Source organism: Elephas maximus, chromosome 3, assembly GCF_024166365.1.
Source record: "Elephas maximus indicus isolate mEleMax1 chromosome 3, mEleMax1 primary haplotype, whole genome shotgun sequence".
Taxonomy (NCBI): Eukaryota; Metazoa; Chordata; class Mammalia; order Proboscidea; family Elephantidae; genus Elephas; species Elephas maximus.
The window spans coordinates 166,684,485-166,790,336 of record NC_064821.1 but is presented as its reverse complement, the minus strand read 5'-3'; the positions used below and the strand labels follow the sequence as shown (position 1 = coordinate 166,790,336).

General features: G+C 41.8%; 3 protein-coding genes across 4 annotated transcripts; 2 read left to right on the top strand and 1 right to left on the bottom strand.

The window, feature by feature from the left end:
- Positions 1-14,265: 14,265 nt before the first annotated feature.
- LOC126071398 (proline-rich protein HaeIII subfamily 1-like) lies at positions 14,266-15,123 on the bottom strand. The gene has a single exon (XM_049875573.1). It carries the CDS (start codon positions 15,121-15,123, stop codon positions 14,266-14,268), a length of 858 nt encoding a protein of 285 aa, XP_049731530.1.
- On the top strand, positions 14,452-65,244 carry HIPK1 (homeodomain interacting protein kinase 1). Its single transcript, XM_049880020.1, has 16 exons — positions 14,452-14,593; positions 26,100-27,177; positions 36,454-36,577; positions 39,502-39,621; positions 40,439-40,525; positions 41,200-41,384; positions 41,862-42,024; positions 42,844-43,069; positions 49,843-49,964; positions 50,967-51,101; positions 53,730-53,872; positions 54,291-54,473; positions 54,952-55,158; positions 56,804-57,045; positions 58,820-58,950; positions 60,034-65,244. The coding sequence occupies exons 2-16, from the start codon at positions 26,102-26,104 to the stop codon at positions 60,520-60,522; spliced, it is 3,633 nt and encodes a 1,210-aa protein (XP_049735977.1). The 5' UTR covers positions 14,452-14,593; positions 26,100-26,101; the 3' UTR covers positions 60,523-65,244.
- Positions 65,245-66,040: 796 nt separating this feature from the next.
- Positions 66,041-74,052, top strand: OLFML3 (olfactomedin like 3). Of its 2 annotated transcripts, none has more exons than XM_049880021.1 (3): positions 66,041-66,769; positions 67,449-67,734; positions 68,144-74,050. In XM_049880021.1, the coding sequence occupies exons 1-3, from the start codon at positions 66,656-66,658 to the stop codon at positions 68,959-68,961; spliced, it is 1,218 nt and encodes a 405-aa protein (XP_049735978.1). In that variant the 5' UTR covers positions 66,041-66,655; the 3' UTR covers positions 68,962-74,050. The 2 variants fall into 2 exon arrangements, with proteins under 2 accessions (XP_049735978.1, XP_049735979.1); XM_049880022.1 differs by lacking the exon at positions 66,041-66,769 and adding an exon at positions 67,016-67,243 and having other exon boundaries at positions 68,144-74,052.
- The last annotated feature ends 31,800 nt before the right edge of the window (positions 74,053-105,852 follow it).

Sequence of the window (105,852 nt, the reverse complement as noted above, 5' to 3'; positions counted from 1 at the left end):
TGGAAAAAGAGATTAGGGTCAAATCATGGTAAATTTCAAGTGCAATTCTGAACATTCTTACCTGAAAATTTCTAAGGGCAGGGCTGAAATTCAACAGAAGAGCAAGTGGTAAATCAGAGGCCCAGAGAGTCCAAAGATGTATGCGCAAGGACAAGGAAAAGAAATGAGAAGCTGCTTAAAGATACCGGAGGCTTTGTACACTGCTCTATGTCAAGCTGAGCTGAGCACTGGAGAACATTGTAGGTAAACAAAGGGCCAGACTCTAGGTTTGATCTTCTAGGTTCTTCTGCCACACTAGCCCTTTAAACCATCAGCCTTGATCGGTCCTGGAATTCTCCTTTTCAATTCCTACCCAAGGAAGGCAGAACCACTGGAGAAAAGAATCACACAACTGGTGTCATTACAGGTTTCAGCCTTTGGTATCTTTAAGCAGCTTCTCATTTCTTTTACTTGTCCTTGGTGCATTTCTTCTTCCATGTACTTCAAGTAGTTATTCCAAACCTTTGTGACCCTCAAACTGTTAGGACATACGAAGCCTTAAGAAGATACCGTTGAGTACCAAGGATACTAAGCCATTATACCCTGAAGTAACTTGCCCCAGCCTGGACCGTAGAAACAGGTCTGGTGTCCCCTCCCCCGTTATCCCAGCAATGGCAGAACTAGTCCTCTCATACTTCACGGTCCTGTTTAAACCTCAGTTCCTGTCAGGAGCCTAAGCCTTTAAAGTCTAAGATCTACCCTCCCCTCCCAGATACTTTCACTAGGCTCTGTGAGAACCAAATTCCCCTGTGTCCTCATTTTCTCAAAGTCTTCACCTTCCTTTCCTAATTAAAGCCTGGCTGTCCTCTGAGCACAGTGCTTTCTGGCCGGCCCTCTCAAGCAGAGGCCATTTTCTCTCTCCCTACCTCAGTGTATGAACGCGGTGTTGATGTCCTCTTGCTTTCCTTGCTGCCTCCTGACCATTATTTCCATTCCTTCCTGTGAAAATTTCTCCTCCTTTTTAAGTGCATGCCATCTGGCTATACCATCCTTGCCCCACTTCTCCTTCACAACTCTGTTGTCATTGTGGATTCCTTCAGCACCTTGGCTCCTCAGTTTCCTTGGCCTCCTCATCTCCAAAGGCCTTGTTTTCCTTCTATCTCACCACCATATTGTTATGAGAAATTGCACAACATCTGAAATCTCACTTTTGAATTTCCTTTTCTCCCAGCTTATTTGCTCAAATACCTCCTTTGCCAGTGTTTTACTACTCGTAAGCCTGCTCCTACCTTCACTTCCTACCTTGGCTTGACTGTATCCCACCATCTATCAATACAGTATCACTCTCTTGCTCCTTCTCACTCAGACACATTTGCTTGAAATACTCCAATTCTGGATAAACCATGCTATCTATCTACTCTTTGCCTGCACTGGAGCAGCTGGTTGTTGCTGGAGAAATCACTCCACCAGGCTGACTGGCTGCATTTTAAATTCATGATCTCATACATCAAAATGGCCTTGTATACTGCTGAGCAGTCCTATTGTTTCTCTAGAAGGCTCGGTTTCTTATTCTTCCTTTCTCTTCTCTTTCTCCTCCCACCCATACTACTAGGGTCTGTCAGAAAACCCTGTTGACTCTACCTTGAAACATATCCCAAATTACACTTCTTTCTACACTTTGTCTCCACCACCCTTGTCCAAGCATCTTTTGTTTCTTATCTGAGTTACTGCAGATGTGTCTCAAATGTTCTCCTGCTTCCAACCTTGTTCCCCCTCTCCCTACCAAATACACAATCTAGTCTAGCCCTGGTGGCACAATAGCTAAGTTCTCAGCTGCTAACCTAAAGGTCGGCGGTTCAAAACCACCTGGTGGCTCTCTGGGTGAAAGACCTGGCAATCAGCTTCTGTAAATGTTACAGCCTGGAAAACCCTACTGGTGATTTCTGCTGTCACATGGGGTTACTATGACTCTGAATTGACTTGACGGCACCAGCAGCAACAGTCCCCACAGCAGGCAGGGAACTGCATCTTTTTATGTAAATCAAATCGAGTTACTCCTCTGCTCAAATCCTTCAGTGGCTTTCCAGCTCAATCAGAGTGAAAACCAGAGTTCTTACGATGGACTGTGTGGCCTACGTGACCTGCCATCCATCTCTTACTACTCTCCCACCTTCCACTCACTCTTCTCCAGCTGCACTGACCTCCTTGCCATTCCTCCAATGTGCCAGGCAAGCCCCCACCTCAACTCTTCCCTCTCCCTACAATATTTTCCATCCAGAAGCCCACATGGCTCCTCACCTCTTTCATGTTTTTGCTCAGTGAGACTTTTCTTGGTCACTTTATTTAAAATTGTAACCACCCTGCCTGCCACACCCTATCCTCCTTCCCGTTTTCTACATAGAGCACTTGCACTTTCTAACACACTGTAGAGTTTACTTGTTTAGGTTAGTCTGCCTTATTCTACTAGATTATAAACTCCAGGACAGTGTTTTGTTTTCTGTCCTGGTCTGTTTCATACACTGCTGTATCCCTAGTGTTTAGAACATATGACAGCAGATTCTTAGTAATAAACATTTGTTGAATGAATAAATCAATGAATCTAGAGGAACAGATTGATTGCACATCCTTTAGGAAATCCTCCTTCAATATTATTTCTCCCAAACAGGGAATAAAACAGCGTTCTTAGCCCTCAAGGAGCTAACAACTACTGAATGCTTATTACTCTATTGGGCACTTAATATTACCTTTATACCTTGCAACTAGCCTGTGAGAAAACTAGCGCTCATAAACTCATTCCATTCGCTTTATTCATTCAACAAATATTTATCAAATACCTACTGTATGCAGGTACTGTAACCTCTATGATGTTAATGAGAGAGGATTAGAGGCAGTTATGTAAATGAGGCAGGACTCAATCTACAAAATTAGGTTTTGTTTCAAGTCAATCTCTTGAGATTTAAAAGAGAGAAGCAAGCAGAGAGACAGGGGGACCTCATACCACCAAGAAACAAGAGCCAAGAGAACAGCGTGTCCTTTGGACCAGGGGTCCCTGCGTTGAGAAGCTCCTCAACCGGGAATATTGATGACAAGGAACTGCCCCCAGAGCCGACAGAGAGAGAAAGCCTTCCCCTGGAATTGGCACCCTGAATTTGGACTTCTTTCTAGTCTACTGGACTGTGAGAGAATAAATTTCTGTTTGTTAAAGCCATCCACTTGTGGTATTTTCTGTTATAGCTGCACAAGATAACATCAAATTGTGATAAGTGGTAAGGAGAAAGTAAAACTGGCCACTGGGGGTGGGGATCAGTTTCTATATGATAGGGAAGGTGTCTCTGTGGAGTTGACGATGAAGATGAGATTTGAATGATGAAAAGGAGTCAGCCGTGTGAAAATACAGGGGGAAGAGGGTTCAGGTAGCCTCAGTGCAAAGACTGGGATGGGAATGAGCTTTGTGCCCAAGAACATCGAGCCCACGTCCAAAGAGGAGAGGAGGACTGAGCTCAGAGTGGTAGGCAGAAGTCGGACCTGGCAGTGACTTATAGATTAAAATAAGAAGCTTGGATTTTATACTAATTGTTATGGGAAGCTATCAGAATGGCCTGGTGCCATCAGACCTCCTTGTCTGCCTTCATGAGAGCGGAGGATAATCACCACCAACATCAGCCCAAAATCAGTTCCTTTGAGGTAGAGGTCAGGCATACCTCCATTCTCCAACCTTTATACCAATTCTGACACCAGCCATCCCTCCTACAGCACTCTTTACTTCTTTTCTGGGTTTGATAATTTGTTGCAGTGGTCACATAGAGCTCATGGACCATATTCACAATTATGGGGCGTATTAGGGAAGTAACAGCTTACAATTCATGATCAGGATCAAGAAGCACGTAGGCAAAGTCTCCCTTCTTCAGCCCCCTGAGGACAGGCCTCCTCTCAGTCCCCTAAGGACAGGCTTCTCTTGGCCCTGGCATCTGTCACCACCAGCTCTGCCACAGGGGCCCTTCCTGTTGCTGTCTTCAGTGTTACAGCTCTTTTAGAAGGTTCCTTGCCTCCTGTCTCTGCTTCTTCTACTTTCTGCTTCTTCCTGCTGCTTCTCTTCTGTTTCTTTTTCTCTGAAAAACCTCTGTAGGGTTGGCTGCATATATACAAAACACCTTGTCCATTTCAAGGCATGGCCCCCCCCACCAGGGGGTGGGCAAAATCTGACAAAACCCCTCTCGGTAGGCTACAGACACTTCATTTGCTTAGCAGGCTACAGTTACTTCATTCGCATAGTCTATTGTCCAGTCATTGCAGGGTGCATACCAATCCCTGGATGGGCTGCAGCCCAGGGCCAGATAAAAAGTATCAAACCACAGATTGTTTACAGCTTAGCCAGGGAATGTCAGTCAACCTGGACAAAAGTAACAGGCCCTTTGGAGTAGAAAACTAGAACAAAGGTAACTCCTTGGGACTTAGGGGAAAAATCTCTCAAGCTGTTTTGCCAAAGAACCAAGGTAAAAAGCCATATGAAGCAACTCATTTCACCACAGAAGCTAATAGAGTATTTTAAAGTGGAGGGATGATTTGATATGATAAATATTTTAAAAAGTGGAAGATGGAGAATGAGGCAAGAATGATAACAGGAACACCAGTTAGGAAATTTGCAGCACTGAGAGATATTGGTGAACTGAACTAGGTTTTTTGGAAGAAAGGGGCTTTGCATTGTGTTAGGAGATGAATTTGTTACGTCACCTCTTTAATACAAGCAGCTACAGGGAGAAAGACATACCTTCTCCTCTATTAAACTTTTACAAAGGGAGAGTGTATGTATTTTAACGTATATGTATATCTAAATATACACATATATATGGGAACAGTGGTGCAGTGGTTAAGAGCTGTGGCTGCTAACCAAAAGGTCAGCAGTTCAAATCCACTAGCAGCTCCTTGGAAACCCTATGGGGCAGTTCTACTTTGTCTTATAGAGTTGCTATGAGTTGGAATATATATGTATATAAACTATATATATATATATTCACAAGTATATACTTGTATACTAAATACGGAGAAATCAAGAAAGGAAGAGGAAAAAATGAGTAAGTTAATTTACAATGTAAGTAAATAACAGGAATATTTTGTGAACTAACACTATTTCCTATAATAGACATGTTTTATAACTTTATGTTCTTGAAAAAGAAAAACAAGCATGTTCCATGGGCTTTGGAGTAAACACAAGCCTTGGGGTTAGAGGTGACATTTCCTGAGATACTAGGGCAAGCTCTTCAGTAAAACATTTTATTTATCAGACAGTAATTATTTTTTTATTTTTAAATTGTTCTTATGAAATTTTAACTGTAAAAATTTATAGAGAATAGTGGTCCTGATCTTTGAATATCTAGATCCATAGGGAGAGATTTATAAGATACGATGAAGAACAAAGCATAGTCAAAGTCGATATAAATTAGACCTTTTGTTTAATTTACCAAGTTGAAATATTCTACATCCTACAGAAAATGTTCTAAATGAACAAGGTATTTTCTTAATTGTTTTATTGTGGTAAAAATAAACATAACAAAACAGTTGCCCAGTCAGCATGTTTTACATGTACAGTTCAGTGACATTGGCTTCCTCTGTAGTGTTGTGCAGCCTTCACCGTTACCTGTTTCCAGAAACTCAGTGCTCCCTAAGCTAAGACCCCCCTTTCCCCCCTCTCTCCCACTCCTGGTAACCACTAATGGAGTTTGGTTTCTGTACATTTGCCTGTGTCACTAAGTGGGATCATACAACATTTGTCCTTTTGTGACTGACATTTCACTCAGCATAACGTTTTCAAGATTTGTCCATGTTGTAGCATGTATCAGAACTTCATTTCTCTTTATAGCTGAGTAACATTTCATTGCATGGCTATATCACATTTTGTTTATCCTTTCATCTGTTAGGAAACCCTGGTGGCATAGTGGTTACGTGCTACGGCTGCTAACCAAAGGGACAGCAGTTTGAATCCGCTAGGCGCTCCTTGGAAACTCTAGGGGGCAGTTCTACTCTGTCCTGTAGGGTCGCTCGAAGGCGGAATCTACTCAATGGCGCTGGGTTTGGTTTTTTTTGGTTCATCTGTTAATGGACATTCAGGTTGTTTCCACGTTTTGGCTGTTGTGAACAGTGCTGCAGTGAACACTGGTGTACAGGTACCTGTCTGAGCCCCTGCTTTCAGTTCTTTTGGGTATGTACCCATGAGTGGAATTACTGGGTATAAGTCAGAAGCGACTCGATGGCACCGAACAACGACGACGACACGGTAATTTTATGTTTAACTTTTTGAGAAACCATCCAACTGTTTTTCACAGTGGCTGTACCATTTTGCATTCCCACCAGCAGTGGATGAGGGTTCCAATTTTCCCACATCCTTGCCAGCACCTGTTATTTTCCACTTTTCTGATCATAGCCTTCCTAGTTGGGTGTGAAGTGGTATCTCATTGTGGCTTTGATTTGCATCTCCATAATGACTAAGGCTACCACTCTTCTCTCAGACTGAAGAGATCCATATTTGTGCCCATTGCAAAAGAAGGTAGTCCAATGGAATAATATCATTAACATTACATGCAAGCAAAACTTTGCTGAAGATAATTTAAAAACAGTTGCAGCTGCACATTGACAGGAAACTGCCAGAAACTCAAGCAAAATTCAGAAGAGGAAGTGGAATGAAGGATATCATTGCTGATGTCAGATGAATCTTGGCTGAAAGCAGAGAATACCAGAAAGATGTTTACCTGTGTTTTACTGACTATGCAAAGGCATTTGACTGTGTGGATCGTAACAAATTATAAATAACATTGGGAAGCATGGGAATTCCAGAACACTTAATTGTGCTCACGCGGGACTTGTACATAGACCACGAGGCAGTTGTTCAAACAAAATAAGGGGATACTCTGTAGTTTAAAATCGGGAAAGTTTTGTGTCCTTTGACCATACCTATTCAATCTGTATGTTTAGCAAATAATCCCAAAAGCTGGACTATGTGGAGAAAAACAGAGCATCAGGATTGGAGGGAGACTTATTAACAACTTGCAATATGCAGATGACACGACCTTGCTTGCTGAAAGTGAAGAGGATTTGAAGCACTAACTGATAAAGATCAAAGACTACAGCCTTCAGTATGGATTACACCTCGACATGAAGAAAACAAAAATTCTCACAACTAGACCAATAAGCAACATCATGGTAAATGGAGAAAATGTTGAAGTTGTTAAGGATTTGATTTCACTTGGATCCATAGTCAATGCCCACAGAATCAGCAGTCAAGAAATCAAATAACATATTGTATAGGGCAAATCTACTGCAAAAGACCTCCTTAAAGTGTTAAAAAAGCAAAGACATCACTTTGATGACTGCCAGAAGAATGAACAAATCTGTCTTAGAAGAAGTACAACCAGAATGCTCCTTAGAAGTAAGAATAGGGAGACTTTGTCTCAAGTACTTTGGACATGTTATCAGGAGGGACTAGTCCCTGGAGAAAGAGAATCATGCTTGGTAATATAGAGGGTCAGCAAAAAAGATGAAGACCCTCAACAAGGTAGATTGACACAGTGGCTGTAACAATGGGCTCAAACATACCTACTATTGTGAGGATGACACAGGACCAGACAACTTTTTGTTCTGTTGTACATGGGGTCACTATGAGTTGGCATTGACTCAATGGCACCTCAAAACAACGACTAATGACTTCAAGTATCTTTTTATGTGTTTGTTGGTCATTTGTATATCCTCTTTGATGAAATGCCTTTTTAATTCCTTTGCCTATATTTTGATTGGGTTGTCTTTTTGTTGTTAAGTTGTAGGAGTTCTTTATATAGTCTGGATATTAAACCCTTATCAGATAACATGGTTCCCGAAAATTTTATCCCAAGTTGTAGGTTGTCTCTTCACTTTGTTGATAAAGTCTTTTGATGCACAAAACTTTTTAATCTTGATGACATGATGTCTGATTTATCTGTTTTGTCTTTTGCCACTCGTCTCTTCGTGTCATATCTGAACAAGGTATTTTTAGATTTATGGGATTGTATCTTTTCTTTGCAAAGCTTCTAGTGTATACATAATCAAAACTTGCACTCCCTTTTAATCAAGATAAGACTGAAAAATTCATATGTAGTATTATTCCATATTTTTTACAGACTTTCTGATTCAACAGACATTATCAATAGTAGTGAATTAAGCATATATTTTGGAAACAGAGCTAAAGGAATTTGCCAGTGGATTGAATGAAAGTGGCTGCTAACTGAAAGGTCACGGTTTGAACCCACCAACAATCCATAGGAGAAAGCTGTGGCAGTCTGCTACCATAAACATTTATAGCCTTGGAAACCTTATGGGCAGTTCTACTCTGTCCTTCAGGTTGTATGAGTCAGAATTAAGTTGATAGTAACAGGCTTTTTTGGCAGGGCTTGGATATAGTACCTCCACCCACCCCTACCTCCAATGGAGAGAGCCACTTACTCACCCCTTGTTGACTGCTTACAGATTTTATAAAAGAAAATAACACAAAAGTGGTAATGGGGTAAAACTAATAATAAAAGGTTAACTTACATTCATAACCAAGGATGAAGATTGTTATTCTGAAGTTTCTTAAACTCTATTTTATAGCTAGCTGAATTCTGATGCTTTGAGTACTGCAAATAACCATTCGGTAACTTACTCAGCAAAATATTTATCAGTACCAAGCACATGTCAGAAATTGTGTTAGGCAAGGGACACTTTATTAGGACTTTTTTGACTTGAGTTTATAGGAAGTACAAGATGACTTAGTACAAATAACATTCAATTATTGTTTTGGTTTTAGATTTTGTTTGGAATTGATGATAAAGATGTAAGGAATGCAGGTGGTAGAGCAACAATTGGTAAAGGTGAGACGCTACAGGACCGAGAAGGCAGGATAATGAGAGATCATGATGACCCAGAAAAAGGGAGACAAAAACACTATCCTTTGGTTTTCTTGAATAAAGGATTGTTATATGAAGAAAATGAGAGAAAGCTGGTTATGGGTAGATAGAAATGATTAAGGGGGGGAAGAGGATCTGAGGAAGGAGTAAACATTGGTTGTATGAGAATTTGAGGCATTTACTCTTTCCCCAGACTAGTCTGTGGATTGACACTTGAAAATGAGGAAAATAAGATCTCTTGTCCATTATTTCTGAATTCTGAAAAACCCCTCCCTTTAACTGCTTATGTTTGATTTTTCCTTTTTAATCCCACAGGCACACCCTTAATAATCTAAAGTCCTAATCCAGTTGTCAGTCTGTTCTGTTCTACCACCCATCACTCATGCTAGATTCACCTTTTATGAAACCAGTTAAGGTGCCAGACCAACTTTTCCTGGCCTATCCCTATGACAGGAGAATTGGTGGAGAAAGCACTCAGAATGACCTAGTTCATGATTTCTTAGATGTAGCTGAAGTGGACAGCACAGACCCAAGCAGCTTCCTTGGATATCGAGAGCTGAATATGAGTATTTACCAGAATAGATTCTATCACTCAGTTGTACCAAACCAGCCTTCCCAGTTTTTGTCAGTCACTATTCATAGGAATCACACTGCTTCTGTCACCACTGTGGCACTAAAATTACTCTCACCAAGATCAACAGTGACCTTCTAATTGTCAAATCCACTGCACACGCTTCAGTCCTTATCCAGCTTAACCTCTCAGAACCTTTGAGCATCACGGATTAGCTCCTTCTTCTAGAAGATCTCTTCTAGTTCTCTCCTTAATCAGTTAAGAATGATTTTGGCTGCAAATAATAGAAAATGTGTCTAATAGTAGCTTAAAATGTAAGGACATTTATGCACTCAAAAAGAAGTCTAGATGATCTATAGACTCCCAACCCCTATCAAAATTTCAGCAGCCTTCTTCACAGGAATGGAAAAGTCAATCCTCAAGTTTTTATGGAATTGCAAGGGACCCAGAATAGCCAAAGCAACCTTGAAAAGGAAAAACAAAGTAGGAGGACTCACACTTCCAGACTTTAAAACATATACAAAGACAGTCTGGTACTAGTATAATAGTAGGCACACAGACCAATGAGATAGAGTTGAGAGTCCAGAAATAAACCCATACATTTATGGCCAGTTGATTTTTGACAAGGGTGTTAAATCCATCCAATGGGGAAAGAATAGTCTCGTCAAAAAATGGTGCTAGAAAACTGAATCTCCACATGCAAAAGAATGGAATTGGGCCCATAAGTCATAACCATATAAAAAGTTAGCTCAAAATGGATCAAGTACCTAAATGTGAGAACTAAAACCATGAAACTCTTAGAAGAAAACACAAGAGTAGTGCTTTGAGACCTAATTTTTGACAATTCATTGATTCATGGATACGACACCAAAAGCTCAAGTAGTAAAACACAAAATAAATTGGACTTCATCAAAATTAAAAGCTTTTGTGCGTCAAAGGACCTTATCAACAAAGTGAAAAGACAACCTATAGAGTGGGAGAAAATATCTGGGAACCACTTACCTGGTAAGGTTTTAATATCCAGAATATATAAAGAACTTTACAACTCAACAACAAAATAAAAATAGGCAAAGAACTTGAATAGAAATTTCACCAAAGAAGGTATATGACTGTTAATCCAACTCATCGAGGGTTTCCCTCATTTTCACTGACCCTCCACTTTGCCAAGCATGATGTCCCTTTCTAGCAAATGGTATTTCCTGGTGATGTGTCCAAAGTGAGTGAGTTGAAGTCTTGCCATCCTCACTTCCAAGGAGCATCCTGGCTGTACTTTCTCTAAGACAGATTTGTTTGTTCTTCTGGCAGTCCTTGGTATGTTCAGTGTTCTTCACCCACATCACAATTCAAATGCATCAATTCCGCTTTGATCTTCCTTTTTCATTGTTCAACTTTCACATGCATATGAGGCAATTGAAAAGCCATGGAATATTACTCAACCGTAAAGGGAAATGAAATTCTTATACAATGCTGAGACATGGATGAATCTGGAAGACATTATGCTGACTGAAATAAGTCAGAAACAAAATGATAAATATTATATGATCCCACTTATATAAAATATATAGAATTGGCAAATGCATAGAGGCCAGCATTTATTAGTGGTTACCAGAGGTGGGTGGGAGGGGGAAATATGAGGCTATTGCCTAAGGGGTACAGAGTTTTTAAGAGTGATGAAAATACTTGGAAATAGTGGTGATTGTTGCACAACATAGTGAATGTAATTAATGTCACTGAATTGTACACATAAAAATGGTTGAAGTGACAAATATCTTGTTATATATATTTCACCACAATAAAAATACTTAAAAAAAAAAAAAAGTCTAGAAGTGGACAGTTCCAGGTTCCTTGAGAAGCTCAACCATATCAGGACCCACTCTTTCCATCCTTAGCATGTTGACTTTTTCTGTCATTGCTATTCATTGTCACATTGTGGTCACAAGATGGCTGTGGCAGCTCCAAGCCTCATGTCTTCATGCTTTTGTCCCAACAAGAAGAGGCAGGAGCAAAAGATTTTCTTGTCTCAAGGCACTGTCTTTTTTTTATCCAAAAGGAAAAATTTTCCCAGAACCCTCCCAGCAGACTTCTTTTCATATTTCATTGGCCAGAACAGAGTCCTGTACCCATCCCTAGACCAATCATTGGCAAAGAGACATGAAATAATCAGGATTGGTTCAGACCAATTGTGATTTATCCTCTTACATAGGAGGAGGAACTTAACCATCCTTGAAATCAAAGGATCTTCCTTCTCTCTGAACAAAACTGGAATTCTATTAATAGGGAAGTGATATAGGGAGTGGCTTTTCGGTAAATGTGGCAGAGACTGGCTTTTTTTTTTTTTTTTAAACTAAATCATATCCCTTTTCCCTAAATATTCATTGAATAGGCAATGAAACATGTCTGCCACAATCCCCTACCCAAGCTTTCTCTGTTAAGGATAGCCTAAAGGAGTCTTAAAGTCTTGCAACCCTAGAGGAAGGGATCAATAGAGAAATTGTTCATTCAGGGTTAACATTCACATTCAAGACTAAAAACATCCTAAAAGAAGTAATTGTGGGCCTAGTGTCAGATATTGTTTTCTAATGTATTTTCCCACTAAAAGGAGCCAGGACTTGTCAGAGAATGACTGATTCCACAGCTAGGGCCAGGAGAGTACAAGGTAAGTCTGGAACATCTTATTGTAGCAGAAAGTAAGGAAATGCTGGGGGAAAAAAAAATGAGGACACTAAAAAACATAGGAGCCAGCTTGAAAGGGCTGGGAAATTTTAGCACCAAAATAATTAAGGACAGTAATGAATTACAAAGTATTGAAAAACATAGTAGTCATGTTGTTGTTAGCGGCTGTCAAGTCAATTTTGACTCATGGAGACACCCGTGTGCAGAATGGAACTGCTCCATAGTGTCCTAGGCTATGACCTTTCACAAGCAGATCACCAGGCCTGTCTTCTGAGGTGTGTCTGCGTTGGCTAGTAAGCCAGCCTTTCAGCTAATAGTCAAGCACTTAACCATGTGTGTCGACTGGGGTCTCCCTAGGAGTCCATAAGTCTATATCATTAATAAATAGATAACTAAACAAATAAGGGATAAGGGAGGGTTGGTACAAACAAGAATCGTCCATAGATGCTAAATCTAGGGGAACATGTTAAACGAGGAGCAGAGTATTTGCATGGTCTGAAAACGTCTTCCCGTGATTGCTTTCCACAGGATCTGCTCCACCCCAGTGTTCACTCAGGTTTCTGTTTTTCGTGGATCACCAAGCAGACATGCTCACCCACTATCTGTCAATGCCTTAATGTTTCTAAGGTCAGCCAAACGTGGGGGGACTTTAAGCCATCTCGAAGTCTCTCTTCCTGTTACTCTGGGGGTGACCTTGACTGGAGCACTGTTCCTTCTGACTTTATGTTCTCTAAACGGTAAGAAGGAAGTTTCTATGAAAATAAGCAAACAAAACTGCCCTGTGGGATTGAACACTTTTGCTAACCCTGGTCCTCTAGGGAAATAAATTTCCCTGTTCTCAACAGAATGGAACTGCTCCCATTGTTTTAAGCCAACGGAGAAACCCAGATGACTTCCCTTAAAAGGTAATATAACCACTTTAGTGCACCTTCACAAAAATGTTGGCTTTTTTGTAAGGAGGTTGAAGACGTGGAAGAGTGAGATCTGGGGAATAGAGCTTAATAGCAGAATCCTGCCTTAGCCACATCTGTCCCCTCAAAGAAGATAAGCAAATACTGTGTGGAGCAGTCAGTTTCTAAGGTTCAGATCACTGCTGTTACCTGCATTTGTATAATGGAGAAAATGCACACAGATGATGCTATAAATTCATACCAAAGCCTTTGCCAGTTCTGACTCACGGCAACCCCGTGTTACAGAGCAGAACTGCTCCATAGGGCTTTCTTGGCTGTCATTTTTATGGAAGCAGATCACCAGGCCTTTCTTCCACTGCACCACTGGGTGGGATGCCATCACCAAATTTTAGGTTAGTAGTGGAGTGCCAACAGTTTGCGCCACCCAGTCTACTTAAAAATGCCCCCCACTTTAGGAATCAACATTTTACACAGCAGGAGGTGTATGTGAAGTCCTACAGAATCTCTCGGTTGTGGGAGATGGCAACTGTAAGCTAGTTTTCATGCAGTGTCCATTTTCTCAGAATTTCATGCAGTTTCCTGAATACCCGGCCTTACTATCTACTGGTAGAGGCAAGATAATTCTGTTAACATTCGCTCGCTGCATGTTTTGAGGAGTTGGGTTCAGAACACAGCTATTCTTTCTCATATAATGCAAATATAGGTTCGCAAAGGCAGCAATGGGAGACCCGCTCCCAAGTGTCACGTGGAGGCTTACAGATTCTGTACACAGGTGTCACACTGCTGAAATATCTTTACACGGCAACGAAACATTACAGCCTAAATTGAGGTAGTTCCTCGCCAGCAGGGGGACTTCCCGGGGCGGCACTGCCTCCCCGCGTGCTGCCCAATCTCGGGGGGCGGGGGGGGGAGATGTCACACTAGGTTGTGGTGATATCACACTGGCTGCGATGACATTTTACAGCAGGACACCCTACCGCCACCAAGCACCTTTAAGTCATCGCGGAGGCAGCCGTGCGGAGGGGGCGGGGAACCCGACTCCTCCACTCGATTCACGCTGGCTCCCCACGGAGGCCCACCCACTCCCACGGCTGTCCGCGCTATGCGGGCGTCCTAGTCAGCCGGCTCCTTTGCACTTCCGCCTCAGTAGGTGTCATGGCGCAGGGCGGGTGAATGGTTCCGGCGAGGCAGGGCCGGCCGGATGGGGGCGGCCGCTCGGCGCTCAGCTCGTCGGGTCTGGCGACAACGGCGGCTGCGGAGCGAGGGGCCCGGCGGTGGCCCCGGACGACAGCAGGAGGCCGAGGCGGGAGCGCGCGGGGCCGAGGCGGCGGCGGCGGCGGCGGGAAGGGGCCGGGGTGGGCGGGAGGCTGAGGAGGCTCCCCCCGCGGGACGGGCGCGGAGGCGGCTCCGGGGGGCGGGGGCCGGGGCCGGGGCCGGGGCTGGCTCGCGCGGGGGGTATGATGACCCGGCGGCGGGGCCCCGGATCTCGTCTCCTCCGCCGCCTCCTCACAGCAGCCCCAGCTCGCGGCTGAGAACCAGACACACCGGCGGTGAGTGAGCGGGCGGACGGGCGGGCGAGCGGGCGAGCCAGCGAGGGCCTCTGCCGGGAGCGATCTCCCATCCGCTCCCCGAGGCGGGGCCGGGCTGGCTGCGGGCTCTCCTTGGGCGCCTGGCCTGCGGGGGGCGCCTCCCTTAGCGGGCCCCCGCCCTGGGCCAGGCGCGGTGTCCTGCGGCCCGGCCACTCACAGCCGCAGGAGGGGATCGTATTCTTAAGAAAGTGGGGAAACTCGGGCTTGTTTTCGGGGCAACTCCCCCATCCTCCTGCCACTTCTGTCCTGGGCGTGTTGTTGTCCTTAAATGACAGGGGGCCGCCTTGCGCCTCCTTACCCGGCCGTTTTTTTCCCGGCTGTCGTGGCCGATTGCCGGTGTGGGGCTTGTGTGTGTGTGTTTCACAGCTCTGCTTATCACCATGGTTTTTGGTTAATTTTGCTGTTTGGGACCGGGAAGCGGTGTCTGGAAAGGATGGTAATGGTGGTGGTGGCGGGGTGGGTGTGGGAGCTTTCCTATTCTCTCCGCTCATGTTCTGTAGTCGTTAAGTTTGTAAATTGCAATGACGGTGGAGACTACGTGGGACCAGCCCACCTAATATGCATCTGTGTAAGGCAGATCTAGAGGTTTGGCTCAAAGCGAAACTTTTGTTCCCTTGTCGCCACTTTCAAAGCTTTCATTAAAAAAAAAAAAAAAAATAGTGGAGGTACACCCAAACTCCTTGGTAAAGCCCACACTGTTCACAGGTCTGTGGGGAAGAGGCCCTTTTTGTGCCTAGCAACCAAGACCTGGGTGGGGCTCGGTCTCCTGGAGCGCTGGTTTAACCTCCAGTTTGTTGTGGTGACAAACCCGAAAGCAATGGCTTGTGTTTATGCTGGGCGCGCTCTCTTTCCTGTTTAGGTGGGGTGAGGTGGGGGTGAGGGCTAGGGAAGGGAGGGGGGACCCATCCCCAAGCTCCAATGTGTTTTTCTCCATTTTAATCACTGACTCAGTTATAGAGTCATCCTGAGGCAGCCCTAGGTGCTTTCTTGACTATTAGTGTCACTTTGGGAATTCTCAGTAATCACATAAAAATACCCATTTCAACTACAGACTCTACTGCCCCAGCCTTTCCTTTAGCTTATTGGTTTCCTAGTAACTCTGTTGAAAACAGAGATGTGGCTTCCTGCTCCTGATCAAGTGGGGTTAAATTAAGTGGCTGATGCCCTCTGTAAAACCTACAATTTTGCTCTTGTTTGTGTAAAGCTATTTTTGATTCCTGGTAGTTTTTTTTTTTTTTTTTTTAAAGATCCTAGGGAATGCAAATCATTACCAGCTTTTTTTTTTTTTCATGTAAGACTAAAGCTTTCAGTAAAGCATTTAACACCTACTGACGAGTCATTTTACGGAATACTTTTATTGTTCAGATGGTGATTTTGGATCATTATATGTAATTAGCTCAGAGTTCTGTGTTACAATACTGGTGTGATGATAGGATGAACAATGTCGTTAACTTTAAGATTCTGTTCCCAACTTTAAGGAGATTTTGATAAAGTATTTGGTGGAACTGGAGGCAGCCAAGCTAGTAAAACATCTGAGGAGTAAAATAGTGAATGAGATTTTGTAAATATACTTGATCCTGTTGGCCAGTAGGGCTTTTGCTGGTGATATCCTATCTCTGGAAACACTGTAGCTTTATGGGTTTAGAGCAAATTGATCGTTACAGATTTAAAACCAAACCAGAACTTCCTCCTACAAGAAAAAAAGATAATCTCAGAGCATACAGTTTTCTGGAAAATTGAATTCTTTCATTATGTGGTTTTGTTTTTATAAGCACAGCTCAGCAGACAGTGGTGTGTTGGTAGAAATCATTGAGCCAAACCTGCCTGGTGAACTTCTTGTACTTGAAATTTGTGCAGCGTGTTGTTAGACATTGTAAGTGGTCCTTTTGTAATTTGAGGAGATTCTGCAAACATGAGTTTTTTGCTTTTTTGACTTTTTTGTTTTATTGCGGTAAACATATAGGTAACAAAACATTTGCTCTTTCAGCGGTCTTCACATGTACAGCTCAGTGACATTAAATATGCTCATATTGTTCAGCCGTCACCATTAGCTTTTCCTGAATTTCTCCATTACCCAGAAGTTTCTTGATCTGCCTTTTGTTTTCATTTTCGTGACTGTGTAAAGCAATCTACTATATTTTTTCAAGGGTTTTTAAAAACTTACTATTATTAATTCCTCCCCAGTTTCTTCCCTTACAGTTCATGCCCTTCTGAACACAAATTAAGAAGGCTATTTTTCCTTTTAAATATCACTTCAGCAATCAACTGATGGCTTATTGGTTCCTTTTTTCCTTTTTATTCTCAATCTCTCTCTTCGTATTTGAAACCCAACTCCTAAATACTTAATGTATTTTTATAGCACATAAGTTGGCACTTAAAAATTTTACATCCTGTTTTTGTATTTTTTTGTACTTTTTAAAAATGTGCCATATCACCTTAGTAACATTCTAAGCTCTTTGAGGATAACAAAACTTACATTGTATTTCTTTTGGATTTTTTAAGGATATCTGATACAGTGCTTTCCCAGAGTGCTAAATGAAGAAGAATCAGAAGACCTGAATTCTTTGCTAGCATTGCTACTCATTAAAACCATTGCCAGCAAGTCGACCCTATAGGACAGAGTAGAAACGCCCTAAAGAGTTTCCAAGGCTGTAAATCTTTAAGGAAGCAGACTGCCACATCTTTCTTCTGAGGAGCAGCTGGTGGTTTCGAACTGCCGACCTTTCAGGTTAGCAGCCAGTTGCTTAACCCCTGTACCACAAGGGCTCCTCTGCCACTCATTAGTTCTGTGTAAAACTTGCTTGGCCTTTTTGGGTCTCCTTTTTCTCCGCTTGAAATTAAGGGGCTTTAGCAAGAGTCTTTTAAGGTCCTTTTTAGCTGTAGAGTTCCCATACTTTTTTGCCACTATCTTCTGCTCTAAGCAAGTAAATCTCCTGACTCTAAACTATCTTTCATTTTTCCACATCCCAGGTATATTTGCAAAAGTCATCTCATTCTTCTAAAAGAACCTCTTCCTCCTTCCATCTGCCAAACTGTTGTTACCTTAACTTGAGTCTTGTTTTCCTTCGACCTTTGTTGGCCGATCTAAACAGGTTCTTTCTTAGTGTTGTTTATGTTTCATATTGATCTGTGTTTTGTCAGATTAGACCTTTTTGTTTAGCTGGAATCTTCTTGAGGTATAGTTTGTTGTTTTTTTTTTTTTTTTACAATTTATGTTATTTGTGTTGTTGAGACTATACACAGCAAAACATACACTAATTCAAATAGTTTCTACAGGTACCATTCAGTGATACGGATTACATTCTTCCAGTTAGGCAGCCATCCTCCCCTCCTGTTCTGAGGTGTTCCTCCCCATCATCATAAACTCACTGCCCCCTAAGGTTCCTGTGTAATGTTTGGAGTTGCTTTTGTCAGTCTGATCCCATATAGACAGATCTTAAAATAGCATAATTCTCAAGGCGGCAGACGTTCTTTACTAGTTAAGCAAAACTATTGTTTGGTTTTAAGACTTTCAGGGGATATTTTTGATTTAAGGGTTAGAGGTATAGTTTTTCTACACCTTTCTTCACTTTATATACCTTGTAGATTGTCTTGTGCACATACTAAAATAATACCTTTTTATCAAACATAAAGCACCTTTTTTCTCTCTTGCTATGCATTCGTCATTCTAAATAAATCAGAGAGCTATTGAAATTTAGGGAAAAATATCCACTTAAAAGGAAAATACCACTCAGCCAGTTTACCAAAATATTAAAAAATTGTTTTAAAAGGTTGAAAATTACATAGAATTGTAGAGTTACTCCACTAGCAGCTAACACCTATTGTACACCCTATTTTTGCATGCCAGTTGGGGAACTGGCTTGTTTCACGTGGCTCTATATGAAGGAAGTGCTTACAGGAAAGAGGCTGGGAAACTACGATTCAGATGGTATCCTGAGGGTTGTATTTATTTCATCTGTATCACTATACTTAGAATACACACACACACACACATATATACGTATAAACTCAGCCCATTGCTGTCCAGTCAATTCCAACTCATAGCAACCCTATAGCACAGAGTAGATCTGCCCCATAGGGTTTCCAAGCACAGTGCCTGGTGGAGTCAAACTGCTGACCTTTTGATTAGCAGCCATAGCTCTTAACCACTATGCCACTAGGGTCTCCATATATATGTGTATATATTCTCTTGCAGACAAGAGACTAATTTCTGTCTCATTATGTGAGTATTTATCTAATTTAGTCAAAACTGCTCCTGAGGTCCCTTCACCTTTATCTATGGAGAGGTAATGTAATCTCTTTTTGGTCATTCATTCCAGCAAACATTTGACACATACTGTATGCCAGCCACTGTGATAGATGCTGTTAAGGATTGCACAGAACCCTGCCGTCAGGGAATTTGCAGTTTAGAAGAAAAGTCAAGTTTTAAATAAATAATTACAAATAGTCATACTTGGAATAAAATCCAGAGTGGCCTGGAAATCAATAAATGATCTGGCCCTTGCCTTCTTCTTTGGGACCTACTTCTACTACTTTCTCCCTTGCTCCGTTCTTTGGGACCTACTTCTACTACTTTCTCCCTTGCTCCGTTCTGTCAACACTGGTTTCTTATTCAAACAGACCAAGAATGTTGTCTTTGCACTAGCTGTCCTCTTTGACTGGAACGACTCCTTCTTGTCATTCAGATCTCAGCTTAAATGCCATCACTTCAGAATGCCTTCCCTGACCATTAAACCTAAATTGTCTCTCCTCGACCACAGGCTATCTCTTTCACCTCATTATGTTTTGTTTCATCATTACACTTATCTTCAGCTGCTATTTGTGAAATGTGTGCATCTCTCCACGCTGGAATGTAAGCCCATGAGATAAGAGATCTTGTCTATCTTGAATACCACAATATCCCTTCTGTCTAGAACAGTTCTTAGCAGGCACATAGTAGCTGCTTAGTATATATTTGTTAATGAATAAATGAAATACGTGTGGTAAGTGCTGAGAAGTAGTGGAGGATGCTATGGGATCCTTTACCAGGGAACCTAATTTGGCATGACATGGTCCTGGGAAGGCTTCCTGAGAATATTTGTCAGCAGAAAGTTGGCTAATAATAATCTAGTGGAAGGAAAATAGTTTCTCACACATGTAACAGTGTGAAATAAATGTTCCAGGTTGAGGTGAGTATTCCAGGTTGCCGGGTGGTTCTTTCATCTTGTTCCCCCATCCCTTGGGTGTTGTCTCATGGTGGAAGCTGGGTCTCCATGGGTTTCTGCTGATGGAAGGGGAAAGGAAAACAAAAGACTCACTCACATAGCGCTTTCCACTGGAGAAGGAGGACTCGTAAACATGGTCTAGGCATGTGCTTGGCGTGAAGGAGAGAGTTGATTTTGATCCAGACAACCTCTGCCACACTTAAGAAGTGAAGTTTAAAAAGCAGGGATTAGAAGGATAAATAGGAAAAGAGATGGCTAGTGGAAAATGAAGTTCAGAGAGAGAGGGAACATTCTGTGTGAAGGACTTCGGGCAATAGAAAGTAAGGCCTACTCTAGGAACTGAGAGAAATCTAGTACTACTGAGAGCTGCTGAGGGAAGAGTGGAGTGAGGCTATGAAGGTCACCAGCAGATTTTATAAAACCTGGTAATCCAAATTAGAGATTTTAGACTTTAACCTAAGGTTTTAAGGAGGGGACAGATGAGCAGTTTTAAAAGCTTCAGTTGTAAGGTGGAGAATGGATGAGGGAGGGGAAGTTTAGAAGAGGGGTTTGAGAGTATAATTTGGGGGAAACCAGTTAGGCTATTCGAGTTAAGTAGTCCAGGATTGTGCAGTAGGGGTGGAGAAAAATGGGTGGGATAGAGAGACACTTAGGTATCCTAGTGAAAAAGTTGTTTTCCCAAACTTGTCTCGCTTTATGTTTACAGAACACGTCCTCCCATTTACCTGTTTTAATGATATGAATATTGTATATATCAGAGTGTGAGCTGGGAAATATGTCCATCTGTGTATATGTTAGCTGCGGATAAGTGCTAGAAGAAGAGATCAATATGCAGTACTTATTTTAGGTTACTTGAACGACCAATTTGTTAAAAATTGTATCAGAGAGGCAAAGATTAAAGGAAGGTAGCAGGAGTTTATCAGTGGTGTGTCTGGGAAAAGATGGCAGTTAGTAAGGACTAAGGGTGAAAGTGTAAAAACATTGCCTTGGTTGTCACACCCAGCTCTTCCATTCTGGATTATTACTATTTGAGTTCTTTATAAGTAAGATTACCTCTCTTTGGGACCAAGAGTGTGGGATACCAAATAAATGTTAAGTAGAAGGGACCTTGCCAGCAAGTAGGGGAGCTATTAATCGGAATGTCTTTGGAAGCCTTGGATTCTAGCAAGACTCAGTACTATCTATGTAGCAATGAGTACAAGAACCAATAGCCTTTGCCTGTCAGTTCTTGTTTGCGATTAACATAGTGAGCAAATCTGTCATTATGTTTAGATGGTTAACCAAAAAAAAAAAAAAAAACCCAAACCCAGTGCCGTCGAGTTGATTCCAACTCATAATGACCCAATAGGACAGGGTAGAACTGCCTCACAGAGTTTCCATGGAGTGCCTGGCAGATTCGAACTGCCGACCCTTTGGTTAGCAGCTGTAGCACTTAACCACTACGCAACCAGAGTTTCCTTTGGACGGTTAAGTCCTTGGAAAATCTGGTTTGGAAGGAAAGCTCCATTCCCTGATGGAGTCAAGAGGAACAGCATTTTCAGGAAGTCAGAAATAACTTTAATTTATTGAGAGCTGTTCCCATGTGAATTGAAAATAATTTGTAATTTGTTTCGCAGAGCCTGACACATAGTAAGTTTTCCACAGATGTTAATTCTGTGCCATGTTTTGCTCGGACTTCTAAGAGAGTTGCCTGCCCGTTTGCAGAGGCCTAGTTATCATTTTGTGGAACATGGTACCTTTTTCCAGTGTCTAGAAATTGTGTTTTTTTAGCTGAATTCTAGAGTGGTGTATAAGTGAGTCTTGATTTTTCTAGCCAGTTTGGATTCTGTGTTTTCTTCGTACCCTGTGCTAGTTCAGGACAGGAGAAACCTCAGCCACTTGGTAAGAGTCCTGGTGGTCTGGTACTGATTAAGTGCAGCATGCTCTTGCTGTGGGAAAGGCCACTGAGATTGCGGGTGGTTTTTTTCCCTTTGAGTAGACTTCAGTTTGTCTTATGGAGTAAGAATTATATTTATTTATATACTCAAAGCGGTCTGAATAGTTCCCTAGAACTTGTGCTTATTGTAGTTATGGCATTATGAAGATTTGAAACCATTAATATCTCTTGTTTTGTTTATTGGGCAAAATATTGTTGGTAACATTATTCTGTTAAATGTAGTATTTTTAAAGAGGATCTCATAAGCAGACTTAAAAATTTGTTATTACATTTCAGGAATTCTTTTCATTGCTGTTACTTTATGTCCTCATATTTACGGACATAGCTACAAATCGCAAGTTTTGTATTCAAATACTTTTAAGTATATAAAGTTTGTGCTCATGATTTTTATTGGATGAATTGTTAAAATCAGTAGTTCAGCAGATACAATGGAAAACAAATTTTATTTCCTTTCATTGTTTAGCATTTTATCGATACTTTCGCATATATTTTGATAGATAAATTTGTAAAGGAGCTGCTTGGTTTTTTTTTTATTATTATATTTGGTATTGTGTCGGTAATACAGGTAGAACCAGATTTGTAAAGTAGTAACATTGGTGTTAAGTTACACCATTTTCCCTTTAAGGTTCATATGAACTATGAAAACTCTTGCTTAAAATATATCCAAACTGCATTTTAGAAAGTTGAGGATGTATTCTTCGTTCCAGCTGTCTAGTTTAGAACAGATGGTTTTTAGTTGCATTCAGGCACAACGAAATGAACACAATTGCTTTTTGATGTTCTGTAACATCCTTTGTCACGCTTCCTTCCTTTCTAGTTGTGTGTTTATTCTCTTATGACTAGTAAAATTATACTATGTGGACTGGAGTGGAAACTTCTATCATATCTCAAGAACCTCACAGATAAAAGGGAGGGACATTTAAAAAAAAATAAGCATTTGAAAGTACTATAGTTTAATATTAGTGGCAAGGATTTGTAGTTGATATGAGCTTGGTAGGCAGGGATCAGAGCATTCATCCAACAAATACCGAGTGCCTAGATATTGCCAAGGAGCCCTGGTGGCACAGTGGTTAAGCACCGGGCTGCTCACCAACAAGTCGGTGGTTCAGACTTCCCAGCCACTCCTCAGGAAAAGGACCTGGTGATGTACTCTGACAGAGCTTACAGCCTAGGAACCCCGTGGGGCAGTTCTGCTCTGTCACTGGTGTTGCTGTGAGTCGAAATGGACTTGACAGCACCTAACAACAGCTAGGCCGGAGTCCGATGTAGGCTCCAGTGATACAAACAAAAAACAAGGCTGACGTATTTACGAAATTTATTCTGTAGCTGGGAACATAGCATTAAATGAATCATTACAAGTTATAGGGGAAAAACAAGTGCTGTGGGAGTACATTGGGGGGGTGGTGGTGATTGTGGTGTGTGTAGGGAGTGAGGGGCGATTGTTAGGGAAATCTCCCCAGCAGCTATCAGTGTATTAGAGGGCCTGGAGATGACAGAATATGGAGTAACCTTCCAAGAACTGAAAGCAGAGCAGATGGCTGGAGTGGCAGAATTGAGGTGGGAAGATATTGGAAGGCAGTGGCCAAATTTTGGAGAGTTTTTAAAGGCAGACTGAGGATTATGGACTCCATCCAGAAAGCACTGAAAAGCCCTGGGGGAGGGAGGTGGTTAAGAAAGAGTGAGCAAAGCACAGTCATCCAATCTGCATTGTTTAAAAGATCCTTTGAGTGGATTCAGGAGATTAATTTAGAGGCTATTGACAATTTGAACAAGAATGGTGTCAGTGGGGGTAGAGAAAAGTGGCTGATTTGAAATATATTTAGAAAGTAGAACTGAAAAGATTTGTAAATTAGATATAATAAAGGGAGGACTGAGTCAGGATAATAATAAATGTGTGCCAGGCACTAAACACTTTACATGTATTAAATATTTAATCCTCAGAACAACCCCATTAGGTGTAGGTATTGCTGTCCCCGTTTTATAGGTGAGGAGTCCCTGGGTGGCGCCCACTGTTAAGTGCTAGACTGCTAGCCAAAAGGTTGGTGTCTGGAACTGACCCAGAGGCACTTCGGAAGACAGGCCTGGCAGTCTGCTTCTTAAAGGTCACAGTCTTGAAAACCCTACGGAGCAGTTTCTACTCCGACACACATGGGGTCACCACGAGCCCAAATCAACTTGATGGCAACTAACAACATCATAGATGAGGAAATTGAAGCTTGAGGTATTGGGTGTGTGGTGCATCCCATGATTGAGATAGTAAACTGGGGTGAGGTGGAGAGGGGTAGAGGATGATAAGTTCAGTTTCGGACATATTGCATTTGAGGTGTTGGTAAGATATCCGGGTGGCAGTAGCAGGTGAGCATTCGGTATAAGAGTTTGAAGTTTTGAAGTTCCAGAGAAGTCTCTAGAGAAATCTGGATTAGAGATATAGATTTGATAATCTTTTGCAGATGACTAATCCTGGGGCACAGTTACTGAAAAGAGGAAAGGTGTGGAGCGAAAAAATAGGGATTTGGATAGAACCCCAAGATATCCGAGGGTCAGATGGTTGAGAAGGGAGAAAGTAAATTTGAAATGGCTTGTATGCTAGGCCAGATGTTTGGACTTTATTCTCAAAGTAATCAGTTTAGGCTTTGGGTTTATTGGATTTGAGGTGCCTGTGGGACGTTCAGAGACAGAAGCTGAGCTGTTCTTACTCCAATTATCTCGCCAATATTTTTAAAGATAACTTCCCTTGGTGTCTCAGAAGATACTCTATAGGCTTATCATCCTGGTTACTTCTTTCTGGACAGTTTATCAATGGCACTCTTAAAATGCAGTAGCCAGAGCTAAACACTGTGTAACCTGAGCAGAGTGGGTAGCCTTCACTTTGTCTACCACGTTCTGGACACTGTTTCTCATGAATGTAGTTTGAGTCAGTTTATGAGGGGAGGGGAACATTATTACATCATGTTTCTCTTATCAACTGAAAGTGTTTTTTGTACATGCTGCTGCTAAGCCTTACATCTCTTATCATTGTGCTTTGTATTATTCATATTTTGGATCTAAGTATAAAAAAAACCAAACCCATTGCCATTGAATCAGTTCTGACTCATAGTGACCTAAGTATAGGAGCTTTTAGTGTTGTTAAATGTTATCTGTTAGATCCACCTTGTAGCTTCTACTCTATTGTGATCTTTTTTGGACCTGTTACTTAGCATATGAAGTATCCTACCCAACTTTGGTTCACCTGTGAATTTTACAAGCATGCCATCAGTGTCCAAATTTAGATAATTGATTAAGAAGTCAATCAGGCCAGGGATGAAGACAGAGCTCTGGAATGTGCTCTGGAGCCAGAGAGGCAGCCTGGGCTTGAATTCCAGTGCTGCCACATTAATAGCTGTGTGATTTTGGGCAAATTACTTCAACATCTTTTTACCTTAGTTTCTTTATCTGTAAAATGGAAATAGTGGTAATACCTGTTTTCAGAGGGCGGTGATAAGAATTAAAAGAGTAATTCATGTGAAGTGCTTAGACTACTGCTTGTCATGTTGTGATCAATTGTCTAAACTACTATCATTAATTATTATTTTATAGACCATACTAGGGAAACCCTGGTGGCATAGTGGTTAAGTGCTACAGCCGCTAACCAAAGGGTTGGCAGTTCGAATCCGCCAGTCGCTCCTTGGAAACTCTATGGGCCAGTTCTACCCTGTCCTATAAGGTCACTATGAGTCGGAGTCAACTCGACGGCACTGGGTTTGGTTTGGTTGGTTTAGACCATACTAGATGCTCATGCTCTTTAACAATATATCCAATTATTGTTGCGTCTCAAGGAGTGATTAAAAAAACCTATTGCCTTCGAGTTGATTCTGACTCATAGCAACCTTACAGAACAGAGTAGAACTGCCCCATAGGGTTTCCAAGGAATGGCTGATGGATTTGAACTTTTGGTTTGCAGCCGAGCTCTTAAAAGAGTGATTAAGAATGTGCAATTAAACCAAAAAGTTTAGCCTTTTAACAGGAGTATGTTTCGAAAAATGGATATGTAAAATCCAGACCAGATATATATTTATCTGTGGTTTTTCTAAATTAAAAGTTTTTCTTATATACCGATTGGAAACCCTGGTGGCATAGTGGTTAAGTGCTACAGCTGCTAACCAAAAGGTCAGCAGTTCGAATCCGCGCAGCACTCTTTGGAAACTCTTTGGGGCAATTCTACCCTGCCCTATAGGGTTGCTATGAGTAGGACTCGACGATGGCAGTGGGTTTGGTTTTTTTGGTTATTTACTGATTGAGGTGTTGTATAAAATCAAGATGGTCTCATTCTTCCTCTCTCTCAATGTAGGTATGGCATCACAGCTGCAGGTGTTTTCCCCCCCATCAGTGTCGTCCAGTGCCTTCTGCAGTGCGAAGAAACTGAAAATAGAGCCCTCTGGCTGGGATGTGTCAGGACAGGGCAGCAACGACAAATATTATAACCACAGCAAAACCCTCCCAGCCACACAAGGACAAGCCAGCTCCTCTCACCAGGTAGCAAATTTCAACATCCCTGCTTACGACCAGGGCCTCCTTCTCCCAGCTCCTGCCGTGGAGCATATTGTTGTAACAGCCGCGGATAGCTCGGGCAGTGCTGCTACGTCAACCTTCCAAAGCAGCCAGACCCTGACTCACAGGAGCAACGTTTCTTTGCTTGAGCCATATCAAAAATGTGGATTGAAAAGAAAAAGTGAAGAAGTTGACAGCAACGGTAGTGTGCAAATTATAGAAGAACATCCCCCTCTCATGCTGCAAAACAGGACTGTGGTGGGTGCTGCTGCCACGACCACCACTGTGACCACAAAGAGTAGCAGTTCTAGTGGAGAAGGGGATTACCAGCTGGTCCAGCATGAGATCCTTTGTTCTATGACCAACAGCTATGAAGTCTTGGAGTTCCTAGGCCGGGGGACATTTGGACAGGTGGCTAAGTGCTGGAAGCGGAGCACCAAGGAAATTGTGGCTATTAAAATCTTGAAGAACCACCCCTCCTATGCCAGACAAGGACAGATTGAAGTGAGCATCCTTTCCCGCCTAAGCAGTGAAAATGCTGACGAGTATAACTTTGTCCGTTCTTATGAGTGCTTTCAGCATAAGAATCACACCTGCCTTGTGTTTGAGATGCTGGAGCAGAACCTGTATGATTTCCTAAAGCAGAACAAGTTTAGTCCACTGCCACTCAAGTACATCAGGCCAATCTTACAGCAGGTGGCCACAGCCCTGATGAAGCTCAAGAGCCTTGGTCTGATTCATGCTGACCTTAAGCCTGAAAACATAATGCTGGTGGATCCAGTGCGCCAGCCCTACCGAGTGAAGGTCATTGACTTTGGTTCGGCTAGTCATGTTTCCAAAGCTGTGTGCTCAACCTACTTACAGTCACGTTACTACAGGCAAGTGGCAAATAATGAAGAGCGTGTTTTAGACTACAGATCTGTCTTTATAGTTAACACACAATAAATAACAATGGATTTGTTTGTTTACAGATTCCAAGAAAGAAGTAGGACAATATGTTTTAGCTTGTTTCACGTGTGTGGCATTCCCCTACATAACATTCTTATTTTTAAAATTTTATTTAACTGTAGAAAAATTAACTCAGTCTTATTCTGAAGGTTGTTGCTCATTGAATTATACTAGCATCTCTTTCTTTCTTTAGTACCATTATACTATTTCCCATTTTAAATATGTAAAGATGTTTTCTTATTTGTGGTGAATCTAGGTGGATGCTCTTTTTCCCCCAAGCTTATTTCTTGGCAGGTAAAATGTCTTGGGGATAAATCCAGGTTAAACTCTAGCAGCATTTTATTCTTTTACATTTTCTTTCTTGTGTAATAGTAAGACTTGGATTAGATGATTGCTAAGGTCTCTTTCTGTTTTAACATTCTTCAAAATACTTTGAACTTATTTGGCTACACTAGAATGCCCTTGACCCAAGTGTCTTATGCTTTAGTGGTTTATGTTTTTAAATGGATACATCTAACATGGCTGAAGCCCTGGTGGTGTAGTGGTTGAAACAGCTCGGCTGCTAACCAAAAGGTTGGCAGCTCAAATGCACCATCCGCTCCTTGGAAACCCAACGGGACAGATTTACTCTGTCCTATAGGGTCGTTACGAGTCAGAGCCAGCTCAATGGCACCTAACAACAACAACATGGCTGCCTTTTTAATGTATAATAATTATGGGGACAGTACTTAAATGTTGGAATATACAATCTTCTCTGTGCCATAGCCAAGGAACATTACTGAAAGAAGGGAGAAAGCTTTTATTTTTTTTGGCAGGGGGTGCAGAGACAGCTTTTTTTTTTTTCTCAGCACATCCTTATTTGTTTTTATCTATTTTTCTGTGACATTTTTCACTTGAGTGAGGTGGGGTAAAGAAACTCTTAAGAGCCTGTGGTTTCTGGTTTCATGTTGCCCTAGGCAACCTTGGCCAATCTGGAGAATCTCCTCTCCATTTATTTATTCATGACTTAGGAGATAAAGGGTCCGACTACATTTGTTTCTGATATTCTTTCTTTGAGTGACTCTGCCACCCCCACATCCATACACACAAACACATTATGTAGGTGCACTGAAGAGGTCAGCTCTGCACCCCGTTCTGAGTGCTGGGGAGGTAAGAGGCAAATAACAGCTGAGGAATGAGGATTTGATCTGCTTTTTCCTTTCTAGATCTTCACTAGTCCACTGCCTACAGATGTTCTTTAACTGTTTGTCCACCCTGTTAGAAACAAAGTGCATTATCCCTTTGTGGTAACAGAAACCAGAAAACCAAACCTGTTGCCGTTGATTCGATTCCAACTGATAGCAACGATGTAGCACAGGTTAGAACTGCCCCACAGAGTTGCCAAGAAGCAGCTGGTGGATTTGAACTACCGACCTTTTGGTTAGCAGCCAAGCTCCTAACCACTGCACTGTCAGGGCTCCAGCAGTTTTGAAATGAAAAAAGAGAGGACTCAGTAATGGGTTTGGTTTTTGTTTCGGTAGGAGCTAAGAATTATTTCATGAAATCATTTTTGATGGATTTTTCTCTCAAAGAGTAAAGAGGGTTTGAGGGATAAATTGCTCTGGCTGCTTAGCTTTCTATAATGTGTAATTCCTTTGACTAATGCTCACTGTTAGGTTGCTGGTCTTTGTACTTTTTCCTTATCCTTGTAATTTAATTGCAGCTGTCATTTGAATAATTTTGGTTTGGTTTTTATTTTGGTTTGCTTAATCCACTGGTTATTACTCTTCGACAAAAGCTTCTTGTAAATCCATAGTATTTTAGTTATTAACTATAGGTACAATTTCAGTGGAACTAAGTTTACCCCTTAAAAATGGAACTTCATTCTGTGTATATACCCCTTAAGAATAGGAGTTCATTCTGTGTATCAGGGTGTGTTCAGTATCCAGGGCTTGACTACATTTAGGATTTAACATCCGTGTTCTGTTCTGTTGCAGTAATACTTGATAATGAGCCTAAGGCAGATGGAATAGCAGCTCAGGCATTCCTTCTTCATCACTAGTTTAATTCACAGTGGATAAGCTTCTTTCATGTTGCTTTGTTGCCTGATTAGAGTCATTAAGTCCTCACCTTCTTGTCTTTCAGAAAACCTCAGTGAAATCCTTTTGGCTGGGGAAGCATTCTGGCTCCAAAGCTAGCCTTCCTCCTACCCTTTTTATTTTACATTACTTCATTTTGCTGATAACATGACAAAATATTATCAGTCGACATCAATTTTTGCTATCCTACTGTCTTTATTGGCCATGAGCATGGCTAAACAAGTCAGGCAGTGGAAAGAATATACATTATTCCCTGGCCCACCCTAAATGTAGACTGATTCCAGAAAACTTACTGTATTTAGGACTTGAGCTGTAGGGACAAAGATTTGCCCTGCTTATAAGCTCGATGGTTTTCCATTCTGAACAAACTAAAACCAAACCAAACCCATTGTTATCAAGTTGATTCCAAATCATAGTGACCCTATAGGACAGGATAGAACCGCCCCATAGGGTTTCCAAGGCTGTAAACCTTTCAGGAAGCGGACAGCCACATCTTTCTCGCATGGAGTGGCTGGGTGGGTTTGAACTGCCAACCATTTGGTTAGCACCTGGGTGCTTTAACCACTTTGCCACCAAGGTTCCTTCTGAACAGACTGGCTGGCCTTTATTTTGATTTGATATCACTTTATTTGTTATGTATGTGAGAACAAGTTCTAGAGAAGGGAAATATTTTTTCAGTTTATCCTAGACAAACAGTCCAGTTTCATCTGACAGTGAAACCACAGTTGGACCTCAGCCACAGATGCAGGAAGTTGTACTTAGGTGTTGTTGAGTCAGTTCCGACTCACAGCAACCCTATGTATGACAGAATGAAACACTGCCCGGTCCTGCGCCATCCTCACAGTCGTTGTTACGCTTGAGCCCGTTGTTGCAGCCACTGTGTCAATCCATCTTGTTGAGAGTCTTACTCTTTTTCTCTGGCCCTGTACTTTCCCGAGCATGATGTCCTTCTCAAGGAACTAATCCCTCCTGATAACATGTCCAAAGTATGTGAGATATACTCTCACCATTCTTGCTTCGCAGAAACTTTCTGAAGTTCATCTTCTGGCACTATATCAGACAGTGTTCCACTGCTCGTCATAAGGTTTTCACTGGCTAATTCTTTTCAGAAGTAGGCCATCGGGTCCTTCTTCCTCGTCTGTCTTAGTCTGGAAGCTCAGCTGAAACCTGTCTGCCACAGGTGACCCTGCTGGTATTTGAATACCGGTGTCATAGCCTCCAGCATCCCAGCAACACGCAAGCCCCCACGGTATGACAAACTGACAGACGGTGGGGGGGGGGCAGGAAGTTAGACTTTATGTAGTATCTTTGATCTGGTAAATATATTCGATGTCTTTGAAATGGAAAAGAAACAAGAGTACTCATGAAAATGACCAGAGAATGATTTATGGTCTGAAGTGATCCTAACCTCAGCTTGCTCTGGGCCCCAGTGAAATAAAGTTTTGACTTTGGAGAACTTTTTCAGTTTAAAGAAGTTTAAAGTTGGGAAATCAAAAAGAGGTAGGATAAGTGATAAGAGCTTGTTTAGTGTTTATTCTTTAAGGATGGGCTGTATGTTCAAAAAGGAGACTTAGCACGTTCAAATTGCAATTAATGCCATTTTTCTAGTGAAGCAAGGGCTGCCAGTTTTGTTTTCTTTTTTCCCGTGCTTCAACAAGTAATCTTTTTTACTGCCTAGTTGTAAGGCTGTCAGAGCCAGAAAGGGACCTAGACTAATTCTCTAACTCGGTCTTATTACACAGATGAGTACTACGAGAGTTTCAATGTCTAGGGTTTATATTACGGGATTGAGAAATAATGGAGGCCAAGGGGAAAGATGATAAGAGTAATGAAAATATTTCCAAGAACTATAACCTGAATTCAGAGTTTAAAACATTCAGTCGTCAGTCATGAACCTGCTGTAATGATTCCTTACTGTTCAGCATGAGAGAAAGTAACTCCTTGCTTCCTAGGGGGTTAGGTAAGCCTAACATTTCTAGACTCCAGTGACAGTGAAAAGTCCTCAGTGGACTGAGCAGTCTTATTATTATTTACTGCCTTTATTTACTTATTTATGTGATATTTGCCTTTTTTGTGTAGTAGATGTGTAGAATTGCTGTTTTGAGTGAGCTTTTTCTGAAGTCCTTCGCTGCTTTTGCCATCCCCAAAACAGGGTGAGACCAAGTGGAAAAACTGATTCTTTTCCAGCTAATCTTCAGTTTGTTTTTTTGAATGGGGACTGGGAGCTGGAATTAGTACTTTTCTTCATTTCCCTAAAGCTTTAAGCTTTAGAAGCCCAACAATTATTGATATTATTGCTACCTTCTTAAAGAAATAAGTTATTGCCTGGCCTGGTCACTCCCTGTGACCTACCTTTTGGACTTTAAAATGCTTTCCTAGTATGGTGGGAGTGGCAAAATCAACCGGTCGCTCTCCAATTGATGCTTGGGAACATTCTAAGCCCAGTTTTTGTTTTGGCACAAAACCGTTTGCATTCTCCCTGCCAGCTATTTTTGGCACTGTCATGAACTTGGAAATGAATGATTCTGCTCACTGAGAGTAGAAAATTTTGTTCCTTTTCAATTTTAGAGAAGGTTTTATGTTGTTTCTGGGTACTCTTGCACTCTAATTTATTAATGCTCCTACCATACTTAGGCTGTTTTAAAAACATGCCATACTAGTGGCATTTAATTGAACTCTGAAATTCAGCAGTACTGTGTGTGCCCCTAGCCACCTAAAACAGGAATATCACTTTTGAAGATTGTTTCTTTGGCTAGCAAATCCACAGTTTACATAAAATAGTACAAAAACTGATGATGTTAATAGTTCTACTTACGGCTTTAAAATAATGTAAATCTGAACAGGCCTGGGATCTTCTGCTGTTACAAACCTTTATTCTAATGAGCATTCTGGCTGTGCTTTCCAAGGATGAGGAAAGCTTCTAGGTTCTGTGGTGTCCCCCAATTTACCCAGTCCTCTAAGGGCAACTATTCATATTTAATTACTTGGGCAGGATATCCTTATTTAGAGAAATACCTTATACCCCCTCTCCCTCAATCCTTGTCCCCCGCTCCCCAAAAAGGCAGCAGTAAGCACATGTTACTTGATGATAAAGTTTGGGAAACCTAGTAGACATTCCATGAGGAGACACTGCCAGTTAGATGGCTCTTCATTGAGGGACCTACTGTTCCATTTGTTGTTGATGTTAGGTGCCACCAATTCAGTTCCGACCCATAACAACCGTATGTACAACAGAACAAAACACTGCCCGGTCCTGCGCCATCCTCAACGATCTTTGCTATGCTTGAGGCCATTGTTGCAGCCACTGTGTCATTCCATCTTATCCAGGGTCTTCCCCTTTTTTGCTGGCCCTGTACTTTACCAAGCATGATGTGCTTCTCCAAGGACTTGTCCCTCCTGGCAACATGTCTAATGTATTTGAGATGAGGTCTCGCCATCCTTACTTCTAATGAGCATTCTGGCTGTACTTCTTCCAGGACATATTTGTTCATTCTTCTGGCAGTCCATGGTATAGTCAGTATTCTTGGCCAACACCGTAATTCAAAGGCATCAATTCTTCTTCAGTCTTCTTTATTCATTGTCCAGCTTTTGCATGCATATGAGGTGATCGAAACTATCATGGCTTGGGTCAGGAACACCTTAGTCCTCAAAGTGACATCTTTGTTTTTCAACACTTTAAAGAGGTCTTTTGCAGCAGATTTGCCCAGTGCAGTACTTTGATTTCTTAACAGCTGCTTCCGTGGACGTTGATTGTGGATCCAAATAAAATGAAATCCTTGACAACTTCAGCCTTTTCTCCGTTTTATCATGATGTTGCTTTTTGGTCCAGTTGTGAGGATTTTTGTTTCCTTTATGTTGAGGTGTAATCCATACTGAAGGCTGTGGTCTTTGATCTTCATCAGTAAGTGCTTCAAGTCCTTTTCACTTTCAGCAAGCAAGGTTGTGTCATCTGCATAATGCAGGTTGTTAATGAGTCTTCCTCCAATCCTGATGCCCCGTTCTTCATATAGTCCAGCTTCTGGGATTATTTACTTAGCATACAGATTGAATAAGTACGGTGAAAGGATACAACCCAGATACAAACCTTTCTTGATTTTAAACCATGCAATATCCCCTTGTTCTGTTAAACAGCTGCCTCTTGGTCTAAGTATGGGTTCTTCATGAATGCAATTAACTGTTCTGGAATTCTCATTCTTCGCATTGTTATCCATAATTTGTTATGATCCATACAGTCGAATGCCTTTGCATAGTCAGTAAAACACATGTAAATGACTTTTGGTATTTTCTGCTTTCAGCCAGGATCCGTCTGATCTCAGCAGTGATATCACTTGTCCTACCTCCTCTTCTGAATTTGGCTTAAATTTCTGGCAGCTCCCTGTTGATGTACTATTCCCTGGCAATGCACCCGCTTTTGAATGATCTTCAGCAAAATTTTACTTGCATGCGATATTAATGATATTGTTTGATAATTTCCATATTCTCTTGGATCACCTTTCTTTGGAATGGTCACAAATATGGATCTCTTCCAGTCAAGTAGTCAGTTTGTAGTCTTCCAGATTTCTTGGCATAGATGAGTGAGCACTTCCAGTGCTGCATCCATTTGTTGAAACGTCTCACTTGGTATTCTGTCAGTTCCTGGAGCCTTGTTTTTCGCCAATGCCTTCAGTGCATCTTGGACTTCTTCCTTCTATGCCTTTGGTTCTTGATCATGTGCTACCTCCTGAAATGGTTGAATGTCAACCAATTCTTTTTGGTACAGTGACTCTGTATATTCTTTCCATCTTCTTTTTTGCTTCTTCCTGAGCCATTCAGTATTTTGCCCATAGAATCTTTCGACGCTGCAACTGAAGGCTTAAATTTTTTCTTCATTTCTTTCAGCTTGAGAAATGCTAAGTATGTTCTTTTTTGGTTTTCTAACTCCAGGTCTTTGCACATTTTATTGTAATACTTTGTCTTCTTGAGCTGCCCTTTGAAATCTTCTGTTCAGCTCTTTTACTTCATCATTACTTCAATTTGCTTTAGCTGCCCTACATTCAGGAGCAAGTTCCTGTTAAATGAGGGGCCTGCACTAGATGATCTTGGAATTTCCTTACAGATCTAAATTCTATGACCTGTAAGAAGGAAAGGAAATTTTTTAGAGAAGACGATAAAGTGTTAAAGACCTTAGATCCTGGAGCCAGATGTCCTGGACTATGTCTTTTAGTAATTGTGTGACCTTAGGTAAGTTACTTCACCTCTCAATGCCCAGTTTCTTTATCTGTATAATGGATATAATGCTTTATTACATAGAATTGAAAAGACAACATTATTTGTGTACCACTAAGAAAGTTAAGACACTGCCATTGGACTAAATTATACCATCGTTTGTAAGAATCATCTTAATTTCAGAGATGTTAAATTGTGCATTTTAGACTTGATGATACACCATTGTAATGTTGTAAGGATTAAATGACTTGACATTTATAAATAATTTAGAACAGTGTATGGCACATGTGGAAACCCTGGTGGTGTAGTGGTTAAATGCTACGGCTGCTAACTAAGAGGTCGGCAGTTCAAATCTGCCAGGCGCTCCTTGGAAACTCTATGGGGCAGTTCTACTCTGTCCTCTAGGGTTGCTATGAGTCGGAATCAACTCAACGGCTTTGGGTTTTGGTGGGTGGCACATATTAAGAACTGCGTTTAAGTGTCATCTGTAATTGATGTTAGTTTTGCCTGTTACTGTTATCATCCCCTTTTGAACCCATTTGTTTATTAACTTTAGTCACAATTTATAAAATACCCATGTATACCATCATACCAAATAGATTTATATATTTGGGTGTATACTTAAGTTTTACTTACTGAGAGACAGTATGATATACTCCAGAACCAGATTGTCACAGTTCAGATTCTAGCTCTGCCACTTACCAGCTGTGTAATTTGGGAAAAATTATTTAATCTCTTTTCCTCAGTTTCCACCTCTATAAATGGGTAACAATTATACTTTAAATGTGTCATACATATAAAGCTCTTAGTTTATGGTATTACCATAGTCTTTTCTTTGTGGTTGCTTAGGGTTGTATATCTCACTTGGAGCATTAATGGAAATGAATATTTGCAAAATCGTAGAAAGAGTCAAAGTTCTAAAATAATGGTAAATATAACAATAGTTATTATCATATCTAACACTTAAATAGGACTTACTGTGTGCCAGGCCTGTTCTAAAAACCTTAATATATTTATTTACTTAAACTTCACAACAACCCTAAGAGGTAGGTTCTCTTATTGTTTCCATTTTATAGATGAAGAATCTGAGGCATAGAGATACGAAGTAATTTGCCTGTAGCTATAATATAAATAATGAAATTGGGATTCCTATCTTGACAGGCTGGGTCTAGAGTCTGTGCTGTCAAATACCACATCTCTTCAGGGGGCATTTCTTTCACAAAGGAGTATTTATTAACCAAGCCCTTTAATTAATTTTATTTTCACAGTTAAAGAGGTGTTAAGAATTTTATCGGTAGTCTATGACTGTAATTCCAAAGTTCAGAAAGCTCTCAAAACTTAGAAGTGTTTTCCTAAATTTGGTATAAACTCATTTATTGGCAAGACTTGACTTCGACCAATATAAGGCTATTTAAAGTATTTAGCCAACTTATTGTGACTGTATGTGTTTTGTTGCAGAAATATTAATCTGTTTGATTATGGGGTGATGCCCAAATTCCAGAGCCCTGGTGGTGCAGTGGTTAAGCATTTGGCTTCTAACCAAAAGATCAGCGGTTCAAATCTACCAGCTGCTCCTTGGAAACCCTATGGGGCTGTTCTACTCTGACCTTTAGGGCTGTTATGAGTCAAAATTGATTTGATGGCAATGGGCTTAGTTTTTTTTTTTTTTTTTTTGCCCCCAAATCCATTGGGATAATTATACAGTATACGGTTTCTGTACTATATTACCTCTCTGGAATTAAAAATATTCTGAATTCCGAACACATCTGGCCCTGAGAGTTTGGGATGAAATACTGTATACCAGAGATTGTTTTTAGTATCATTAAATAAATGTACCTTTAACTGGTACTAAAACAGGACTTGGTCAACATAGTTAATTTCCCAAAATGTTTATTTTTTATATCATATTTTTATTTTTGCTAGAGCTCCTGAAATTATTCTTGGATTGCCATTTTGTGAAGCTATTGATATGTGGTCTCTGGGCTGTGTGATAGCCGAGCTGTTCCTGGGATGGCCTCTTTATCCTGGTGCTTCAGAATATGACCAGGTAAGAGCATTTGTTTGGATGCAACTAGAAAGCAAGTATTTACTAGTGAAAGAGATTTTAGAGGAAGAGAAGTACTAGTGAAGTTAGGTACCAGAGAAAGAATAGTTCAGTTACAAAGAATTTTTTAAAGAATGATTTAATTTTCTCTACCTGCTTCTTGGTCTGAAGTTATGTTTATAATTCTATAATTTGAAAAATTATTGTATTTTTTTATTATTCCAGATTGGTACTTTTCCAGCTCTGGAGTGATTTATTGGAGGCTTAGCTTTGGTTAATTAATGTATCTTGTGAGTTAAGATAGGAAAGAGAAATAAGATGAAGAGTTGGAATTTTAAGAATGAATGAGGCTTTTCTACTCTGTCCTGTAGAGTCATTATGAATCGCAGTTGACTCCGTGGTAACTGGTTTTGGTTTTATGTATGGCACACACTCTGTCAATCTGAAACACGTTAGGTCCCAGAAACTATGATGTGTATTGAGTCCTTGTTAAATAGGATTTAGGAGGGAAATCATCTGAGTTGTAAAGTATTTTAATAAATGATCTGTGTCCCAAAAGATACAAGCTTAGGAGAAGATATGCTACAGTTTCCTAAGGAGTTGCTCCATCAAGGGAAAAAGTGTCACCATGGAAGTTAATTGTAAATTTTCACTTTTTGTTCTTTGAAAAAAAATGGTTCTCCCAAATAGGCTTTAAGCTCCTTGGGGGCAGGGACCGTTTCATTCCACCAGTGTGTCCTGAGCTCCTGACACTGTGTCTGGCACATAGTAGGTACACAAGTATATTTTTGAAGAAATAAATGGTTAGTTACCTGGAATAATTAGAAAACGAGCAGTGTTTTCCCCTATTCAGTCTAGAATTTGACACCTCGCTCCATCGTAGAGTAGATGTAGTATTTATCAGCTTCCAAAAATTTCACTTTTTGGGCTTGGTTTTTTTGTTTTTAATTGTACTTTAGATGAAGGTTTACAGAACAAACGTTTCTCATTAAACAGTTAGTACACATACTGTTGTATAACATTGGTTAACAACCCCACAACATGTCAACACTCTCCTGTCTCAACCTTGGGTTCCCTATTACCAGCTTTCCTGTCCCCTCCTGCCTTCTAGTCCTTGCCCCTGGGCTGGTGTGCCCCTTTAGTCTTGTTTTGTTTTATGGGCCAATCCAATCTTTAGGTGAAGGTGAACCTCAGGAGTGACTTCATTACTGACCTGAAAGGGTTTCCGGGGGCCATCCTCTCAGGGTTTCTCCAGTCTCTGTCAAGCCAGCAAGTCTGGTCTTTCTTCTTGAGTTAGAATTTTGTTCTACGTTTTTCTCCAGCTTTGTCCAAGACCCTCTTTTGTGATCCCTTTCAGAGTAGTCAGTGTTGGTAGCCGGGCACCACCTAGTTGTACTGGACTCAGTCTGGTGGAGGCGGTGGTACATGTAGTCCATTAGTCCTTTAGGCTAATCTTTCCCTTGTATTTTTAGTTTCTTCATTCTTCCTTGCTCCCGAAGGGGTGAGACCAGTGGAGCATCCTAGATGGCTGCTCACAGGCTTTTAAGACCCCAGGTGCTACTCACCAAAGTAGAATGTAGAACATTTTCTTTGTGAACTATGTCATGCCAATTGAGGTAAATGTTCCCTGAGACCATGGTCCCTACAGCCCTCAGCCCTAGCAGTTCAGTCCGTCAGGGAGTTTGGATGTGTCTGTGGAGCTTCCACGACCTTGCCTTGTGCAGGTTGTGCTGGCTTCCCCAGTATTGTGTACTGTCTTACCCTTCGCCAAAGTTACCACTTAACCTATTGTCTATTCAGTGTTTTTCCATCCCCACCCCTCCCTTCTCTGGTAACCATCAAAGCATTTCTTTTTATGTGTAAACCTTTTCATGAGTTTTTACAGTAGTGGTTTCATGCAATATTTGTCCTTTTGTGATTGACTTAATTTCACTCAGTATAATGTCCTCCAGATTCATCCGTGTTAAGAGGTGCTTCACAGATTCACTGTTGTTCTTTATCATTATGTAATACTCCGTTGCATGTATGTACCGTGTTTGTTTATCCATTCATCTGTTGATGGGCATCTAGGTTGTTACCATCTTTTTGCTATTGTGAACGATGCTGCAATGAACATGGGTGTACAGAAGCACACTTTAGCCATCAGAGCAATGATATCGTCACATTATCTCTACACTTGTGAGAAGAAAGTGGAAAGGGCAAATAACTTCTTAGTATTATTGTTAAAATAGTTTTGACTTCATAGACCCCCTGAAAGGGTTGTGGCACTCTCCAGGGGTCCCCAAACCACACTTTGAAAACCGCTGACCTACTATATAGTAGGTGTTCAATAAATGTTGAATGAACGAACATGGTACTATCTCTCTACTGATGTGGGGATGGGGAAGCTAGACAGTTTAAAATTAAGTGTTAAATTCTGTGGTATGAGAGAGAAGCTTTGTAGCAATTCAGAGAAGGTGAAACTGACAAGAGCTAGAGTAGCCAAAGAAGAAAGGTTTGAGGAAGATTTTTTCTAATCTTTCTAATTTGATATGATTAAAAAACAAAACAAACAAGGAAAATACCTTGCATAAAAATGATTTTGTTGGAAACTATTCTGTTCTATCCTAGATATCTCCTTAAATTTTTGAACTTCGTGTCAGGAGTCTACAAAAAAACAAAAAAGATTACATGCAAAGTTTTCAAAACTAGATTTTCCTTGTAAATAGCGGATGTAGTAACAACGAAGCTACTGTATAGATACTTGAGAATTGCTTGTGAGCGGGTTACTATGTATATGTTTACAGATAAATTTCAGTGGTATTGATTAAAGAGTTAATTTCTTTACAATATTCTTCTCTTTTGCTAGAGATAATGTTTTAATGTAAAATCTTTAATGGTTTCCTTTTTCACTCCAAATTGATGTGTTGATGGTTTTGATGTTTCAGATTCGTTACATTTCACAAACACAAGGTCTGCCAGCAGAATATCTTCTCAGTGCTGGGACAAAAACTACCAGGTTTTTCAACAGAGATCCTAATTTGGGGTACCCACTGTGGAGGCTAAAGGTCTGTCTTCCCAACTGTACTACCCATTCCTGCCGCCTGTCCCCCCGCCCCATGTACACTTTTGCATTCAAAGTTTCATTAACTTCTTGAGGTGGGGAGGGAAAAGGAGAGGAGGAAGCTATGTTTGTGGGAGGAAATATTTTGAAAATTATTTCATTGTACCCATTCAACCTCATCCTTAGTTAAAAAACAAAATAAAACAAGTGCTGGTTCACTTGGCTGCAGCTTTTTGTGTGTATTTTGATCAGCAGCTGAGAGGGGGTGTAGAGAGTAATGCTTACCATTAAGTGCTATGAGGAACTGGAGTAATTTAGTAATGACTGTTTTTTTGAAACTTCTCAATAAACATGACAAAACTCAACATATTTTTCTAACTGCCCACATTAATGCCTTATATGTTTCCTTGAAACAAATGCCAACTTTTTATTTCTGACCCTGCTCCTTTAATTTGAGAAATCTCTGAGTAATTTGATAACCCTGTGGCTCTCTGCCTTTTGAGCCTGTTGTACACTTAGCATTTGAAATATCAGTTCATTTGAAAGTAGCTTTAAGAGAAAAATGGTAATGTTACTTCTTACCTGACATTCTTCAGGAGCTGTGCTGTATCAGTGTGTTACACGTTTGTTTATCACTTAAAAGGGTGGCCAGATTAGCAAGGTCATTTGTCTCCACTGGAGGATTTTTTGGTTGTAAATTACTTCCATGTTTGCCATCTGTGGTTGACAAGGTGACAACACTAGTTTCTTTGTGTTCTGTCTTTAATATAAAGTGTGAAAATAATATACAGATGGAATTTTTTTTTTAATCTCATTTATAGACACCTGAAGAGCATGAATTAGAGACTGGAATAAAATCAAAAGAAGCTCGGAAGTACATTTTTAATTGCTTAGATGACATGGCTCAGGTGAGCATGGAAAGTTTCTGAAACCAAGACATTTGTGTATCTTTTTAATCAGAGACATAATTCCATTGGCTATAGTAATGACAGATTTAATCTGTTATCTTTCTAGTATATCTTCTCAGTTTTTACAGAAAAAAATGCGTTAATATCCTGCCATGTAGTAAAAGAATATTTAAATCCTAACAAAAGATGCTTTCAGACATATATGTTCTCCCGTGTTTTTGCTTAACTGACCTTGTTTCATGTCAGTATTTTGAAATCTTGTCTCATTTTTTCTACTAAGTAAATACTTACATAAGAGCTAACTTTTTTTGAGTACTTACTATGTTTTAAACTTTGTTTAAACACCTTACATTTACTGTGTCCTGTAATCTTTTCAATAATAGAGACTTTTATATTTAAATAACAACAGTCACTTTTGTTTAACTTGTTTGCTTCCAAATCTTGAATAAAAATAACTTATTTGGCTTTATTCTACCAAAAAATTTAAGTGAAGATTTTAATTATGCACCATAAGAAGTGCTTCTTCCTATGGAAATGATTATACTGTAATAAAAAGAATTTCCTCAGGTTTCTCTCTTAATTACCCTTTAGTTTGGAGAGGGAGAAGATACTTAGTTTTAGCATTAAAGCTTAAGTGGTAAAGTATGTAATATTTCTCAATTTTTCTTGGAAAGGTGAATATGTCTACAGACTTAGAAGGAACAGACATGTTGGCAGAGAAGGCGGATAGAAGAGAATACATTGATCTGTTAAAAAAAATGCTAACAATTGATGCAGATAAAAGAATTACTCCCCTGAAAACTCTTAACCATCAATTTGTGACAATGACTCACCTTCTGGATTTTCCACATAGCAATCAGTGAGTATGGTATAGTTCGGGGCATTTTGCCCTGATAGGGCTCTCAGTTGGGATGCCATCTTATAGTAAAACGGAGTACCAATTTTAGCCTTGTATATTTCGCTTGGAGCCCTGGTGGTGCAGTAGTTAAGAGTTTGGCTGCTAACCAAGAGGTCTGCAGTTCAAATCCACCGGTCTCCCTGAAAACTCTCTGGGGCGGTTCTACTCTGTCCTGTAGGGCTGCTATGAATTGAAATCAACTCAGCAGCAATGGGTTTGGTTTTTTTGGTATATTTGGCTCATTGATGCTTTTCCTTCTTGTGAGATTAAAAATTGGATGTGTTGTTTTCCTTTTTATGGTTATACGAAAACTCTTAATTCATTTTATCTGAGAGTACTTAGGGGGGAAAAATAACTTTGATCCATGTTCATTGTGAGTTATTTGCTGTTTGTGTAAATCTAGCAGTCATTTCAGTGAATCTTCAATCTCTTTTTCAGTGTGAAGTCCTGTTTCCAGAACATGGAGATCTGCAAGCGGAGGGTTCACATGTATGATACAGTGAGTCAGATCAAGAGCCCGTTCACTACGCATGTTGCCCCCAATACAAGCACAAATCTAACCATGAGCTTCAGCAACCAGCTCAATACAGTTCACAATCAGGTATTCGGTCAATGTTTTTTGAAATTCAAGGCTAGGAAGGATAGCATAAAGAAACTAGTAAGAGTACAGTGTGAGGTAAAGGAACCAGGCTTTTGCTTTCATAGTTTTGTTGCTTTTAAAAGAATTATTTACTTGGCAAAAGTGATGGAAAGCCAGGGTAAACTGATAGACACTATTAAAAGATCATTATTAATGCCTGCTGCTCACATGCTGGTAAAAGTTAAGTACAAAGGCCTACCTATGGCCTCTTAGTCTTAATGCCATTAAATAAATGGAACCTATCATACTACTGACTACTATACTGCTGTTAGTTGCACTGACTTAAGCCAAAAGGCTCTCTTTCTCCTTGTTAAGAAAAAAATTTTATGTCTCATAACATGTGTTAAAGGGTGTTTCCAGTAATTAACTGTAAGAGGTGATTTTGCATTTGTTTGCTAACCAGGGATATTTATATTTAAGCATGTGTCTAAAAAAGTAAGCTTGCCAATTTCTTAGCTAGATCTTTTACAATGGTAAGCATGTAAGTAAGATTTGGTGGAATCTAACTTTCAAGAACTTTTTACACAGAAAGAGTTCGGGGCGTATATAGCCTCAGGTAGTACAGGACTTTTTTTTTGTTCTTTGTTTGCTTATTTGATCTTATAATATGCCTTTAATTTAGGGATTGGGAAATCCTAATTTCTGAAGCAGGAAGTTATTTCAAAGAAAGCTAACATGTTTTTTTAAACTCTTAAGTTTTTGTGGATAGATTCTGTTTATGTAAAAATACTGTTATTTCTACTTTATACCGGTATATAAATATAATCTTTTTGTTTTTAGGCCAGCGTTCTAGCTTCTAGTTCTACTGCAGCAGCTGCTACTCTTTCTCTGGCTAATTCAGATGTCTCACTGCTGAACTACCAGTCTGCTTTGTACCCGTCATCTGCAGCGCCAGTTCCTGGAGTTGCCCAGCAGGGTGTTTCCTTGCAGCCTGGAACCACCCAGATTTGCACTCAGACAGATCCATTCCAGCAAACGTTTATAGTATGTCCACCTGCTTTTCAAAGTAAGTGGGGAAGCTCCTGTATTATACGGCATTCTCTCAGATGTACCTGATTTAGGGAAATCCTTATTTTAGGCCTCTAGTTAAGTTCTTACCTTTGACAAATTTAAACTCTTTCTCTGAAAATGAAAGTAAAATTAGCTGGTATCACAAAGTGGGTTTCTGCTTTTTATATTAGTTATTTGTCTAATTATAATGCTCCCTGACACTTCGTTGGAGTTTAATATTTCCTTAATTGAACTGCCTAATATCAGTTTTCTTGCCCATTGAGGCCTTGTACCAATGTCATATATCTCATGTAAGTTTATATCTGTCAATATGCAGACTATATACATCCTGAAAAAATTTGTTGTAAACAGAATTTTTGCATATTCAATCTTATTTCTCATATTACTCCACTTAAAGTAAAAATAACGTGTTCCAAATAAAAGGCAATTGTATTCTAAACTGTAGATATCATACTTAAAAATGTAGAAACCTCAGAGAAATAAAGTCACACTCAGAGAAATAAAGATCATTCTCTAAGCGGAAAGGCTTGTGTGGGGAAGGCATTAGGGTTATCTACTTTGGCTTATGAATTGTATTGTTCCTTGCAAGCTCCTATCAACAGAGGAACAAAGTAGCTGAAAAAGGAGGCGCTGTCTCCATGTGTTACAATAAGATTATAATTTTCACATTCCTATCCTTCCTCATTTTCCTACTGTTGTACTGGAAAGCCAGTCCAGTGCTTTTTTTTCTGAAATATGGAAAATGCATATTTTTTGATTTGGTGAGCCATTCAAGTGGCTAAATTATTTTAAGGAAATTTCCTGACAACACACTTGACTTCCGCAATAGGAAGTTAGTGTCAGCACCTGTGGCAATAAACTTGTGGCAAGAAACCAGGCTTCTCATAGCACTTTACATAGAAGTGGGTAGCATTTTTATCTTTTTACTTCAGTTACTTATTGTGACTCTTTTGTTTGTTTGGTTTCTGACAGAGTCGGTGCAAGCAGAAGGAAAAGAGGGGCTAGGGGAGACTGAGAGATTACCGGGAGGACAGGAGAGCAATAGCGATGTAAACCAGGGAGAAACCACAGGGAGAGCGGAGGAGCAGATTCCAAACCTGTAAATGCAAATTAAGCCTCATGTACCAAATTATTTTCTGCATATGCTTCATAATAGTAAATTCTATACTTCGAGTTATACGTTGAGTTATGCTTCTACTAAATTTAGCAAACTAGCCTCTCCTCCCCCCTTTTCCAAAATATGTATTTCATTGGGATAGGTTTCAGATGTGCAACTCTGAAGTTTGCTGCTGCTTCTTGGGTGATACTTAAGAAATGAGACAGGAGTACTTTTGAATTCATTTAACGAAACAAAATATAAACAGAAGAGATAGAGGGAAAAAAGTAGGATATCCCCTTTTGGTATAATTAAGTAAGTGTAAGCATTGGGATTTTTTTTCCCCCCTAACTAGACAGTCTGAATAGTCTGAGACACTAGGTAGAGCAAAGTTTTAAATTTCCAAATAAAAGGGAGTTTTAAAATTAAGATGATTTATGTTATCTGATATGTATTACTCAATGTCAGATACAGTTCTAAGTGCTTTTTACATGTATTAACTTCTCACAAAAACTCTAGGAGGTAGCTAATGTCATTATCCCCAATTTATAGATGAGAAAACTATACACAATTCTTCATCTGCCCAAAGTATTATAGTGAGTTACTGGCAGAACAATGATTTAAACCCAGGCAGTGGGGTCCATAGCTTATGTATTTTTAAGGGTTATTCTGTACTGCCTATTAGTATTTAGTCTCCGGTAGCTGTAAGGGGTTTTCGATTGCTTTGCCAGCCGCAGCCATATGCTGGTTTCTGCCCAACGGTCCTTTATTCCAGGTTGCCCACTTTTCTTTCACCATCTGCTCTTTTATAAAATACCTGTATACCTAGAGGAGGATAGACTGTCACCAGCTAGGCAGTTTTATGTTTCTTTCCATACTTAAAGTTTCTTTTTTTTTAAATTGTGGTAGAGTATGTATTACAAAACATTTGCCATTTCAACCATTCTTGTGTATAATTCAGTAATATTAATTACGTTCGCCATGTTGTACAGCCATCACCACTACTTTGTTTAATGGTCTGTGAGTATGTATCTTTTTTTTTTTTGAGACCGTAGTGGCATAGTGGTTAAGTGCTGCGGCTGCTAACCAAAAGATCGGCAGTTTGAATCCACCAGGTGCTCCTTGGAAACGGGGAGTTCTACTCTGTCCTATAGGGTTGCTATGAGTTGGAATCGATTCAACGGCAGTGGGTTTGGGTTTTATCAAATAAAACCCCCCAAAACAAAAGTAATCCTTCTTAGTTCAGGATAATGGGAGACCCTTCCAAAATCGTTACCTTTTCTTATTTGTTTCCACTTGTGGTTCCCTGGAGAAACTAGTTTTAAACTAGTTTGATTGCTGTGGATTAGCCTAAATTATAGGTATCTGATACTTACTTAGAGTCATATTTGTAGTCAATACTATAAGTACTAAGGAACTCTGGTGGCACAGTGGTTAAGCACTCAACTGCTAACCAGAGGGTCAGCAGTTTGAACCCACCAGCTGCTCCACAGGAGAAAGATGTGGCAGTCTGCTTCTGTAAAGATTTACAACTTTAGAAACCTCGTGGGGCAATTCTCCTCTGCCTGTAGGGTCGCTATGAGTCAGAATCAACTTGACGGCAAGAAGTTTACTGTAAATACTACTCTCCGTACTATTCCCATTAACTAGAATAGATACACATTTCGCTTAGTGGTAACTATTCTATAGTTTTGTCTCTTTTTACTCATCACCGTGGAAGCTGTAAATGAGCTTTTATAGCGAACATTACCACCTGAAATTTCGCTTCCTCAGTTCCTCCAATTTGTAGGAGGTTTTTACTACAAGACTGATACTGTCTTGTAGTTAGCCATGTATCCTGGGAATATAGACAAAAATTTGGATGTTGCTTAGCTTTCTTATTAGATAGCATAGTCTAAGGAAGCATGACTGGCATTATTTTAATCTTGATACCTGGATTGGTTACCTCCCTTTTTTTTTTTTCCTAAATACAAGAAGCATGTTTTTTTAAGTTACTTTAAGAATGTTTCAATTAAAATTTTACTAGTCCCTCTTATTTCGAACATTTCTAGATTGTATTTTCCTTTATGTTAACCTGTTAGTAAATTACTAAAATGGAAAATTAGAAGACTAATTTGCTGAAAACAACAGTATTATGGTTATGACTTATATGGCACCTCCATAACAACATTAAGAGAAATTGATTGCTGATACCTTAGAAAATGTCACTGAAGGAATGTTGTAATTAAAATGGGCATATCCTCACTTAACGAAACTGTGGGCATTAGTGAATTGGAAGCATAATTGTTGTTATTGTTAGGTACCTTCGAGTCGGATCCGACTCATACGACCCTACGCACAACAGAACGAAACACAGCCCAGTCCTGAGCCATCCTTACAATCGTTATGCTTGAGTCCACTATTGCAGCCACTGTGCCAGTCCACCTTGTTGAGGGTCTTCCTCTTTTCCACTGACCCTGTACTTCACCAAGCATGATGTCCTTCTCCAGGGATTGATCCCTCCTGACAACATGTCTAAAGTATGTAAGACACAGTCTCACCATCCTTGCTTCTAAGGAGCATTCTGGTTGTACTTCTTCCAAGACAGATTTGTTCATTCTTTTGGCAGTCCATGGTATATTCAATATTCTTTGCTAACACCACAATTCAAAGGCATCAATTCTTCTTCAGTCTTCCTTATTCATTGTCCAGCTTTCACATGCATATGATGCGATTGAAAATACCATGGCTTTGGTCAGGCGTACCTTAGTCTTCAAGGTAACATCTTTGCTCTTCAACACTTTAAAGAGGTCCTTTGCAGCAGATTTACCCAACGCGATGCATCTTTTGATTTCTTGACTGTTGCTTCCATGGCTGTTGATTGTGGATCCAAGTAAAATGAAATCCTGGACAACTTCAATCTTTTCTCTGCTTATCATGATGTTGCTCATTGGTCCAGTTGTGAGGATTTTTGTTTTCTTTACGTTGAGGTGCAATCCATACTGAAGGCTGTGGTCCTTGATCTTCATTAGTAAGTGCTTCAAGTCCTCTTCACTTTCAGCAAGCAAGGTTGTGTCATCTGCATAATGCAGGTTGTTAATGAATCTTCTTCCAATCCTCATGCCCCATTCTCCTTCATATAGTCCAGCTCCTCGGATTATTTGCCCAGTATACAGACTGAATAGGTATGGTGAAAGAATACAACCCTAACTCACACCTTTCCTGACTTTAAACCAATCAGTATCCCCTTGTTCTGTCCGAACAACCGCCTCTTGATCTATGTAAAGTTGCCTCGTGAGCACAATTATGTGTTCTGGATTCCCATTCTTTGCAACGTTATCCGTAGTTTGTTATGATCCACACGGTTGAATGCCTTGCATAGTCAATAAAACACAGGTAAACATCCTTCTGGTATTCTCTGCTTTCAGCCAGGGTCCATCTGACATCAGCAATGATATCCCTGGTTCCACGTCCTCTCCTGAAACTGGCCTGAGTTTCTGGCAGTTCCCTCTTGATATACTGCTGCAACCGTTTTTGAATGATCTTCGGCAAAATTTTGGTTGCATGTGATATTAATGATATCGTTCTATAATTTCCACATTCAGTTGGATCACCTTTCTTGGGAGTAGGCATAAATATGGATCTCTTCCAGTCAGTTGGCCAGGAAGCTGTCTTCCATATTTCTTGGCATAGACGAGTGAGCACCTCCAGTGCTGCATCTGTTTGTTGCAACATCTCAATTGATATTCCATCAATTCCTGAAGCCTTGTTTTTCACCAATGCCTTCAGAGCAGCTTGGACTTCTTCCTTCGGTACCATCGGTTCCTGATCATATGCCACCTCTTGAAGTGGTTGAACATCGACTAATTCTTTTTGGTGTAATGACTCTGCGTATTCCTTCCATCTTCTTTTGATGCTTCCTGCGTTGTTTAATATTTTCCCCATGGAATCCTTCACTATTGCAACTCGAGGCTTGAATTTTTTCTTCAGTTCTTTCAGCTTGAGAAACACCAAGTGTGTTCTTCCCTTTTGGTTTTCCATCTCCAGCTCTTTGTACATGTCATTATAATAGTTTACTTTGTCTTCTCGAGCCACCCTTTGAAATCTTCTGTTCAGTTCTTTTACGTCATCAATTCTTCCTTTTGCTTTAGCTGCTCGATGTTCTAGAGCAAGTTTCAGAACCTCCTCTGACATCCATCTTGGTCTTTTCTTTTTTTCATGTCTTTCAATGACCTCTTGCTTTCTTCATGTATTTTGTCCTTGATGTCATTCCTCAGCTCGTCTGGTCTTCAGTCACTAGTGCTCAGTGCATCAAATGTATTCTTCAGATGGTCTTTAAATTCAGGTAGAATAAACTCAAGGTCATATTTTGGCTCTCGTGGACTTGCTCTGATTTTCTTCAGTTTCAGCTTGAACTTGCATATGAGCAATTGATGGTCTGTTCTACAGTTGGCCCCTGGCCTTGTTCTGACTGGTGATATTGAGCTTTTCTATTGACTTTTTCTACAGATATAATCAGTTTGATTTCTGTGTGCTCCATCTGGTAAGGAGGCATAATAGAAACTTAAAATTCTCTACATCGAAAGTTTCGATAGGTTTAGAAGAGAGCTTTGAAGTCTCTCAAGCCTTGGCAAAAGGGAGAACTCTGGAGCCCCCTTTTCCCAGGATGAGACAGTCTATTTGTAGGGAATATTTATTCAGCATTTTTGCCCAGAACATAATGAATAAAAAGGTAAATGAGACATGGTTAGTGTTTTAAAGATGGTGACAGTAGAGTAAAGCTGACATCACAGGCCTTTCCTGAAAACATTTTTTCAAAAACATTTTTGCTGCTATGGCAGCAGGGAGTTCTTTATTTTCATAGCTGTCCATTAGCCACGAAAGAGCTTTATTAAAAAGCTGTCAATGACAGGAGCAGATTTTGAAAATAGGAAGAAAGTGTGTCCGTAAAACCAAAATGTCTGTAGTTTTAATAGGCCCTGGTGGCTGCTAACCAAAAGGTTGACAGTTCAAATCCACCAGCTGCTCCTTGGAAACCCTCTGAGGCAGTTCTGCTCTGTCCTTTAGAGTCTCTCTGAGTTGGAATCAACTCAACAGCAACAAGTTTTGTGTTTTTGTTTTTTACTTTTGGCATAATTTCTTCTATTCACATACTGGTTGAAAATGAAATATGTGACTAATTTGTGAATTGAGTTATATTTTGAGGATCGGGGAAAAACATCTACTTAATACATTTTAAACAAAAGGGTAACTTAGATGATAAATTGTTGAGCTTTTCATAATTTTTTCTTATCTGATTAACCAAAAGTTATCATTATATTCAACACTTTGCTTTTAATAATTACAATTTAAAAAACACTTTTACCACTTGTATATTAAAAGGTAAATGTAACTTACTAAGTGGAGTTTTTTTTGTGTGTGTGCCTATGTGGTTAATGGGGATGAGTGTTATATTTTAAGTTTTGTTGGATAAAAATAGAATTTAGAATTTCCTTAAACCAGCCCTCCCTGTATCACACATCTTATTAACCAAGTCTCCCTTTCTTAACTCCCAAGAGTTTTATGGAACTTTGTCTTCAGTGTTTAGAAATAAAATCTGGTTACTAGATTATTTGAGCAGAAAAGCTAAAAACAAAAGAAACAGTGACTCCAGACCTATCAGAATAGTTTAACGCTGATGATGTTGTCAACAGCTGGATTACAAGCGACAACAAAGCATTCTGGATTCCCTGTGAGGATGGATAATGCCGTGCCAATTGTACCCCAGGCACCAGCTGCTCAGCCACTACAGATTCAGTCGGGAGTTCTTACACAGGTAAACGCCAGAGCAGCCTGGGTACTCAATATTGCTGAAGAAGTATTGAGAATCAGATATTTTTTCCGGGCGAATGGTATTTGCTTTAACTAAAAGATCTTTCTTGGTCGTGATTCAGTGGACTTAGAAACGAGACATCCAGATGGGACGATATACTCATTCCTAACACTAGTGCAACTCTGCCAGTGTCTTCCTTAGACTTGCAGGGACATTGAAAATCTATCTTCTGAGTAAGTTTACTCTAATTTTGAGGGATGAAGTTAATTTTTTTAACTTGGAGCTCATAAAGGTGTAATAATATACATGAAACATTTGACTCTAAAAATATAAAGTTACCCTCTTGCTCATTTAGTGGCCATGTTGCTTACTCTTTGAGAATTTCATCTGGGTTGAGAGGCTGGATCACATCCAGATGCCTCTTTAACTATTACGTTCTTTCATTCCTTGTGTTTAGCCAGGCGGTAGAAAGCTTTAAAACTTTGTACTTCCTGTGGAACGTGCTACTAAGATGATCAAGAAAATCATGAGCTATTTATATAAGCAACAAACTTCTTAAAGAAAGCTTTAAAACTTTGTACTTCCTGTGGAACGTGCTACTAAGATGATCAAGAAAATCATGAGCTATTTATATAAGCGACAAACTTCTTAAATTCTATTTGTGGCCCATGATACATGGAAAACTCTGAAATCCAAAAACCCTACTTGATGAGGATGAGGAGAAGGAACTCTCAGTAAATGCCTTAGTTAACTGACTTTTGTGGAACCAATCCCCTGAATCTGGCCCAGGAAGGATTTCTATATGTTTTTGCTTTAGGCCATTGACATTTGACCTAGTGGGCGAATGCTGTGCAGAATTGAAGGGGAAGGTTGTGTTTGGTACATACGTTTAGGCGATATGAAGTTATTATTGTTGGTAATAACTTGGGGGGAATGAAAACCCTTCTGAATCCAGATAACCTGCCTCCGTGTTTGTTTCACTCACCTGCCTGATCTACGTTTCAGGGAAGCTGTACACCACTAATGGTAGCAACTCTCCACCCTCAAGTAGCCACCATCACACCGCAGTATGCGGTGCCCTTTACTCTGAGCTGCGCAGCCGGCCGGCCGGCGCTGGTTGAACAGACTGCCGCTGTACTGGTAATTCCCCTCACTTGATTGTGTTACTAACGGAGTTTCTTCGGTTTCTTTCTTGTTTATTTTTCCTTTTTTGTTTTTGTTCTGTTTTCTTCTGGTTTTCTCATTTTTCAAAAAAAATTTTAACTTAGACTTTGCAGAGGGCATGGAAGCATGTGCCGTCTTGTGGCTGTGTTCTTGCTGCATCTGTAATGTTTCATTGTTTTCCTCCCCAACGTTTGCTGAAGCAGTGCTTGACTCTGATGTTCCTTATGGCTCTGTCAAGAGCCAGATCCCTTGATTCTTCTTTGCCAGCTTAGTGTGAGTAAAGCTCTTGGTGTAGCCTCAGAAGAGTGTCAACCCTGTTATCTGCTTTCTGCCCTATCTTTTACCCTCTGATCCTTGAGAATGAAGGAAATGGCCTTTAGTTTGGCTCTGCTACAGGTACCTGGATGGCCAAAATTTGAACTCCTTGGCAAGTTAGCTTCCTTCTTTATTTTGCTCTTTTAACCTTTTAAAAGTGCTGTGCATGTAGAAATGCTTAAGATGCTCTTAATTTATAGCTTTATTAGTTGATATTAACCTTCCTTCTATGAATACGTGAAGATAGCTCTTTTTGCCACTCGTGATCAGTGGCAGCTTATATCCGTTTAAAAATGATCCCTTTAGAAAAGTGCCTTTAGATCATATTCCATTTGTTGGTTGAAATTAAAGGTGAGCTAATTTATAGGGGTTTATAGAAAAATGTTTTACAAATGGATCTTTATACTAAGGTGAAAATTTGGCCAACAAACTTTATGCAAATACGCCTTTGTTATTAAAAGCCATGGGAATAATAACTGACTACAGCAGCAAATGAAATAGTATAGGGCTTAGAGATAGGAAAAACAAAGAAGCAGGACTTCGAGTTGTATTTTAGGATTTGTCACCTTAATAGTGATGTTTGGTTGTCTTTTGGTTTATTTGGGGGAGTTAGAATTGCTTATTGGAGATCCAGCATTTCATTACTTGAAACTTCAAAATTAGGTAAGCATTTGAAAACCTAACTGATACTTTTGAATCCTGATATTTCTACATCTTTCGAAGTAGCTTTAAATATGTCTTTTGTTGTTTCTCAAGTACTCATATAAGTGAAAACACTTCCAGAAACATACTTTGGTTGTTAGAATGTGTTCTGTTTTCAGTTTAAAAGTCTTTATCACCTCCAAATTAATTATAAGCATAAAACCTGAGTGCAAGGGAGTCAGATGTATTTCCAACCTTGATTGATCCAAGCCCCTTCCTCACCTATGGTTTCAAGGTTGGGAACGTTAGTTGACACATCTCCTTTGCTGCTTCTCTTAAGTTTGCATTAGCCATTTGCTAAGCTTTGCATATTTTTGTCCTTCTTCTGTCAAAACAGTTCGTCGCTTGGAACGCCAGAATTCTGCCTCACGTTGGAATGTTATTTCTTGCTCTGTATTAAACTACATGCTTTGTCTTGTGCAGGTGTTGGCTTATGGAAAGACGCATGGTGTGACTTAACATACTTCTCTTATTTTTTGTTTTGTTTTGTTTTGTTTTAAATTCTGCTTATGGTAGCAGACGTGTTTGCAGTTTCTCTGCTTTGAAGGCTTCTTTTTTGGAACCGGTATTTGTAACGAGTGGATCTGTTACTTGCAGAAATATTTTTGAAACAGTGCGTGTTGATGGGTTTGCAGTTCAAAATTCAAGAAACAGAACCATATGTACCCAAGCACTGTAGGTAATTGTACTGCAGAAATTCAAGTTTAAAAAGGAAACTTTCAAATCTGTTCCCATTTTCTCAGAAAATGCCAGAATTTTTCTGAGTAAGAAGTACAGAGAACGTATTTGTTACTCAGTCTATTGCAAGTGACATGGCTTGTTAAAAACTAGAAATGATGTGTTTGCTTGTAATGATCAGTTTTTATGTTGAAGTTTCTTTCTATAAATGATTTTTAAATATATCTTACATGACTATTAAAAACAAAATTTGATGCACTTTGCATCTATTTTTAAAATATTTTACTTATTGCCTTATTTTTAAATTCCACCATATGGCTATAAATGATGAGGTTAGCTTCCTCTTGCTAGCATAAGCTTGTTTGCCAAAGGATTTTGGCCTTTGGTCATCCACATCTGGCTCTGTTTTCCAAGTACTACCCTTTCAAAACAGTGAAAAATTCTGCCCTTTGTTTTATGGGTGAATTGACCCTGATGAGTTAGCTGATTAGGACTCAAATTTTGAAATTCCTGTTTTTAATCTCAAGGGAGTTCTCTTAACTCTTTCTAGGTATACATATGAAAATCTTTGTTAAAACAGTGCTCCAGCATTTAACCAGCGCCCACTGCTGAGCTTTCAGACTCCTTTCTTCTAGGGTATGATAGAAACTCTTACCACAGAGGTCTTCTTTTCTCTATACCCTGGTGATCAGGCTATGGGAGGTGGCCAAGAGAAGGCAGTGTGTTTTCTTTCCCTGTTGATAAGATTTGTAGCCTTGAGCCCCTCTGACCTTTCTTTTATAATCTCTGCAAGTTAACAATCTGCAAGAAACTTCTTTTAAGATACGAAATTTTCTTTCATCTAAAAAATGAAAGAAAAAGCTGAAAATGAGTTAAGTCTTGGGTCTCTCTGTGTGTGTTTCCTTACAGCAAGCTTGGCCTGGAGGAACCCAACAAATTCTCTTGCCTTCAACTTGGCAACAATTGCCTGGGGTAGCTCTTCACAACTCTGTCCAGCCCACAGCAGTAATTCCAGAGGCCGTGGGGAGTGGCCAGCAGCTAGCCGACTGGAGGCAAGTGCCCTGTGTTTCTCTCTGGGGTATCTGTAAGGGCAGAGCCCTTCGGGTAGAGTACCTAAGGATCTGGAGGCACTGGGAAGAAGAAAAGGAAAGGGGAAATTTATCTCCATTTGAAACCCCTGAAGAAAACCATCCATATCAGGCCAGGAAATGGAGTTATAAGAAAACTTTGAATAAAGAAAAGAATAGTAGGTTCTAAAAAAGATCATGAATCATTTACTCCAGATTTAAAGAAAGCCTTAAGCCCTTAGAAACCATACATTAAGATCCTAAGGTTTGTAATCTAAGTCTTCAACTTTAAAAATAAAACACAGCTGTATTTAGCTGTTTCAGTTGCTTTTAATACCCGATTTGGTCCTGATCCCCCCGTGTTTTTTGATTCACTCCTCTCTGTTTTTTGCTGTTGCCACAGGAATGCCCACTCTCATGGCAACCAGTACAGCACTATTATGCAGCAGCCATCCTTGCTGACTAACCACGTGACATTGGCCACCGCTCAGCCCCTGAACGTCGGCGTTGCCCATGTTGTCAGACAACAACAACCCACTTCCCTCCCTTCAAAGAAGAATAAGCAGCCTGCTCCAGTCTCTTCTAAGTAAGTCTTGATTAGAGCTGAGAGTTAGAAATGATGCCAGTTTGAGAGATCTGTTGCCCACCATTTGGAGTGTTGTGGTGTAAACACTTTTGGTAAGCAGCAGCAAGTACCTGCCAGACAGAGGAAAAGCTGACTTTCATCTGGGCATGCAAACAGGTGTGTCCTGGTTCTGATCATTCTTTCTCCAGCTACCACTTTGAATCCAGGCCTTCTTTATGATGTTTAATGTATGATGATGTTTTTATTTTTCTGCCCACTTTACAGAGTGAAATTTGACTCCAAGTTAAAGAGCATATAAAAATGAAATTTCTTTTGTATTTTGGTGTTCCTGTGCTTGGGATTTTTATAGTTCACTGCTTTAGCTTAATGATAAGGTCAAAAAGGAATCAAAGAACAAATGGAAAGAGTTCTGGGGAAGGGATGTGCAATTTTGAGGGCCAAGGGTTGAGCAGGCTTTCCTTTTGACCCTTTCCTACAGGTCCTCTCTGGATGTTCTGCCTTCCCAAGTCTATTCTCTGGTTGGAAGCAGCCCCCTTCGCACCACATCTTCTTATAATTCCCTAGTTCCTGTTCAAGATCAGCATCAGCCTATTATCATTCCAGACACTCCCAGCCCTCCTGTGAGTGTCATCACTATCCGCAGTGACACTGATGAGGAAGAGGACAACAAATACAAGCCCAGTAGGTAAGACAGGCGCAGTGGTTTCCTGGTTCTGCACCTTGTACTTTTAGCCTTAGAATCTTAGAATGCTGGCTTCAGCCAAGCGGCCCAGTTTTTTGGCTGTGAAAGGAAGGGTTAAAAAGAGATATTTTGGCTTTGGCTGAGTTTCTGTAACTGAGCATTGTTCAGTTTTTTATAATATACGTGTTCATCAGCTAAAGTAGCCTTGCAGATACAATGGCTAGCAGGTTTATATTAAGTTGACAGGCTCCTCTGGTTGGAATGCACATTATGCTACAGACATGATCCCTGCCTTCAAGGAATGTCATAATCTGAAAACAGATGCCACAACGGAAGCATATGAACAGCAATTAATTGGAAAGAATAGATAGAAAAGAGATTATTTGAAATTCATGAATTCCAGAATACAATTGCTTAATCTGAAAAGGCCTCTTTGGAAGAGGTGTAACTTAGGTAGCGCTACCTTCTCACCACCACCCCCCCAGCTATATGATGGGAAATAGTTAAGAAATAAAACAGATTATATCCTCTTACCCTGGCACCTTAGTCCAAGCCTTTAACTGGGCAGTTAACTAAGAGGGAGTGGTAAGCTTAAGAACTGTGACGCCTCTCTCAAAGTGTGAGCATAGTCAGTTGCCATGATCTGCGCTGGATCCTTTGTTGGACTTTTGGCATTAGGGATACAGAGGAGGTATTGACCCTGCTTTTTACTTAAGGAGATAAGATTCACACATGAAAGCAACTTAGGAGACGTTATAGACTCATGAAAAAATAAAGTTGAAATGAATTTGAAAGTAAGTTTAGAATAAAGTGGTTCAGATCTGTAAAATGGTAGGCTTGTAACAAAGTTTTGAAAGTGGCCATTGGAATGATGGGGGAAGAGAAGAAAAGTAAGCCTTTCAGTGAGAAAGAATGGCTTAATAGTGGTGAAAGTTATATATGAGATATACCCAGCAGGATTGCTTTGACTGGAGCTAGGTCTATTGAAAAATAGGAAAGAAGTTAGTAAGATGGGGATCAATTAGTGAAGGAATTTAAAAAAAAAGAAAGAAAAAGGTACTGTGAAAAGTTTCATTTAATATAGTAAAAGGTAACATAAAAAAGTGGTCTTAGAAGAACATCATTAAAGTAATTGTGCATCACCAACTCGAGGAATGTAATCAACGTCACTGATGGTACATGTAGAAACTGTTGAATTAGTGTATGTTTTGCTGTGTATATTGTTAACAACAACAACAAAAGCAAAATTATAAAATAATAATAGTTATGCACGGAAATGGCTAAAGAGGCGCAGTATGAAGTAGTTGTTAGAGGTGTGAACTCTGGAATCTCCTGTCCAGGGTCTGAATCCTGTCTTCGCCACTTATCAATGTGTGACCTTGGGCAAGCGCCTTGACCTCCCTATGCCTCAGCTTCCTAATCTGCAAAATGAGCATAATAGAACCTACATCATATGGTTGGGATGAGGAGTTCGTGAGGTGCAGGGAGAGTATAAAGAGTGATACGTAATAAGCACTCCGGTCACAATTTTGCTGCTGCTATTATTACGATTGTTGTCATCATCATCATTGTTATGAGGGAAAGACTGAAGACTAAGAAACATTGCTGAAAGAACAGTTGAATTTTTATGTTATTTTCTTCTACTCAGCTCTGGCCTGAAGCCGAGGTCCAATGTCATCAGTTATGTCACTGTCAACGATTCTCCAGACTCTGACTCTTCCTTGAGCAGCCCGTATTCCACTGATACCCTGAGTGCTCTTCGGGGCAATAGTGGACCTCTTCTGGAGGGGCCTGGCAGAGTCGTGGCAGATGGCACTGGCACCCGTACCATCATTGTGCCTCCCCTGAAAACTCAGCTTGGTGACTGCACTGTAGCAACCCAGGCCTCAGGTGAGTTTATCTTCACAGCTAAGGTTGAATTCTCCTCTTGAGTGTGTATGCTTAATATGCTATAATCTACTCCATATTACTTATACCAGTGGTGTAGAGACTAGTAACAAAGATATTCTTAAGGAATACTGAATTCAGAAATCAGTTTTATGCAGTATGAAATTACTTTTGGCCATCAATTTATCTTTCTACTCTTATTTTGCTGGCTTAATGTAAAAATGAGTTTGTACTTTTAGAAACATTCACTGTTGATGGGAGAAGGTGGACAACTCATGGAAGGGAGTCAATTAGATTTGCCACGGGTGATTAAACAATACAGAAGTAGACAGGAATTGATAATATTAAAAATAACTGCAAAAGTTTTCTGGCAAATAATATGTTCTTTAGATCTTTTCTCACTGAATGCCATAGCTGTGATGTTTTTTATTGGTTTTATTATTAACCTGATTGTATCCTTCTTTTTTGCTCTGTTAGATGCTGGGCTTATGTTTCATAGTTCAGTTATTGCATTACTGGGTGATGCTAGCTGCAGTAATAGAAGTTTATGTCTCACTCATATAACTTGCCAATGGAAATGTTTCTGGTTGGTAGGCCTGCAGTGAGTTAAGGACCATCTTGGGGCTTAGTTGTCCCCTAGAGTCTAGAATCCTCTAGTCAGAAGGAGAAAGAAAGTTTAGAGAGGGCACACATACTTCTTAACCTCTTTAGCCTGGAAATAGTGAAAACTGATCCCATAGTCACACCTAGATGCAAGATGGTCCAGGAAATGTAGTCCTTGTCTGCCGCTTCCCAGTGGCAACACCATACCAAGGAAGGAGAGCATAAATTTTTGGTGTCAGAGCAGCCATCTCTGCCCTACTTATATAATGTTTTCCTATGGGTTATGTTGGTGCTATGGACACAAACGGGGTTCTAATTTGAGAGAGCATTGTAATGCACCTGCTTGCTAACTGAAAGGTTGAAGGTTCTAGTCCACCCAGAGGCACCTTGGAAGAAAGGTTTGGCTACCTAATTCTGAAAAATCAGCCATTGAAAACCCTGTGGAGCACAGTTCTACTCTGACACACATGGGGTTGCCATGTATCAGAGTTAACTCAACAGCAGCTGGTTTTGTGTTAAATCTGTGTGGTTCTCCTCAGAAGTAGACTGCCCCATTGCAGACAAGGCAAAATTTCCTGATGCGTGGCTACTTAACAGAATTATTGGGAGCTCTGTCCACTAGTGGGTCAGAGAATACGGACTACCCTACAGGTTGCTTAATAAATGCTTTAGTTTTCCTTACGGGAACACTGACAAAGGGAAGCAGAATTTTGAAAATTGATCTTACTTTGCTTTCAGCTATTCTGCATCTTCTTAGAATTTGAAGAAAGTAAATGCCCAGTAAGATATAATCTTGCCTTCCTTTAAACCATTTTGACTCTTCAATATCCTAAAAATTACCAGCATCTTACTGAGTTTTATGTTGACTTTTCTGTACTTTTTTTTATCCCTTCCTACATAAAGCCATAGGCTCCTTGGGGGTAGGGAGTGTTTCGTTTATTGAAGTGAACCTTTTGAAGATCCTTTATGGAGCTTTGTAGTAAGATAGGAAAGAAATGGATAATATAGTCTCTGTTTTTCTGATATAAATGTAATTGAGGAAATAAGATACACTTGAGGCCTTAACTCTTGCAAATCACACACAAATGTGAACCAATAATGCCATCTGAGGTTTGGCTCAGTGATACTGAGCCAGATGGCTACCCATGACTAAGTAAACCCTGACCCTTTTTAGGTCTCCTGAGCAGTAAGACCAAGCCAGTGGCCTCAGTGAGTGGGCAGTCGTCTGGATGCTGTATCACTCCCACAGGGTATCGAGCTCAACGTGGGGGGACCAGCGCAGCACAGCCACTCAACCTTAGCCAGGTAAGCGCTAGGGGCTGCTGCCTTCTGTTCGGGGCCCCCCATATTGTTACTCTCTGGAGAACCCCTGTTCTGGCTGGACTGCCGAATAAAGCCAAATGAAGCCCCTTTTGTGTCGAACAATTTGGTGTTCTGTGGCCTGCGTCGTACGTGCATGTGCTGTCTCTTCATTCCCTCTGTAACTGTCTTTGGAATGTGCACTCCAGGTTTTCCATCAGACCGCCCTAGTCTATCTTGGAAGATTGGAGAAATGTCTGGAATTTAGAAAGAGCTTAGGATGCTTTAGTCAATGCCTGGTACTGCACCACCACATGCTTTGCCATGTCGAAACCAGATTTTCTTCCTTTATCTCCCAGGCCGTAAATAGCCTGAGCCTCCCACTGTTTACTTGAGTCAAGAGACATTGAAAAACTTTCTAGTCACTTCATCAACTGGGTCTAGTGTTAGCAAACTGTTGCTAGAGGCTGGGATTTGTGACTTTTTTCCCCGTCTTATTCTCTGATGGTATAGTAAGGGTCACATCATTCTATTTGTGCTCATTTTTTCCTCAGCTAAAATCCTGATGGTTATATGATGTCTACTGGTAGTGTGAATGTATAAATATCAGGGTGTAATTCTGTGTGTGTGTGTGTGTGAGAGAGAGAGTATGAACATGCAAGTGCAAACATAAGCTTGAGTTAGCACATATGTTTTAGGCTCCACATTTCAATAGAGAAATATGAAGAACTTAGAGAAGACAGAAAGCAATGGTGAGAAGAAAAGGTTAGGAAGGATTCACATTCGTTGACCTGGGGTGAGTTGAGTCAACAGTTATTAACTTGCAGGACTGAGTAACCCAGTGAGCTCTTGATTCCCCCTTTCTCTGTCATATTTAATAGAAAACTGGCTACTATCTGGGTTAGGATGTATTCTGCCAAGAGGCAGAGGGATGGATGGCTAACTTCTGACAGCATTGCCAGCCTGGGAGATTCTGTGCTATGGTAGCCTGGAAACAGTACAAGTCAGAAACTCAACTCTCAACTCGATCTTTGATGCCTTGAACCAGAGTGACCTCAAGATTCCTCACTCCCTTCTTCCTCCTTCCAGAACCAGCAGTCATCGTCAGCTCCAACCTCACAAGAGAGAAGCAACAACCCTGCCCCCCGCAGGCAGCAGGCGTTTGTGGCCCCGCTCTCCCAAGCCCCCTACGCCTTCCAGCATGGCAGCCCACTACACTCGGCGGGGCACCCACACCTGACCCCAGCCCCTGCTCACCTGCCAAGCCAGCCTCACCTGTATACGTATGCTGCTCCGACTTCTGCAGCTGCATTGGGCTCCACCAGCTCCATTGCTCATCTTTTCTCCCCGCAAGGCTCCTCAAGGCATGCTGCAGCCTACACCACCCACCCTAGCACCCTGGTACACCAGGTCCCTGTCAGTGTTGGGCCCAGCCTCCTCACTTCTGCCAGTGTGGCCCCTGCTCAGTACCAACACCAGTTTGCCACCCAGTCTTACATTGGGTCTTCCCGAGGCTCAACAATTTACACTGGATACCCGCTGAGTCCTACCAAGATCAGCCAGTATTCCTACTTGTAGTTGGTGAGCATGAGGGAGGAGGGGTCATGGCGGCCTGTTCCTGGCCGAGTTCTTAATAATGGGCTGTGGTGAGCTCCTCCCTTATCCTCTCTTCAAACTCCTTAGCCAGCAACTTGTTCTGCAGGGGCCCCCTGGAGCAGAAGGTTTTTCTCTGGGAAACCTGTCTCAGTGTTGACTGCATTGTTGTAGTCTCCCAAGTCTGCCCTATTTTTTAATTCTTTATTTTTGTGACGGCATTTTTGGTATTTGGAAGAGTTCAGGTGCCCATCTTCTGCATAGTTAACCAAGGAGAGAGATCATTCTAAAGTTACCCTTTGAGAAATAATGTTGTCTCTCTAACTTGATTTCTATAAATGCTCTTAAAAACAAGCAAAATCCTTCTTTATTTAACTTTGTTTTATTGTAATTGCCGGGCAGAGGAAAGATGCTGATAGAAGGACTTGGAGTATGATAACGAGTGAGAAAAGAAAAATCATTACTTTTTGTTTAAAAGCAGACTTACTTGCTTATTTTATTTCCAAAGCAACTGGCACACGTCTGTATTTTACCATCAGACATTTCTCCTCAAAATTTTATAAGGCATCTCTGTTTTGGGGACATTTAAACTTAGAGTGTTTTAGTTTTGTTTTCATGTCTCATTCTATTTAGTGGGAAATTGTTATTTTTGCAAAACTGGTTACATACTACTTTGGGTTACTATTGGGATTCTCTCAATTGCTCCTGTGTTAGAGAGTTGTGTTAAGGCAGCTCACCGTTTGCTAGCAACTTAACGTGAGAGAGTCTATATGGTGACAGCACCATGTATCCTTAAATTGTTTTTAAAAGTCCTTCTCTCCCTGATTCAGCTTAAAATTTATTATTAGAAAAGCCATTAAATTAAGGTGGTTATTTGGTGGTGGTGGTGGTTTTATTACATGTATTATGAAATATTGGCATTGATGAGCTTCACCTAAGGGTTGTTGGCATTGGTGAGCTTTGCCTAAAGATTAGTATGAATTTTTAATAATACACCTCTCTCTCTTTGCCTCATCTCTCCATCTTGTTTTCTGTGATTTATTTGGGGAGAAAGCTAAAGAATCTGAAACCAGATAAGAACATTGTCGTGTATAGCTTTTATATTTTAAAGTAGCTTCCTTTGTATGCCAGCAGCAAACTGAATGCTCTCTTATGATGACTTATACAATAAGTGCATGTAGGAAATGCAAAAAATATTTTAAAGATTTATTACTGAATTTAAAAATATTTTAGAAGTTTTGTAATGGTGGTGTTTTAATATTTTGCATAATTAAATATGTACATATTGATTAGAAAAAATATAACAAGCAATTTTTCCTGCTAACCCAAAATGTTATTTGTAATCAAAATGTGTAGTGATTACACTTGAATTGTGTATTTAGTGTGTATCTGATCCTCCAGTGTTACCCCGGAGATGGAATTGATGTCTCCATTGTATTTAAACCAAAATGAACTGATACTTGTTGGAATGTATGTGAACTAATTGCAATTATACTAGAGCATATTACTGTAGTGCTGAATGAGCAGGGGCATTGCCTGCAAGGAGAGGAGACCCTTGGAGTTGTTTTGCACAGGTGTGTCTGGTGAGGAGTTGTTCAGTGTGTCTCTTTCTTCCCTTCTCTCTCCTTCCCTTATTGTAGTGCCTTACATGATAATGTAGTGGTTAATAGAGTTTACAGTGAGCTTGCCTTAGGATGGACCAGCAAGCCCCCGTGGACCCTAAGCTGTTCACTGGGATTTATATCAGAACAGGATTAGTAGCTGTGTTGTGTAAATGCATTGTTCTCAGTTTCCCTGCTGCCACTGAAAAATTAAAACAGCAGCTTTTCTCCCTTACTGCCACCTCTACCCCTTTCCATTTTGGAATTTCAGCTGAGTTCTCACAGAAGCATTTTCCCCATATGGCTCTCTCACTGTGTTTAGCTACCTTGCTTCTGTGAGAATTGAAGAAGCAGGTGAGAGCAGTCAAGCCAATATTACATATGCTTTTTTTTTTTTTTCAAGTATGTGCAATCACTTTTAGAATGACATTTTTGTTTTTTTCCTTTTCCCATGTGGCAGTCCTTCCTGCAAATAGTTGACATTCCTAGTAAAATATTATTGTTGAAAAAACATGTAACAGATGTGTTTATACCAAAGAGCCTGTTGTATTGCTAACTATGTCCCCATACTATGAAGAGTTTTGTGATGCCGCTGGTGACAGGGAACTCACAGAAAGGTTTCTTAGTGGGTGAAGAACATTAAGAAGAAACCAAAGCCTGTTGAGTCATTGGGGCTTTTGAGGTTTCTTTTTAACAACTTGTATATTCTTGGGGCCCTTCAAGCTGTGAAATTGTCCTTGTACTCTCAGCTCCTGCACGGATCTGGGTCAAGTAGAGGGTACTGGGGGTGGAAACATTCCTGCCTATAAAGGATTTTGGGGAAGAAGGTTAACCCTAAGATACAGATGTGTTCCATCTGAGTTGAAGATAATCTATTTGGGGGATAATTCTAGGACTGGTTCTTTGTAGAGATGGTGTCAAGGAGGTGCAGGATGGAGATGGGAGATTTCATGGAGCCTGGTCAGCAAGCTCTGTACCGGGTCAAACTCTGAGGAGCTGTCAAGGTATTTTGGAGTTTCTTCATTGTAAGGAGTAAGGGCTTCCAAGATGGGACAGGTAGTCAGTACAGCCTACCAGGAAAATGTCCGTGTTTTCTGTATTTTTTTAGCCGTTATATTTAGTTGTGTTTTCAGCACTATATTGGTCAGGGTAGCTAAGCGGTTTGTGTAGTTTCTGTCACTAGTGTTGCACAGTTTTCTGAACAATGTGTGTGATCTTTGTGTCTCCTTTTTGCCAAGCACATTCTGATTTTCTTGCTCAAACACGTTTGGTTTCTAACGGAAACATTTTTGTTCCTTTCCTCTATAAGGGACAAGATTTGTTGTTTTTGTAAGAAATGAGATAAAATACAGGGGGAAAAAAGCAAACATCTACCCCTGCGCCCCAGTCCAATAAGTAGGTAACCATTTTTAAGATAGGAGTCTTAACTCTACCAGAAAGACAATACCAAGAGCTTGTATTGTTACCTTAATCACATCACTAGCAGTGTGTGGCTGTAAGAATTTTAGAGATTTTCGGTCTTAGTCTGCAAATTGGCATTTTAGATTTACAAAGATAAAAACTCACTTGTGTCCTGCTGAATGTGTACGTGCTCAATGTGGCTTTAGATTCTGACCCTGGGGCTTAAGGTTGCCAGCCCTGTTTGGATGAGTGGAGCCTTGTGAATTTGGTGAGCAGCTGGCCCAGGTCACAGTGGCCTGACCTCACACCAGCTTAAATGAGGTCTTAGGCTTTAAGTCCTCTCTGAGAACTTGCGTTTCCAAGTTCTCCCCTTCACCGTAAGAGAGGAAGTAGGGAAGGGTTAAGTATAGCCACTCTAGGCTCATCAGGACACATAATCACTCCAGAGTTTTTAGTAGCTCCCAGGAGGTGATACCACCGTTGGCTGAAATACCAACCCCAGGGATAAGAATCCCATCTCAAACAGTTCTGGCCATTCTGAGCTGGCCAATCCGAGCCTGCTCATCCACCGTCCTCCGCTAGAGGGGCTAAGTTTGGCTGCCTTAGCCAGGTAAGCACAGCGATGTCTGTTTTATTCAGCATTATTTTGCGAAAATCTACTGGTTGGGATGGTTTGTTTTAGGATAGGAAATGAAATTGCCTCTCAGTGACAGGAATGGCCCGAGCCTGCTTCCTATTTTGATTTTGTTTTTAAACTGATGGATGGTGCAGCATGTCTACATGGTTGTTTGTTGCTAAACTTTATATAATGTGTGGTTTCAATTCAGCTTGAAAAATAATCTCACTACATGTAGCAGTACATTATATGTACATTATATGTAATGTTAGTATTTCTGCTTTGAATCCTTGATATTGCAATGGAATTCCTACTTTATTAAATGTGTTTGATATGCTAGCTATTGTGTGTGATTTAAACTTTTTTTGCTTTCTCCCTTTTCTGGTTGTACGCTTCTTTTTACAACAATCCTCTAGAAACAGATAGTTTCTGAGAGTTACTGAGCTATGTTTGTAATGCAGATGTACTTAGGGAGTATGTAAAATAATCATTTTAACAAAAGAAATAGATATTTAAAATTTAATACTAACTACGGGAAAAGGGTCCATTGTGTAAAACATAGTTTATCTTTGGATTCAATGTTTGTCTTTGGTTTTACAAAGTAGCTTGTATTTTCAGTATTTTCTACATAATATGGTAAAATGTAGAGCAATTGCAATGCATCAATAAAATGGGTAAATTTTCTGATTCACATGGCTGTTTTTGGCTTGTGTTGTGGGGGGACAAAAGGAATCAACAAACGGCATCTTTGGATGTGGCTGAATATATTGCACCTGGACATCAGTGGAGTATTAGAGGCAAATCCATCCTTCATACAGATTTCCACAACGGAAACGAGTAGGGATTCGCATTGAACACTTCCCGAGAACGGAGTTTCCAGGGGTCTGGATGTGGCCCTAGAAAGAGGCAGAAGACTTCTGACAGGTTAATTAGACTTTGTTTCCTAGCATATTTCACTGAACATCTTAAGTTGCGGAATGAAGATAAGAATCGCCGCAAGAAGATGGTATTTTTCCCTCCTTTCAAGCTGTACTGTGAGAGGCGTGGTCCTTTCTAGAAAAGCAGCAGCTCTGATCAGATTCCTCTTGATTCTGAAGTGAATAAAATTTCTTCTGAAAGATTTGTTTACAAAAATGTTCATTTGTTTGACTTCTTTTGACACGTGTCTGTTTCAGGCTACGTGTGTCTTACCAAACCCAAAAACCAAACCCATTGCTGTCAAGTTGATTCCGACTCATAGCAACCCTCTAGGACAGAGTAGAACTGCCCCATAGAGTTTCCCAGGAGTGGCTGGTGGATTTGAACTGCTGACCTTTTGGTTAGCAGCCGTAGGACTTAACCATTATGCCACCAGGGTTTCCGGTGGCCCTTAATTCTTTTTGGGCTTCCGAATCTTTGCTGGGATGTAGAAACAAGAAATACCGAGAAACACCCTTTTGAACCATAACCAAGAGAAAGTGTTGATGGTCCGTTTGCTCTCTCCCAGTAATAGAGAAGGCAGTATACATTTGTTTTGATTTAGACTGTAACATATATATTTTTTCAGATGTTTCTTCCTAGATAAATGAAGGTAAAATTAATGTGAACTTGCTGAACACTCACCACTCTGGTAAGCGCATATATTCGAAGCTTTCAGGCTAAGGAAAGCTACTGAAGACCCAGCTCTGCTGTCATCCTCACTTCCAGACAATCAAGAGTTTATACAACTTCTTAGTGACCTGTTTGTCGTTGTTTTTATCTCAGTTATATTCTCTTAAGAGCTTGGGATAGCCCCGTAAAGTAATCGGGTACTCTGTGGGGGAAATCTGGGTTTTAGTCAGTTGGCATGTTGAGAATTGACCTGCTTTGTGGAAAATTTTCAACACAAGGTGAAATCTAAGCCTTGGTTTCCCTATTAATCAACCGATAACACCAGGTGCTCAGCACAAGATGGCGCCAGTGAGCTATAGAAGAAGTTAGAACAAATCTTGACCACGACGGCCTTTTTTCCCCCTACTTCCCTTAAACCTCTTCCAGCTTCCACTGAACAAGGCAGAAAACAATCCATTCTATCATTGCTGGAAAAGGAAGATTTAATGAAGGATGTCAGTTTAAGAAATCAGCACTGGAAGAACTCCTAAAGCAGGAATGGAATTTGCTGAATTTTCTCTGGGGCCCATTTGCCTCTGTCTCCTACAGCTAGCTCCTTTCCCTGGGTGACTGCCCAGAGGCCTCTGCCCTAGGATTTCCCATCTCCCCTCTGTTGGGGAGCCTACAGCCTAGGCGGGAGGTGGTTAAGGCTTCTGGCTCCTCTGCAGTGGGGCCATCTGTATTTGATCAATCCAGGCTGAAAGGAGGGGGTGGGGGCTGTAAAGAGACTGAAAGCATTCCAGAGTAGTGAGAGAGACCCAGAGATCCAGAAAGAGAGAAGGCACCGCCCCCCATCCCGCCTCCAAAGCTAACCCAGGGCTTGAGCGGAAGAGACAGACTACACTCCTCTGGCCCCACTCTCCCGGCTGCCATGGGGCCCAGCACTCCTTTCCTCATCTTGCTCCTTTTGTCGTGGTCGGGACCTCTTCAAGGACAGCAGCACCACCTTGTGGAGTACATGGAACGCCGACTAGCTGCCTTAGAGGTGAGGGACTCTTTTCTAGTCCAACTTGGAAGGATTCCACATCTGTTGGTTCACCCAGTTTGTCCGGGATCTGGGGGTGACAAGGCAGAGCTCTAGAAGAACCTACAGAGAATTGTATTAATAAGTAGATCCACTAAAACGCAAGCCCTCCTCTTTGCCTACATAGAGCAATTCCAAAGCAAATGCACCTTCGTGTTTTATACCTGGAATTAAATGGGTTAAAGGAACAGAGTGGAAATGAGAACTAGGATCGTGGGAAAGCATCTCAGTAGAGCTGATAATTCTGTTGAAACTGGAGGCTCAGAGAATTTGCAATTTCCTGCCTTAAGTTTGAGGTTTGTAGCATCCAAGAGGAGAATTGTGTGATGGAGCAGAGACCCCTTCCCACCTTCGTGCTCTTAGACCACCCTAGAGGCCCAGATGATTTGGCAGCACTGCTCCCAGAGAATACAGGGTGGAGGACGTGGAATAGGGGTAGGGACCTAGGTGAGTCGGGCTGGGCTTTGTGCACATTTAACATTGCTGAACATCTGGTTTCCCTTTCTATGAGAGTTGAAGGGGATGTTGAAACATGGCAGAGTTTGTGCTCCTTTTCCCATTCCTGACTCCCTGGTTGGGCCTCTTCCTGCCTGGGGGTTGTAACCCTTCAGCCCTCCCTCCCACGCCTCTGTCCCTTTAGGAGCGGCTGGCTCAGTGCCATGACCAGAGTAGTCGCCATGCAGCTGAGCTGCGGGACTTCAAGAACAAGATGCTGCCACTGCTGGAGGTAGCTGAGAAGGAGCGGGAGGCACTCAGAAATGAGGCTGACTCCATCTCAGGGAGAGTGGACCGTCTGGAGCGGGAGGTTGACTATCTGGAGACCCAGAACCCAGCTCTACCCTGTGTAGAAAATGATGAGAAGGTGATTGGAGGCCCTGGGACCAAAGGCAAGGGCAGAAGGAATGAGAAGTATGATATGTTGACAGGTAGGTGATCTGAGGGCAGGCCCCTAACACTTTCAGAACCTGCATTCTTCCTTGATTCTTTCCGTTTTTCTCCTTGTCCCAGTCCACTGTGGCTCTATCTTCTGAAACCTGTTTCGGGGAGATCTCTGTAATGGCAGTTCCATTAAAGGAGAGTTTCTGGGGACCCAGGCCTCTGTGGTGCCCTGTCTTTCCCAATTCTCTAGAATAATGGAGACAGCCACTGGGCAAATGCCTACTTTTCACCAGATAGCCCACCTTGGGGACCAGATAGTCCCACTACGTTTCCAGCTCTTCATTCTCCAATGTGGGCAAGTTATGGTTCAAATCTCCTATTTTTGGCCAACAGAAGCCAAATTCTCTAATTCTCTCCTGTCTTTCCTTTTCCTGTGCTTTTCTCCTTCCCCACCAGACTGTAGCTACACAATCTCTCAGGTGAGATCAATGAAGATCCTGAAGCGTTTCGGTGGCCCAGCTGGTCTATGGACCAAGGATCCATTGGGGCCAACAGAGAAGATCTACGTGTTAGATGGGACACAGAACGACACAGCCTTTGTCTTCCCAAGGCTGCGTGACTTCTCCCTTTCCACGGCTACCCGGAAAGCTTCCCGAGTCCGGGTGCCGTTCCCCTGGATAGGCACAGGGCAGCTGGTATATGGTGGCTTTCTCTATTACGCCCGGAGGCCTCCTGGAGGACCTGGAGGGGGTGGTGAATTGGACACTTTGCAGCTCATCAAATTCCACCTGGCAAACCGAACAGTGGTGGACAGTTCAGTATTCCCAGCAGAAGGGTTGATCCCCCCATACGGGCTGACAACAGACACCTACATTGACCTGGCAGCTGATGAGGAGGGCCTTTGGGCTGTCTATGCCACCCTAGAGGATGACAGGCACTTATGTCTGGCCAAGTTAGACCCACAGACACTGGACACAGAGCAGCAGTGGGACACCCCATGTCCCAGAGAAAATGCAGAGGCTGCCTTTGTCATCTGTGGAACCCTGTACGTTGTCTATAACACCCGCCCTGCCAGTCGGGCCCGCATCCAGTGCTCCTTTGATGCCAGTGGCACCCTGACCCCTGAACGGGCAGCGCTCCCTTATTTCCCCCGCCGATATGGTGCCCATGCCAGCCTCCGCTATAATCCCCGAGAGCGTCAGCTCTATGCCTGGGATGATGGCTACCAGATTGTCTACAAGCTGGAGATGAGGAAGAAAGAGGAGGAAGTCTGAGGCGCTAGCTTTGTTTTTTGAATCTCTCTTACTGTTGTACGTTTATTGTTGTTGTTGTTGGGTGCTGTCAAGTCCCACCAAATTTCCAGCTCTTCATTCTCCAATGTGAGCAAGTTATGGTTCAGATCTCCTATTTCTGACAAACAGAAGCCGAATTCTCACAGCCCTTTGGTTCCATATGGAACTCCAAATCTTGAGCAATTCTCTTAGAGCTAAAGAGTGAAAATCGTAAGTGGTCAATTCTGCTCTCCTGCCCCCTGGCAACAAGTTTCAGACCAGTCAAAGACGACTCTATGAGGGCAACCCCAGGGAGCAGAGAACAGAGTATTTCTTGCCTTCATTGTGAGTAGGGGATGAGGGGAATAGAAGACAACTTAGAACTTCGCCCTCTCTCCCTGTCTCTTCAGTGCCCTGAAGAATGGGACTTCCTCGCATGGTTTTGTATTGCAGCATTTTGTATTAAAAAGAAAATCCACTGCTCCTCTCCTGTGCTTGTTTGGGGTAGCCCTCAGATCGAACTTCTCCCCATGACCCTCCATTTTCCTCCTCTCATCCCACTCCCACTCCTTCAGCCACATTGAAGACTTGGCTGGGCTCTGTTTGCTGAGAGAGGAGGGCCTTCTCCAGTTACAGATTGTACTGTGAGGCGCCTGGGAAAGCCGTAGAATCCCGCCACTTTAGGAGGCTGGGCAAAGGCCTCCCTCCACACCCACCACCGTCCACAACAGCCTTCCCAGAACCACCAAAGGCACCGTGCCTCTGGCCATGAGAGACTGGGGCCCGGGGGCGGAGCTTCCAATTCCAATTCTCAGAGGTTTTTGAACCAGAAAATGCATTTTAATTGCTTTGTAGGCTAGTGTGGAAACCAGAGCCCTGAGTGCATATATTTTTAGTGAGAACTTTAAGTCTCATCTCTGTAGTGAACTGTGCCCCACCACAGACCCCCAGTCCCATCTCTGGCTCTGGTCTCTTCCGCAGACCGGGTTGCACAATTGTTCTTGGTCAGAGCCTCTCTGATTTTCCTGCTGCCACAGCGTCTGCGGTTTGGGTGGGGAGGAGGGACAGCGACCATGTCCCAGATGTTGGTCTTACCAGTTCCCCAGCTTTCCCTTTCTCCACCCTCAGCATGCCCACCCTAGTCCCAGAACCTGGCTGAAGTCTGTCCAGGAGTCCTGGAAACTTAACCCTTTCTGGCCCAGTATCCTGGCCTCTGGCTCTGGGTTGCAGAAGGCAGTCTGAGGAAGGGAGAAGAGTGGGGAAAGCCTTGGGTCTTGGACTCCTGTCTCTAGGAATCTGCTTATCTCTGTACCTGGCCCCCCATTACACCCCAGCTTATCCCGGTGTTCAGCATTCACAGGAGCAAGGCTGCTGATGGACAAGACTCTACTTTTAAGGGGAAGTTTACCTCAGGCAGCCCTGGGAGCCCTCCTAGTTATTTATCCTAATTGGGAGAGGTGAGAAATAGGCATATAATCTTCTCCCCAAAGTATGGCCCTCCTCCCCGCCCCAGGGTAGGGTGGATCAGTCAGGGCCCTGTGATCCTCCTTTTGTCTTCTTTTCTTCTCCCCTCAGGCAGAGCTGCTCCTGATGTAGGCTGGTGAGGAAGGGGAAAAGAAAGACAGCAAAGCACCTCACAAAGGCGCTATTGTGGGGAGCCTGAGGAGGGTGGGGGCTCTCTCCCATTCAGTTCTCTTCTAATGTGGGGCTGGCAACAGTAATCACTGCCTGTCAGCCCACAGAGGGGTCTGCCCACGGAACATCTGGCTCCAGCTAAGGGCGCGCAAGGAGGAGGGTGGAGGAGGAAGGGAATTCTCAGTAGAGGCCTGGAGAGGGGTCCAGATGGCAAGGAGGGGTGGCCGCATGGTGCTGTGACTGTGTGTGTGGTTGTGTGTGTGCAAGTGCACACGTGGATGCCTGTCTCCTTTCTAGTGTGACTGTGTGTGTCTGTGTCCGATAGAAAGTTACTAGAGGGTGGAGCTGTGTCTGGAATTATCCTGACGGCACCAAACATTGGGAATGGCTTTTTGATGACCTGAGGAGAGAATAGCTCTGAGACCGTGTGCGTAGATGACATCAGTGTGAGCAGCGAGTATAAAGTACATCTTTAAAGTCTCATCAGTTCCGTGAAAACCGGGTCCTTCCACCTCATACGTATGTGTGCTTGTCTTTGTGGTGTCTTTCTTTGCGTGATTCTTCAATGCGAAACGAAGAACCAGTCTTTCTTTTAGGCTTAACATTTTTCTGGAAAAGTTCACTCAGACTTTCCTGAAAGGGCAGAAATCTCTGGGGCCTTGTCAGTTATTACTTTTAGCTTTTTTTTCTCTTTGGCTTCTGTACAATAGCTAGTGCTATTTCGGAAGCGTTTTAGAAGGTGAGTGGAACTGTGTGGGCAGATCCAGTGAACTGTCCAAATTCATTAAACTAAATTATCTGCTGCTCCAGGAGACAGAGCCTTGGTAGTTGAATCCTATCATCAAAAACCAGTCTCACCACCCCTTCTTGGACCCTCCACTACTCATCGCTTGACAGAAACGGGTTATGACCTCTGGTTTGGGTTAAACAAAAGACAGCGGAAGGCAAAGGCCCTAATTGTGGGCGGGGGGATTAAGAGCCCAGAGGAAGTTCCACATCTGCCCTCAACACCTGGCCCTAAAATAATAAACAGCCAGGGACGGGGTGCTGGAATAACATCAGGAACCGGGAAGGACTGCTGCTGTGGAGACAGCTGTTCGCCAGATCATCTGGCCCTGTTGTTGCTTCTCCATCACAAGGCAGGGTAGAGAGGGCGTCCCTTACCCTCACTGTTGTGCCTAAAGTTTCCTGCCCTAACTTCCAAGTTCTCTTTGTTCTCAGTATCTTGCCCCACCTGATTGTGGTCTTAGTGTCTGCCTTCCCGAGACACCAGCGTTCTCTTGTTCATTTTAATCAAAGAATGGAAGGCAGTGTTGTCAGAGCCCTGGGTAGTGGGGAGAGGGTGGACAGAGATGTGAAGAATGAAGTTTTAGTTCAGCTGTCAACGCTTCCTCTGGGATGGGTCTTTTCCCTCCTCCTCCTCCACGTTCAGATTTTCTGGATCCCTTCTCAATCCGTCTTCTTATACAGGTGCCCCTCCTCGAAGCCCCCTTCCACTGCTCCCCATTTTTCTTAACTGGCTTCGGTCAAAGCAAAGCTTGCTCATTTTGAGGGCTGCTGAACTGCCCTGGTATTTCTCAAAAGTCTTCAGGTCTCTTTAGGGTCTGCTGTCTGCCTCTCTGTGGCTGCATTTGCAGCATGGTCTCTAGTACAAGAACCAAAAACCAAACCTGTCGCTATCGAGTCATTGCCTACTCATGGCAACACCATGTGTTAGAGTAAAACTATGCTCCATAGGGTTTTCAAGGCTGTGTCGTTTTGAAAGCAGATTGTAAGGTCTTTTTCTGTAGTGCCACAGGGTAGGTTCAAACTGCCAACCTTTAGGTTAGTAGGTGAGCACAAACAGTTTGCACCACCCGGGGACCTTTCTGGCACAGGAGGGCTTTTCTAATTCCTTCAGCTGAGGGTAGGGGCTGACCTAGTGGCTTTAACTCCTGTCAGCAGCTTCAGCCTCTGCTGGCTCCTCTGCCCCTGCAGCCTGGAAGCTGGGTGCCTCCTGCTTTGCTACCCAGGCCATCAAGGCTGGTAAACTCTCCTCTGTCTGCTTTTTAACTTCTGCTATCACAATGCAGAGTTTTCAAGATCAAATCTTTATTTATGGATTTAATAACTCCACAGAAGAATTATAAACATGGAAGCCAATGTTATTAGTTTTAAGGGCAGAGTGAGGAAGTAAAAACGAAGAACTCTTAGCATCCTCTCTCCATAACTTGGGTTCTGACAGTACCCAGAGTTGGACACCTCTCTAGAACACACTGGCATGACCTAGGTTGCCAGCCTCTGGGGGTCTGCTCAGCTCAAACTTCACCTTCTCTGAGAATGGACACCTTTACTCCCTGGTCATAGCTGTGTGGCTCACCGTGAACAATTCCAGTTCTCTCTCCTGGGGACAGAATTGCAGAACAGAGAGGTTAGATCTGAGAAAATGTATGGGCCATCTTTTGACCTACTGCAGAGAGGCAGTGTGAGCCAGGCTGCAGAGGGAAAATGATGGGGCAGACTCCTGGAGATAAGTAAAGGCAGAAGTGAGAGAGCAGCTCATTTTGACAGGTGTTCACCTTCTGGTACCAGCCACCCCTGCTGAGGTCACATTCCCATATTTTCCACAAATAACATGCCCACTTAAATAACTCGCATAGTGTGCATAGGAAAATGTTGCATGGTTGGCAAAAAATATAACACACATTCTACAGGATTTCTGAATCCTCAAATACCCCATTTTTGTTGTTGTTTTGCTTTTTGCTTATGTTAGTATAGTGCGTTTCTGTTTCCTGTAACCCATAGAACCCAAGATCCATCTGACATCAGCAATGATATCCCTCGTTCCATGTCCTCTTCTGGTTCTGGCTTGAATTTCTGGCAGTTCCCTGTTGATGTACTGCTGCAACCATTTTTGGATTATCTTCAGCAAAATTTTACTTGTTCGTGATATTCATGAAATTGTTCGATAATTTCTACGTTCTGTTGGAACCTTTCTTTGGAATGGGCACATAAATGGATCTCTTCCAGTTGGTTGGCCAGGTAGCTGTCTTACAAATTTCTTGGCGTAGATGAGTGACCGATTCCAGTGCTGCATCCATTTGTTGAAACATCTCAATTGGTATTCCGCCAATTCCTGGAGCCTTGTTTTTTGCCAGTGCCTTCAGTGCCACTTGGACTTCTTCCTTCAACACCATCAATTCTTGTTCATATGGTACCTCCTGAAATGGTTGAACATCGACCAGTTCTTCGGTGCAGTGACTGTGTATTCCTTCCATCTTCTTTTGATGCTTCCTGTGTCATTCATTCTTCCCATAGAACCTTTCGGTATTTTAACTTGAGGCTTGAATTTTTTCTTCAGTTCTTTAAGCTTGAGAAATGCCAAGCATGTTCTTCCCTTTTGCTTCTCTACCTCCAGCTCTTTGCACATGTCATTATTATACTTTTCTTTGTCCTCTCGAGTCACCCTTTGAAATTTTCTGTTCAGCTTTTTTACTTTATCATTTCTTCCATTCACTTTGTTCTTCATTCAAGAACAAATTTCAGAGTCTCTTCTGACATCCATTTTGGTCTTTTCTTTTCTGTCTTTTTAATGACTTTTTGCTTTCTTCATGTATGATGTCCTTGATGTCGTCCCACAACTCCTCAGGTCTTCTATCATTAATGTTCAATGTGTCAAATCTATTTCTTGAGGTGGTCTCTAAATTCAGGTGGCATATACTCAAGGTCATGTTTTGGCTCTGGTATACTTGTTCTGATTTTCTTCAGCTTTGACTTGAACTTGTGTATGAGCAATTGATGGTCTCTTCCTCATCCAGCCCCCGACCTTGCTCTGACTGATGATACTGAACTTTTCCATTGTCTCTTTCCACAGATGTAGTCAACTTTATTCCTGAATACGATCCATTCCCCTTCAATTTGTCATTCCCAGCATAGTAGACTATATGACGGATTCAAAATGGCCAATACCAGTCCATTTCAGCTCACTAATGCCTACGATATCAATTTTTATGTGTTCCATTTCATTTCATTTTTGACAACTTCCAATTTTCCTAGATTCCACGTTCCAATTATTTGTGGATGCTTGCAGCTGTTTCTTATTTTGAGTTGTGCCACATTAATAAATGAAGGTCCCTAAAGCTTGGCTCCATTCACGTCATTAAGGTCAACTTTGCTTTGAGGAGGCAGCTCTTCCCCAGCTGTACTTTGAGTGCCTTTGAACCTGAGAGGCTCATCTTCCAGCACTATGTCAGTGTTCTGCTGTTATTCATAAGATTTTCATTGACCAATTTTTCAGAAGTAGACCAGGTCCTTCTTCCTAGTCTGTCTTAGTCTGGAAGGTCTGCTGAAACCTGTCCACCATGGGCGACTGTGCTGGTATTTGAAATACTGGTGGCATAGCTTCTAGCATCACAGCAACATGCACGCCACCATAGTACGATAAACTGACAGATCCATGGTGGCTAACAGATGCGTGGTATATATAATAGGTGCTCAATAAATGTTCATTCCCAGGCCCATGATTCTTGTTGTCTTGATATGTGACCGTATGTCAGTGGCCATCTCTATCTGACACTAAAAAGTCTGTCTTGAACCAGAGGCTATTCAGCTGCCTTCCCTTTCCATCTGGCACATCATTCTGTAGGAGGACATTGCAGGTTTTCCACCGTGTTGTTGCCATCAAGTCAACTCCAAATCCTGACTACCGCCATGTGTACAGACTAGAATTGCTCCACAGGGTTTTCAAGACTGTGACTTTTGTCTTCCAAGGTGTCTCTGGGTGAGTTTGAACCAAGTGCTCAACCTTTTGCATCACCTGAAAAAAACAAACTCCTCTTCCCACCACAGATCTCTGCAGTACCAGTAATAATGCGGTTGACAGGTAGCCTGCACCAGCCTTCAAGGAAGAAAGCAAGGAGTGCTGAAGCATCTCCCCTTTCTCTGTCCCTAGACCAACCTTGCCAGCAGTGGTGTGGGAGTTTTTGACATTGTGCTTCCAAGCTGCCCTTTTCCTTCCACCATGTTTTGTCTCAAAGATATTTAAGTTGTTCAGCATGTACACTAGTAGCTGTCACTATTGATTTTTTAGACTTATCTGCTGTCGATTTTGACAGGTCCTTCAATGCTGTTTTGGTTGCATTTGGTCTTCTAGATATTTCTTACTGTCCTATTTCACGTGATTTTTGTTCTGTAGCTGCTGAATTTTATGTTCCACACCTGTAAATCCATGCAGTTGTCAAGTGCATCAGCTGTTCTCCATCTATTCTGATGACCCTTTTGGAATAAGGAAGATGGTATAGAAAAAGCATAGGGAGGGGAGTAAGATGACCTTTATATTTCTGTGTGATTGGTCCATGTGGCTGAGTGTCCTGGCTCTGCTACTCACCAACCGTGTGACCTTGAGCAAGATGCTAACCCCTCTGAGCCTCAGTTTGTTCGTTTGCAGAAGAGAATTATATTGCCTGGATTACTATCTCACAGGATTGGCAAACTCAAGCCTTAATACCTGTTATAGTTGAATTGGGCCCCCCCAAAATATGTGTTGTAAATCCTAACCCTGATACCTGTGGTTCTAATCCCATTTGGGAATGGGTTTTATTTGTTGTATTAATGAAGCAATATTAGTATAGGGTATGTTTTAAGTCAGTCTCTTTTGAGACATAAAAGAGCAGACTAAGCAAGCAGCAAAAAAAAAAAAAAAAAAAAAACACTGATGGGGGAAGATAGAAGATAGGCCATATGAGATCTCTAAGGATCCAAGAAACAGAAGCTGAAAAGAGACAAAGACCTTCCCCCTAGAGCCAACACAGAGACAAAGCCTTCCTCTAGATCCAGCACCCTGAATTTGGACTTCTAGCCTCCTGAACTGTGAGAAAATAAATTTCTGTTTGTTAAAGCCACCCACTTGTGGTATTTCTGTTATAGCAGCAGTAGGTAACTAAGACAATGCCTAAAGCTTTTAGAACTTCCAGGTAGGAACCTTAGGAATGGTCTAGTTTGGCTCTCTCATTTTACCATTTGAAGAAACTGAAGTCCAGAGAGGCTTTTGAAGGCAGGGATCATGCCTTATCCATTTTCCTATCCCCAGGATCCAGACAGAGTCAGGCACACACTGGGTGTCCAATAAATACTTTGTAACTGAGTTGAGTGACCAGGTCCCAGTGACATGTCTCTTAACCTCTCTTGATGACTCAGAGTTTTTGTCAACATCAATTACTATACAGTGTTGCTATGCCATGATGCCTTCAGAACCAATTATGCTTTGTAGCTTGAGGCTATTATGCCTTTCTACTTGGTGTTTCTTCTTTCTCCTCCCTTACTGTCACCTGTCAGTTCTCCCCACAGCTATCGGATCCACTCTGAGGAATCCTCATCACTGCTTTTAATCGGCTGCCCACTCCAGACTGGGGCAGAACAAGAGCGAATGGGCTTTCAAGGACTTAGAGCTGGCACCCATACCTGGCGCCTTTATTAGCGTCGCAAGGAGTGACAGAATATTTCACAGAGTAGAAGCATAGCCTATTTTAAGCTGGAAGAGACCTTGAAAGTCATCCGACCTAGCCCCCCGCAAGTCACGGAAGTATTTTCTGATTCACGGTTCCCCTACCTAGTGCTTTACACATGGTATTTTCAGTTTGCGCAGTGGCATGCAAAGCAGCTGCTTGTTTTGTGCTGGCCATGGCAAGGAAGCAATGACTTCTAGCCCCTGGAATCTCTACCCAATGACCTGGATTCTAAAGCATTCCCCCCCGCCCCCCGCCAGCAGAGGGGAGGTAAATACATATAGATGTGAATTTCACCTCTGATTTCCTGATTAAAAAAAATGACCTAGCAAATCCCTCCTCATCCCCTCTCTGTCCTTTCCAGCCTTCTAAGTCCCGATGGAGGTGAAGTATTTTTACTGTCATGTATTGCTTAGATATCTAGAGAAGCTTTAAAAATGTAAACTGGAAACACTTAAGGATAATTAAGCAGGTAAGGGGAGACATAGGGGAAATGTTAATTGTACCACTGAATTTTAAATTGAGGTAGGAGTACTCTCATTTAAGCCAAACTTCAGTATCCATTTGAAAGCGTATAAAATGCAGACAAATTATCAGCCATAAATGGTGATTTATGTTCTGTGGCTTTTAATGAGGGCAACAAAACACTCTTATTGGTTCATAGTCTGGAAAGGATCAGATTGGTCTACGCTCTTGCTGAGGGCAGCGTAGTGGAAGGGCATGGAACAGACATCTAAGATTCAAGTTTTCTGCCTGTGTGATTTCAGTTTCCTCATCTGCAAGATAAAAAGTGTTAATATTTCCCTCCCAGGTGTGTGTGATGAGTAGATGAGATAATGTATGTGAAAAATGTTTTGTAAATGATAAAGCTTCACCGATGCCGGCTGCTATTGTTCCTTATTTAGTACTTGACATAGAGTGCTCGAGGAAACCCTGGTGGAGTAGTGGGTAAGTCCTATGGCTCTTAACCAAAAGGTCGGCAGTTCAGATCCACCAGGCGCTCCTTGGAAACTCTATGGGGCAGTTCTACTCTGTCCTATAGGGTTGCTATGAGTCGGAATTGACTTGACAGCAGCGGGTTTGTAAAATGCCGACAGTTAAATCTACCAGGCGCTCCTTGGAAACTCTGTGGGCAGTCCCACTCTGTCCTATAGGGTCACTATGAGTCGGAATCAACTTGATGGCAATGGCTTTGGTTTTCTTTTTGGTATTATTACAAAAGAAACCCTGGTGGGGTAGTGATTAAGAGCTACAGCTGCTAACCAAAAGGTCAGCAGTTCGAATCCACCAGGCGCTCCTTGGAAACCCTATGGGGCAGCTCTACTCTGTCCTGTAGGGTCGATATAAGCCAGAATTTACTTGATGGCAACAAGTTATGTGCCTGCTCACAATAGTGAATAACACAGACATGGACTTGTCTTCACAGCTTTTGAACTTGTGGGATTAACCAGTACCAGTTGCCATCAAGTTGGTTCCGACCGATTTGACTCCACGTGTGTCAGGGTAGAACTACGCTCCATAGGGTTTTCAATGGCTGATTTTTCAGAAGTAGATCTCCAGGCCTTTATTCTGAAGTGCCTCTGGGTAGACTCAAACCTCCAACCTTAGTTAGCAGCTGAGCATATTAGCCATTTGCACCACCCTGGGACTTCTGGGGATAATGAGATGAATAAATAGGCAACTACATTACAGGGCAATAGGGGATATTATTGTGTCTGTGGAATCCCTGGGAGGACCTTCTACCCCAGCCTTGCTGGGGGTGGACGGGTGGACCCACTTCTGGAGGCTCCTCATTCTTTAGCCAGAAGAATGTCTGCATGGTCTCCTTTCCACACCCTGTCATGGTCACTGCCATCCCTGTCATGATCACTCAACTGGGCTGTGGCAGGAAGCTCCTAAGTGACCTCCTTGCTGAAGTGTCTGTCCTGGCTCCAGCACATTGTACAAGATACTGTTCTTACCTCACTGTATATCATTATTTGTTTATGGACCCATCTCCCCAGAATAGACTGAAACAGCACCTTGAGAGCCGGGACTATAACTTCCTCTTTACTGCTTCACTGTTAGGCTCAATGGATGTTTGAGGAAGACAGAGAGAGGAAAAGACAGGAAGGCACAAAGGAAGAAAGGAGAGTCCCTGACTCTCTATGGATGTCCTCTTCTGAGGATGTTCTCCATAAGGTTGAGGAGTGAGTGCCCCAGACACCCGGTTGTTTCACAAGTTTAAACTCTCCCGGAAGTAGCTGCTCCCCTCTTGAGTATAGAAATAGACCCAAGGGCCACTGACCAGGGAACTGCAGGCAGGAAGCAGAAGCCCAGTCTCTTTTGCACGGAGCTTTCTTTGCAAGTCTCCTGGGAACAGGGCTGGGATGCCAAGCTATATCCCCTGAAGACTAGACTCACCGATGTCAACCATGAATTCACCCTTGCCTTGGGCTGAAGCTTCTGCAGGGCGCTCACCTCTGTCTTCTGCCACCCCGCAGAAATAATAAACAGCAGCACTGTTTGCTGAGCCCTTTCCATCTGCCGGATATGAACTAAATGCAGTGATCTCATGTCATCCTCAAAACTGACCCCCAACAAATATTTAGTGAAAGCCAGGCTTTATGCTTTTGGGGGTTGAGGAGGACATATGATGACTTCTACCCCCTCAAGGAGCTTACAACTCAGTTGGGGTGGAGGGGCAGGGAGGTGATTAAGAATGGGTGATAAGATAGGTATGTCACTGGCCCTACTACCTAAGACTACCTAAGCAGTTTAGGGGAAATACTTTAAGAGAAGGACAACCTTTAGTGAGAATTCCAAGGAGGAAGAGGTTATACTCAGATGAGGGAGATTTTAAGAGGCTCCATGAAGTAATACTTGAGGTGGTCTTAGAGGAAGAATTGGATTGAAAGGGTCTTCCAGGAGGAAGGTCTAGGATGAGCGAAGGGGTAGAAGTGACTAAGCATGGGACATAGTCAGGAAATAGCAACTAGTCTATTTTTATGAGAATATAAGTTGCCTCTAAGAGTACACCTGAAAAACCCATTGCTGTCGAGTTGATTCTGACTCATAGCAACCGTATAAGACAGAGTAGAACTGCCCCATAGGGTTCCCAAGAAGAGCCTGTTGAATTTGAACTGCCAACATTTTTTGATTAGCAGCTGTAGCACTTAACCACTATGCAACCAGGGTTTCCTTTAAGACTACAGAAAGAAATAAAAGCCAAAAAGAAAAAACAAAAAACAGAAGAGGGCTATATTGCTGAGGGATCTTATTCAAGTAGAAATAATATGTTGAGGAGTCCCTTGTGGTGCAAACAGTTAACACAATCAGCTGCTAACTGAAAGACTGGAAGTTCAAGTCCACTTAGAGGCATCTCAGAAGAAAGGCCTGGCGATCTACTTCCAAAAAATCAGCCATTGAAAATCCTATGGAACACAGTTCTACTCTGACACACATACATGGAGTCACTATGAACTGGAATCAATTCGATGGCAACTAATTTTTTTTTTAAATATGTTGAAGCTGTGTAATTGCTACCATTTATTGAGCTAAAACTAAATGCATTGTCTCATTTAAGTCTTACAGCAATCCTACAGAGTACAATTGTTATTATCCCCATTTTACAGATGAGGAAACTAAGATTTTGACCCACAGTTTGCCTAAGATTACACATCCAGAAAGTAGCAGAGCCAGAAGTTGTACAAAGACCCATCTGGCTCCAAAGGCCATGCTCTTGTCCCCTTCACTGCAATGAGAATGGTTGAACTTGTCAAGGAGAATAGAAGAAGAGATTCAGAGTGCGAGGGAGCATCTATCTACATTTGGGGGAGGGGGGTTGGGAGAATGAAGAGGTGTCCATGAAGGAGAGAGATTGAGTAGAACTACTAGTCCTCAACTCTGAAGTCAAGAGAGGAGAGAGGTCTGAGAAGGAGGAGTCAGCCAGAAGTCTCAAACATTCAGAGAGGTCAAGCAGGGTGAGGGCTGAGAACTTTGGAGAGGCTGGAGGGGATTTACAGTGGGGCACAAAAGTCAGCCTGCGAGGGGTGTGAAGGAGGTGAGGCAGTGAAACAACCAGTCACTCACTGAAGAAATTCAGCGATTAGAAGGAGGACAGGGAGAGCTGTAGAGAGGGAAAGAAAGAGGAGCAAGGTTGAGAGACAGTGTTTTTGTTTCTTTTTTAAATGTATTATTAATTATAAAATTTTCAAATATATGTTCAGAAAATAATATCATAGGCAACCATGGACCACCACTGAGATTTAACAAATGTTAACATTTATGATACTTTCTACAGATCTTCTCTTTTTAAAGAACAATAGAAATTTGCAGATAAACTTACAACTAACTGCCACCCCAACTCTACAGGTTATCCCACAGGTAACCACTATCCTTAAATTAGTGTGTATTCCATACGTGTTTTTAAAATGCATGTACTGCCTATATCTGCATCCGCACAGTTTATAGTATCGTTTTGTGTGTTTTTAAAATTCCCATAAAAGGTATCTTCTGTAAATACATTTATGCCTACTGTAAACATCTCAGCATTGTTTCTGAGACTTGCCCATGATAATACATGTACCTTTGGTTCATTTACTTTAACCATTTATTGTATTTGGAATCCCTGGATGGTGCAGTTAAAGTGCTCAGCTGCTAACCAAAGATTTCAGGTTCAAGTCCACCCACAGGTCCCTTGGAAGAAAGACTTGGTGATCCACTTCTGAAAAAACAGCCATTGAAAACCCAATGGAACACAGTTCTACTCTGACACATAGAGGTCGCCATGAGTGGGAGTCAACGACAACAGGTGGTGGTGATGAATCATTGTATTAATAAGCCATATTGTTTCCTCTACTGCTAGACATCTTGATTGATTCCATTTCTTGTTGTTACAAACAGTGCTGCAGGGACATGCTTGTCCATGTCTCCTTGTGCGTATGTGGGAGAGTCACTCTGTAGACACCTAGGAGTGGAAGGACTAGTGCGTCACAGGCTTGTCCAGACTCAGTTTCACTGGGTGTTGCCACAGTACTTCCCAAGATGAGCGTTCCACTCTGCAGTCCTGATCCCCCCATCTCACCAACACTCAGTGCTATCAACGTGTTGATTTTTGCCAGTTTGATGGGTATGAAGCCATATCTCGATATTGTGTTAATTAGCATATTAGGAACACATTTTTAGGGTAGGGGAAAACTTAATTTTTTTTTTTTTTTCCTCCAAGAAAAGGTAGGAGCAAGGCAGGGACTGAAGATATCATGGTGAAAAAGAAAAACTTAGAGGGAACCTAGAGTGAGGGAGGAGAACGGAGGGAGGGGCACGGACAAGGCTTCATAGAGCGGAGGGCAAGGGGTTGAAGATAAAAACCCAAACCTGTTGCCTTCGAGTTGATTCCAACTCATAGCAGCCCTATAGGACAGAGTAGAACTGATCCATGGGATTTCCAAGGCTTTAATTTTTACAGAAGCAGACTGCCACATCTTTCTCCCACCGAGCTGCTGGTGGGTTCAAACCACTGACCTTTCCATTAGCAGCCAAGTCTTGTTGGGAACATAGTTGGCAAAATAACGTGCTGAGAGGGAGGGAAGAGGAAGCCGTTCAGAGCCTGAGGAGAGAGAGAAGTGGAACAGCCCCTGAAGTGAATACGGTAGAATCCAGCATGGCTGAGAGGACTTGAGGGAACAACTCCTCATTGCCAGCATCTCCTCCTTCTCTTGGACAATATTTTCAGCCGATAGCAACTAGAAACTGCTTGGTTTTTTGGGCCTTGTTATAGATTGAATTGTGTTCCTCCAAAATATGTGTTGGAATCCTAACTCCTATACCTGTGGGTGCAATTTTGTTTGCAAATAGGGCTTTCTTTGTTACCTTAATGAGGTCATATCAGTGTAGGGCGCATCCTAAACCTAATCACTTCTAAGATATAAAAAGTGCAGGTTAGACACAGAAAAAAGTACAACGGGGAGAAAATAAATGCCACATGAAGATCGCCAAGGAACCGAGGAATGCTAGGGCTATAGAAGCTGAAAGAGGCAAGGATCTCCTCCCAGAGCTGACAGAGAGAAAGCCTTCACCTACAGCCGTTGTCCTGAATTCCGGCTTCTAGCTTCCTGAACTGTGAGAAAATGCACTTCTGTTCTTTAAAGCCACCCACTTGTATTTCTGTTATAGCAGCACTGGGAAGCTAAGGCAGGTCGTTACTATGTGCATTTGACAGGCATTTTCCCATATAATCCTCACGACCAAGTACAGTTGTGCTATAGGCTTAGGGCAAAAAATATTTAAGGATTTTGATTGGTGTAAGGTTTATATACAGCGCTCAGCTGCTAACGAAAAGGTTGGCAAGTTCGAGCCCACCAGCTGCTTCAGGGGAGAAAGATGTGGCGGTCTGTGCCCATAAAGATTACAGCCTTGGAAACCCTATGGGGCAGTTCTACTCTGTCCTATAGTGTCTCTATGAGTTGGAATCGACTTGACGGCAGCAGGTTTGGTTTGGTTTTAAGGTTTATAAAACTCAAGTACTGTGTAGAGTGGCTGCCCCAAAAGATGGTACACCGTAGGCTGCGCTAATAGAAACACAGTGTTAACATGAAGGAGGGGGAACAGTCCTGCACTGCTCTGCCCTAATCAGGCTGGAGCAGCAATGTTCTGTTTTTGTCCTGGGTGAAGATAATTACAGCTACTGCTATTTATTAGGCACCTAAAAAAAAAAAAAAAAAAAAATTTTTTTTTTTGAATGTGTGCTAGGTCCTGCGCGATGCTTTGCCTGTGTTCTGTTTAATCCTAACAATCCTGAAAGATAGATGTTATTATTTCCATTTTATGAGTAAAGAACCTGAGCCTGCAAGAGGATAAGTTACATGCCGAGATCACTGGGAAGTGTGGAAGACAGCCCCTACTAATGAGAAGACCTATGGGCAACAAGAGCACTGTCTCATCATAATGCGAAGAGATGAAAACCTGTTGCTGATGGTCAATTCTGACTCATGGCAACCCCACGTGTTACAGATTAGAATTGCTCCATAGGGTTTTCTTGGCTATAATCTTTATGGAAGCAGATGCCCAGGACTTTCTTCCATGGAGCTGCTGGGTGGATTTGAATCTCCACCCTCTAGGTTAGCAGCTGATCACCAACCACTTGTGCCACTCAGGCTTGTATTATCAGGCTCCAAAGGTACAACTAAGCTGAATGGACATAAATTGCATGGAGAAAGAGTTCCACTTAACAAAAGGAAGAACTTTTCACCAGTTGGCATTGTGCCAGGATGTTTTGTGCTACTTTTAGTGGTGGTGAGCTCCCTGTTACTGGAGGTGTTCGAGAAAAGGCTTGGATGAATGTTGGGTGGGGATGTACAGAGGACGCCAGCATTAGATGCCCTTCACAATATTTTCCAGCATTCCAGTTTTGTTTCACTTTTCAGCAAGATAAAAAAGAGAATGTCAAGGGGGAAGAAGTTCAAAGGTATTGGAATGGTGGGCCACAGGCCAACCTTCACATGCTGCGCTTCAGGGAACGAGAAGGGCTCTTCGGCTGTTGGCGTAAGGGGTAGAGCTGGGGTCCTACCTCACTCCACCCCACATACAACCTGGCCTCAGGTGATGAGGTTTCCTGGAGATGTTAGAGGAAGAAATCTGGTGTGCATGTTTCTGCACAAGCAACCCTGCATCCATTTTTCATCAGCTCTGGCTCAGGCAGGCGGCTGGCTGTGGTCTGAATCTGATTTGTTTGCGTTTCTGTGGCAGGCAGCCGCTGTGGATGGCTGCAAAGGGAGAGATTTGCTTTGCACATAATTTAATCCAAGGGTTAGGTAATGAGTTTGCTCTCCTCAGACAACGGAGTCAACATGCTTCCCCCAACCGCCTTCGCTTGATCATTAGCAGCAGTGCTGCTCTGTGGGCCTTGTTAGGTAGAGCTCTGGCTCATGCGATCACAACTCAGAGGTGATTTACTCTAACTCCTGATACTAAAAACCTCTGAGTGAGACGTGCGGAATGAATAATGCTCTGTAGTGGATTTGTTAATGAATTTTGTCTCTGCTCGCAAACAGAAGGGACTGGCAGAAAAAGGATGTAGAGCAAGGGTGCTGGACTAGGGCAAGACTGTGATGCTCTGCAAATCAGCCTTCCTAATGATTCTGGTGAGAAAATAATCAGATACTGCTTTTGAAAAAAATCCCACGTCCTGTTTTCAGTAGGGACTTGTCATTAATTTCAGGGTAGAAGATGGCTTGGCATCTTTCTGGTATTCTTAAAATAGAAGAAATAAGCAGCCACCTTAAAAAAAAAGATTATGATCCAAGGTTTGAGTAATCTTGGCTGGCTCCTCGTTTGCATATATATGATAAAGTGTGCCCCACTTCCAGAGGTTGATTGCTGGGATGCTGGACTCAAACAAAAATTTGTTCAGCAACAGGTGAGGAGGCAGTGGGACTTCCTATCAGCTCCTCCAGGATTGATGCCTGTCCCCAGACCCTTGCCTGCTGGGTCACAGCGTCCTGCCCCAGGCCAATGGCCAGGGCCAGCTTCCTGGGCATATGACCTGTGCAGTCACACAGGGCCTCATGCTTAGAAGGACCTGTACCTGGTTTAACGTTCTGCTGTTGCTATCTTGAAATTCTTAATTCTTGAACAAGGAGCCTCGCATTTTCATTTTGGACTGGGCCCAGCAATTTACGTCACGAGCTTTGCCAGCGGCTCTTTCATTGGTGAACAGCCTTGCCCTGTGTTCATCTGCCCTTTTCCAACCTTGCCTTTTTCTCAGTAGGGCAAAGTGATAAAAAGTTTGCCCTAAAAGTATGTGCATCTGGGGTGTCTTTTAGAAAGACAGGTAATTTATTGCTTTTTAATGCCCTGATTAAACAGTAATACACCTTAATTGTGGAAGATTTGGAAAGTACAAAGACGAAAATACTCATCCATATACCCACCAGTACCAGTTTTCTATGTCGCTGCCGTGAAAAAGTACCACAAACTGGATGGCTTGTAAGAATAGGGATTTATTCTCTCACACTCTGGAGGCTGGAAGTCCTAATTCAAGGTGTCAGCAGAGCCAGGCGCTCTCTCTGAAGACTCTAGGGGGAGATCCTTCCTTGTCTCTCCCAGCTGCTGGTAGCCCATTCTTCCCTCTGTATGACATGTGTGTTTCTCTTTTAAAAGGACACCACTCAAATTGGATTAGGACCCATCCTACTCCAATGTGACTTTGTGTTAACTGATAACATCTTCACAGACCCTATTTCCAAACCAGGTCATGTTCACAGGTGGGAAGAGGGAGAGTGAGGATTTCAACATCTTTTTGTGCAAACATAATTCAATCTATAATACCACCACAACATGATATCTTTTTACAACTTTTTCTACAAATACTTTTGTTTTGCTCTGCTTTTTTTTTTTTTTAAGAAAACATTTGGATTAATTTTTATTCAGTTCAAAATAGAAAAAAAAGATAATTATAATAAACACTGATTCAAAACATACAAAATTCAGTGAGGAGGTACTGATATTTTGTATTTGTATCTGTTTTTTAAGCATAGCTGTTAAATATATGGGAGCTTAAATATGTTAGTTACTATTTACTTATTTTTTGCAGATTTAATTTGTATACTCTTGCTCACAAAGAATCAGTATATGATGCTTGACTCATTTTGTAATGGATTAGTATAATAAGACTCAAAAACTACACGTATACAAAGATAGAAAATTACAGCATCAATTTTTTTTTTAAGTTTTTATCATTTGAAGCTGCTCCCACTTTGCTTATTTGAGGGAAAATGAACAATATTATATGTTTGTTTCATTTTACATAGATCTTACATTCAATGAAGTAACTGATTATTATTTTCTTCTACTGCTCTCTTTTTTTTTTTAAATGCTGAAAGGAAAAATGTAATCGGTGAAATAAATTTTTTTTCAGTCTCTCATACAAAAATTTATACACACCTTGCTATATACTCCTAATACTCCCCCCAAATGAGACAGCACACTCCTTCCCTCGACTCTATATTTTCGTGTCCATTAGGCCAGCTTCTTACTCCCTCTGCTCTCTTATCTCGCCTCCAGACAGGAGATGCCAACATAGTCTCATATGTCTACATGATCCAAGAAGCTCATTCTTCACCAGTATCATTTTCTATCCCACAGTCCAGTCCAATCCCTGTCTAAAGAGTTGGCTATGGGAATGGCTCCCATCTTGGGCTAACAGAAGGTCTGGGGACCGTAACCTCTGGGGTCCTTCTATCCTCAGGCAGACCATTAAGTCTGGTCTTTTTATGAGAATTTGGGGCCTGCATCCCACTGCCCTCCTGCTCCCTCAGGGTCTCTCTGTTGCACTCCCTGTCGGGGCAGTCATCAGTTGTAGCCAGGCGCCATCTAGCTCTTCTGGTCTCAGGCCGATGCAGTCTCTGGTGTACGCAGTCCTTTCTGTCTCTTGGGCTCGTAATTACCTTGTGTCTTTGGTGTTCTTCATTCTCCTTTGCTCCAGGTGGGTTGAGACCAATCGATGCATCTTAGATGGCCATGTGTTAGCGTTTAAGACCCCAGATGCCACTCTCCAAAGTGGGATGCAGAATGTTTTCTTAATAGATTTTATTATGCCAATTGACTTAGATATCCCCTGAAACCATGGTTCCCAAACCCCTGCCCCTGCGACGCTGGCCTTCGAAGCGTTCAGTTTATTCAGGAAACTTCTTTGCTTTTAGTTTAGTCAGTTGTGCTGACCTCACCTGTATTGTGTGCTGTCCTTCCCTTCACCCAAAATAATTCCTATCTACTATCTAACCACTGAAAACCTCCCTCCCTCCCTCCTCCCCTCATAACCATCAAAGAATATTTTCTTCTCTGTTTAAACTTTTTCTCCAGTTATTATAATATTGGTCTTATACAATATTTGTCCTTTTGCAACTGACTAATTTCACTCAGCATAATGCCTTCCAGATTCCTCCATGTTATGAAATGTTTCATGGATTCATCATTGTTCTTTATTGATGCATAGTATTCCATTGTGTGAATATACCATAATTTATTTATCTATTCATCCATTGATGGTTACCTTGTTTGCTTCCATCTTTTTGCTATTGTAAACAGTGCTGCCATGAACATGGGTGTGCATATATCTGTTCATGTAAAGGCTCTTAGTTCTCTAGAATATATTCCAAGGAGTGGGATTGCTGGATCGTATGGTAATTCTATTTCTAGTTTTTTAAGGAAGTGCCAAATCGATTTCCTGCCAGCAGTGTAGAAGCGTTCCAGTCTCTCCACAGCCTCTCCAATATTTATTATTTTGTGTTTTTTGGATTAATGCCAGCCTTGTTGGCGTGAGATAGAACCTCATTGTAGTTTTGGTTTGTATTTCTCTAATGGCTGCTGATGTGGCGTGACTGAAAATGAGAAGAAACATCTGCAAAAGTCCATTAATAATCAGAACCTGGAATGCACGAAGTATGAATCTAGGAAAACTGGAAATCGTCAAAAATGAAATGGAACACTTAAGCATCGATATCCTAGGCATTAGTGAGCTGAAATGGACTGGTATGGGCCATCTTGAATCAGACAATCATATAGTTTACGCTGGGAATGACAACTTGAAGAGGGGTGGTGTTGCATTCATCGTCAAAAAGAACATTTCAAGATCTATCCTGAAGTACAACGCTGTCAGAGATAGGATAATATCCATATGCCTACAAGGAAGACCAGTTAATATGACTATTATTCAAATTTACACACCAACCACTAGGGCCAAAGATGAAGAAATAGAAGATTTTTATCAGCTGCTGCAGTCTGAAATTCATCGAACATGCAATCAAGATGCATTGATAATTACTGGTAATTGGAATGCAAAAGTTGGAAACAAAGAAGAAGGATCAGTCATTGGAAAATATGGCCTTGGTGATAGAAACAATGCCGGAGATCGAATGATAGAATTTTGCAAGACCAACGACTTCTTCATTGCAAATACCTTCTTTCACAAACATAAACAGCGACTATACACATGGACCTTGCCTGATGGAACACACAGAAATCAAATTGACTACATCTGTGGAAAGACACGATGGAAAAGCTCAATATCTTCAGTCAGAACAAGGCCAGAGGCTGACTGTGGAACAGACCATCAATTGCTCATATGCAAGTTCAAGCTGAAACTGAAGAAAATCAGAGCAAGTCCACGAGAGCCAAAATATGACCTTGAGTCTATCCCATCTAAATTTAGAGACCATCTGAAGAATACATTTGATGCACTGAGCACTAGTGACTGAAGACCAGACGAGCTGAGGAATGACATCAAGGACAACATACATGGAGAAAGCAAGAGGTCATTGAAAAGACAGGAAAGAAAGAAAAGACCAAGATGGATATCAGAGGAGACTCTGAAACTCGCTCTTGAACGTCGAGCAGCTAAAGCAAAAGGAAGAATTCATGAAGTAAAAGAACGGAACAGAAGATTTCAAAGGGCCTCTCGAGGAGACAGAGTAAAGTATTATAATGACATGTGCCAAAAGCTGAAGATGGAAAACAAAAAGGGAAGAACACCCTCGGCGTTTCTCAAGCTGAAAGAACTGAAGAAAAAATTCAAGCCCTGAGTTGCAATAGTGAAGGATTCTATGGGGAAAATAATAAACGACACAGGAAACATCAAAGGAAGATGGAAGGAATACACAGAGCCATTATACCAAAAAGAATTAGTTGATGTTAAACCATTTCAAGAGGTGGCATATGATCAGGAACTGATGGTACCGAAGGAAGAAGTCCAAGCTGCTCTGAAGGCATTGGTGAAAAACAAGGCTTCAGGAATTGACAGAATGTCAATTGAGATGTTTCAACAAACAGATGCAGCGCTGGAGGTGCTCACTCATCTATGCCAAGAAATATGGAAGACAGCTTCCTGGCCAACTGACTGGAAAAGGTCCATATTTATGCCTATTCCCAAGAAAGGTGATCCAAGTGAACGTGGAAATTATAGAACAATATCATTAATATCACACGCAAGCAAAATTCTTCTGAAGATCATTCAAAAATGCTACAGCAGTATATCGAGAGGGAACTGCCAGAAATTCAGGCCAGTTTCAGAAGAGGACATGGAACCAGGGATATCATTGTTGATGTCAGATGGACCCTGACTGAAAGCAGAGAATACCAGAAAGATGTTTACCTGTGTTTTATTGACTACGCAAAGGTGTGGACTAAGCAAAAGGAAGAATTGATGAAGTAAAAGAACTGAACAGAAGATTTAAAAGGGATTCTCGAGAAGACAAAGTAAAGTGTTATAAGAACATGTGCCAAAAGCTGAAGATGGAAAACTGTGTGGATCATAACAAATTATGGATAATGTTGCGACCTGGGAATTCCAGAACACTTAATTGTGCTCGTGAGGAACCTTTACATAGATCAAGAGGCAGTTGTTCGGACAGAACAAGGGGATACTAATTGGTTTAAAGTCAGGAAAGGTGTGCGTCAGGATTGTATTCTTTCACCATACCTATTCAATCAGTATGCGAGCAAATAATCTGAGAAGCTGGAGTATATGAAGAAGAACGAGGCATCAGGATTGGAGGAAGATTCATTAACAACCTGCGTTATGCAGATGACACAACCTTGCTTGCTGAAAGTGAAGAGGACTTGAAGCACTTACTAATGAAGATCAAGGACCACAGCCTTCAGTATGGATTGCACCTCATATAAAGAAAACAAAAATCCTCACAACTGGACCAATGAACAACATCAGGATAAGCGAAGAAAGATTGAAGTTCTCAAGGATTTCATTTTACTTGGATCCACAATCAACAGCCATGGAAGCAGCAGTCAAGAAATCAAAAGACGCATCGCATTGGGTAAATCTGCTGCAAAGGACCTCTTTAAAGTGTTGAAAAACAAAGGTGTCATCTTGAAGACTAAAGTGTGCCTGACCCAAGCCATGGTATTTCCAATCACATCATATGCATGTGAAAGCTGGACAATGAATAAGGAAGACCGAAGAAGAGTTGACACCTTTGAATTGTGGTGTTGGCGAAGAATATTGAATATACCATGGGCTGCCAAAAGAACAAACAAATCTGTCTTAGAAGAAGTACAACCAGAATGCTCCTTAGAGGCAAGATTAGCAAGACCGTGTCTTACATACTTTGGACATGTTGTCAGGCGGGATCAGTCCCTGGAGAAGGACATCATGCTTGGCAGAGTACAGGGTCAGTGGAAAAGAGGAGGACCCTCAATGAGGTGGATTGACACAGTGACTGCAACAATGAGCTCAAGCATAACAGTGATTGTAAAGATAGCTCAGGACCGGGCAGTGTTTCGTTCTGTTGTGCATGGGGCCACTATGAGTCGGAACCAACTCTGGGGCACCTAACAACGACAACAACGGGTAACAGCATTTCCTCGTGCATCTGTTAGCTACCTGAATGTCTTCTTTAGTGAAGTGCCTGTTCATATCCTCTGCCCATTCTTTAATTGGGTTGTTTTTTTGTAGTTGAGTTTTTGCAGTATCATGTAGATTTTAGAGCTCAGACGCTGATTGGAAATGTCATAGCCAAATATTTGTTCCCAGTCTGTAGGTACCCTTTTTACTCTTTTCGTGAAGTCTTTGGATGAGCTTAGGTGTTTCATTTTTAGGAGCTCCCAATTATCTAGTTTCTCTTCTGCATTGTCAGTAATGTTTTGTATACTGTTTATGCCATGTATTAGGGCTCCTAATGTCCCTATTTTTTCTTCCATGATCTTTATCGTTTTAGATTTTATATTTAGGTGTTTGATCCATTTTGAGCTTGTTTTTGTGCATGGAGTGAGGTATGGGTCTTGTTTCATTTTTTTGCAGATGGATATCCAGTTATGCCAGCACCATTTGTTAAGAAGACTGTCTTTTCCCCATTTAACTGACTTCGGGCCTTTGTCACATATCAGCTGCTCACATGTGGATGGATTTATGTCTGGATTCTCAATTCTTTTCCATTGGCCTATGTTTCTGTTGTTGTACCAATACCAGGCTGTTCTGACTACTGTGGCAGTGTAATAGGTTCTAAAATCAGGTAGAGCGAGGCCTCCCACTTTGTTCTTTTTCAGTAATGCTTTACTTATCTGGTGCCTCTTTCCCTTCCATATGGACTTGGTGATTTGTTTCTCAGTCTCATTAAAAAATGTCATTGGGCTTTGAATTGGAATTACATTGTATCTATAGATGGCTTTTGGTAGAATAGACATTTTTACAATGTTAAGTCTTCCAATCCATGAGCAAGGTATGTTTTTCTACTTACATAGGTCTCTTTTGGTTTCCTGCAGTAGTGTCTTGTAGTTTTCTTTTTATTGGTCTTTTACATCTCTGGTAAGATTTATTTCTAAGTATTTTATCTTCTTGAGGGCTACTGTAAATGGTATTGATTTGGTGATTTCCTCCTCGATGTTCTTTTTGTTGGTGTAAAGGAATCCAACTGATTTTTGTATGTTTATCTTGTATCCCGATCCTCTGCTGAACTCTTCTGTTAGTTTCAGTAGTTTTCTTGAGGATTCTTTACGGTTTTCTGTATATATGATCATGTCATCTGCAAATAGAGATGCTTTTACTTATTCATTACCAGTCTGGATGGCCTGTATTTCTTTATCTAGCTTAATTGCTCTGGCTAGGACCTCCAGCACAATGTTGAATAAGAGTGGTGATAAAGGACATCCTTGTCTGGTTCCCAATTTCAAGGGGAATGCTTTCAGACTCTCCATTTAGGATGATGCTGGCTGTTGGCTTTGTATAAATGCCCTTTATTATGCTGAGGAATTTTCCTTCTATTCCTATTTTGCTGAGAGTTTTTGTCATGAATGGGTGTTAAACTTTGTCAAATGCCTTTTCTGCATCAGTTGATAAAATCATGTGGTTCTTTTGTTTTATTTATATGATGGATTACATTGATTGTTTTTCTAATGTTGAACCAGCCCTGCATACCTGGTATGAATCCCACTTGGTTATGGTGAATTATTTTTTTGATATGTTGTTGAATTCTGTTATTGTTGAGGATTTTTGCATCTAATTCATGAGGGGTATAGGTCTGTAATTTTCTTTTTTTTTTTAACTTTTATTAAGCTTCAAGTGAACGTTTACAAATCCAATCAGTCTGTCACATATAAGTTTACATACATCTTACTCCGTACTCCCACTTGCTCTCCCCCTCTTGAGTCGGCCCTTTCAGTCTCTCCTTTCATGAGAATTTTGCCGGCTTCCCTCTCTCTCTATCCTCCCATCCCCCCTCCAGACAAGAGTTGCCAACACAATCTCAAGTGTCCACCTGATATAATTAGCTCACTCTTCATCAGCGTCTCTCTCCCACCCGCTGACCAGTCCCTTTCATGTCTGATGAGTTGTCTTCGGGGATGGTTCCTGTCCTGTGCCAACAGAAGGTCTGGGGACCATGGCCGCCGGGATTCCTCCAGTCTCAGTCAGACCATTAAGTTTGGTCTTTTTATGAGAATTTGGGGTCTGCATCCCACTGATCTCCTGCTCCCTCAGGGGTCCTCTGCTGTGCTCCCTGTCAGGGCAGTCATCGATTGTGGCCGGGCAACGACTAGTTCTTCTGGTCTCAGGGTGATGTAGGTCTCTGGTTCATGTGGCCCTTTCTGTCTCGTGGGCTCTTAGTTGTCGTGTGGCCTTGGTGTTCTTCATTTTCCTTTGCTCCAGGTGGGTTGAGACCAATTGATGCATCTTAGATGGCCACTTGTTAGCATTTAAGACCCCAGACGCCACGTTTCAAAGTGGGATGCAGAATGATTTCATAATAGAATTATTTTGCCAATTGACTTAGAAGTCCCCTCAAACCATGTTCCCCAGACCCCCGCCCCTGCTCCACTGACCTTTGAAGCATTCATTTTATCCCGGAAACTTCTTTGCTTTTGGTCCAGTCCAATTGAGCTGACCTTCCATGTATGTAATTTTCTTTTTTTGTGTGTTGTCTTTACCTTGCTTTGGTATCAGGGATATGCTGGCTTCATAGAATGAGTTTGGAAGTATTGCATCGTTTTCTCTGCTCTGAAATATCTTTAGTAGTAGCGATGTTCATTCTTCTCTGAATGTTTGGCAGAACTCTGCAGTGAGACCATCGGGGCCAGGGCTTTTTTTTTTTGTTGGGAGTTTTTCGATTACCTTTTCTATCTCTTCATTTGTTATGGGTCTATTTAGTTGTTCTACCTCTGTTCGTGCTAATTTAGGTAGGTAGTGTGTTTCTAGGAATTCATCCATTTCTTCTAGGCTTTCAAATTTGTTAGAATACAATTTTTTGTAGTAATCTGATATGATTCTTTTAATTTCAGTTGGGTCTGTTGTAGTATTGCCCATCTCATTTCTTATTCGGGTTATTTACTTCCTCTCTGGTTTTTTTTTTTTTGGTCAGTTTGGCCAAAGGTTTATCAATTTTATTAGTTTTTTTCAAAGAACCAGCTTTTGGTCTTAACTCTTTTAGTTGTTTTTCTGTATTTTATTTCATTTAATTCTGCTCTAATTTTTATTATTTGCTTTCTTCTGGTGTCTGACGGTTTCTTTCGTTGTTCTCTTTCTATTTGTTCAAGTCGTAGGGATAATTCTTTGTTTTGGCCCTTTTTTTTTTTTGGATGTGTGCATTTATTGATATAAATTGACCTCTGAGCGCTGCTTTCACTGAGTCCCCAATGTTCTGATAGGAAGTGTTTTCATTCTCATTGGATTCTCCGAATTTCTTTATTCAATCCTTAGTGTCTTCTATAACCCAGTCGCTTTTGAGCAGGGTATTGTTCGGTTTCCAAGTGTTTGATTTCTTTTCCCTGCTTTTTCTGTTGTTGATTTCTACTTTTATGGGCTTATGGTCAGAGAAGACGCTTTGTAATATTTTGATGTTTTGGATTCTGCTAAGGCTCGCTTTATGACCTAATATGTAGTCTATTCTAGAGAATGTTCCATGTGCGTTGGAAAAGAAAGTATAGTTGGCTGCTGTTGGGTGGAATGTTCTGTATATGTCTATAAGGTCAAGTTGGTTGATTGTGGCATTTAGATCTTCATGTCTTTATTGAACTTCTTTCTGGATGCCCTGTCCTTCACTGAAAGTGGTGTGTTGAAGTCTCCTACTGTAATTGTGGAGCTTTCTATCTCACTTTACAATGCTGTTAGAGTTTGTTTTATGTATTTTGCAGCACTGTCATTGGGTGTATAAATATTTAATATGGTTATATCCTCCTGGTATGCTGTCCCTTTAAGCATTATAAAGTGTCTTCCTTGTCCTTTGTGGTGGATTTAACTTTAAAGTCTATTTTGTTGAAAATTAATACTGCCACTCCTGCTCTTTTTTGATTGTTGTTTGCTTGATATATTTTTTCCATCCTTTGAGTTTCAGTTTGTTTTTGTCTCTAAGTCTAAGGTGTGTCTCTTGTAGGCAGCATATAGCCAGATTGTATTTTTTAATCCATTCTGTCGCTCTCTGTCTCTTTATTGATACATTTAGTCTATTTACATTCAGCATAATTATAGATAGGTTTGAGTTTAGTGCTGTCATTTTGATGTCTTTTTTTGTGTGCTGTTGACAGTTTCTTTTTCCCACTTAATTTTTTGTGCTGAGTAGTTTATCTTTAAATATTGTCTGTTCCTCTTATTTGTTGTTGTTGATTTTGTATCTGCTGAGTCTCTATTTTTTTCTTGTATTTTATTTCGGTGAGTAGGATAGTTAGTCTCCTTTGTGATTACCTTGATATTTACCCCTATTTTTCTAAGTTTAAACCTAACTTTTATTTCTTTATATCGCCTTGTCTTCCTCTCCATATGAAAAAATCTATAACTACATTTCTTAGTCCCTTTTTATTATTTTAATAATTTCTTCTTTTACATAATGACATCACTGTTTTCCTGTTTTGAGCATTTTTTTTACCTTGATTTATTTTTGTGATTTCCGTGTCCGTGTTGACCTCTGATTGCTCTGCCCAGTGTTCTAGTCTTGGGCTGATACCTGATATTACTGATCTTCTAACCAAAGAACTACCTTTAGTATTTCTTGTAGTTTTGGTTTGGTTTTTACAAATTCCCTGAACTTTTGTTTGTCTGGAAATGTCCTAATTTCACCTTGATATATGAGAGACAGTTTTGCTGGATATATGATTCTTGGCTGGCAGTTTTTTCCTTCAATTTTTTTATGTAAGTCATCCCATTGCCTTCTTGCCTGCATGGTTTATGCATAGTATTCCAAGCTTATTCTTATTGACTCTCCTTTGTAGGTGACTTTTCATTTATCCCTAGCTGCTCTTAAAATTTTCTTTTATCTCTGGTTTTGGCAAGTTTGATTATAATATGTCTTGGTGACTGTCTTTTAAAATCTAGCTTATGTAGAGTTCGATGAGCATTTTGGATAGATATCTTCTCATCTTTCACGATACCAGGGAAGTCTTCTGCCAACAAATCTCCAACAATTCTCTCTGTATTTTCTGTTGACCCTCTCCATTGTGGTACTCCAATCACTTGTAGGTTATTTCTCTTGATAGAGTCCCACATGATTCTTAAGTTTTCTTCATTTTTTAAAATTCTTTCATCTGATTTTTCTTCAGATATAGTGGTGCTAAGTACTTTATCAGAAACCCTAGTGGCGTACCGGTTAAGTGCTATGGCTCCTAACTAGAGAGTTGGCAGTTTGAATCCACCAGGCGCTTCTTGGAAACTCTATGGGGCAGTTCTGCTCTGTCCTATAGGGTTGCTATGAGGTGGAATCAACTCGATGGCACTGGGTTTGGTTTTGGTTAAGTGCTTCATTTTCAAGCTCACCAATTCTGCCTTCCACTTGCTCAATTCTACTCCTCTGACTTTCTACTGAGTTGTCTAATTTTATAATTTTATTGTTAATGTTCTGAATTTCTGATTGCTCTGTCTCTATAGATTCTTGCAGCTTGTTAAATTTTTCATTATGTTCTTGAATAACCTTTTTAATTTCTTCAACTACTTCATCTGTGTGTTCCTTGGCTTTTTCTGCATATTGCCTGATCTCCTTCCTAATCTCGTTCCTGGTGTCTTGAAGAGTTCTCTATATTAATCTTTTGAATTCTGCATGCAGTAATTCCAGGAAAGCACCTTCATCCAGAAGATCCATTGATTCCTTGTTTTGAGAGCTTGTTGAGGCAATCATGGTCTGTTTCCTTATCTGATGTGATATTGACTGTTGTTTCTGAGTCATCTATAAGTTATTGTATTAGTTTATTTTATGTTTCCTTACTATATCCTGGCTCATTGCTTTGTTTTGTTTTGATATGCCCAAATGGGTTGCTTGAGTGAGCTAGCTTGATTATTTTCATCTTTGAAGCTCTGACGTCCTGTCACCAGATGGCTAGAGCTGTTATCAGGTATATCAGTCTAGGAGTCCATTCAGTTTTCTTGTGTGAATTCAGCTCAGGTGTCCAGGTAGCTGATCTTCAAGTGTGTGGTACAGGCTCTGTCCTACAGTCTTAGAGGGGCAGGGCTGACTGGTGTAGGTATCTGGTTGCAGCAGGGGTCACACTCTGAACAAGGTAGGGGGTTGAGAATCGTCCCCTGAGTGTCTCTGAGGAAAGCACGTCCCTGTTGCCTAGAGCGTGCAGGTGGGTGGGTTCTGCAGACGGACCATGGGCACCCATTGCTTTTGGTTGTAAGGACTGGGAGGTACCAGTTATTCTTGGACCCCTGTCGTGGGTGGCTGGGTGACCTGAGTGGAGCCACCGTCTTCAGGCCCCTAATATGGTTAGGTGAGGATGCTGTTTAATAGGCAAAACGGTGTCAAATATCCAATACGCACCTCTTCACCACACAGCTGAAACAGTTGCAGTCTGCCAACAAGGGCCTATTCTCGTGAAATAGGCCCACATAGGTCCAAGTAGAGGGAAAAGGTATTCAAAGTCCCGTGGACCATTTATGCCTGGACAGGAGCTGCTTCTGTCCTGAGTTCCCCAGTTAGTGGAGCTAGCAAATTATCTTTTACCCCAATTGTGAATTTATTTCTACTCCAAGGCTGGGAGGATGGCTATGGGCGCTTAACAGGCCTGTGTCAGATCCAGGGAAATCATCAGCCGATGAAGCCAGCATGGGGGTGGGGGAGCACAGTAAACTGTATGCAAATACTTAACTTTTGCTCAGAGCACTGTTCTCTGGTTCTGGAGGTGTGAGTAGGCTGTGCAGCTGGCTACTTGCTGCTTCTCCCTAAGGAAACTGCGGCAGCACCTGGGAATGGTGCCTGAGGGATCCTGGTGTTTCAGGTCTGGCAACTCTTCTCCGCTTCTGAACCGTCTCACCCTCCCCTGCCGCTCAGTCCATTTTCTAACTTTGCCATTCAGGGCTCCTAGCTTGTCATAAATAGAATCGTTTCACTTGTTTTGTCAGGTCTTTGTTGTAGGAGGGATTGCAGGAAGCATCTGGCTATTCCGCCATCTTGGCCCCACCTCATTGTTCTACTTTTACATTGTTGGAAATATACTGAAATAACATTTTGGAAAATACTGTTTAGAAATTCCCCATATAGCATAAGCATTTTTCCCATGTTACTATTTTTTGTTTCAGGATTTTTTTTTTTTTGATGGCTACGTAGTATTCCACTGTACAAAAATACCATCATTTTTCAATCAACCCTTTGTGTTGGGTCATTTGTGTTTATTACCCATGACACTCCAAAGAGCACCCTTATGGATTAAAAACAAAACAAAAGCCCCAAAACATTATTTTCACTGAGTAAATTCCTAGAAGGAGCCTGGGTGATGCAATTGGTTTGCAATTAGCTGCAAACACAAAGGTTGGCTGTTCAAATTCACCTAGTGGCTCCATGGACAAAAGACCTGGCAAACTGCTTCCGTTAAGATCACAGCCAAAAAGTCCTATGGAGCAGTTCTACTCCGTAACACAAAGGATAGCTCTAGATCGGGGGCCAACTCAACAGCAGACAACAACAACAAATTTCTAGAAGTCAGACTTAGTAAGACCTTTGATGTACATTGCCATATTGCCCTCTGGAGAACTATTTCAATTTACAGTGAGGAAGGGAGGAAGCAGGTGGCTGGAGGAAAGTGACAGAAGAAAAGTGAGCTCAGCTTAGCCCTTTGTGCTCTGTGGGTCAACAGTTGAATTCCCTTTCTTTCAGGTACCTATCGGGGTACATTCCAGTGATGTAGGCTAGTTTTTCCACTGCTCCAAACCTGTTCATAGAAGGTGGCTTGTCCCCGGCCTTTTACTGCCTCCATGAGCTCTGTCACAGGTCACATGAACCACAGCCATGGTGAAGGGGGAGCGCCCAGGAGTTGTTTCACATCCAGCCACTGTAGGTTGTATTATTGTTGTTGTTAGGTGCCATTGAGTTGATTTTCAACTCATGGTGACTCCATGTTACAGAGTAGAACTGCCCAATGAGGCTTTCTAGTCTGTAATCTTTACGGGAGCAGATCGCCAGGTCTTTTTCCTGCAGAGCTGCTAGGTGGGTTCTAACTACCAACGTTCCCATTAACAGTCAAGCAATTAATCATTATGCCACTAGTGCTCCTTCCACTGTAGGATACTGGCCTTGTATGTTCCGGGAAGGTTGCCACTGGGGACATTTTAGGGTGCTCAGCTTGGTTTTGGAGCCCTGGTGGTCCAGTGGTTAAGAGCTATGGCTGCTAACCAAAATGTCAGCAGTTCTAATCCACCAGCCACTCCTGGAAACCCTATGGGGCAGTTCTACTCTGTCCTGTAAGGTCGCTATGAGTCGGAATCGACTGAACAGCAACAAGTTTAGTTTTTTGGTTTTCTCTATCCTCTACTGGAGTCCGTGGGTGGTACAAATGGTTAAGCACTGGACTACTAACCAAAAGGATGGCAGTTTGAACCCACCCAGAGGTGCCTTGGAAGACCTGAAAACCCGTTGCCCTCAAGTCAATTCTGATTCGTAGCGACCATATAAGATAGAGTGGAACTGCCCCATAGGGTTTCCAAAGAGCTACTCGTGGATTCGAACTGCCAACATTTTGGTTATCAGCCATAGCCACTGCGCCACCAGGGCTCCAAAGACAGGCCTTGAGGCCTGTTTCTGAAAGGTCACAGCTTTGAAAACCCTGTGGAGCTGTTCTCGCCTGCACACATGGGTTCACCATGAGACGGAACTGACTCAATGACAACTAACAGCAACTCAGCCTCTAACGCCAGTAACAGCTGCCCTTGAGTCGATTTCGACTCATGGTGACTCCATGTGTGTCAGACTAGAACTATGCTGCGTAGGGTTTTCAGTGCTGATGTTTCAGAAGTAGATTGCCAGAGCTTTCTTCTGAGATACTCTGGGTGGACTCCAGCCTCCAACTTTTCAATTAGCAGACAAGTGCATTAACGTTTTGCACCACCCAGGGACTCCATACCTTCTACTAAGGGTCTCCAATGAGGAAAGAGAACTTCAGAGAAGGCCCTTTCCCATGGGCATGAGTGGCTGCTGCTCTTCCAGGTTCATTATGAATGTAAATGATCTCTGTTTGCATTCACACAATGAATGTGCCAGTTAATGTCATGATCATTTAGATTTTTATTTAGGTTTTTGGGAGGGTGGATGGTGAGCGGTTGATCCATTTACTACTGAGTCCTCAGCCTGTCTGACTATGTGGGAGAGGCTGCCATATGCTTCTGGTGGGGAGAGAGCTTTGGAGCTGTCTTTGAAGTGCAAGTTGAAAAATCTTTAGATGTTTCCACTCTGGGTCTGTGGCCAGGGTGACTCCCAGAAACTGGCTTCTGTGAGGGGAGGAGAGAGGTGAGGAATGTGTTCTGGGCAGCATGTGGTTGAAGTGGCATTTATAGACCAGCTGTGCAGCAGATCCCAAAGGACCCACAGCGCTCCAGGGCTTCCTTTGACCCTGTGTACCTGGGGCAGAGAAGGGAGGAGGGCAGGGTCCCTTTTTATATTTAGCTGCTGTGGTTCCACAGACCTGGAGCTCTTCTCTGCTTTAAAAGACAGTCTCTTGCCTGAATTACATTGTTTTCCCTTAACTTCTTTCTGCCTCTGCCCATGAGCCACAGGCCTACTCCTCTGGGTCTTGGGCAAGGCACTGCTGTTCCAGGGCCCTGACACGAGGTCGTGCACACCCACAGGGTGGGCGTACACCAGGGGAGAGTCGCCAGGGACAAACCACTGGCCCTCTGGCTCTTCCTCACTAGGCCCGCCCCCAGTGAGAAGAACAAAGGGCTCCCGTCTCTACAGACCACCACGAGGAATGTCCCTGGAGAGAAACCACACTGCCAGCAATGGGAACCGCCTGCTGCCTTCCTCTGCCTTTGGCTCTTCCCCACATCAACTTGGAAACGAGGGTTTCTCAGACTGGGCTCTGTAGACACAGTTTTAGGTTCTGCAAATTCTCCAAAAATTATTTGAATTTTTACTTTTCAATTTTATGATATTTTACAAAAATCCTTATACCAGATATAAAGACAAAACTTATTTTAAGTTAGTGTTTCTGCAGATGTGTTCTCAGGGATCCTATGAGAATTTTTTTTCCTTTAAAAGGGGCTGAACTTTACACAAGGTTGAGAAATACCACACAGAACCTCTAATGATAACAGCTGCCTTTGTTGAGCCCTTCATCAAGGGCAAACCTTATGCAATAGCTCAGTTAACTCCTTCAATAGTGTTAAGAAGAAGGCATCACCACCCCCATTTCCCAAAAAAGGAGAACAAAGCTTAGAGGTTAAATGGCTAGCCAGGTTCACACAGGCCAGGAAGCCAAGATGTAAATGCCTGTCTCCTTGGGTGTGACAAATGGTTAAATGCTGACTGCTAACCAAAAGATAAGAGGTTGGAGCAGAAGGGGTTGGCACTTTGCTTCTGCAAGGTCAAAGCCACGAAAACGCTGCGGAGTGCAGTTCTACTCTAACACACATGGGGTCTCTGTGAGTGGAATTGACTTAACAGCAACTGTTTTGTTGTTGTTGTTGTTGTTAACCTGTGTCAGAATCTCTACAGCAACCAATGAGAATGGGAGAGATGTGGCTCCCCAGGCTCTCCCTGGGGGTGCTGTGGAGCAGGGAGAGTCAAGACTGGAGTTAGGGTCACCAGATAGGAGGCTACGGAAGTAATGCAGGTGAAAAATGGGGCGGTCTGAGTTAAGACTCCCCATCACAGTCAGACTAAATGCCAAAGCCATTACAATGACCTGTCATGCCCCACTCTGGCTGATATGATTTCTCTCTGAACTCATCGCCCACTGGGTCTGTTAGCCAGACTAACCTCCTAGCTGATCCTTGAATATGCCTGTCATACCTGACCTCATGGCCTTTGCACTTTCTCTTTCCCCCTCCTGGAATGCTCTTTTCTTCAGATGGATACGTGGTTCACTCTCACATCTTTTTCAAGTCTTTGCTTAAAGTCTCCTTGTCATTGAAATTTTGTAGCCACTTTATTTGAAATAGTACCCCACTTCTACTCCCTATCTCACTTCCATTTTTTTTTTTCTCTCCATCCACCACACTTGATCTTTTACCTGTTTATTTTCTGTCTCCTTTCAGTAGAATGGAAGCTCCTTGAGGGCAGGGATTTGTCTGTTTGCTCACTGCTGTAGCCCCAGCACCTAGAACAGTGCTGACATGTGGTCATGGTCGTTGTTAGGTGCCCTTGAGCCAATTCCAACTCAGAACGACTCGTGTGACAAAGTAGAACCCCCCCACAGGGTTTTCTTGGTTGTAATCTTTACAGAAGCAGATCACCAGGTCTTTCTCCAGTGGAGACGCTGGGTAGGTTTGAATAGCCAACTTTTTGGTTAGCAGCTGAGCACTTAACCCTTTGCACCACCAGGGCACCTTGCCTGACACATAAAAAAGAAATCTCAATAAATATTTGCTGAGTGCATGAATTATTGACTTCATGGATGCAAGAAAAATATTCATGAAGGCAGGGGTAGTAGCAGCAGGGTTCAGAAAAGGGAGAGATGGGGAGAAATGTAGGAGAGAGAGCCAACGGGACTTGGGATTGCTGAATGTGGGGGGCAAAGGAGAGACGGGAATCAAGGCTGACCCCCAGATGTTTGGCTTGAGCATCAGGCTGGTATAGGGCCATTCATGTAGCTAGGATAAGGGTTTTAAACTTGGCTTGAGGATTGTGGGTTTCCTGTAGCCCTAAGAGGCCATCAAGGGGAGGACAGGGAGAGCGGAGGGGCCAGGCTCCAACAAGATAAAATCTGTATTTATCTATTCTGTTTCCTTGTTTTAGACTGGTTTAATTTTTAAGTCACTGAGATAGGAAATTTTGATAGATTACAGTTATTGAGATCTTACTATGTTCTAAGGTTAGGCTAAGCTTTTAATCTGGATTATCTCTTTTTGAGGAGCCTTGGTGGCACAAATGCTTAAGTGCTCAGCTGCTAACTGAAAGATCATCAGTTTGAACCCATCCAGTAGCTCCATGGAAGAAAGACCTGGCAATTTTCTCCTGTAAAGGTTACAGCCAAGAAAACCCTTTTGGGCAGTTCTACTCTGTCACATGGGGTCACCATGAGTCGAAATCAACTCAATGACGTCTAACAACAAAAACATCTCATTTTATCTAATGACAGCTCTAGCCCCTTGCCGTGGAGTGGAGCCTGTGCCCCTCTGAAAGCCAGCTGCTATGCTGATCTAGCCAATTCTTGCTGCCTCCTTTTACAATTTTTTTTTAAAGCTTAGACGTCTGGATTTTTGTGAAAAACCTCTGACTTTTACATGTTAGCAAATACAGTAATTAAAAAAAAAAAAAGGCAAAAACCTTGGACGGTCCAAAGAGGTCACCTCCCTCTGAGAGCAGCAGCTGCCCTCAGGCCCTGATTTGTCTGCTGGCAAGGATTCTTAACCTCTTTGGGTCGTGATAGTTTCTCATGAAAACTGATCTTTTCAGAAAAACAAAGCCTGAACACACAAAGATACATTTTCTTTCTGGAGTCATTGTCGTCTAAACGCGAACTTTTTAAGGGCAACAGTGACAAGAGCCTCTGGTGAACAGGCCTGAGGTACAAACTGACCCGGTGGTACCTGGATAAGGGTGATCTATATCTGAAGGGGACGATGGAGTTTGCTGGAGTCAACAACACCCCAATCTGTGTATGTCTGAGTCACGATCCTGGTACTCGTGATTGTTGTATCTACCTTTCATCCTCCAAAAACCAAACCCACTGCTGTTGAGTCCGTCGAGTCGATTCCGACTCATAGCGACCCTATAGGACAAAAGGTGGATACGATGATCATGATTACCAGGATTGTGACTCAAAGGTACACAGACTGGGGTGTTATTGACTCCAGCAAACTCCATCGCCCACTTCAGATACAGATCACCCTCATCCAGGTACCACCAGGTCAGTTCGTACCTCAGGCCTGTTCACCAGAGGCTCTTGTCACTGCCGCCTTTACAAAGTGTGCGTTTAGATGAAGATGACTCCAGGGGCACAGAAACGCCCAGAAGGAAAACGTACCTTTGTGTATTCAGGCTTTCGTCCTCAGTCTTGGATAATTCCCTTTTGTGTCGGTAAGCATGAGGTGGGTTGGACAGGGAAGCAGGCCAGGGACTGAGAGGCCTGGAGACCAGTCTGGAGGAGGTAGAAGAGCAGGTGTGGAGGGAGAAAGGGGGCTTGATGGAGAGGGAGTTTTTGAGCTGGACTTTGAAGGGTAAATAGAGCTTTAAAAGACAGACTGAGGTTTTTTTTTTTTTTTTTCTGCTCTGGGGCAAGGAGGTGGGCACAGCCTGTTTGCATCTTGAACAGGTGTTACACGCAAGAGGCCCTCCTTCAGACAAGCATGTGACCTAGCCAGGCTCCTGAACTTTCACAGGTGGATGACAGCCCATCTCCACCTCAGCCTATTAAAGAATGTGGATCTGCCCTTAACTGGTAACAGGGAGGAGCTCAACTCCATGTACTTGTCAAATAGCATGACTTTGAGCTCCCTGCAGTTGAATATTTACCAAATGTTCAATTGCAAAAAATAGCAGTAATGGAGGCAAAAGACATGCAGTCCTGCCATTCCTCTAGATTCCATAAATCTCACGTATGGATTAAGTAAGACCTTCAGAGAGCTGGGTGCCTGAAAACATAATTTTGGCCTCTGTTGGCTAGCTTTCTCAAACTGAGCTTCTTTGTTAGGCTCCTGGCCTCTTACCATAAAAATGTCTAAGGATGAGGTTCACTGCATCAGACCAGGTTCTACTTTTTGAAGACTTGTGTGGCAGCCTCCAAGATGGTCCCCAAAGAGCCTTACCTCCTAGTAGGGTGACTCATGCCTCCCTGACAGATAGGGATGACCTGTGTAACCAATAGGATATACCAGAAATGATGGAGTTTCACTTCAGAAGCTAGGACAAAAAAGGTATTGCTGCTTCCACCATTTTCTTTGTCTGGAGGAAGTCAGCTGCCATGTTGTGAAGACACTCAAACGGCCCTATGAAAAGGTCCATGAGGTGATGAACTGAGGCCTTCTGCCAATAGCCAGCAATAACTTGCTAGCCATGTGAGTGAGCCATCTTGGAAAGAGATCCTCCAACCTCAGTCAGGTGTGCAGATGACTGCAGCCTAGGCTGACATCTTATCTGCAGCCTCATGAGAAATCTTGAGCCTGAGCCACTCAGCTAAGCCACTCCTGAATTCCTAACCCTCAGAAACTGTGAAAGATAAGAAGTATTTATTGTTGTCTTGAGCTGCTAAGTTTTGGGGTAATTTGTTACATAACCAAAAAAACTGTTGTCGTCAAGTCTCCTCCGACTCCTGGCGACCCTATGTGTGTCAGGGTAGAGCTGTGCTCCACTGGGTTTCCAGTGGCTGGTTTTGGGGAATTAGATCACCAGGCCTTTCTTTAGAAGTGTCTCTGGGTAGATTCGAAGCTCCAACCTTCTAGTTA

Bases quoted from the DNA above. Each gene is read 5' to 3' on its own strand.
- LOC126071398 (XM_049875573.1), bottom strand. From the start codon at position 15,123: ATGAGCGGAGAGAATAGGAAAGCTCCCACACCCACCCCGCCACCACCA.
- HIPK1 (XM_049880020.1), top strand. From the start codon at position 26,102: ATGGCATCACAGCTGCAGGTGTTTTCCCCCCCATCAGTGTCGTCCAGT. The intron at 42,025-42,843 runs GTATTCGGTCAA...TTTTGTTTTTAG, and splicing joins TCAATACAGTTCACAATCAG to GCCAGCGTTCTAGCTTCTAG. The intron at 53,873-54,290 runs GCAAGTGCCCTG...CTGTTGCCACAG, and splicing joins CAGCAGCTAGCCGACTGGAG to GAATGCCCACTCTCATGGCA.
- OLFML3 (XM_049880021.1), top strand. From the start codon at position 66,656: ATGGGGCCCAGCACTCCTTTCCTCATCTTGCTCCTTTTGTCGTGGTCG. The intron at 66,770-67,448 runs GTGAGGGACTCT...CTGTCCCTTTAG, and splicing joins GCCGACTAGCTGCCTTAGAG to GAGCGGCTGGCTCAGTGCCA. The intron at 67,735-68,143 runs GTAGGTGATCTG...CTTCCCCACCAG, and splicing joins GAAGTATGATATGTTGACAG to ACTGTAGCTACACAATCTCT.